General features: G+C 42.3%; 2 protein-coding genes across 3 annotated transcripts in view; both read right to left on the bottom strand.

The window, feature by feature from the left end:
* The window catches only part of LOC108716100, a 9,282-nt gene extending 9,135 nt beyond the window's left edge, over positions 1 to 147 (bottom strand). Inside the window, exon 1 of the mRNA XM_041562350.1 lies at positions 9 to 147. Coding sequence (XP_041418284.1) covers positions 9 to 146 — 138 coding nt within the window. The 5' untranslated portion in view covers position 147. The remainder of the gene's footprint in view (positions 1 to 8) is intronic.
* Positions 148 to 30,601: 30,454 nt separating this feature from the next.
* On the bottom strand, positions 30,602 to 131,352 carry zfand3.L (zinc finger AN1-type containing 3 L homeolog). 2 transcript variants are annotated; one of them, XM_018262707.2, is made up of 6 exons: positions 130,805 to 131,325; positions 96,721 to 96,761; positions 66,413 to 66,592; positions 47,208 to 47,273; positions 40,182 to 40,349; positions 30,602 to 31,048 (listed from the first exon to the last, which is right to left on the bottom strand). In XM_018262707.2, exons 1-6 carry the CDS (start codon positions 130,873 to 130,875, stop codon positions 30,894 to 30,896), a joined length of 681 nt encoding a protein of 226 aa, XP_018118196.1. In that variant the 5' UTR covers positions 130,876 to 131,325; the 3' UTR covers positions 30,602 to 30,893. The 2 variants fall into 2 exon arrangements, with proteins under 2 accessions (XP_018118196.1, XP_018118198.1); XM_018262709.2 differs by lacking the exon at positions 47,208 to 47,273 and having other exon boundaries at positions 130,805 to 131,352.
* Between the last annotated feature and the right edge of the window lie 11,469 nt (positions 131,353 to 142,821).

Genomic DNA, 142,821 nt, shown 5'->3' with positions numbered 1-142,821 from the left:
AGCTTGATGTAGTTGAATCCTTCAGTCACATAATTCAATGTCTCAATATGTTCTTTGATATCTCTTTCCTGTAAGAGAAAAGTACATGGATCAGATGTTTGGGACATGGTGCTGTACATTGTATAGAAACCTCTCAGCAAACCCATAAGTCACTGGTACATAATAAATAACGCTAATAACAGGAACATAATGGCTCAGATACAATTCCCATTAATATGAACAGAACTTACTCGTAAAAATCCAGTGAAAATGAACAGGGTGATGATTAGTGACCTCATGGTGGCATTCAGTCACTAATCTGACAATCCCAACTGTAAACAGCCCTTATACCAGCTTGTGTCAGGGGCACCATTATGAGGTCATCACTAACAATCATGGCGACCATTGTGATGTCGCCACTAACAATCATGTGACATCAACTGCTACAGGCCAAGTCAGCTTTCTGTTAGGGCAAATATAGAATGACTGTTAAGGAGACAATATAAGAGCACCTTACAGTAATAAAACTTTATACATAAATTCTACTTCATAAATTCATATTGTTTTATTGAAAATCACGATTTATTTAGATTACATTCAACAGCTAATCTTAAATTGACTCAACCTTAGTTTTACTTATAGCCTGTTAATAATAATTAATAACAGGTTTTGGGTTGGACATAGTTACATATATTACTTTAAATTCCAAAAGGACAAAAGTCTGTCAAGTTCAACCCCTCCAATTTATCCCGAGCATATGTGTGTACACAGGGCCGGGCCAAGGGGTAGGCAGGGTAGGCAACTGCCTAGGGCGTAGTTACTGGGTGGCGCACTTCACTTACTTTTTAGTTCACTTGGCTTGTTGCCCTTTATTAAAACACATCATAATTTATGGAATTCGCATGCCCCAACCCCCTCTGGGCTTTGTTTTAGCCTGGTAAATGCCTGGAGCTGACTTGGTGCCTTCCAATGCTTCTAATGCCTTGGTTTTAAAACAGTTAGCACCTCCCTTTGTCCAATAGGTGTTTAGAAAATCGTTCCCTGGCGCTGTCCACCAATCACCTCCAAGCATTGCCATGTGGGCGTGAGACAGGAAAATGTTGCATATTGGCAGCCTGTGCTGGAGCCACGGAGCAGGAAAGCAGATGATTTTGTGCAGACTGCAGTTGGAGGCTGAGAATGAGTAAAGTCATGTCACATGTTGAATAAAACACACTTTCAGTTGAATAGAGAGCACCTGCTTTTTTGGTTACAACTTGCTTGCCAAAGTAAGAAGAGCTTGTGACCACTGCAAAGCGTGACCCCCCGCCTATCCTTAGCTTCCCAGAGAATATATATTCACCTTTTGCTTTAAAGGGCTCCTGCTCCCAAAAAATAACATTTTGCCTAATGCTTTAGCTTCTGCTAAATTGGTACAATAGTCAGAAACACCGATGTAGCATTTTCGGCTTAAATGATATTTACAGAAAACTTTAAAACAAATGGATGTATATCTGACCCATGCATATAATTACATATTCTCTCTTTAGGAAAACCTGTATTTTTGGGTGTAATTTACTTTAAACATGCAAAAGAGTGTGAGCCAAATTGCAAAGGCAAGACCTGCTCGATGTCTGGCAGTGGCAATTTCTGCTCCTTCAAACACTGATGCTAAAGGTTCCCAGTTTTTAATTATTTGCTTTCTCCTTCTGACTCTTTCCAGTTTTCAAATGGGGTAAATGACCCCATCTAACAACAAATGCTCTGTAAGGCTACACATTTATTATTGCTATTGCTTTTTATTACTCCCTTTCTTTTCAGGCCTCTCCTATTCATATTCCAGTCTCTTATTTAAATCAATGCATGGTTGCTAGGGTAATTTGGACCGTTAGCAACCAGATTGCTGAAATTGTAAACTGGAGAGCTGTTGACTAAAAAGCTAAATGACTCAAAAACCACAAGTAAAAACGATTAAAACTGGTTGAAAATTGTCTCAGAATATCACTCTCTACAGCATAACAAAAGTTAATTTAAAAGTGAACAACCCCTTTAATCGTTATGCATCACTTCTATATTATTGGATCACTTTTGTGTACCTCATTTTTTAAACGGGTTTAACCCATAGTAGCCATTCAGCAGTTATTTGCTTTAATCAATTTAGAACAGGCAGAATAAAGATATTATTGACTGGCTAGCAACCAGGCAAAGGACAGACGGATGGATAAATAGAATAAGCCTGAATAGAAAGATGAATAATAAAGAAATAACAAGAACAGTAAAACTGTTGCTTTAGAAACGAATAGATTTTGATTGCTGCGGTTTGTGACCAACAATAAACAGCAATTTATTCTGCAAGTTGTAAAGTTGATGAAAATATTTAAAAAAATATTTAAAAAACTATAGTTGAAAAACTGAAGAACAGTCTATACTTAAAGGAGTGCTTCAGCATTAAGTTAACTTTTCATATGTTACAGAATGGCTAATTCTAAGCAACTGTTCAATTGGCCTACATTTTTCTTTTTTTTAATGTTTTTGAATTGTTTGCTTTTTTTCTTCTGAGTACAGATTTGGGGGCAATATTTATGGCTGGCACAGGTACAGATTTGGGGCAATATTTATATAAATTAAAAGTTTCATTAATGTGTTGTAAGGTTTTTTATTAAAAAAACTGTAATGGTAAGGTGGGAAATGGGAATACAGGATGGGAGGTAGCGCTAATTGAAGCCTTGTCTAGGGTGCCAAACTGCCTTGGCCCGGCCCTGTGTGTACAGATATATATATATATATATACAACTTTATAAATACTGATGCACACTGGATGTCCACAGAAATGTTGCTACCTATGTCGGATCACAGATAAGGAGATTATTTAATGCAATTTAATAAAGTGCAACAGATGGGGGAGGGACAGCAGCTGGGCCTGGGGGGCAAGAAAGATAAATTCGGTCCTTGCGCTGGCCAGAACGTTCTCTAGGAATCGTGGAGAAGACCTTGGCCAAAAGAGGAAGGTCTCACCAATGTGTCTTGATAAATAGAACAGTTAAAATGTTTCAGCTGTGGCCCTCCAGCTGTTATAGAACTATAATTACCAGAATCCACCTCAGTTGGAGGCTGAAGATGCCTAAATTCCAAATTTTATTTATTCTTATGCCTTCTTTTCTTATTTAGTTTCAGTTTTTTTTCTGGACTTTGCTTCTATTAATTTTTCCCCTTCCCCAATCACCCCCCATTTTTCCTCACATTTCTCAGTCCCTTATGACCCCCCTTCACCTCTTTTTCTGCTCCTTGTTCCTACTTATCTTTGTCACGGTCGGCACCCAACACCAGAACAAATGCCAAGCACCCTGGTCTCTGCTCGTGCTTCACCGGTAGTGTGACCACCTTTGGCCTCAGGAGGAGCCCTCAGCTACTTGGATGCCACCAGAACTTAAGCAAGAGGTGCAAGGCTAGAAGTTCTGGATAAACAGAGGGGCATGACTGTTTAGCGAGAGTCTTTAGGTCCAAGGTCGCGGTACAAAACGTTAGGCAATAGAGTAGTCAGATCAGGCCGGGTCGGGGCAGGCAAATAGTAAACGTAGTCAGGCAGGCAAGGGTCAAACCAGGAATCAATCAGAAGGGTTAAGCAGAAGGGGTAGTCGGTATTCAAGCAGGGGTCAGGATCCAGAGGTCACAATAGTGAAAAGCCAGGCAGGGGGTCACAACAGGAATCAAACAGGTTCAAAACATAATAGCAAAAGCTCAGATAGCACTAGGAACAAACTCCTATAACGGGCAATGTGGGTAGTGTACTGTGGCTTTAAATACATTTGAATTTCGCGCCAATGCACGCTGACGTAATGACACCAGCGTGAATGTGCCTGTAAATTACACAGAGGCGCACCGTGCGCGCCCCTAGGCAGACAGTGTGGAAGAGGACGTGGCAGAGGAGGGAGCTCGTGGCTGTCGTCCCCGCCGAGGGGACGGCAGGCGTCCCTGTCGCCCCCCACTAGACCATCAGGGCAAGTACGTTTTATTACAATCTTCTTCTCTGTTCTGCATATTTTGCTCTCTCTCTATGTGTCATGGTGGCTTCAGCTTTTTTCTGAATAGAGCTCAGCTGAGTAGGGATATTGATTGTGATTGGGAGGTGAACTTCAACCTTAAATCTCCTATTTAGTGCCATGTGAGTGCAGCAATACAACTGTTGGGAAGGGACTTTGATGGGAGGAATTTGGATGGAAGGGTCTAAAAGAGAGACAGGCCAAGGAAAGGAATCATCTGATTGGCTTGTTTTGATTACTGGCGTAAGACAGTTAGAATGCTGAAAGCAACTACTACTGGTCTGTGCTGCTTAAAGGAGAAGGAAACCCCCTAGGCACAAAAATCCCTCCCCTCTCCCCTGTGTTGTCCCCACATCCTTCCCCTGGCCTACCTGTCCCCTCAGGCAAATGCCCCTAACCTCTGCGCAGGTCCTGTCCATGGAGTTCACTGTCGCCATCTTCTCCCGAGCGGTCTTCTTCCTGGATTAATCGGCATCTTCTGGTGCATGCGCAATAGGAGCATTTACCGGTACGGATTTACTGCGCATGTGCCGAAAGTCCCAAAATCGGAAAACTTTGTGACTTTCGGTGCATGCGCAGTAGATTTGTACCAGTAAATACTCCTACTGGGGGGGGGCCAGGCACGTACCTGCTCTGTCTCCTACCCCATGTCCGGTCCCGTGTCTCCCCGACTGCTGCTGCTAGTTTGTGCGTAAATGCGCTACTGTGCATGTGTGAACTCCGTTTTGCGCATGCACGCTCGAGCACGCACTCAGCCGGTGATGTGGCTGGCCAGATTGCCTAGGGCATTTGGCCGGATTGGCCCGGCTCCGTGTGCACCAATCCCTAGTTCTCTGAACCCGTTGCTGAAAATTTTCGCATGTGCACAAAGGAAGGGAGTAGACTGGGGTGATGAACGGCAGCGTGCCTAGGGGCGCCTGATTTGTAAATCCGGCCCTGAATAAACCCCCTTTCTAATAAAAAAACCCTACCCTCCATCGTCCCCCCTCCCTTCCCCCCTGCACTGGATTTAACACAAGGAAATACCCCTAAGCCTGTAATTACCCCTTGTTTCAGAGTCATCGCAGTGGCGCTTATGGTGGCCATCATAAGCTGCTTCGGTAATCTTTGGGTCATCTTTGGCGCATGTACCATTGTATCGAACCGGGAAAATGCTCCAAATGTGCATTCACCGATACGGAGCTTCCTTACTGAAATTACCAAATCGGCTAAAGATGGTCCCCGTGAGCTGACTCTGCAACTAGGGGTAATTACAGGATATGGGGAATTTACTTGTGTTAACTCCTGCACGCGGGGAGCAGGGGGAAAGCACAATGGAGGGTAGGGTGTAGGGATATTTATTAGAAAGGGGGGTTAGTTCTTCTTTAATGACCACAGTTTAGACTGGACAGTCCCAAATCACAGAACTCAAGGTCTTGGCTTCTCAAAGAGTGGACAGGGTTTCAGACAGATGTAGGTGTGTCTGGGCATAAATTGGTGTAGGAAGGATCATGGATAGAGGCTTAAATGGCTCTCCTTGGTCTAGGTTTAGGATTGTGACAGTAGGACAAGATGGTGACAAAAGGCAAGATGCAGATAGTGAGATAAGATGGAAACAGTTGGGCAAGAGCGAGATTGTAGGGTAAGATGTAGACAGTAGGACAAGACGTTGGCAATAGGTCAAGATAGTGACGGTTCTGTAGGTCAAGATGGTGACAATAGGGCAAAATGGTGTCAACAGGACAAGAAGTAGATAGTGAAATAAGATGGAAGCAGTAGGGCAAGAGTCAGATTATCGGGCTAGATGGAGACAGCTGGTCAAGATAGAGACAGTAGGACAAAATAAAGCCAGTAGGAGGGTGGACACAGTAGGGCAAGATAGAGACAGTGGGGCAAGAGGGAGATGATAGAGCAAGATGGAGACAGTAGGAAGGTGGAAGGAAGACTGTAGGCCACATCTAATCTGAAGGAAAGGTATCAGTAATTTCCCAGCCGTTTTCAAGAATACGGGGCTATTTCATTGTCCATATGCTAAGAGACGGCACCTGTAATCTCAGATAAATTTAATCCAATTTAATCCAATGTGCATATTTTATAGTGTTTCCACTCTGCGTATGTCCCCGGCGCTGTGTCTATTTCAGTTACGGTTTTGCTTTAAGGATTTTTAATTAACTCTGGTTAATCATCTCAAGAAATTATTCAGAGTTGCTGTTATTGCCTTCAAGCCCCAGCGCTGCCTTATGAATATATATTAAAACAAAGGGCAATAATGATAGTTTCCTCCCTAAAGGCCGGTCCAATTATTGACTCCAATCAAACAGCGATACAACAGATAACTTCCTTTTTATTCAAACATGGGAAAGGGCTGATTCCATCACCGGCTCTTAATAGGCTTCTCTTATAAACCTTATCTCATGGGGCCATAAACACATGATGTCTACCTGGATTCCATGTTATAATAAACAGACTATTGGATGGAGTAGGATGTTGACTTAAAGTTGTTGTTCACCTCTGAGTAAACTTTTAGTATGATGTAGAGAGTGCAATTGGTTTTAATTTTTTTTATGATTTGTGTTTTTTGAGTTATTTAGCTTTTTATTCTGCAGCTCTCCAGTTTGCAAGTTCAGCAATCTGGTTGCTAGGGTCCAAATTGCCCTAGCAACCATACATTGACTTGAATTAGAGACTGGAATATGAATAGGAGGGGGACTGAATAGAAAGATGAGCAATAAAATTAGCAATAACAATACATTTGTAGCATTACAGAGCATTTGTTTTTAGATGGGGGTCAGTGACCCCCATTTGAAAGCTGGAAAGAGGCAGTAGAATATATAAAATAATTGAAAAACTATAAAAAAAAAATAATGAAGAGCAATTGAAGAGTTGCTTAGAATTAGCCATGCTATATCATATTACACGTTAATGTAAAGAGGAACAACCCCTCTAAAGGGATTCTGTCATGATTTTTATGAGGTTTTTATTTCTAAATTACACTGTTTATACTGCAAATAACTCACTCTATAATATAAAATGTCATTCCTGAACCAGCAAGTGTATTTTTTTTTATGTATAATATTGGTGTGTAGGTGCATCGCAGGTCATTTTGCCTGGTCATGTGCTTTCAGAAAGAGCCAGCACTTTAGGATGGAACTGCTTTCTGACAGGCTGTTTCTCTACTCAATGTAACTAAATGTGTCACAGTGGGACCTGGATTTTACTCTTGAGTGTTGTTCTTAGATCTACCAGGCAGCTGTTATCTTGTGTTAGGGAGCTGTTATCTGGTTATCTTCCCATTGTTCTGTTGTTAGGCTGCTTGGGGGGGTTGATATCACTCCAACTTGCAGTACAGCAGTAACGGGTCACTGAAGTTTATCAGAGCACACATCACATGCCTGGGGGCAGCTGGGAAACTGACAATATATCTAGCCCCATTTCAGATTTCAAAATGAAATATAAAAAAAAAAATTTCTCTTTTGAGAAATGGATTTCAGTGCAGAATTCTGCTGGAGCAGCACAATTAACTTTTGAAAAAAGCATGTTTTCCCATGACAGTATCCCTTTAAAGAATAAGTGAGCCTGCCCAGCTTGCAAGATAGGTCAAGGCAAATGCAGTTATTCCAAGTTCCTTTGCCATAAATGAATCACTGAATGAATATACTTTCTTTAAACTCGTAGAACTGTAAGATCAGGTTAAAAAGTAGGGTAATAAGTAAAGATGGCATTTTCTTTCTAAGTCCCCTGGTGACCAAATTAAAAAACGGTGGAAGAAGTGAGCACAAAACGGCGGCAAGGTTTGGGATTAGGCGCAATTATAAGGCCCTGCTCGGTGCTACTCAATCATGATTAGAGCACGGGGGAGCGGGGGGAACATGATGCCAAACTAACACAATTACAGGCTTATTAAAAGCAAAGATTTGTCAGCAAGCGAGTGACGAGTCTAAATTCAGAAACCCGATATGACAAAGATAAAGAATTACTGCCGGCCTCCATTTCCCCAGATACCCACCCGCGCTGCTGCCGCATTTTCCTTTCTGCTGTAGATATTTAAAGGGTCCCTGCGTGTGCAGCATATACAGATGTTAAAATAAAGGCAAATAAACATTTGTGAGTAAACACAGGGATCCCCGGGGCCTCTCAGGAGGAGCAGCAATGAGTAATGTAAATAAGAGGACAGTTTTGCTGAAATTTAGGGGGATGAGGATGGCGGGAGGGGGGCCCTTGAGTCCATGAAAGACAAACAGAGCAGGGAAAGATCTCCCACAGGAAACATACAACTGCTTATATGAGACACAATCTCCAGGTGTTAGAATAGATGTAGTTCTTACTACATCTCCCACAATCCATTGTTAACAGAACCACTAATAAATGGAGTGAATTGTAGAATTTGTCCACCTCCTCTATGCAAACAGCAAATCACAGCTCAGTATATCCCTCCCTGTGATTGGGTAAAAGTCCAACTGATCTGGAGTAAAAGGAACAGTAACAACAAAAAATGAAAGTTTTAAAATAATGAAAATAGAATGTACTGGTGCCCTGCACTGGTAAAACTGATGTGTTTGCTTCAGAAACACTACTATAGTTTATATAAACAAGCTGCTGTGTAGCCATGGGGGCAGCCATTCAAGCACAGGATACACAGTAGATAACAGATAAACACTACTATAGTTTATATAAACAAGCTGCTGTGTTGCCATGAGAGCAGCCATTCAAAGCTGAAAAAGGAGAAAAGGCACAGGATACACAGCAGATAACAGATAAGCCCTGTAGTATACAATAGGATTCTTCAGAACATATCTGTTATCTACTGTGTATCCTGTGCTTGAATGGCTGCCCCCATGGTTACACAACATCTTATTTATATAAACTATAGTAGGGTTTCTGAAGCAATCACACCTGTTTTACCAGAGCTGGGCAATATAGTACATTATATTATTATTCCATTAAAACACTTTCATTACATCACAACCCTGCCCCCAGAACTAGAGGTAGGCAGAAGAGGAAGCAACGATTGGGGCCTACCCCTAGACTGGACTCACCTGCCACTCAACTTGGACACACTTAGACCCACGTGAGTGATGCAACCGCATGTGTGTGTAGGGTTGCCTAGCCGGTAAAACAGCTGTCAAGGCCGGGGCCGGTATTATAAATTTATTGGCAATGTAGCTGCTGGTAAATTTGTAATACCCTTAAAAAGGACCCTCGGCCCGTCCGGGATTACCTCTGCCCAGGATTACTAATCCTACTACTTTCCTTTTTTCTAACTCGTAACTTAGAGTGAGTTATTACACAACTAACCTCACACTATCTACACCTACTGGTCCCACCTCTGCCCAGGCTAGGGTTGCCATCTGTCCTGTTTTGACCCAGACAGCCCGGTATTTTGAAGGGCTGCCCAGGTCAAATCTTCCTGCCCTGTTTTCCAAATAAGGAAAACCGGGCAGGATTCCCTTGATTGACACGGCGATCAGCTATCATAGCCCTGCCCCCTGATGCCACTGACACAGGCATCTACGTCACGGGCTCATTCCCTGATGTCACGGCCCGTCCCCCTGCCTGGTCTCCACCATTTTGAAAGGTGGCCACCCTAGCCCAGGCTCTGACTACCATCCACCTCCTCCAACAGGTGGGATCCAAAGAGGTCGAGCACATTGACTTCCCTTTTTCAAAAACTAAAACTATGACACCTCCTGGCCAGTCACAGAACTGCAAAGAGACTATAACTCGTGATAAGGAAATAGCAGTGTCAGCCCAGGGCCCAACGGGGCCTGCAGCCTCAGGAGTCTCCAAACTATCTCCTGGGCCCCCCAGCCGCAAAGCCCCCTCTGCCCCCCCAGCTACAACCCCCGTTTGCATGTATTATTTCCTGTGTGTCTGCAGTGAGGGCCAGGGAAGGAGGTCAGGGCATCGACCAGGGTCAGGGAGGGAGGTAAGGAGAGCAGGTCTTGGCCGACGAGGCCCAAAAGTGCCTAGGCCCACCGAGTTTTTTTCCCGCTTTCCCACCGGCCCATTCCAACCCTGGGAAACAGATTCACCCCCAACTGTAAATTATGACACAAACTTTAGGGGGCTGCCTAAATAAAGGGCAACTCAACCTTCATTCATAGACATAGAAGATGTATGTGCAACAGTATCTATGCAGAAGCCTTCTTGTCTGCTAGTATTTGTTCCTTCCAGGTTGCTCTCTTCTAGCTCCTCCCCTACAGTGACATCATGCTCATACATGGATCAACCCCCTGGGAACCTATGATTTCTTTGTGGGTTCCTACTTTACATATCCTGTTAGTAATGGGATCTCTTCTTATATCCATCTGAGCAAGTAGACAAAAAATAAATATTGATATTCTGTTGATGCCTACCAGCAGGAAGAACCCCATAAATTCGCTCATAGCCTGTACAGAGAGATACAATAAAACTATGGCAGCATAGGTATTCCCCTGTACTAAGCACAATTCAGCAGGAACGATCCCCTAACGTTGCTCATAAGCTGTATAGAGAGAGATAGATGCCACTGTGGATTGTTACTTAAATGGAATTCTCTGTTTAGCTGGTTAATATAATGATGTTCCATGCAGGCAGAGCCATATGTCAAGGTAGGGATAAAATCCAAAGCAAATTAAGAGAGAAGGCAGAACACGGAGCCCACAGTGGGATGAGACAGTGCCGGAGCCCAGGCTGCTAATAATCACAAAGGTCAGTTGAAGAGCTTGGGAGGCGCACGTCCCTGAGGAACTTGTAAGTAGGGTCAGGAGTCGTGTGGAGGCTGTAGCCGAGATCAGGTGAACTGTGAAATTAACTGAAGCCAATTTTTACTCAGCGAATCAAGACAAAACGTTTATTAAAATGATTCCGACGCTGCCGAGTGTGAAGCAGCAAAGACAGAGAAAGAGAGAGACCAAGAAATAATGTGTCTTCCATGGCCACAGACTCTTCCTTCCGTTTCTATAGATTTGCCCACATTTGCAGCTCTCCAAATAAATATTTTAGTCTGCGTGGGTGTCCTGATGCCAAATACACTGCCCGGCACAGAGGGGGGCACGGAAATGGGGCCACAACCAAATGTTCCAGGAAAGAATCAGGTGACCCATTTAGTCTGTGCCCCATTCCCTCACTTCTGACACCCCGGAATACAATTTGGAACAGGGGAAGGGCGGATGCAGTGGCCCCAAGTGCAACTATAAGAAAACACAAGTGCAAAGACCTTCCATGAATGGCAATGACTGTTTCTATTTGCACAAGTGCTGCACCCAGTACTCATGTCCCAAGCACCCTCCTGTAGCCACATCACATGGGACCCTCAAAAGTGACCCATTAAAGGGGTTGTTCCCCTTTGAGTTAACTGTTAGTATGATGTAGAGAGTGATACTAATTTATTATTATTTTCGTTCTTAAGTTATTTAGCTTTTTATTCAGCAGCCCTCCAGTTTGCAGTTTCTGCAGTCTGGTTGCTAGGGCCCAAATTACCCTGGCAACCATGCACTGATTTGAATAAGAGACAGGAATATGAATAGGAAAAGGACTGAATAGAAATATGAGCAATAAAAGTAACAATAACAATAAATCTGCAGCCTTAGGGGCAAACGGGAAGTTATGTACATCTGCAGGCTACTAATCTCCCGAAAATGCCTCTCCATTGGCAATCATTGATTTAGCGAAAAGTTGGACATACCGCCAGCAATTTCAATGATTGCCAACGGAGAAGCATTTCCGGGAGACTTGTTGGATGAAAAAACTTCCATTGTGCCACTACCCCTAAAGACCATTTCTTTTTAGATGGGGTCAGTGACCCCCGTTTGAAAGCTGTAAAGTTATAAGACAGCAAGTAGTTGTACAAAATAAACAATGAAGACCAATTGAAAAGTTGCTTAGAAATAGGCATTCTATAAGATATTAAAAGTTAACTTAAAGGTGACCCCCCCCCTCTAAAACTGCCAAATATTTTTATGCCCGCCCGAAAAGATGAGATGACACTAATGCACGACTGTGTGGAATTTCAGATAATTAAAGGGCAGAGATGAGAAAACTGCAATTTTCGGCAGCGATACAAGATGACAGAAGCCTGTGCCAATAGACAAGCCCTTTATTTGATGTATTTGTGCAAATGACTGGCCTGTCGCCCACGCTGTGCCCATAACCCTTTATTTATTTACTTTATTCATGGGATGATTTATTCTCCTCAATTACCCCTCGAGCTTCCCTCCTACTCTCATATGTCCCTCACTTGCTGTACAATGGGATCTGCCATTGCTGGGGGATCCATTAAATGTTTTTGGGACTGGGGACCCTGGAAGGGCTGGAGGGGGTGAATATATTTTATTGGATATTTTATAGATAAGATTCTGTGCCAGACACTAATCCTCCTCCCTGGCTCCTCATCAGTCGTTCAATCACTAATGGATCATCTTGTTGGGTCTGGGAGCCGCCTGCGCACGACTTGGGCCAATTAATAAATACTTGTTTTCTGCAAACAGATCGGATTGAAGGGATTAATATTTAATGCACAAATCAACGATTCAGGAGTCGTACTGACACTCGCAGCTCACGCACCATCTGTTTCCTGACGTTTCTGCACTCACACAATTACCAATGGGTTTGCTGGAAAGCTCCGGCCATGGATTTGTGTTTAAACTGTACAGAAATAACAAATGTGGCTGCTGCTGCAGAATGCAGAGTGAATGTGGGAGAGAGAAGGAGCTCTGAGCACCAAAATATTTTAACTTTATTCTTCGTATTACAACTCCCAGTGCTTTATATTGCAGAGGTCTGCAGGGCCAGGGACCGCAGGTTAAATAGTATGCAGAAGAATTGTCCAATCAGAAGCTTCTGTGCATTATATGTACTTGTTCCCTTGATGAGTTGTCATGCAATGTCTATATAAACCCCCCAGCACTTGCGTTGGGTTATGTCATTAAAGCTGGCCATAGATGTTGAGATTTTTAAAAGATCAGATCCTGATCATGAGACCACGATCTTCTCGGAACGATCGTACGAATTTACCATCAACTAAAAAGACTAATTTGCCAGGAAAACAAAGGGGAGCTGCCTGCTTGGCCCTGCAAACATAGAGAGATTGCACTGGGACCGACAAAGATTTTATAACCTGGCCGATCAATTTCCTGACAGATTTCGGCCGAAAAATCGCAAGATGTACGATCGTTCGAATCCCACTAACCGCACGATAATTTCGAAGGATTGGTTGAGCTTCCCTAAAATCGGTCGTTCGGCAAGAAGAATCGTCGTGTCTATGGGGAGCTTAACATTGACTCGATACTCACACTGAGTAACAGTATGTGTGTCGCTTAGGTACCGAGCAGAATTGAGGAGAAAGTAGGGGGGAGAGTTATACTATGGAGCAGGTCTGGACTGGCAATTTGTGGCTTCTGGCAAATGCCAGAGGGGCTGCTGTAAGATGCCATAGAAAGTGACTATTAAGTGGGCTAGTGGGGGGCTGCTTGTGTACTTGGAATACCAGGGCCTATTGTGAATCCCAGTCCAGACCTGCTATTGAGATTAGGGTTGCCACCTGCCCGGTATTTTACTGGCCTGGCCAGTAAAAATGATGGTTGCTCTTATGTTATTAATAGGGGAAAAAGATAAATATATAGGAAGGCCGGTATTTTTTTTCAAGAAAAAGTGGCAACCCTAATTGAGATGTGTCAATTGAGGAATGTTACTACATGAATAAACTGTCTTTGGCTATGATGATGATGATGATGAAGTTGATACCTTGGTCTTCTGGTGAAAGGGCCAGCAGCTTGGAATGTGCAATGTGCTCCAGGAGTGGTCACCCATCGGTGCTGGTGATGTGCTGCTACACAGGCCCTTTGCATTGCACTTTTTAGCTGCACCAACTCCTTTGCTGTGGCCTTTTGGATGAGCAGAACAGCATGTATCATTCCAGACGAAGAACGGGTCGGGCCGTTTATCACAGAAATGTCTTAATTTGCTTTTCACTCTTTAGTTGTAACCTGCACGTTTTATTTTGGTATTTTCTTCACTCAGATTGGGAGGGTGTAATAGGCCCATAAGGACTCAAAACACACAATGATCTAGAGGGAGTTGTTTGGTCTTCTCCTCTGCTCCTGTTATATCCTCCTTCTGAGAGAACCTTCTCTAGCCCCTTGGTGAAAGAGAGTCTGAAGACTTTGCCCCTGCAGAGCCTTTTAAACCATGGAGTCTGGGATCAAGAGGCATTTGATCTTTAGAGGGGGGGGGGGGCTGCAGAACCTACACCCTCCTGCACCTGTTTTTGTTGTTTATTGTACTTGCACACCCCTCAGGTTTTCAGTAGAAGAGCAAGACGTCATGAAGGAAACCATGGGCTTCCGGTACATCCAGGTTTAGAGAGTTGTGCAAAGAGACACCAGTGATACTTCAATATTCATGTTTGTTCAGTCAACAGCGTTGCCTACTATTCGGTTCCATAAACTGTGTCTCTGCTCAGGGTAATGAGCCCCGAAACGTTGCACTTCCTCAGTAAAAACTTTTGCAAGGGCTTGTCCTGTAACTACAAGTCTCGCGTGCCAGTGCGTTTCTTTATTACTGAGTATCTGGAGGTTGTTGTATCCTCTAAACACTGGGCACGAGCTTATCTTTATTATCTACATAAAGGATGTGTGAGTGTTTTTCTATTATAATCTCTGCTCAGGGAAAACATTGGAAAGGTCATTTATGCTACGGTTATACGTAGGTTTCCACCTTTTCCTCTATTCATAACATTGGGATCAACCCTCATTTTTAGTAAAATACCAGCAAGATGGCAACCCTAGTTACAGTATATGCTATGGATTCTCTGCAGGCAAAGAATCAGCTGCCTGAATGCTCCCCCATCTCTTTGTGTAGACGGGGCGGATTTCAGGGCGAAATGCAAAATGTTGTATTTCGGTGCCAAAATCCAATGCGTCTGCCTGCACCCAAACAGAGACAATGCTTCCAGGTGCAGACACGCAGGAGCAGAGCATAAGCAGGGGAGCAGATTCTTAAGGGCAAATTCCCTAACTGCTGAAAATTCGTCAACAACGGCTTTGCAGCCATCGTAAGACTTCGCCAGGCGTAAATTCACTAGGACGACGCCAATTCCCTAAAGTGCAAAGTTGCATCCAGGGCGACGAATGCTGGCGAATTTTCAACCAAAGCGAAGATGCACTAGTGTTGCCTAATTTGCATACGGCGGGAAGTTAAAGTTGAATGGACGTATATGTTGCAGCAAATACATTACATTTCACAAGTCCAGGGAACCTTAATACAGACAATAGAGTTGTTATATTGCCCAGTGTATAGTTTGTGTTCCATATGTTAGAAAATGTATGGGGGAACAGGGTTACCCAAAAAATTTTTTTACGGACCTTTGCTGGCTATCAATCAGAAAAAAGGAAAAGACGCCAGCGTTTTTTGGGACTTAGAAAAATTTTTCACTAAAAATTAAGGAAGTCCTATGCTCTCCATTGCACTTTGCCTGGTCTGAGCTGGTGAAGGCAAGTTTGGCGAATGAGCTAACGTTCAGTAAAATCCGCATCTTAGTGAATTTGCGGAGTTACGTCCATTGCCCAGAGCAAAAATTCACCTGGCGTTAGAGTGAGAAGCAACACTAGCGTCTATCTCCTTCGCTAGCGAAGCGCCGCCTGTGCCCGTTAGGGAATCGGTGAAGATCCGAAATGACGTCACGCTGGCGAATTTTCGCTAGCGTTAGTCACTTCGCCCCTTTTGGGAATCTGCCCCTAGACCTGCATTTCTCTGACCATACAGTTACCAGAACTGACCAGCAGATGGCAGTGTTGTAACAGAAGTCAAGAATTCGACGCTAATGAACAGGTTAATAGCTCTGAAACAGAAGACAATTATTTTAAACAGCAAAAGTTCTTGGAAAAGTGACCTGGGCAATTTTTTTTAAGGTTTCCATATACTTAAAGGGGTGGTTCACCTTTAACTGTTATTATGTTATAGAATGGCTAACTCTCAGCAAATTTTTAATTGGTCTTCATTTTTTTCTCTTTTACAGTTTTTGAATTATTTGCCGCCTTCTTCTGACAGCTTTCAAATGGGGGGTCACTGACCCCATCTAAAACAACCAATGCTCTGTAAGGCTACAAATGTATTGTTATTGCTGCTTTTTATTACTCAGCCTTCTCCTATTCATATTCTCTTATTCAAATCAGTGCATGGTTGTTAGGGTAATTTGGACCCTAGCAACTAAATTGCCAAAACTGCAAACTGGAGAGCTGCTTAATAAAAAAACAAAATAACTCAAAAACCAAAAATAGTTTCACTACTGAGTTGGCACCAAACAATCATTATTCCGAGCGATTCCCTGGATGTGATGCGGAACAGGTCGCTGATGATGGGCCGGAGAACGAAGTATCCGCTGATGTTCTAGACACATCACTATCTCTTTTAGATGTAAAGTTCAGTTCATTAAAATGCCTGATGTTCTTGTCAGAGAGCTGAAAGGAATTAGATGCCCTATACAAGCACGAGATTCTTGGGTGATTTCAGAAAAGGAAGCAGAATAAAATGATATCTCAGCCAGAATAAGTTTTGAGTTAAATTATTCCATCTCTGAGCTAAGGGACAATGATACATCTGCCTGTGATTACAAAAGGTATCAAATCACATTGTGTATTAACCTTTGATGCTGTAGCTGTTGTTGAACCACAAAATATTACAAAATATTAGCACTTCAATGAAGGAGCGAAGGTTTGGCAACAATAAAATAATGTGCTATACCTGCTATCCCACAGTCACACTCCCTTCCCAGAGACTATTATCCCACTGTTACTATAGGCACCATCTCTCCCTACTATACCTGCTATCCCACAGTCACACTCCCTTCCCAGAGACTATTATCCCACTGTTACTATAGGCACCATCTCTCCCTACTATACCTGCTATCCCACAGTTACACTCCCTTCCCAGAGACTATTATCCCACTGTTACTATAGGCACCATCTCTCCCTACTATACCTGCTATCCCACAGTCACACTCCCTTCCCAGAGACTATTATCCACTGTTACTATAGGCACCATCTCTCCCTACTATACCTGCTATCCCACAGTCACACTCCCTTCCCAGAGACTATTATCCCACTGTTACTATAGGCACCATCTCTCCCTACTATACCTGCTATCCCACAGTCACACTCCTTCCCAGAGACTATTATCCCACTGTTACTATAGGCACCATCTCTCCCTACTATACCTGCTATCCCACAGTTACACTCCCTTCCCAGAGACTATTATCCCACTGTTACTATAGGCACCATCCTCCTACTATCCTGCTTCCCCGTACCTACCCGGACTATATCCACCTGTTACTATAAGGCACCATATCTCCCATACTATACCTGCTATCCCACAGTCACAACTCCCTTTCCCAGCAGACTATTATCCACTTGTTTACTATAGGCACCATCATCTCTCCCTACTATACCTGCTATCCCACAGTCACACTCCCTTTCCCAGAGACTATTATCCACTGTTACTATAGGCACCATCTCTCCCTACTATACCTGCTATCCCACAGTCACACTCCCTTCCCAGAGACTTATTATCCACTGTTACTATAGGCACCATCTCTCCCTACTATACCTGCTATCCACAGTCACACTCCCTTCCAGAGACTATTATCCACTGTTACTATAGGCACCATCTCTCCCTACTATACCTGCTATCCCACAGTCACACTCCTTCCCAGAGACTATTATCCCACTGTTACTAAGGCACCAATCTCTCCCTACTATACCTGCTATCCCACAGTCCACACTCCCTTTCCCAGAGACTATTATCCACTGTTACTATAGGCCACCATCTCTCCCTACTATACCTGCTATCCCACAGTCACACTCCCTTCCCAGAGACTATTATCCACTGTTACTATAGGCACCATCTCTCCCTACTATACCTGCTATCCCATAGTCACACTCCTTCCCAGAGACTATTATCCCACTGTTACTATAGGCACCATCTCTCCCTACTATACCTGCTATCCCACAGTCACACTCCTTCCCAGAGACTATTATCCCACTGTTACTATAGGCACCATCTCTCCCCTACTATACCTGCTATCCCACAGTTACACTCCCTTCCCAGAGACTATTATCCCACTGTTACTATAGGCACCATCTCTCCCTACTATACCTGCTATCCCACAGTCACACTCCCTTCCCAGAGACTATTATCCACTGTTACTATAGGCACCATCTCTCCCTACTATACCTGCTATCCCACAGTCACACTCCCTTCCCAGAGACTATATCCACTGTTACTATAGGCACCATCTCTCCCTACTATACCTGCTATCCCACAGTCACACTCCCTTCCCAGAGACTATTATCCACTGTTACTATAGGCACCATCTCTCCCTACTATACCTGCTTATCCCACAGTCACACTCCCTTCCCAGAGACTATTATCCACTGTTACTATAGGCACCATCTCTCCCTATTATACCTGCTATCCCATAGTCACACTCCTTCCCAGAGACTATTATCCCACTGTTACTATAGGCACCATCTCTCCCTACTATACCTGCTATCCCACAGTCACACTCCCTTCCCAGAGACTATTATCCACTGTTACTATAGGCACCATCTCTCCCTACTATACCTGCTATCCCACAGTCACACTCCCTTCCCAGAGACTATTATCCACTGTTACTATAGGCACCATCTCTCCCTACTATACCTGCTATCCCATAGTCACACTCCTTCCCAGAGACTATTATCCCACTGTTACTATAGGCACCATCTCTCCCTACTATACCTGCTATCCCACAGTCACACTCCTTCCCAGAGACTATTATCCACTGTTACTATAGGCACCATCTCTCCCTACTATACCTGCTATCCCACAGTCACACTCCCTTCCCAGAGACTATTATCCCACTGTTACTATAGGCACCATCTCTCCCTACTATACCTGCTATCCCACAGTCACACTCCCTTCCCAGAGACTATTATCCACTGTTACTATAGGCACCATCTCTCCCTACTATACCTGCTATCCCACAGTCACACTCCCTTCCCAGAGACTATTATCCACTGTTACTATAGGCACCATCTCTCCCTACTATACCTGCTATCCCATAGTCACACTCCTTCCCAGAGACTATTATCCCACTGTTACTATAGGCACCATCTCTCCCTACTATACCTGCTATCCCACAGTCACACTCCTTCCCAGAGACTATTATCCACTGTTACTATAGGCACCATCTCTCCCTACTATACCTGCTATCCCACAGTCACACTCCCTTCCCAGAGACTATTATCCCACTGTTACTATAGGCACCATCTCTCCCTACTATACCTGCTATCCCACAGTCACACTCCTTCCCAGAGACTATTATCCCACTGTTACTATAGGCACCATCTCTCCCTACTATACCTGCTATCCCACAGTCACACTCCCTTCCCAGAGACTATTATCCCACTGTTACTATAGGCACCATCTCTCCCTACTATACCTGCTATCCCACAGTCACACTCCCTTCCCAGAGACTATTATCCACTGTTACTATAGGCACCATCTCTCCCTACTATACCTGCTATCCCACAGTCACACTCCCTTCCCAGAGACTATTATCCACTGTTACTATAGGCACCATCTCTCCCTACTATACCTGCTATCCCATAGTCACACTCCTTCCCAGAGACTATTATCCCACTGTTACTATAGGCACCATCTCTCCCTACTATACCTGCTATCCCACAGTCACACTCCTTCCCAGAGACTATTATCCACTGTTACTATAGGCACCATCTCTCCCTACTATACCTGCTATCCCACAGTCACACTCCCTTCCCAGAGACTATTATCCCACTGTTACTATAGGCACCATCTCTCCCTACTATACCTGCTATCCCACAGTCACACTCCCTTCCCAGAGACTATTATCCACTGTTACTATAGGCACCATCTCTCCCTACTATACCTGCTATCCCACAGTCACACTCCCTTCCCAGAGACTATTATCCACTGTTACTATAGGCACCATCTCTCCCTACTATACCTGCTATCCCATAGTCACACTCCTTCCCAGAGACTATTATCCCACTGTTACTATAGGCACCATCTCTCCCTACTATACCTGCTATCCCACAGTCACACTCCTTCCCAGAGACTATTATCCACTGTTACTATAGGCACCATCTCTCCCTACTAAACCTGCTATCCCACAGTCACACTCCCTTCCCAGAGACTATTATCCCACTGTTACTATAGGCACCATCTCTCCCTACTATACCTGCTATCCCACAGTCACACTCCCTTCCCAGAGACTATTATCCCACTGTTACTATAGGCACCATCTCTCCCTACTATACCTGCTATCCCACAGTCACAGTCCACTAGATTGTGATCTCACATTCAGTTATTGGCAGTTATTATGGAGGGCAAAGAGCTGGTGTATGTTCAGCAGGCTGATCTAATGGGCTTCTCGTGAGGCATTTGTGTTATTTCTTACAGGAGATTTTGCCTATTGCACAGAATTAAAACAGTGTAATTCCCTTTTACATTTATCAGTTAAACAGTTCAGCCAGGCTCCCCCCGTATATTATGTCTTTTTGGAAGTATTTCAAGTGCTGGTGCTTTGTGCGCTGGTGACACAGCTCTACTATGTGTGTGTGAGCGTCCGAGCACAACTATCGCCCCATAAACCTGTTTGCTCAACCTGCGGCACAAATACACTCCTGTTATGTGTGACCATTTAGGCCTTTGCTATTAATTAATGGGACTTGATCCAGGCTGCTGCCAGCGGGGAGATAAGAAATTCCATCAGCCATGTATAAGGAACAAGCAGCTTATAGAATATCCCAACTGTAGCCCAGGCCGTATCCACATTAATCCCGTCTCATCATAACACGGGGCTTTGTGTCCCACCTGCTAATGGGGGCTCAACCTGAAAGGTCCGTCAAGCAAATAGAAATGACTCTTAGTGATGAAAAAGTGACATATGCCAATAACTGAGAGCAGAGACACAATACTCATCTACAGGCGCTTAAATAATGGGCAAAAGAGTCGTTACCTGGGGCCCTCCGTTAATTCTTCTGTACGGGGAAGAGATGAAACCCTTATGTCATAAACCAGTTTTTTAAGTCTAATTTCCTCTTGCACTAAATGGTCTCAAACATGTCTGGAGTTGGGCATTATCCTCATTATATTGGGGTGGTTCAATGGGTCAATGGATGACAATATTACAATGCATTGGCGGAGGCAGCAGTATTTTAAATAGGGATCTCAATCAGCAAAACTGTAACCCCTGCTTCACTGTAGGAAATGACCACAAACGTACAGACATGAGAAATTAGACCAGAGATTATATAGTGAATAAATACCCCCTATTGTAAAATATAAGGATATTATAAGTCACTGAGGAGTTTCATGACATATAAAAACACGAGGCCGAAGTCATGTGACAAATGACATCACTACGAGCCGTTTATATGTTAATATACCCCCAATGTTTCTATATATCTGTAACCTTGTTATGAGCTAAGGGAATCCAGCCTGAAGGTCAGTTAGGGTGAGATTTGGGGTGAGTGCTTATTTGTACCCTGGGTACCCCTGGAACTATAGCAGGGTGGCTGTTACCCCAATGTTTCTATATATCTGTAACCTTGTTATGAGCTAAGGGGCCCAGCCTGAAGGCCAGTTAGGGGGAGATTTGGGGTGAGTGCTTATTTGTGCCCTGGGTACCCCTGGAACTATAGCAGGGTGACTGTTACCCCAATGTTTCTATATATCTGTAACCTTGTTATGAGCTAAGGGAATCCAGTCTGAAGGTCAGTTAGGGTGAGATTTGGGGTGAGTGCTTATTTGTACCCTGGGTACCCCTGGAACTATAGCAGGGTGGCTGTTACCCCAATGTTTCTATATATCTGTAACATTGTTATGAGCTAAGGGGCCCAGCCTGAAGGCCAGTTAGGGGGAGATTTGGGGTGAGTGCTTATTTGTGCCCTGGGTACCCCTGGAACTATAGCAGGGTGGCTGTTACCCCAATGTTTCTATATATCTGTAACATTGTTATGAGCTAAGGGGCCCAGCCTGAAGGCCAGTTAGGGGGAGATTTGGGGTGAGTGCTTATTTGTGCCCTGGGTACCCCTGGAACTATAGCAGGGTGACTGTTACCCTAATGTTTCTATATATCTTTGGGGTGATAGTTGGGCTGAGTGAGTGGGGTGAGGTTGCCATCAGAATTAATTACATCACAGAGGTATCTGCATTTTTGAACCCCCCAGTTTGGTATTTAGTCAATTTATCACTCCATACAATAATAATAATAACACCACAAAGGAATCCTTCTAAATGTAGCCGGGTCTTTGTCCTGAGCCCATGACATGGCTGTGCCAGTATTATGTGTTTTATGGCCCCATTAGCAGAACCTCTCAACTCCATAATGAATCCACCTCTTTTATCCCCACGCTGTATCCAGATTTATAGCTTTTCAATAACCAAACAGATTAAATATCAGTATATAGAGGTGTATCCATGCCGAGACACAGGTGGGCTGAGCTTTTCCATTTTACTGCTCTAAACTCATTTATTTGGGCCTACGACTTGAACCTGTTTATGTTATTAACAACTAATCTCCGTTCCCAAATGGATACATTGTAACAAAGACTGATCAATAGGCTTCTAATCAAACCAAGGAACACAAGCCAAGGGCAATATATTTTTATGTAAATCCCGATACCTGATTTCAGGTTATTACCTGTGGAATTGGCCACGACTCTGCACTATCACTAGGACAGAAACCCTTAAACCAGGGGTGCCCAAACTTTTTGCAACGAGGGCCAGATTTCGAGTAATCGTGGCAGTAATATTTGGGCACATTAGTGAAATGATCTGCCACTTGGTCTATACTGCTGCCTGTGTGCTGAAGTGTTAGTAATAGACACGTACTGGCACGTAGTGACGCCAAACTTCTTTAGTTTACTGTACTGGCACGTCACTACGTCTGCTGACACCTTCAGCCCTAAAGAAGTATGTGAAGTGGAGCGTCACTACGTGCCAGTACGTGTCCATTACTAACACTTCAGCACACAGGCAGCAGTATAGACCAAGTGGCAGATCATTTCACTAATGTACCCAAATATTACTGCTACTGCTATACGATTCCTGATCGCACTGTGCTGGGGGGGCCTCATTATTATTAATTTCATGATGGAGGCTGAGGGCTGGTGTAAATTTGAAAAAGGGCCGCAATTATCCCCCGGGCCGCACTTTGGACATGCCTGCCTTAAACTGACAGCGTAGCAGCAACTTGGTATCTCTCTAGCTGGAGTACATCCAGTTGTAAGCGATGTGAATTAGCTTGGTCCAATCGGTGACTTTCCTTCCCATCACCTAATGGCTGTCTTTGTCTCGCTAGAAACAACAAATATACACCCAGACCCTCAACGCTGCAATTGTTTGGGTACGTAGATGACCTGTTGGTATTTCCTAAGCTACAACAATGTGTTTCATGGGGCTGATTAAGAAACAGAGATGCTAGCCAATAGCAATTACAAGTATGGGTTCCATTATCTGGAAAGCTCCGAATTACGGGAAGGCCATCTTCCATAGACTAAATTTTAGCCAAATAATCCAAATGCTTGAACATCTTTTTCTCTGTAATAATAAAACAGTAGCTTGTACTTGATCCAAACTAAGATATAATTAATCCTTATTGGAAGCAAAACCAGCCTATTGGGGTTATTTAAAATGTTCATGATTTTATAGTAAAATTTTTTAAGGTAGATCCATATTATAGAAAGATCCATTATCCAGAAAACCCCAGGTCCCAAGCATTCTGGATAACAGGTCCCATACCTATAGTTATGAACAGGCTACTACAAGGGCAGAGTAAACGGGTCATCAGCACAATTGTCCATTTGTATAAACCAAAATAAACATCACTAATCCAATTATAAACCTAAATCTAGGTGGTATCATTGGGTGCCAGGTCTACAATTTCCATATCTCATCTTGTCTGAATTTTCATATTACCAAACCAACATTGGCCCCTGCACAGAATATATTACCCATAAACTTTGCCTCCTTCATGGACTTATTTATCAAAGGGTGGACTCCATGATTCAATAAAATCATATAGAATGAATAGAGAATGGGGGAAGAATGAACCGTGGTGAACTTTATTTTCAACCTTTAATAACCATGGTGAACTCTATTTTCACCATTTGAAAAAAAGATGGCCCAATGAGTGTTTGCGGCCATATTTATTTAGCTTCTGGCATGCGTCATGTATTAGGGACAAAACTGAATTTTAGGGGCTTGTTAAAGGAGAACTAAATACTAAAAAGAATATGGCGAGAAATGCCCCCATAGTTTATATCCTGAATTTATTGAACCAGCCTAAGGTTTGGCATGTCTTTAGTAGTAATGATCCAGGCCTTCAAAATTGTCACAGGAGTTTCCCATCTTGGATTTTGTTAGGAATGTCTGTGACACTCACATGCTCAGTGGGCTTTGAGCTGATGTTCAGAAGCTAAGCTTAGGGGTCGTCACAAATGTTCAAAAAGAAAACGACATTTACCTGTCATAAAAGCTGATGCTAGAAGGCTGATTATTAGATTCTGAAATTAATCGTGCTGGTTTCCAAGCTGCCATGTACCAATAATCTGAATTATTAACTAATCAGCTTTATACTGTGACATTTCTGTTCTATGTGTACTGTATATTGTGAGTGGGTCTCTAAGCTCAGTAAGTGACAGCAGCACAGAGCATGTGCAGTAAATCAGCAGAAAAGAAGATGGGGAGCTACTGGGGCATCTTTGGAGACACAGATCTTTACTGCTAAATGGCTGTGATTGCCTTGGGCTGGTACAGAAACCCAAAATATAATGTACAACATTTCTAGCTACTTCTTTAGTTAGGCTTTATTTCTCCTTTAAGGTTTAGAATAATGGTGCAGATCTGTAGCTACAGAGGGCAAAGCAGTGTAATTTGCACTACAGCCTTTTGTCCCTAATAAGTTGCCTGGGGTTGGTGCACAGCAGAGCACGAAATGATCTATAAGGACAAATCTATCTATTTAGCCTGTGCAATGCAACTGACATCCGACTGGGGCAAAACGTACCAATAAAATAACAGTTATTACCTCCCATAGGTCCTGGAGCTCATCCCTCTGATGCTTGACTGCTGAAGTCTGTTAGGGGAAGAAAGTTTTAATTGTATAAAAACTAAGTATAGTGCCAAGTAGTCTCCTGTAGGTTTCCAGTCCACACAAGGGCTACTAAATGGCCAATCACAGCCCTTATTTGGCACCGCAAGGGACTTTTTCATGTTTCTGTTGCTTCCCAACTCTTTTTACATTTGAATGTGGCTCACGGGTGAAATAGGTTGAGGACCCTGCCATAAAAGAATTACAGCATAAGTATTCCATGTACTAAGCAAAATTCAGCAGGAACAGTCCCCTAAGTTTGCTCATAGTCTGTACAGAGAGATACCATAAAACTATGGCAGCATAGGTATTCCTCTGTACTAAGCACAATTCAGCAGGAACAGTCCCCTTTAATTAAGTGAAAGATACTATACAACTAAGGCAGTGTAAGTATTCTTTGATGTTGCCCTACAACAGGATTCCTACGTAAAACTAAAGGACAGTAATGCCAAGTTTGCTTTATACCCACCAAGTACTGGCAGTACCATCCAATGTGACAGTTTGAGAGCATCAGTAGAAACAGGCAGAGAATGAAACCTACAGGTGATGGTACATTGGCAGTAATTATTAGGAACATCTGGAAAGGCTGAAGGCTGGCATTGCATGAAAATATAAAACGATGGAGTATGATGGATTTCCAGTAATTAGGGGCCTGTAAGCAGAAGTAATGAAGCCTGTCCATTAATTAGAGGGGAGCAGTGTACTCATCTGACAAAGTGTAAAGACAAACTAAACCAATACTTCCATATATTGGCGGTTAAAGGGGAAGGTTTGCTTGTTAATTGACACAACTGATTTCATAACAAAGTCTTAGATCACGTTGAGATAAGATACAGTTTATGCACAGGAGAAACAACGGCAGTTTCATTTCTCAACCCATTCCCATAGGATTTAAAATTCTGGATTTCTTATTATAACCAATATCTGCTCTTCTTCCTGGCACACAGCCTTTGTTATTAGCAACATTTAGCAGTCTGCCTGTCAGGCACAGGAATCATTAAAACTGCCGGTTCTAAAGAACATGAATGGTTTGACATGCCCTTATTCATCTGCTTCTCCTTCTGTGCTCAACTCTGAAATTATTTTCATGTTATCATCAGAAAAGGTCATTCTTCCACTTAGTGGCACTGTCTTAACTCCTTAGCTCATTATATGAACGTCAATAGAGGATAAACATATTCTAGCGATCCAGAGCATTCTGTCAGACTCTGATCCCCATTGTAAGCAGCAGTCCTGCCCTGCTTTATGGCTGAAATTCTAGCTATCTGTATAACAGAGCATTCTGTCCCAGTGGCTGCACAGATTCTATCTGATCCCCATTGTAAGCAGCAGTCCTGCCCTGCTTTATGGCTGAGATTCTAGCTATCTGTATAACAGAACATTCTGTCCCAGTGAGAGTGGGATATCTGGGGCTATTGAGCCTTTTCCAGCAATTTTGTTTCTATGGCAGAGCTTCTCAGATAATTGGGTCCCATTCTGCTGCTCAAAATAAACCAGTTGAATGAAAACAGACTCGTTCCAGGCATATTAAAGTCAGTAAATAAATATTCCTTTTGAAACTGGTAATTTGCCTTCAGAGGGCCCCTTTCAATGTTTTGAGCACCATTGTAGGGCCGACCCCAAAGTTTGTGACACACTGGTCATAGGGTTGTTCCAGTCAATGGAAGAGGAGTACGATCTGTGATAAAGCAAAGATTTCTGCTAGGGGCCAAAGCAGGGAACTAGACAAACAGTAACAAATAAGGAATCTACGTGGCTGGTAAGAAAGGAGCAGACTGACAGTTTTATAAAGTGCTGCTTCCCACAAAGTGTTTCATTGAACTAGGCAGAGGTTATTTCTCCTTTAATGCTCCAAAAAACAAAGATCCAAACAGAATGCATTTTGCAGTGGGTAAACCTGGGTAATGAAATCCAGTGTGTATGGAGAAACAAAAGGTAATGTGCAGGTGGTACTGAGCAATAGAGTAGAAAGTGGAGACAAATTGGGGAAAGAGGTACCAGAGGTTCAGCTGAGATTGTCACTTATCTGTTTTGGACCCAGACAGTCCGGTTTTTGGAAGGGGTGTACAAATAAGGAAAACCGGACAGGATTCCCCTACATTGATGTGGTGATTTGACCAGTCCTCTGATGTCACGCGCCATGGCCAGACATCACATGCTCTACCTTGTGACATTACAGTCCCGCCCCGTGATGTCATCACCTTCCCGTCCAACTTTGCATTAGAGGTTACCACTTACAGTATATTAACACTAGGGATGCACCGGATCCTTCTGCCCGGCCAAAACTAATTTGCATATGCAAATTAGGGGCAGGGAGGGAAATCACATGACTTTTTGTCACAAAACAAGGAAGTAAAAAAGGTTTTCCCCTTCCCACCCCAATTTGCATATACAAATTAGGATTCGTCAAATCTTTTGTGAAGGATTCAGGGGTTCGGCCAAATCCAAAATAGTGGATCCCCAATCAACACTAAACGCCCAGGATTTCTAAAGTGAGGCTATAGAGCAAATTGCTGTATCCTAGTCTGGCTAATCAAGCTCACATATTCTGCAGACTGAAGTTAAAGGCACAGTACCGAGTATCTGGATTCTTGCCTGGGGACAGGCTCGGTCTGGCAATCTGTGGGCTGCTGTAAATTGCCACAGACAATTACTATTTATTGGGCTGGTGAGGAGCTGTTTGGGCCTCTGTGTACCTAGAATGCCAGGGCCTATTTTGATTCTCAGTCCAGTCCTGCCTGGGGACCATGTCTACTTCAGTTCACTGCCTGCCTTACTATACAGAACCATGTGCTCGGGCCAGTGTGGGCCCACCAATAGAATTTTGCCCTGGGCCTTCAGATACCTAAAAGTGGCCTTGAATAAGGCCAACATCCTTCTAAGGGCGGTCTTGTAGCAAAGACAAAATAAAAATGCATGTTGTAATATATAATACCCAAAGTTTAAATCCAACAATACTCTTTTTCACTTTGCCTTTTAAAGGAGAAACAAACCCCTTATTAAAAAAACCCTACCCCCCAATAGACCCCCTTCCCCCCAGCCTAGCTGCTACCCCAGGCAAATGTCCCTAACTTTTTACTTACCCCTCGGTGCAGATTTTGTCCATCAGAGTTCAAGGCAGCCATCTTCCAGGTCTCTGGTAATCTGACAACGAGACCGGCATGGCGGTACATGTGCAGTTGGAGCAATTTCCCTGTTCGCGACAACTGCGCATGCGATGAAATTGAAGAAGCGCCGGAAGAAGACACAAAGTACCCGGAAGATGGCTGCCGTGAACTCCGATCCCTGAATCTGCACTGAGGGGTAAGTAAAAGGTTAGTGGCATTTGCCAGGGGGAGCAGCGAGGCTGGGGAGGGGGGTCTATGTGGGGTAGGGTTTTTTTTTAATAAGGGGTTTGTTTCTCCTTTAATAACAAGGTATTTAGACCTTGAGAAAGCCAGAAGCTTAGTGAAATGTAACATCAAGAAATCAGTCATTTTTAATCTGATTGGTTTAATGTTTCTGGTCAGCAGGAAGGAGAAAGGGAAAAAAAAAACGTACAGGATTTTTTTTGTAATATTTTTTTTACATTGTTAAACTAAAACAGCGCTAGGCTACGTGTGTTAAGTAAATCTAGAACACAAAATGGTTAAATAAGATTTTCCTTTCTTAAAGATACAAGAACTTAAAACTTTGCCTTAACTTTTAACAAACTTCACAGAACAGGTACTGCAAAGGAACAACCCAGTGAATTCTCATCAATGTATTGTAAGCTGTCCATAATTCACACACAAAAAAACAAACCCCCGGAACGATCATCGTTCTCTTTACTCCAAAGTTCAACGTGCGCCCCAACATATTGGGCCATCGGTACAAGGTCTTTGTCTTCATAATCAGTGAAAAAACCAAAAAAACAAGTCTTTAGGGTTAGTTGCAACAAAGTCAAGAAGTGAACAGCAATGGCTATGGAATACATTGGGTGGATTGTATGATAAATAGTGGTCTCTGTGGCCTTTGCAAGATGGACAATCAGAGAAGATGCACTGATCTTCTTTGCCTGTTGAGGGAAGATCGATTCCTGAAAGAAACAAGAGTCTGGAGATGGTGCATGACAAACCTAGAACTGAAGATTTACATTGTTTACGGATATGAGTAGGTGGTCACAGGTTGGTTACTCCTAATAATGGCATACACTGGACTTTCTCTGATCATCAAACTCTACTTATGTTATATTGGAGACTCTTGTATTGTTTTCTAAACGTTTCGGTTTCTACATATGGTGGTGTCTATCGATGACTAGGCACAGAATGTGTATGAGGAATACGTGTTGCCGCTGAAAGCAGAACGCCAAACTATTTGCCTATAGACTGGCAATTCCACTGCGTCCCTTTTGATAAAGAGGTAAGTTTATTTATTACTATTGTGAAGCATTTGAGTAAGGTGGACACTACATTTCTGCTTGTTCAAAGTGCTGGAAGTTAAGAAAAACGTGAGGTGAAGATTAACCTAGAGATAGGACTACATTGGAGAAAGCTCCTGTGGAGAAGACTTCATGAAAGAAAGCACCTTGGGAAGAAAACACTAACAGACTAAAATGGAAAGGCAACAGGAATACACTGTAGTGTTTGTAGAGTTTGAAGACCTTGTGGTATAAATATATAAACATCCCCTGTAATTAATGCTAAAGCGTACGCCTATGCTCTCCTCCTCGTCCTTGGAAATTCTGCATAATAATATAAAAAGGACTTGCCTCTGTTTCCATCCCTTTATGCTACTCATGGGCTGATGAAGAAATGTTTCTGAGCCCCGTTCAAATCGTCCCCACCTCTGGCTGCATAGAGATAAGGCTCGTTAGCCCTTTTAATTAGCTTTTTTTTTTTTTAAACAAACTTGCTAACACTTTGGAGGTGAGGATTAGAATAACGAACTGACGAAGGGGCGGAGTTTTCCTGGTTGTTCCTCAATACTGTTACTGAGTTCAGTTTGCTACAAAAACAAAAAAATGTCCTTTATTATCCCCCAATAAATGTAGAGCTACAGAGTTGGCTTGCAGAGTCCAACCACGGCTACTGCCAATTAGCCTTATTTGACCAGAGACCGTCACCTGGCAAATTCGCAAACAAAAGCCAATCAGGTTAAGGCTGGTAAGAAGAAGGTGGCTCGATGTGCTTAAAAATTGATTGTATTTAAAGTGTGTGGGGTAATAAGAAGCCTTACGTTCTACCTAAAATTCTCTCACTATATCTACACAGCAGTGGTTGAGCAGTAAAAACACTGCTACAATCCGTGGTTCAATTCAATATACTTTTACTAAGTTACCAAGGTAGGAATCGGCAACGGTCCAATCAAATCTCCAGTGGAGCTGAGCCAATCTGGTCAGCAGTGAAGAACTACAAGGAATGGGTGTGGGGGGAACAGTGCATAAGAGGCCATTCACTCTCCAGGTTCATTGGAACACCACACAAAAAGTAAAGGTGAAAATCTATCTAGCTCGGATAACAGCCATTTATTTTTTTTCAGTGGAATGGAAATACAGATAAAATAAAATAACCCCAAACTACTGATGCTTTCTTGCTTGCCAGTGGGTAACCAGCACAGCCAACAGTCATCTTACAACAACTTAATTTATTGAAGTACCTGCATGTTCAAAAACAGAAGAAAGATAACCTGATTGGCTTGTGGTCTGTCACTTGCCCATTGGTGAGAGCCTAGTTGACTTTATCCTAAATAAGGCTAACTGTTGTGAACTAAGAGAAACAGCATTTGGTTGGAGAGTGTGGCACTCAGGAGCAGCCCTCGCCAATGCGTTGGCAAGACCTGCCCACTTTCCGGTCTAGTTTCACCATTTTCATAATGGCCTCCTCGCGTCCGCGCCCCATGTGGTCAAACGTGCAGTCGTGCTGTTCTGGAAGTCGATGCAACATACAAAAGACGTAACCTGCACAGAAAAGAGAGGAGGATCAACACTTTATAGTCGCTTTCTGCGCCCCTGTGAAGCTGGTCACTAGTGTTCCAAAGTCCCACAAGAAGAAATAAGTCAAATCAACTGGACTTGCTGTGTTTTTCTTGAAGACGTTTCACCGGTCATCCAACTGGTCAGAACTCAGCGGTGTACCTACATCTAAAAGAAAAAGGACACACGTTTGAAGACTGCCAAGTCCAGATTCTAGACCGACCGAGAGCGTCTGGTTCAAAAGAGGTGTTAAAGATATATATGTATATGTAGAAACTGAAAAACCAATCTTCAAAAAAAAAAAAACCACAGCAAGTCCAGTTGATTTGACTTATTTCTATAGATATACCAGGACCTGGATGAATGAGAACTTTCATAGTGAAGCAGAAGGTGGTGTAAAATGAAAAACAAAGTGATATTGAATGACAATGAGAGTGTAGAAGAAGGGGGTTAAACATACGTTGATATAATCAAATAAAATATCAGTGCAATCTGACCAATGAAATCACTCAAAATCCCATCATTGACTGGAATGAGTGGAGCACAATGGAACTGGCTGGTGCGGGGTCTTTCTTATTAATAATCTTTCACCGGCTGCTACAAAGACAAGTGTTGGAGAGGTTATGTCCTGCCATTGATTTGTGGGTGTCGGAGCACACGGAATGCTCACTCATCACACAAGTAAAGAGCTTGATATTTGCATTTGCTAATATTCTAGACTCAGTTGGGATTCACTGTTGATTATATGCAGAGGCAGTGCGCACATGTCTAGGCTCCGGTCACCTTCCTCGATATCACAGAAGTACAGACATTCATTGTATCTCTTACACTCTGTGTCTTTAGGAAAAAATTGGTATTAATATTAACTTGGCAGGTAAACAAACTCCTGAGAAACTTCCCAAGATCCCAAAACTCTGGCATGTTTTATTACATTAGGCCCTTAGGGTTTGCTCAAAGAATGAATAGATATTGCCTCCGCCTCAGTACAGTGTATTAACTGGAAGTATTTCTATAAGAGCATTGGTGAAGTGCAATTCATGCAACAAAAATAGTATTAAGCTTTACTCACTTGTAATTAGTGATGGGCGAATAAATTCGGCAGGCGCAAATTTGCGGGAAATTTCAGAGTTTCGCTGGCGGCAAATAAATTCACGAAACTCCAGAGACAATTAGCCGGCGGTTGAAAAAGTCGACTGCGCTAAAACCGTCGCATGTCAACACTATTCGGACACTCATTGACTTTAACATCGGCATCAAAATTCGAGTTAAGCTAATTTTTCACTGTTTCGCAGGAAATTCAGAAATTATTTGTCTAAGCGAAAAGTGAGAAATTTGCCCATGACTACTATATACTATATATATTTGCCAAACTACCAATTATTACACATATTGACGGTATTTATTGTCGATGCTGATATTTAATTTCTGTCCGTGGCACCTAATCTCTTCTTCTGTCACTGAAGAAAGCTCTGGTATAGTTAGAGAAGTTGGTTAATGTCACTAAACCGTGATCTCTGGTAGAGTTGTGCAGAGAAATTGTTATTACCTCTATTATCTATAATTAAAGTAGAGACGGAAGGACATCCCCAAAATAGAGGATGATATGTGGAAAGACGCTCTAAAACAAGTACCTGAACTGACCATGGACTCGTACATGAGATTATGCAATCTCCAATTTTTGTATTATGCTAAAAAAATCAATACTATACCATTGGAAATCACAGCCCCCTCGCTCAATTTTTTGAAAAAGCTAATCAATGATTCTCTTTCTAAACAGTAACTAACTAACTAATATATAGCCAGAGGCTGCCCTAAAAAGTTTGATACAGTGTGGGGCACCTGGGTAGCAGCTGAAAGATAATGTGGTATACAGGTACTCAAACATATGGATGAGTAAGCCACTCAACCCCACCTCCTTTCTAAGTTTGTATAAACTGTTATTGTTGTTCTGTGTTTATTATAAAAACTCAAAAATAAAATCTTAAAAAAAAAAAAAGTAGAGACAGAAGTTTGCTATTGTCAGTAGTACTTGGGTTCTGATAGGATTAGGTGGAGAAGCTTCCCATTATAACTAATCCATGATCGTAGAGTTGGACAGAGGAACATGGTCATTTATAGAGTTAAATATAGAAGTTACTACCGTTTCTACTTTATGATATATGGTATAGAAGCTTGCTGTTGGCACTAGTACATGATGTTTTGTAGAGTTGGATATAGAAGCTTGATCACTAGAACAAAATCTTTGAAAAGAGTTGAGTAGAGACACTTGGTCATTAGTACACAATCCCAAGTAGAGTTGGGTAGAGGCACATGGACACTTGTACATGATCTTTGTTAGAGCTAAGTAGAGAAGTTACTATTGTTTCTATTTTATGCTATAAGGTGGAGGTCCCCAACCTTTATTTGTTTACCTGTGAGTCACATTCGTATGTAAAAAGAGTTAGGGAGGAATGCAAGTGTAGAAAATGTTCATGAGTGGTGTAAAATAAGGGCTGTGATTGGCTATTGGTAGCACATGTGTGGACTGGCGGCCTACAGGGGGCTCTGCTTGGCAGTACACATTGTTTTATGCAACCAAAACTTGCCTTCAAGCCTGGAATTCGAAAATAAGCACTTGCTTTGATGACACTGGGAGCAACATCAAAGGGGTTTGTGAGAAATAAGTTGCTCACAAGCCACTGGTTGGGGATCACTGCTATAAGGTAAAGAAGTTTGCTGTTGTCACTAATTCATGATCTCTTGTAGAGTACAGACACTTGGCCACTAGCACACAATCTCTAAACAGAGTTGAGTAGAGATGCTTAAGGTGGCCATACACAGGCATATTTAAGATGTTAATTCGGGTCCTTTAGACCGATTCGACAACTTATTTGCATATGGGGTCCCCCGACAGGCTTCCTCGGTTGATATCTGGCCAAAAATCAGCCAGATCTTGATTGGGGAGGCTTCATTTTTCTGTTGCATTGGTTCATTGATGCCATCCTCACTCTGACTTTTTATATCCTCTTCATTGTACTGCTAAAGCCAAACGATCACATCACCACTATATCGTTCAACCAAGGCCCGTCATAGGGAGGATTTGCTTGTTTGGCGACCTAGCCAAACAAGCGAATCTTACAGTGTATGGCCACCATTAGTACATAATCTCTAACATAATTGGTTAGATGCTTGGTCACAACTCCATAATGAGAATTGGGTAGAGAAGTTTGCTATGACCTTTTATACAGTTGGGTTGAATATGTGATCTATTGTGGTGAATAGAAGATCAGGCACTACAAAACAATTTCTGGTAGAGATCCCTAGGCGAGTTCTTTACTATCTATTGTATAGCATGCTGCTCATCAGTAGCTGTGCATGATGCTTAAAAAGTTGATTTAGGCAAGGAGACAATAACCAATCCAAACTCAGAACAACCTCATATCTCCCAAATACATATGTACTAGTCATTGCTAATTACTGCTTCAAACCCACTTCAGAAAAATTAGTTCATTCTTCTCTATGGAGATCAGGAAAACTCTACCTTTACAATCCATGTAAATAAAATAGTTATTTATTGCAATTGTATGGAGAAGTATATCCCTTGGGGGTGTCTGCTTCCTCTCAGGCCAAAACACAACAGCCCTACCTTGCTTTACGGCAGGAATTCTAGATTAACACATAGGATGAGAGCTTTAGTCCCATCATTCTGTACTAAAGCAACATGGAAGCAGGCCCGGACTGGCAATCTGTGGGTTCTGGCAAATGCCAGAGGGGCTGCTATAAGGTCCATAGAAAGTCAGTATTTAGTGGGCTGGTGGGGGCTGTTTGGGCCGCTCTGTGGGCTGATTGGGCCTCTGTGTACCTGAAATGCCAGGGCCTATTTTAATTCTCAGTCCGGACCTGCATGGAAGAACTGTGTCCAACCGAAAACACTGGTGTTGCTTAATCTAATTGAAATTACGGATACTCAATCGAATTTGAATGAAGCCTCACTGCTCTCACGGTTTCAGCACAGGGAAAGAAAATAAATTCCACAACTGGAGGAGCTCACGAGAGCCGTATAAATCACTGCTGTTTTGTATGGATTTGTTCACACAACTCGGTCTGTAGCCGCTGACAGCACCGCGGATAAATAAAACAGATTGTGGGTCGGAAGAGATTATAAAGCTTCGCACATTCCCAAGGTTTCAATTGTCCATTCTCCGACTTGTTTTTGTGCAGGAATCAAAATGAGTTTCCCACACCTGGTAATGAAATGCAGGAGAATAAATGATGTCTTTGCATCGGCTTGTGCAGGACTACAGGCGGCAACCTGGCACAATGTTCTGCATACCAACATCAGCCACGGAAGAAACTGATTGTGTTAGCATGAATGTAATGTTCAGCCCCGCCGGAATCCATCTGGCACCCATGTTAATGCTTTGTTACAGACATTTTATATATATATATATATATATATATATATATATATATATATATTCATTCTATACTGAAATATATCTAATAATAATAGCCGACTGTGTGCCCAGACCATTTATTGTCTCTGTTCTACTACTCTGGTTACCTAGGGCCCCATACAGAATGTTTCCGAGAGCAAAGCACCTGCTTTCTGATAGGGTAACGAAAATGATTTGTGTGCCAGCCTATGGGAATGATGTTTTGGCTGAATCCATAATTATCCCACCAGGATGCAGTACAATGGCATCTCATTCTAAATGTTCCCCCTTTTCCCCGACAGCCTGTGGATTCATAAGTTTAAAGGGCAAACTAATCATAGCAGGTAGAACAGAAGATGACGGCAGGAGGAGCGCCGAACGCGCTTTTCCTAGTTCAGTCACGTAGGATCGTGGTGGTGAAGGAGATTACAGGAGCAGGCTGATCTGTGCTGTACTGGGAGAGCAAACAACCTGCCTTTTAACTCTGCTGGTATCAATTTCTGCCACACTTTCAATTTAGCTTATTTCTAAAGTGTAGGAAAGTGGGCAGTGCCCTCCGTCAGGAGTCACCTTGGCACAGGAACAAACACAGCTCTGCTGATCGAGAGGGAGAAATGCTGTTGTACGGATGTGAGGCAATACAATAGAATATGATTAATAAGTGAAACCCGGGGGTGTATGAAGGGAAGATGTCACACTTTTTATCCTTGTTTCAAGGAGATACAATCGAGATTATAAACTAAACGTTGCTTGGTTTACCTCATTGTTCATATTCACACATGATGGATCAACTCCTGTGCCCACCCTATACTTCCTCTGATAAGAGTCCTGCAGTGGGTCGGGTACCCGCGAAAAAATGTGGTACCCTTCGGGTTGCGGGTAGAAGTTCCGGGTGCGGGTACAGACGCGGGTCGGCGGTTTGGGCCGCGGATATTCTCAATAACGATTTTTACTCCTTTTTTTTAAATCACGTCTACTTCCGATGATACCACTTCCGGTTTACGGCAGCACTTCCTGGTTTACTCCTTTTTTTCTGATCACGTATACTTCCGATGATGTCACTAGGGATGCACCGAATCCAGGATTCAGTTCGAGATTCGGCCTTTTTCAGCAGGATTCAGATTCGTCTGAATCCTTCTGCCTGGCCGAACCGAATCCTAATTTGCATATGCATATTAGGGGCGGGGAGGGAAATCACGTGACTGTCGCAAAACAAGGAAGTAAAAAATGTTTTCCCCTTCCCACTCATAATTTGCATATGCAAATTAGGATTCAGTACGGTATTCGGCCGAATCTTTCACGAAGGATTCGTGGGTTCGGCGGAATCCAAAATAGTTGATTCGGTGCATCCCTAGATGTCACTTCCGGTTTACAATGACAGAAATTCCCGGTTTACTCCTTTTTTTCTGATCATGCCTACTTCCGATGATGTCACTTCCGGTTTACAATGACAGCACTCCCTGATTCTTGATGGTCAGTGGGTCCGGGTTGCGGATAAGGTACATGCGGGTCAGGTCAGGTAGCGGGTTCAAGCGGGTAAGAATGTGGGTTGCAGGTACGGGTTCCAAAAAATGGACCCGCGCAGGACTCTACCCTCTGCCTCCTAAGGGTCTGGCCACACAAGCAGATTCAGGAGATAAGTCGCCCCAGCGACAAATCTCCTCTTCTTCGGGGCGGCAATCTCCCCGAAATGCCTCACGAGGAAACTTCGGGAAACTTTGGAAAACGAAGCGCCGCGTGTGCCTTACCCCAAGGCGATTTTCATTTCAGCCGGCGAAGGGCAGGGGGAAGGCAGTTCAGGGAGATTGTCGCCCCGAAGAAGAGGAGATTTGTCGATGTGGGCGACTAATCTCCCCGAATCTGCTCGTGTGGCCAGACCCTAAGAGGAGGATAAACTCTTGACATCACTTTTCTTGCCTCCTGTCACACATGGGGTGATTTTGGCACAAGTGTGCAAGGCTAAGGGTACACATGGTGTGATGTCTACACTGATATTCCGGACAAGTTACATTTCCTCTTCTTTTGAATTACAGGTAGGGGATCTCTAATCCAGAACGCTGTAGTTCGGAGCTTTCTGCATAAGGGGTTTGCAAGAAGCTTTGGGTAGAAAACTAGATCCGAGTAGCAGAGTCAACAGTATGGTGGGAATAAAAGAGTTAACCTCTCCCTGCACCCTCGGAACCTGAATCCATTTACTGAGCTTTTAGTATCCGAAACAATTAGCTATTCCTCTCACCTCTCCCAGTTGGCTGGATAAGGACGCTCAGAACTCATCTAACAAATTGCTCTTTTGAAGATCAAAGCGGAGCGGAATTTGTCTGTATGCGCTACAGATGAAACTCTAATTTAATGAATTTTATTTTTTCCACCCACCAAGGGCCAGGCAGTGGTCCCCGTAGCAGCTGCGGGGCAGAAATTCGCGGACGTTGGGAGTGCGAAAACTAGAGAATTGTTGAGATTGGGGGTGGGGGAGACAGAGGCTTGGTGACTTCTCCCCTCTTCAGTCCCTGCTCCGGCTTTAATTGGCACCTCATTAAAATGTAATGAAAAACGACAACCTCTGTTCTCTCTGCTCCAGGCTCTGAATGCTACAAAGGGGCCGAGCGCAATTCACAACACGTTCAATTTATACAGCAACGGCTCTTAAGCATTATTTATGGAATGAGATTTCCTGTCAGAACTTAATAACCTGTTAGGGAGCGAGAGGAAAAAGTCACTCCAGAGCGGGAGCTCCAGTGGCTGCGACTGGGAAAAACCAACATAAAGAATCTTTTTACTTCTCTTCCGTTGCCAGGAATCCACTGGGATATTCCTAATCTCTTGTAGAACATTCCAATTCTCCTCCTTTCAACTTATTCTGCTCCCGTTCATCTTTTAAACTGAACTGTTGGGTCCAGGTTAGGGTTGGCATCTTTTTATGAAAAATTGGGGGAGGGGTGGGAACAAAAGGGGCAGTCCGTGATGTAAAAGGGGACAGGGCCACGTACCGTGAGGAGAAGAGGGGTGGAGCAACATTGTGCGATGGCCAGAAGGCTGAAGAAAAGGTAAGTTCTGAGCAAATTGGGCGCGGGCCATGGGCTTTTTTTAAAGGGTATTACAAATTACCGGCAACAATATTTCCTGTAAATTTGTAACACCGGCCCCGGCGGGTGTTTTACTTGCCGGGTGGCAACCCTAATCCAGGTTCATGTAAGGTTTAATTCAGGGTACGGCAGAAAGGGCCTGGGCCACCAATATCACAGGCGGATGAAACGTAGCAACCAGATCTAGTCACTAAAGGCTCAGAAGTTAAATAATCAGATTCATGTGCAAAAGAGCTTCACTTCCATCACACCGGCAGGTATGTGGGTAAAGAGCACCGTCTCGTTCATAAGGTAATTGTGTCAATTTGGCAACTCACTACTTTGGAACGTTGTTGTTGAATTTAGTTTAGTAAAAGCCGACTCCTGAATGTATATGAGATATAGAAAGAACGGGCCCAGGGAAAGTGGGAGCCAGTGTGGGTATCCGGATTACAAACCAGGGATGCACCGAATCCAGGATTCGGCCTTTTTCAACAGGATTGGGATTCAGCCGAATCCTTCTGCCCAGTCGAACCGAATCCTAATTTGCATATGTAAATTAGAGGCGGGGAGGGAAATGACATGACTTTTTGTCACAAAACAAGGAAGTAAAAAATGTTTTCCCCTTACCACCCCTAATTTGCATATGCAAATACCGAATATTTGCAAATGCAAATCAGGGTTTGGATTCAGTTCGGTATTCGGCCGAATCTTTCTCAAAGGATTCGGGGGTTCGGCCAAATCCAAAAAAGTGGATTCGGTGTATCCCTAGTACAAACTGCATGTGTCACTCAAAATGCCAACAGTATAAGTGAGAACATAAACGAAACCACAAAAATATGGGGGGGGGGAAACTGTAAAGCCCCCTAACTACACATCTGTCTGCATATGATATTTATTTTGAGAGTTCTGTAGGGGCATATTATACACAAGAGCAATGAATATCCTGTAAATGATATAGTGAATAAAGTACCCCCTCTTGTAAATTATAAGGAAATTAAAAGTTACCCAGGAGTTTCATAACCATATAAAAAGACGAGGCCGAAGGATGGAACTCCGAGCTAACTTCTAATATACTCAGGGGGTACTTTATTTATTATAATATACAAGTTTCAGCGAGTCATGTGACAGAAATGACATCAAAACTCACAGTTTATAACAGATGACATCAGAACTCACCGTTTATAAGGATATAATTTGCAAGATAGTCATGGCTTTTGTGTATTATATCCTTATAAATGGTGCTTAGTGATGTCATCTGTTATAATCGGAGCTTAGTGATGTCATTTCTGTCACATGACTCTTATGTATTATAATAAAGTACCCCCTGTGGCAAAATATGAGTATATTAGAACTTATAATATCCTTATATTTTACAATAGGGGGTACTTTATTCGCTACATATAAGTGACAGGGATTCTTTGGAGGGGTAGTCACTATCTAACCTACAGGCAGTGGATCACATAAGGACCTATAACCCAAATTATGGATTTATTGTGCTGTTTTGCAGCCCTCTTATTTCTATTCTAATGTAATATAGGTTATTTGCAACTACATGCCGGGTACAGGCTACTCCCCCCATACCCCTACTGCTAATCACACCCCACGATAGCTGCACAAAAGGCAACTAAGCAGACTTACCACAGCGACAGGATCCCAGCTCTTGCTGTACCAACTCCAGTTTTATTTGGCAACGGAAACAGCGACGGCGACTCTTCTGTTTGGACCGACTACTGCTGTCTGGCCTGTCCCCGCTGTCAAGTAGCCGAGGTCGTTTCATGGGGGAAGCGTCGTCCTCTGACTGTGAATCTGAAGAAGGAGATCTGGTTAGTCTGTTACCAATCACTGTTGCTGGGATGATGGAGGGCCACAAGTTCAAAGTCACATTATTTAGCCACAACTTCCTTTAACATCCAACAGTCAACCCATAGTGTTACAATCTCTTCATAAGAAGTGGACAGGGGCAAAACCTGGTTTCCAAGGATATATTATAAGCACAAAACAGCAGAAACAACCCATATATTTGCTCATTGCCTATACAGAAAAATGCCATTACACTATGGCAGCATAGATATTCCTTTATACTAAGCATAATTCAGCAGGAACAGCCTCCTAAGGTGGACATACATGGGCGGATAAAAGCTGCAGACAGGCCGAGTCAGCAGCTTATTGACCCGTGTAAGGGGGCCCCCGACGGGCTTCCCCGATCGAGATCTGGCCGAAAGTCGGCAAGATCTCGATCGGATGGGACTAAAAATCTCGTTGGATCACGGCCACATCTGTTCGTTGATGCAGTCCCGCGATCCGACCGCCCATTCCTGTTCGTTAGGATCCGATCGTTGGGCCCTAGGGATCAGCCCGTACAGAGAGATCCCATAAAACTATGGCATCATAGGTATTCCCTGTACTAAGCACAATTCAGCAGGAACAACCCCCTAAGTTTGCTCATAGTCTGTACAGAGAGATACCATAAAAATATGGCAGCATAGGTATTCCTCTGTACTAAGCACTATTCAGCAGGAACAGTCCCTAAGTTTGCTCATAGTCTGTACAGAGAGATACCAGAAAACTAGAATAGGTATTTCTATTTCAAAAAAATCAAATGACAGATAACAGGTAAGAACCATTGGGATGAATTCACATTAAAGGGTAAACTATACCCCTTTCTGACATGGGTGTATTCAACTGGGTCCTGGAAAGCGAATCCAACAAGAGAGGAACTGCTGTGGTATCACCGGAACATATATATAATATACAATTGATCCCACAGCCTACATCACATTAATGTACAAAAAACAGGGTTTAGCTAAACTTTCCCTTTTAGGAGCAGAAATGCTGATGATAATCACAAAATACAACGCTTTATTTGCTCTGTTTCATTGATTATAGTTGAATGTTTCTCTACGGCATGACTTACACGGTGCTTTCTCTGTACTTACTGCACGCAAATACCCAAGCAAGTTTGGTTGGCTACACACAGACTGAATATGAGGGACGGGCAGGTCTGACATTTGCGCATGATAATTTAAAGGAGAAAGTAAATAGCAGGTATAGGGCATACAAATCAGGGCTTAACGAGGAATCACTGGCCAAAAATGAGCCGCCATTATATAAACACATCGTTAATTAGTTTTTTCCAGAGGATAAATGCTGGAGCTGATGTGGATTTTTTCACATAGAACAACAGCTGGAGATAACATAACCGTTGGTATGATGATGACCCCAAGTCTTCCAGCACCTCGAGTACCTTCAGCCATTGAATGTTGGGGAGGGTCAGTCTCTCAATGTACTTTAAAACAGCATTCCCAAAAAACATGGAAGAATGTACTTGGGGGTTACAATTCAGCCAGCCTGTAAGGTGTTAGGTAAGTCCTACTGATGAATTTAATTTGAATGAACCTGTCCCTAACTGACATTGTAATATCTGGGACTTGCTTTAAGGCATTTATTTCATCTTCAAGGTCAGGTATTTCACTCTGCCAATTGCCTTTCTTCCTGGCCAACAGATCAGGGTTGGGTTGCCCCAGCAGCCTATGTAGGTGAGCTTCCAGGGTGGTTTCGGATACCTGCAGGGGTCTAGAGGGGAACTAAAGGTGCCTAAAGGTGGCCATTCACTGAGAGATCGGCTCGTTTGGCGATGATCTTGGGGTGGGTTGATATCGGGCTGAACTGATTGTGGGCCCTAGGGCCCAGCAATCGGATTATAACAAAGGGTAAATTGGAGGTGAGATTGCGGAACCGCATCAACGCAGAGATGCCGCCGCGATTCGACAAGATTTTTGACCCTGCCCGATCTTTCGGCCAGATATCGATCGGGGAAGCCCGTCGGAAGGACCCCATACACGGGCCAATAAATAGGCTGCCGACTCGGTCTGTCGGCAGCTTTGATCATCCCGTGTATAGCCAGCTTAAGTTGTAAATAGGGATGCACCGAATCCTCAGAATCCTTTGCGAAAGATTCGGCTGAATACCAAACCGAATCCTAATTTGCATATGCAAATTAGCGGTGGGAAGGGGAAACCATTTTTTACTTCCTTGTTCTGTGACAAAAAGTCACGCAATTTCCCTCCCTGCTCAAATTTGCATATGCAAATTAGGATTCGGATTCAGTTCAGCCAGGCAGAAGGATTCGGTCGAATCCTGCTGAAAAAGGCCGAATCCTGAACAGAATCCTGGATTAGGTGCATCCCTAGTTATAAATAACAAAAGTACATGGTGGGGGACAGCCCAAACTCATCTCTAAGATGCACCGCCATTATCAAGTTGCAATGCCTCTCATTGGCCACAGACAGTTCTGGTTGCCCGAGCAGCAAATGGTCCCGTTCTAACAGCCAGCAGCACATTGCTCTGAAGCTCATCAGATTTTCAGACATGTTCTATTGCGATTTCCGAGCATGACTGGATTCACGTTGGAATACCAGGGCAATCAGGACCTAGATGCAGAATACAGTTGTGCAAAGGGGCGCACTACTGGACAGACTAAAGGGGTTTTTCACCTTTAAATTAACTTTTACTATGATGTAGAGAGTGATATTCTGAGACAATTTGTGTTTTCAACTATTTAGATTATTATACAGCAACTCTCTAGTTTGCAATTTCAGCAATCTGGTTGCTAGGGTCCAAATTACCCTAGCAACCATGGATCGATTTGAATAAGAGGCTGGAATTTGAATAAGAGAGGCTTGAATAGTAATAAAAAGTAGGGATGCACCGAATCCAGTTTGGGATTCGGCCTTTTTCAGCAGGATTAGGATTTGGCCGAATCCTCCGCGGGTAGGGAAGTCACGTGATTTTTCATCACAAAAGAAGATTTTTTTCCCCACGTTTTCCTTCCCTGACCCTAATTTGCATATGCAAATTAGGCTTCAGATTTGGTTCGGTATTTGGCCAAATATTTCACCAAGGATTCAGCCGAATCCCAAATAGTGGATTCGGTGCATCCCTAATAAAAAGTAGCAATGACAATACATTTGTAGCCTTACAGAGCATTTGCTAATAGATGGGGTCAGTGACCCCCATTTGAAAGCTGGATAGAGTCAGAAGTGGAGGACAAATAATTAAAAAAAACAATAAATAATGAAGGCCAACTGAAAAGTTGCTTAGAATAAGCCATTCTATAACATACTTACATATAAGTTAACTTAAAGGTGAACCTTTGTAGTAGTGTTAAGGTGGACAAAAAAAAAAAGCAGACCCAATTCAAGCTTCCTTGTAAGGGGCCCTAAGGAGAGTTTAAGCCATATTAAAGGGGCATCAAAACTTACAGCGGGAGAAACAGCTGCAGGGGAACCCAGAAAGAGGTGGGGTCCAGGTTGTATTATTTCCCCTCCTGACTGCACCCCACATAGACAATTACCGAGATATAAATCTATACAGATACAGAGATCCCTACTGAGAGTCAGAGATAGGAAGATGCAGAAGAACAGACAAATGCAGGAGGGAGTATTGATGGAAACAGACAGATACAGAGATATATATCCAAGTGCTTCACAAAGAACACAAGCCAAACAGCCCTGAGCGCAGGGAACGAGCCATATCAGAGCCGAGCTCTCGCTGCGCCGAGGATAAAAGCGGCACCACTCGGCACCACGCTGGTTTCTCCTCATGGGGAGACCAATCTAAATGTAAATACGCCAAACAAAAGAACAAACATACGGGCAACCGGCACCTCCAAGGCATTCAGCAACCCTCAAAGGCCACTACATTAGCAGCATTAAAGGGAATTCTTAACTCCATCCAGCAATCCCCGAGGCGTAATGTAAATATCTTCCTATTTGTGCTCACACACACTCCCAAGCCTAAGGTGGGCCCTAAAATTAGATGCAGCAAAAGGGAAACCAGCAACTGGCAGTTTGCTGCAAAGTGCAAATATAAAGGATCAGGTATTAATGCAAATACCTTTGTAAGTAGCATTTGGGTGGAGGAAACTTTGCACCTTGCATTGGCAAATGAGCCCTTTTCTGTATAAATAGAAGGGGCCATATTCTGTGCTTGTTGGGCCCACCCCCCATGAGTGATGCAGGTAGGACTGTATTTATGGAGGCACACAGATCTCTACAATCTGATGCGCAACTGGCGTAGGACGGTTTCCCTTTAAACACGCGGTACAATTTGCCTCGCTAGACACATTACGGCTGTTTATCTGCCTGTTACTTAGAATAAGTGAATAAAGTGCCATTTGCACAAACACAGAGTTACTCGCACAATGGGAATGTTGAGACGCGGCTGGAATTATTTAATAATAGAAAATCAGGATCTATTCACAGGCTGCGTCTCGTAATGATCCCTTTTCAGCGAGTAATTTCTCAGTATCAAGCACATAATGGAGCCGCTCGTTATTGTGCCGGGGAGAGACGAGCAGCGCTGGGGCCAACACCTACCACTGCCACGGGGAGAGGAATGGGATTCTTACCACTCAGGGGCCCAATATGGTATTTTTACTGCGCAAACCCGCTGCTCTGGCTTCATCACAATTATCATCATTATTATTTACGAAGATGTACTTATGGGGGCCCCTAGCCCTTCATTTGATTCTGTTTGTTCAGTGGGAATATTAAAATAAAACAGGCACCCCCACGTTTAAGCTGGCCATAGACACACAGATCCTATCGTACGAATCGAGGATTCGTCCGATTTTCGGATTGTGTGTGGATTGTGCCGACAGCTTTCGTCTGGTGGAGATTGGTCGGTTGGTCGATCAATCAGGTTTGATTTTGACCCGACCGATCCCGCTGGAGCCCATTGCACATCGGAGCGTTCGATCATACGGCCGAACAATCAGATTAACCCCGATATAGCCATGCTCGTTAATGGCATATCGGGGAAAGATCCGCTTGTTTGGCGAGCGGATCTTTGCGTCTATGGCCACCTTTATACAGGTGTTACTAACACATCCTGCAGCTTTAGTCTCACATAAAGCTCCATTGTTCTACCCGTCTGGACACAACCTTTCTTATCTCCTCTCACAGCTATTCTGTACTAAGCACAATTCAGCAGGAACAGCCCCCAAGTTTGCTCATAGCCTGTACAGAGAGATACCATAAAACAATGGCAGCATAGGTATTAGGGATAAACCGAATCCAGGATTCTGTTCGGGATTCGGCCTTTTTCAGTAGGATTCGGATTCGACAGAATCCTTCTGCGTGGCTGAACCGATTCCGAATTTGCATATGCAAATTAGGGGCAGGGATTCCGAATCTGCATATGCAAATTAGGGTCAGGGAGGAAAATCTTATGACTTTTTGTAACAAAATATAGAGTCAGTTTTATGCTGGTTGTAGTGTAATGTGGTTCTAGTTGCTTTGATGCAGTGATTAAAGCTGGCCATAGATGTTGAGATTTTTAAAAGATCAGATCCTGATCATGAGACCACGATCTTCTCAGAACGATCGTACGAATTTACCATCAACTAAAAAGACCAATTTGCCAGGAAAACAAAGGGGAGCTGCCTGCTTGGCCCTGCAAACATAGATAGATTGCACTGGGACCGAAAAAGATTATTTGACCTGGCCGATCAATTTCCTGACGGATGTTCGATCGTTCGATTCCCACTAATCGCACAATAATTTCGAAGGATCCTAAAAATTTAGGGCTTCCCTGAAATCGGTCGTTCGGCAAGAAGAATCGTCGAGTCTATGGGGAGCTTAAGTCGCTGATTGCTAGCTCTACTAGCCAGGGACTCCCTGCTCAAACGCACAAATCTACCAGTGGAAAGAAAAATAAACGGTCAACAAGTCATCAGTGTGGTGGCTCAGTGAGGCTGTAACTACTTTCTTGGTGCTGAGAAACATATGGAAAGAACGTGGCAACCTCTCTGCTGGGACCAAGACTCGTGAGCCACAAACCTCACACCCCCACATCTGAAAGTCACTGTGCTGGAAAGCGGATTCCCATGCAATGAGATGATGTGTGTCACATAAACCACAATTTAGAGTTACTTTAGTCTCACATATTGCTGGAAGACACTTCATTATAGTCAAGGGCATTACCATGAAGCACCTAGACTGCAGGGCCCCCCACTGTGAGGTCCCAATGAGTACAAACCCCAGAGACACAAGTTCAGATTCGGGGAGATTAGTCGCCTGGCGACAAAGCTCCTCTTCTTCAGAGTGACTAATCTCCCCAAACTGCCACCCCCCCACCTAGAATGTAAATCGCCGGCATGATGGCACTCGAGCACTTTGTCTGAAGTTGCCTGAAGTTTCTTCGTGAGGCAACTTCAGAAAACAAAGCGATCCGAGAGGCAGTTCGGGTAGATTAGTCGCCCGGAAGAAGAGATTTGTCACCGGCGACTAATCTCCCCGAACCTGAGCGTGTCTCTGCCCTAAGAGGTGAAATTCCATGATGTAACACAACAATGGGGAAATGATAGCAAGGAGCAACACTCTCTGATATTAACAGATCCAGGAGAGGGGCAGAAGTCATTACAGCCCCTGTTATTGGCAGTTATTTGATTTGGGAAGGCAGGGTGTGATGCACAACCAGTACCCTGAGGTCACATATAGTGCACACATTGAATATATATTGCAAAGTTGATTACAATTACATTTTCTTGCAATGGGCCCAGTTACCAGACAAGCTCCCAATTTTGTTACCATACCCACTTTACCCGACCCATTGAATGCTTCCGACCTATGAGCAAATAGGAGGTCCTGTTAATTGCGTTACCTGAGTCGCAGGATCTTTTGGTTGGTGTGGTTAGCGAGACATGAGTGGTGTCTGTACAGGGCCCACCTGGGGAGAGAAAGAGACACATTAGCGCCCCGCTGTGGCCGGGAGGTATAACTGCATTATGGGAGTTTCAGATATAAAATGTTCAACTGCACACTGAGCCCCTCCCTAATCTGTACCATGTGGCCATATTCCCCTTTTCGTTTTCCAAAGCCATCTCGCCGGCGATTTACATTCTAGCCGGCGGGGAAGGCAGTTTGGGGAGATTAGTCGCCCTGAAGAAGAGGCAGTTTATCGCCGGGCAACTAAATCTCCCCCCGAATCTGAGCGTGTGTCTCTGCCCTTATGGAGAGAAACGTTTTAGACTCTTATCTGAGGTCTACTTTATACAGGAGAAAGGGGACAAGATAAGTGGAACTCTTCCTGCAAGGTCTATACTGACTAAATCCACTGGAAAAGACTGTGGGGGAGCTGGGGGAGTAATGCTATAGAGTATGATAAGATCATAAGTGCCCTTAATGAACTGAAATGTTTAGAGATTAAACAATCTACATTAAAAAAAGGCATTGATTTATTGATTTTAAGTTGCTAAAAGGATCTAAAAGGACTGAAGCTATAAGGGAGCGGACATACTTGAATAAGGGCTTGGAGGATATAGACACTCAAATTAAAGCTATCCTGGATGTGACCGAGCCCTGGAAAGAACAGAATTCTAACAAAAAGCACTTTGATGAGACCAAGTAAGGGGTTTGGCCACAAAAAGACTAACATTTCTGAGAATATTTTATTGTTTATCCCCCCCCTTCTGATGTAAATGTTATGGCATCAAAGGAACAAGTTTCTGGTTGTTCTATTGAACTGCTGAAAGGGATCCTGTCATCGGAAAACATGTTTTTTTTTTCAAAACGCATCAGTTAATAGTGCTACTCCAGCAGAATTCTGCACTGAAATCCATTTCTCAAAAGAGCAAACAGATTTTTTATATTCAATTTTGAAATCAGACATGGGGCTAGACATTTTGTAAATTTCCCAGCTGCCCCTGGTCATGTGACTTGTGCCTGCACTTTAGGAGACAAATGCTTTCTGGCAGGCTGCTGTTCAGTGTCTGACTGGCCCGGCGGGACACCGGGAAAAAACCCGGTGGGCCCCGACCCTCGTGGGCCCCCGCCGGGCCAGACCACCTCTAATATTATAAAAACTTTGAAAAAGTTTCCGGCGATGCGCATCGCGTCGCCGCTTGCGCATTGCCGCTTGCTCAACGAGAAGCGCTGCTCGCGCATGCGCATAGCGGCGGTCGAGCGGCGCAGTAGGGGGGCGGGGGGCCCTGGACCAGCAGTCCCGGTGGGCCCTGGGCCCCCCAGTCCGACCCTGCTGCTGTTTTTCCTTCTCAATGTAACTGAAGGAGTCTCAGTGGGACATGGGTTTTTACTATTAAGTGTTGTTCTTAGATCTACCAGGCAGCTGTTATCTTGTGTTAGGGAGCTGCTATCTGGTTACCTTCCCATTGTTCTTTTGTTTGGCTGCTGGGGGGGAAAAGGGAGGGGGTGATATCACTCCAACTTGCAGTACAGCAGTAAAGAGTGATTGAAGTTTATCAGAGCACAAGTCACATGACTTGGGGAAGCTGGGAAATTCTGTTCTATAGCAGCTGGGAAATTGACAATATGTCTAGTCCCATGTCAGATTTCAAAATTGAATATAAAAAAATCTGTTTGCTCTTTTGAGAAATGGATTTCAGTGCAGAATTCTGCTGGAGCAGCACTATTAACTGATTCATTTTGAAAAAAAATGTTTTTTCCCATGACAGTATCCGTTTAACCCTTTCCCTGCCAGCCGTTTTGTCCTAGATGCGAACATCTACTGCCAAGCAGTTTTTAGATATTTTGCACTCTTTCACTTTAAGGGCCTTTCCTGGGGTGGTCTTTTAGTTAACCCAGGAAAACAATATATTGTTTTTTTCAGGACAACCTGAACTTTCACAATATGCAAGAATTTTGGTGTAATTCTACTTCTCTAAAAAAATATTGGATTCTAAGTGTCAAATAAAATGAAAAAAATCATGTTGCACGAAGAACAATCACATATATCAGAAACATCATTCATTTTACGTACGAGAACACAGCTGATTTAGAAAGGTCTATGTCTCCTGAACGCGACAATACCAAATATATATAGTTTTATGGAGATTTCTCACTTGTATAGCTCAAAATCTACAAGCAGTACACAACCAAATTTCCAAAGCAACACTCCCCAAACGGCATACTTTTGATTTCAAGGCCAAACATTCCACTAACAGTAGGTTTACCCAAGAAAACTACCCATTACTAGAAAGAACAGATTCTGGTGAATCAAAAATGGGTAGAAATATCTTTGTACTCCAAACCACCAAGTTGCAATTGTTTCCTAAAGTTATAGTGTTTTATAGAAATTGGTGAATTTTTTGAAAAATGACCTCAAAGCTTCCACTCTACAGCAACATATCTCCCACACATCATTAGGTATCAATGTAAAACACCCCAAATATAAAATCCTGGGTCCACTGAACAGTTTGATGCCCAATATGAATAGATGTACCCAAGCACGTGGCATAGGAGGCCCCAAAAGGAAGACCCCCCGTTTGTTCTGTAATTTCAGATACTGCAAAATCAACACATTTACATCGTTTTGGGGGGCGGCAAAGGTAGAAAACAGTACGTTCACCCCAGAAAACCATATATTTTCGGAAAGTACACATTCCCCTGAATCTAAATTGGGTATGCATGTCTTTCTACGCCAAAGTACCAAGCCGCAAATCATTCCTAAATTTGGTGATTTTGGGGACATTTCCAAAAATGACTTCAAAATTTCGACCCTGCAGCATCGTATTACCCACATACTTTTAGGTATCAAGACAAATCACCCCAAATATGAAAGCCTGGGGTCCTCTGAACAGTTTGATGCCCAATATGTATAGGTGTACCCAAGCACGTGGCGTTATAGGGGCCCCAAAACGAAGACCCCCATATGGTCTGTCATTTCAGGTACTGCAAAATCAACACATTTACATTGTTTTGAGGGGGGCAAATGTAGAAAAAAGTAAGTTCACCCCAGAAAACCATATATTTTCGGAAAGTACACATTCCCACGGATCTAAATTGGGTATGCATGTCTTTGTACTCCAAAGTACCAAGCCGCAAACCATTCCTAAATTTGGTGATTTTGGGGACATTTCCAAAAATGACTTCAAAATTTCGACCCTGCAGCATCGTATTACCCACATACTTTTAGGTATCAAGACAAATCACCCCAAAATATGAAAGCCTGGGGTCCTCTGAACAGTTTGATGCCCAATATGTATAGGTGTACCCAAGCATGTGGCATATAGGGGCCCTAAAAGGAAGACCCCCATATAGTCTGACATTTCAGGTACTGCAAAATCAACACATTTACATTGTTTTGGGGGGGGCAAAAGTAGAAAACAGTAAGTTCACCCCAGAAAACCATATATTTCGGAAAGTACACATTCCCACGAATTCAAATTGGGTATGCATGTCTTTCTACGCCAAAGTACCAAGCCGCAAATCATTCCTAAATTTGGTGATTTTGGTGACATTTCCAAAAATCACCTCAAAATATCTACCCTGCAGCATCGTATTACCCACATACTTTTAGGTATCAAGAGAAATCACCCCAAATATGAAAGCCTAGGGTCCTCTGAACAGTTTGATGCCCGATATGTATAGGTGTACCCAAGCACGTGGCATACAGGGGCCCCAAAAGGAAGACCCCCATATAGTCTGTCATTTCAGGTACTGCAAAATCAACACATTTACATCGTTAGGGGGGGGGCAAAAGTAGAAAACAGTAAGTTCACCCCAGAAAACCATATATTTTCGGAAAGTACACATTCCAACGAATCCAAATTGGGTATGCATGTCTTTCTACGCCAAAGTACCAAGCCGCCAAACCATTCCTAAATTTGGTGCTTTAGGTGACATTTCCAAAAATCACCTCAAAATATCTACCCTGCAGCATCGTATTACCCACATACTTTTAGGTATCAAGACAAATCACCCCAAATATGAAAGCCTAGGGTCCTCTGAACAGTTTGATGCCCGATATGTATAGGTGTACCCAAGCACGTGGCATACAGGGGCCCCAAAAGGAAGACCCCCATATAGTCTGTCATTTCAGGTACTGCAAAATCAACACATTTACATCGATTGGGGGGGGCAAAAGTAGAAAACAGTAAGTTCACCCCAGAAAACCATATATTTTCGGAAAGTACACATTCCAACGAATCCAAATTGGGTATGCATGTCTTTCTACGCCAAAGTACCAAGCCGCAAATCATTCCTAAATTTGGTGATTTAGGTGACATTTCCAAAAATCACCTCAAAATATCTACCCTGCAGCATCTTATTACACACATACTTTTAGGTATCAAGACAAATCACCCCCAAATATGAAAGCCTAGGGTCCTCTGAACAGTTTGATGCCCAATATGTATAGGTGCACCCAAGCATGTGGCATATAGGGGCCCTAAAATGAAGACCCCCATATAGTCTGTCATTTCAGGTACTGCAAAATCAACACATTTACATCGATTTGGGGGGGGCAAAAGTAGAAAACAGTAAGTTCACCCCAGAAAACCATATATTTTCGGAAAGTACACATTCCAACGAATCCAAATTGGGTATGCATGTCTTTCTACGCCAAAGTACCAAGCCGCAAATCATTCCTAAATTTGGTGATTTAGGTGACATTTCCAAAATCACCTCAAAATATCTACCCTGCAGCATCGTATTACACACATACTTTTAGGTATCAAGACAAATCACCCCAAATATGAAAGCCTAGGGTCCTCTGAACAGTTTGATGCCCAATATGTATAGGTGTACCCAAGCATGTGGCATATAGGGGCCCTAAAATGAAGACCCCCATATAGTCTGTCATTTCAGGTACTGCAAAATCAACACATTTACATCGATTTGGGGGGGCAAAAGTAGAAAACAGTAAGTTCACCCCAGAAAACCATATATTTCGGAAAGTACACATTCCAACGAATCCAAATTGGGTATGCATGTCTTTCTACGCCAAAGTACCAAGCCGCAAATCATTCCTAAATTTGGTGATTTAGGTGACATTTCCAAAAATCACCTCAAAATATCTACTCTGCAGCATCGTATTACCCACATACTTTTAGGTATCAAGAGAAATCATCCCAAATATGAAAGCCTAGGGTCCTCTGAACAGTTTGATGCCCCAATATGTATAGGTGTACCCAAGCACGTGGCATATAGGGGCCCTAAAAGGAAGACCCCCCCTTGTATGTTCTGTCATTTCAGGTACTGCAAAATCAACACATTTACATCGTTTTGGGGGGGGCAAAGGTAGCAAAAAGTAAGTTCACCCCAGAAAACCATATATTTTCGGAAAGTACACATTCCCACGAATCTAAATTGGGTATGCATGTCTTTCTACTACAAAGTACCAAGCCGCAAACCATTCCTAAATTTGGTGATTTTGGGGACATTTCCAAAAATGACTTCAAAATTTCGACCCTGCAGCATCGTATTACCCACATACTTTTAGGTATCAAGACAAATCACCCCAAATATGAAAGCCTGGGGTCCTCTGAACAGTTTGATGCCCAATATGTATAGGTGTACCCAAGCACGTGGCGTATAGGGGCCCCAAAACGAAGACCCCCATATGGTCTGTCATTTCAGGTACTGCAAAATCAACACATTTACATTGTTTTGAGGGGGGCAAATGTAGAAAAAAGTAAGTTCACCCCAGAAAACCATATATTTTCGGAAAGTACACATTCCCACGGATCTAAATTGGGTATGCATGTCTTTGTACTCCAAAGTACCAAGCCGCAAACCATTCCTAAATTTGGTGATTTTGGGGACATTTCCAAAAATGACTTCAAAATTTCGACCCTGCAGCATCGTATTACCCACATACTTTTAGGTATCAAGACAAATCACCCCAAATATGAAAGCCTGGGGTCCTCTGAACAGTTTGATGCCCAATATGTATAGGTGTACCCAAGCACGTGGCGTATAGGGGCCCCAAAACGAAGACCCCCATATGGTCTGTCATTTCAGGTACTGCAAAATCAACACATTTACATTGTTTTGAGGGGGGAAAATGTAGAAAAAAGTAAGTTCACCCCAGAAAACCATATATTTTCGGAAAGTACACATTCCCACGGATCTAAATTGGGTATGCATGTCTTTGTACTCCAAAGTACCAAGCCGCAAACCATTCCTAAATTTGGTGATTTGGGGGACATTTCCAAAAATGACTTCAAAATTTCGACCCTGCAGCATTGTATTACCCACATACTTTTAGGTATCAAGACAAATCACCCCAAATATGAAAGCCTGGGGTCCTCTGAACAGTTTGATGCCCAATATGTATAGGTGTACCCAAGCACGTGGCGTATAGGGGCCCCAAAACAAAGACCCCCATATGGTCTGTCATTTCAGGTACTGCAAAATCAACACATTTACATTGTTTTGGGGGGGGCAAAGGTAGAAAAAAGTGCGTTCACCCCATAAAACCATATATTTTTGGAAAGTACACATTCCTGCGAATCCAAATTGGGTATGCATGTCTTTGTACTCCAAAGTACCAAGTCGCAAGCCTTTCCTAAATTTGGCGATAAAAGCAACTGTTTTTACATTTCTGAAAATCGCCTAAAAATATTGCAATTGGCCGCATTTATCTCACCCAATTTCTTACATACAATTGTAAAACACCATAAATATTGATGCCAAGGGTCTACTGAACAGTTTGATGCCCAATATGCATAGATATACCAAGGCAGCTGGCATGTGCGGACCCCAAATAAAAATAGTGAATATGAGTTTTCTCCGCTGCCCATTCGCCTTCTGTGAACATAGACCCTTGACTTCATATTATTTGCCTCAAGACCCTCCTAACAGCAATGACCCCCCAAAACCATACATTTTTGGAAAGTACACATTCTGCCGATTCCAACAAAGATAACGACGTCTTTCTACACGAAACTACCAAACTGCAAAGCTTTTCTAAACATATAGGTTTTTACAACATTTCTGAAAATCGCCTAAAAATGTTGCAGTTTGCCGCATTTATCGGACACAATGTTTTACGTACAAAGAAAAATCTCTCTAAATATGGACGTCAGAGGTCTAATAAATAGTTTGATGCCCAATATGTATAGATTTACCAAAGTATGTGTTGTGTATGGACCCCAAATGAAAAACGTAACTATGAATTTTCACGCTAGCCAACTAAGCTGCAGAAAAGAGAACCCTAACTGTACGTTATGTGCCGTAAGACCCCCAAACTGTAAAAAGACCCCCAGAAACCCATATATTTTTGGAAAGCACATATTTTGGCGGATCAAACTAAGTAAAATCTATCTTTCTATACCAAAGCACCAAACAGCAAAACGATACTAAAGATACATAGGGAACAATAATGCAGGGATAAAATTGCAATAAAACCACAAAAATAGCGTAAATCAATGAAATAACAAAATAATTGTTCTGACAGCGTAATTAGTGGCCGAAATCGATTATCCAATAGTCACGCTGCCAAAATAACACGTTTTTAGGCAAAAAAAACAAAAGATAACAGTATAATGAATTCGTAAAAAAAAAAAAAACACCTGTTTGTGTATACATATTTGTGCACTAATAAAAGTTATCTGAGTGTGCAAATACATGTAAATAAGTGTAAATAAGTGTAAATAACTGTACAAAAGGGACCAAGTGTGCTAAAATTAAAAAAAAAAAATTTAAAAAAATTCCAATCTTTACTAAAATGCATAAATGTACTGTAAGTATGTGTAGGTGCAGGTAAGTGTGTAAAAAAACGTGCACTTACCGTTTTTGGAGCAGGAGAATCGCTGTCTTCTTTGGAGGAGTCCTGGCAGCGTGTCTGCAGAGTTGCTGCGCAGCAGGAAGTGCGTGGGCGGCTCTGCAGGCAGGAAGAAGGTGAGTGTAGTAGCAGCAGACGCTCCATGCGATGCGTCTGCTACTTTGAAGTCGGATCTGCGACAATCGAGTCGCAGATCCGACTTGACAGCCCCCCAGCCTCGTTGCCTAGGGGGCTGTCTTCTCTCCCCACTCTCTGCGGAGGCGGCAAAAGCCGCCGAAGCAGAGAGAGCGCTCAGCTGCTAAAGAACGTACAATGTACGTTCTTGGCAGCCTGAGCATTTGCCTGCCAGCACGTACGCCGTACGTGCTTGGCAGGCAAAGGGTTAATGATGTTTCTCTGCCTAAAATGAATGTGCCATTCAGCCTGTTAGTCTTTTACACACAGTCTAATGTTGGAGGAGGAGTCAGATGCTTTGTGGCTAGGGTTGCCACCTTTTCATAAAAGGGTGGGCTGGGAACAAAAGGGGTGGGCTGTGATGTAAAAGGGGGTGGAGCCACAGTGCGCGATGGCCAGAAGGCACAGAAAAGTTAAGTTTTGAATGAATTGGGGGTGGGCCAAGGGCTTTTGTTAAGGGTATTACAAATTTACTGGCAACTACATTGCTGGTAAACTTGTAATATTGTAATACTGGCTAGGCTGGTAAAATACCGGCCTGGTGGCAACCCTATTTGTGGCAGGTGGGAAGCAGAGGTGTAGACTATTTGTGTGTGTGTGGGGGGGGGGCCGCAAAAGCAGTTGTTTGAGAACTCACAGGTTGGCAGACAAGAAGAGGAAAGCGATAATCGCAGGAACTGGGTAAAGATTAAGTGGATCAGTGATAGGGAAGATTTTCCCGGCAGAAGGTTTGTGTCTATGAACTTGTTTACAAGGCAGATGACATTTTTGCTTTGCTCAGTATCACCGACACAGAATTTGACCTATTTTAAAAATCTTCAAGGGTCAGAGGAGTTCTGGAGGTGGTACAATTTACAAACTATCGGCAGGCAGTTAAAATCTAAAGAAAATGGTCAGCTCAGATGACTTCAAATCCTTATACAGGAAGGTGCTGTATTGGAGGATTCCAGATCTCCATTTGGTCTGCCCAATATGCGTGCTCACATACATAATCATAGTTTGAATTTGTGGCAGAACCTGCAAGAATCACCATTATTATTGGGTTACAGCGAGTCACATGGCAGTTCAGCAACCAAAGACTGCGTTACTGCAGTGACTGTTTAGAAGTAGGGATGCACCGAATCCACTATTTGAGATTCGGCCGAATCCCCAAATCCTTGATGAAAGATTTGGCTGAATAGCGAACCAAATCCGGAACCTAATTTGCATATGCAAATTAGGGAAGAAAAAAGTGGAAAAAATTTTTGTGATGAAGAGTCACATTATTTCCCTACCTGCCCCTAATTTACATATGCAAATTAGGATTTGGATTGAATCCGAATCCTGCTGAAAAAGGCTGAATCCCGAACCATATCCTGGATTCGGTGCATCCCTGCTTAGAAGTAACTATCACACTTAACTGGGAGAATGTGTACAATAAGGCAAGATGGTTTCAGGGGCAGGGGCTGTAAATACAAGAAAGAGTGTATAATAAGTCTGAGTCTACATAACATATTCTGATTGGTTACTGGAGTAAAGTGCCGAGTGTATCCCCGCTAAATGCTGGCAGGGAGCTGCTTGTACAGTCAGTTTATGGATATAGTGGGGCCCCTGGGGAGCAGGCCGGATTTTCTTTGCTGTGTATCAGTATTTGGGCTACAAATCACTGCTGCCCACAAGCCGCTGCCTCCTCCGTCCCTCCATCTCCCTCTCTGGAGAGCTTGTTAAGCCGACGTGCCAATTCCGTGTATTCGCCGCCTGCCCGAGAAACGGCGTGTTTCACTGTGGACGGGTTAAGATGAATGGATCCCCCAAGAAAGTGGCTCAGTGCTGCAGCTCTGATAATTGGACAGGGCAACAAAGGGAGAGACAAATTAAAGTTCCTGTTTCTCAGGGCCACCAGGATCACTTAACGAATACAGTCTTAGAGCCGAGATAAGGAGCAGAATCAATCACTGGTCCTGGGAGCCACCGAGGCTCGGAACTCTCTACATTATCTCTATGGGCATGGCATGTATAACCAGCTGTATTAAACAGGTGGCTGAACTCTATATTCTCTGTAAAAGAACATCAAAAATACACACGCACAGGAGAAATGCTCTGGGTACGTAGTAAGCTAAACTGTACAGTATGGCAACTCCCACCTATATGTATAAATACAAATATACAGAGAAGGAATGTTCTGGGCACACAATAAGCCATACCCTCATACTGTACTGTCTAAGGGAAAACAATATGGCACCTCCTATTTATATGTATAAATACAAATATACAGAGAAGGAATGTTCTGGGCACACAATAAGCCATATCCTCATAATGTACTGTCTAATGGAAACAATATGGCACCTCATATCCCATATGTATAAATATACAGAGAAGGAATGTTCTGGGCACACAATAAGCTTTATCCTCATACTGTACTGTCTAAGGGAAAACAATATGGCACCTCATATCCCATATGTATAAATATACAGAGAAGGAATGTTCTGGGCACACAATAAGCTTTATCCTCATACTGTACTGTCTAAGGGAAAACAATATGGCACCTCATATCCCATATGTATAAATATACAGAGAAGGAATGTTCTGGGCACACAACAAGCTATATTCTCATACTGTACTGTCTAAGGGAAACAATATCGCAATTTAAATCCCATATGTATAAATATAAATCTACAGAGAAGTTATGTTCTGGGCACACAATAAGCTATACTGTTTAAGGGATAGATACAAACTTCAATTTTTTTTTCTAAAAAGAATGTTACTGGACACTCTCTGAGATGGTTGTATCACAAATTGACTGGTGGATTTGTGGCACTAAAAAACCTTGAGTGTATTAAGGCTGCTTTACAACCGCCAGATTTGCATGTGCGTCTTCCTACACAGGATCAGTATTAGCAGCATTAAACAGGGGAGTTCACACCAAAGCGCCATCTTTCCACAGATTTATGGGGCTTTCAGCATTCTCTTAATTAACATGACATTTACATAACAGTAGCTCATTAATTCCAGGCTACAGGCATCGAGGACTAATTAGTGATGCATTACCCCTATTGAAACAGGTTGTCAAATTTGTTCTATCATCAACGGCAGCATCATCTCATTCATTATTTAACACACACACACTATATATTATATATATATATATATATATATATATATATATATATATATTATATATATATATATATATATATATATATATATATATATATATATATATATATATATATATATATATACGACAAAAAAGCTGAAGCACACCAGGATTTTCTTCAAGAAATATAAAAGTATTTATTCCATCAACGTTTCGGCCCTCGAGTGGAGCCTTTATCAAGATCTTGATCTTGATAAAGGCTCCACTCGAGGGCCGAAACGTTGATAGAATAAATACTTTTATATTTCTTGAAGAAAATCCTGGTGTGCTTCAGCTTTTTTGTCGTGGATATTCTATTTCTGGATTGCACCCAGGTCCCTAACTCCTGAAGTGTGTGCCAAAGCCTTCTACACTATAACTATATATATATATATATATATATATATATATATATATATATATATATATATATATATATATATATATATATATATATATATATATATATGTAGATAGAAGGACTCGCACACCATTTTTAGTGAATAAAACAGTGTTATTTTATTCTTAGATGCATTTCCAAATGGAAATGCATCTAAGAATAAAATAACACTGTTTTATTCACTAAAAATGGTGTGGCGAGTCCTTCTATCTACTTGTATGACGAAAATTGACCTACGCACCCGAAGTGATCCTAAATCTGGTAAGAGTGCATACACACAAAGACTATATATATATATATATGTGTGAAGCCAAACGGAACGCACTTGCATGAGAAAAAGTGTAGCCTGGGTGCTAGTCCATAAGGAATAGTTAGAGACTGCAGAGGTATGACAGCACTCCAAGGACGATTCCGACACAATAATACAGTCAAATCAGTGGAAGTTTATTTTGATCCAACGTTTCGGCTCCACACAGGAGGAGCCTTCGTCAGGGAAAACACACAGTGCACGAATCTGTGTATAAATAGGGCTAAGTGGCGCCAAATAGAAAAGCATGAGGCCCCTTTCCATTATCGTTAAAAAAGGGGGTAAAAAGCAAAAGGTCACACACTGCCAGTGTATGAAGGCCGAAACATTGGATCAAAATAAACTTCCACTGATTTGACTGTATTATTGTGTTGGAATCTTCCTTAGGAGTGCTGTCATATCTTTGCAGTCTCGCAGTGTCTCCCTCTCCCATATATATATATATATATATATATTTGTGGATGTTTGTGGATGTTTATATATATATATATATATATATATATATATATATATATAGAGAAAGTACAGTGAAGAGCGATTAAGCTGCTAAAGGGAATGTAAGGACTCCATTATACGGATAGACTGTTGGATAGACAAGTTGGGATTGGTTATACTAGAGAGGAGGCAGTTGAGGGGGAATATGATCACTATTTATAAAAATAGAAGGGGACCATACAATAAGGAGGTTCAATCGTATAATGCAGAAAAGGAGTTCCTTTGGCAGGAGGGAAGAAAGTGTATATTAGCAGGAAGCAGTAAATCTACAAATATCTTTTCTCTTCATTTGCCCAAAATATGTATAAAAGATCCCCTATGGACAACATGGTACCTTCCAGGCAAAGCTGTGCCTTCCTTAATCAGAACTCTTTAGTCCCTCAGGTCCTTCGAATTATCATTAATGTTTCTATTCCTTAGAATTCTGTTTTGTTGTTCCGCACTCCATTGTGCCAATATCTGGGACCATACAAAGGAATATGAATTTGCAGAAAGTTTGATTTTCTCTGAATGTCTTTTAGTGTAAAAAAGAAAAGGGATAAAAAATACCTTTGAAATTGAGTCAACCGAATATTCCTTGAACTATTGTCTTCTCAGATATATATTTAGCCTCACAATAATAGTTACTAGGAAGGCAACACCACAGCTGCTTTGTGCAACTGCAATACTATTGTTTCTTAAGTTTCACTAGTCATAAATTTCAGGCTATTCCTTTCCATGTAAGATCTGAGCTGACCAACCTTATCCCATCAGGAAACCAATTCTTGCTAAAGTTCTTACAAAAATACAAAACTGTGTCAAGCCTACATAAAGCATTGCACATTTTCAAATATAGCAAAGCCTAGAGAAAGCCTCTGATGCATTCTCCAACCTAACATAGCCTACAAGAAGCTCTGGTGCTTTCTTCGACCTAATCCAAGCCTACAAGAAGCTCTGATCATTCTCCAACCTAACCAAGCTTACAAGAGAATCTGGTGCTTTCTCTAACCTAACTCAAGAAGCCCTAACTAACCTAATGAACCTATCTACAAGAAGCTTTGATCATTCTCCAAGCTATCCCAAGCCTACAAGAAGCTCTTTTCATTCTCCAACCTAACCCAAGCCTACAAGAAGCTCTAATAATGCTTGAACCTAACGCAAGCCTACAAGAAGCAATGATGCTTTCTCCAACATAACACAAGCCTACAAGAAGCTCTGGTGCTTTCTCCAATCTAACCCTACAATAAGCTCTGTTCATTCTCCAACCTAATCCAAGCATACAAGAAGTTCTGGTGCTTTCTTCGACCTAACCCTAGCCTGCAAGAAGCTCTGATCACTCTCCAAGCTAACCCAAGCCTACAAGAAGCTCTTACCATTCTCCAACCTAACCCAAGCCTACAAGAATCTCTTTTAATTTTCCAAGCCTACAAGAAGCTTTGATCATTCTCCAACCTAACTCAAGCCTACATGAAGCAATGATGCTTTCTCCAAGCTATCTCAAGCCTACAAGAAGCTCTGACCATTCTCCAACTTAACCCAAGCCTAAAAGAAGCTCTGACCATTCTCCAACTTAACCTAAGCCTACAAGAAGCTCTGATGCATTTTTACAACACCCTAACAGATAGCTGATACATTCTCCAACATAACCCAAGCTGTGATGTGTTCTTAAAAGAATAAGTCCACAGAAAGCTTTAATGCATTCCCCAACCTGACCTTAGCTAAAGACATCAGATGCATTGCCAACCGTACCTAAACCTATAGTAATCTCTGATGCATTATCCAATGTAACCAATACCTAAAAACAGCACTGATGCATTCTGAAACCTAACCCAAGCTCTGAAAAAGTGCTGACATATACTCCACACCAAACCAAGAAAGAAAGCTCTGATGAATCCTTAAACCTGACCCAAGCCAAGAATTTAACTCAAACTTAGTCAAGAGAAAGCTCTGATATATTCTCCAAATAAACCTACGACGGAAACAAGTTTTATAACATCCAGAACAAGCACAATGAGGGGGAATAAGGAGATACATACATCTATATACAACTCGCTCTCGTTTCACAGAACATAACAGCAAACCATAGAATGTAAAAACTGTGTTACAATATAAAATTGGAAGCATCCCAAATGGGTAAAATATCCATTTGTGTATATACTGTACATATAATAGAATGCTAAAAAGAAACTTTTTTTTAAAGAAAGTTCCAGATGTATCACAATTTATAAAATAAATCTCCCATTAAAATAACAAAAAATAAACAATAATATGTTCTTTGAAACCAAACCATTAGTGCTGCAAAGATAAGTTCGAACTACTGGAAACGTATTATTGCTGTGTTGAGGCACACTTTTTATGAAACCGTGTCCCTGATTAATGACATGATTGGACCGAATCCCTCGGATACAACTGTATTCAGGCTCCTGCTCCTTTTGCACATGGCATGAGGCACGTAGGCATCGGAGCGGAGGTATTCCTGCCAATGTGATGCCACCTCCCCATGCACTAGAGATCACGGCTGTTATGATTAGTCATCCCCTTGTCTCCAAAACATTCAGGTCACCTTGAGATCTGCATCTTCCCGCTGGGTGATTGTCATCCTTTGAGTTTGATGTTTTTTAATCACCGGCTCAAAACAACATCACTTTTTTTTCTTTTTTCCCAGCGCCATGGAGGATGAGGGTTCAGGTAATTAATACATTGCTATCCGCCAGCTAACACACACTTGCCCAAAAATGTTGTTTTAATCATTAACCTGCAGAACCATATTAGTCCTGACAAAAGGATCATTCCAATTAAATCCTGTGAGCAGCACGATAGGGGTGAAAGTGCAATATGGCAGGAGGAGGCGGCTCAACTCTACGTGCTATTTATATCATCCGCATGAAGAGCCTTTGAATAACAGCATCTCATAAGAGTTCTGTTGGAAAAAGTTGGGCAGGTTAGCTGGTTTGTTAAGACAATCATTTCAGGCTGCGTTTATAGGTCAGCTGCCGAGAGTTTGTGATGAAAAACATTGACTAAGAGAGCCTGCCCTTTTTTTTACATAGGAATTATAACATGTTTATGGTTCTTATATCACTGTTAATGTGGGGGCAGGGATCAAATTTATTATACATTATATTATCCCTTAAAGTGGACCTGTCATCTAGACATAAAAAGCTGTATAATAAAAGTCCTTTTCAAATTAAACATGAAATCCATTTCTATTTTTTATTAAAGCATTCATAGCTGTTGTAAATTCATTTAAAAATCTCAGCTGTCGATCAAATATTGTCTGCCGCTCCTCTATGCCTTAGGCATAGGGGCGGGGCAAATAACTACTTTCACTTTCCATTCAGCACTTAATAGATGTCATTGCTCTCCCCACATTCCTCCAGTTCTCTTAACCATTTAATTGTGTAGCCAGAGCATGGGGATGGATATTGGGTCCCCCATTCTGGTGCACAACAAGATTCTGAGATGATACAAGACTTGTCTTAATAACAGTGTCCACAAAATGGCTCCTGCCTGCTTGTTATAATTATGAATTCCCAGACTGAAGGAAACAAGATTCAAAGAATTTATATAGTATAATTATAGTTCATTTTGCTCGACTAACGTAATAAAATAGGATTTTGAATAATTTTTTTGGGTGACAGGTCCCCTTTAAGAAGTGTAGATTTCATTGCAAATACTGATGTCAAAGAGCAAGAGAAAGGGAACCTGCCCAGCTTGATAGAAGTGCTGATTTTTAGAATATTCTTGTAGTTAAACAGGACTCGGGGGGGATGAAACCCCCGTATCCCTTGGTTATGGGATGCCAATGAATGATGCGCTAGATGGAAGACGCACTGAGTTTTCATGTTGATGTGCCAACAGAGACAGTGCAGCAACTGCCTAATTTTAGCATCAGAGTCTTATCATAGCACAAGAGCTCTCGGTGATAGGTATCAGCAATTAATTCCGAGGGCCGTGAAGGATCGGAAATGAGAATATATAAAAGAATGTGCTTTAACTGCTGCCAACATCTACTTATATAATTACTTGCACTGATAAAACTTTACTTATAATACCTTAACTGATAATACCTTTACCCTATAACCCCCCCTAGTTTCATTTATTAATTAAATTGACACCTGGAAACGAATGACTGCATCAGCTGACACACAGCTGCCCCCCTACTGCTTGTTAAAGGAGAAGGAAAGCTAACAAAGCAGTTTATTGCCAATAGATAAGCCACAATAGTGCAAGCTATAACACTATTTATTCTGCAGAATGAAGCTCTAGATTAGAAGCTCTCTCTGCTCACTCATAGCTCTGGGCTCAGATTACAGCAGGGAGGGGAGGATGGAAAAGGGGGGGGGGGAGAGGAACAAACTGAGCATGCTCAAACCCTAGCCCTGGAGGTTTAAGCTGAAAACAGGAAGTCTGATACAGAAGCCCATGAGTACACAATAGAAGGAAAGAAATGCAGTGTTTCTTTTGACAGAGGACTCAGACCAGCATTACTTTGAGGGTTTACTGGTGTATTTATATAGGACTTTCTGAAAAAGCTTACTTAATTTTAGCCTTTCCTTCACCTTAAAGTGCACCACCAGCCTGAGTCTTTGCCTGCAGCTGTCTTCTTTCTACTCTACAGAGTGTCAGACTGGGGCATATTACTGGGCAGTGCCAAGCTCTGACTGTAGGCAGCTGATACTGGTAGGTTGTCAGTGTATAAGGTTGAGCTCTCGGGAAACCAAGGGCAGCAAAGCATTGGGAAGAACTGGTGATACAATGGGAATAACGCTTTAATGTGGCAGGGACAAGAAGCATTCAGTTCTGTACCATGCTATGGGCAACTGGGGCCTGTACAAAAGGAAGAAATGGGCAACATCATAAGGGCTAACAATTTCTAAGATGAGGGAACGTCTGATTGGGTAATTCTGGCAGTGATGGAGGGAGGCACAGAGATGATTGGTAATAAGATGAAATCCAAGGCTTATTCATAGCAGCAAGTCTGAGATATTTAGCCACTGAATTAATGGCATTTCTGGTATCATAAAACATGATTTTAGGCAGAGCCCAGGAAAGCGGCTTCGGGATAATAAATGACAAGTTATATTTTTCCTTTCCCTGCACAGATTTACCAACTCCCTCCCTACTACATAAAGCTAGGCGTGGGGCTCTGAGACAAGGCAGAAGCACCTATATCTTCTCATTATAGACTCAGCGGCCTCTGATGACGCTATTGGATGGCGAAACGAGTCAGGTGATTGCGTCTATTCCGGGTCCAGCAAGGGCGGAGTCACAAGGAGAGGGAACCCCCTGCTACCTGATCTCTTGCCGACTGAACATCATAAACGACTTAGACGTTGAGACCAAGAAGCAATTGTTTTAAAGCAAAGTGTAAGTGCATTACTTTTATGATTTTATAAACAATAAAAGTATTTTACGCGATGCACCTCTGTTTTAACCCATTGACAGATTGCTGCGAAGGATATGTGTGGGAAGCAAGTTCATTTATTGATATGGGTCTGGACATTTGGCTGCAAAAACTGGTGCCGTCTGTTTTGGGCAAATAGGATACTGTATGATTGGAGCCCTCACAACTCCCTGGCCTCTAGAAGGTTAACTTAACCCAAACTTTTTCACGACACACAACTGGTGATTTAATGGTTTTATAACATACAACACTATATGCACTTTATATTTTGTTCTCGCTAGCCGTGTGGCACTGGCCATTTTGTTGGACAATGCGGCAGCCATGATGGACAGGTGCTGAAGCCAATTCATGGGATACATCATACTGGGACAATGATATACAGTGATTGGGGATTTCTTTCACTTGTCCTCTGCACCAAGAGATGAACTAGACACAAGGCTTTATGTGGCACACAAAGGATTAAAGTTCCCAGGGAGAAAATATTCTGTGCTACATGTGTTGTACAATTATTGAAGGCACCCAAACATCAGCCATTGTTAGTGCTGAATCGTCAGATACAGGTAGGATCCTATTGTTTGGTGGCCATATACGGGCAGATAAAGCTGCCGATATCGGTCGTTTAGACCAATTTGACATCTTATCTGCCCGTGTGTGGGGGCTTCCGACGGGTCTTCCCGATCGATATCTGGCCACGATATCGATCGGGAAGGTCGGAGCCCCTTGGCGTATCGTAATCCGATCGTTCAACCATACGGCCAAACATTCGAATTACCCCCGATATAGCCATGCTGTTAGTGGCATATCAGGGATGTCACCAAACGAGCGGATCTTTGAGTCTATGGCGCCAGCTTATCTGTGTATCTACTTGTATATCTGACAATTCAGCTCTACACGTGTGTATTGAAACGAACTATCTTTCTTGGAAAGATCTTTTCCAAGAAAGATCCTAATTGTTGCGTCTATGGCCACCTTTACTCCCCAAGTCATTAGATGCCCATTAACTAAGCACAGGCAATGTGATACACACAGGGTCTCATGAGACATGGTTAAATGTGTCCCAAATAATTATGTTTCTAACTAAGCAATCTACAGAAAAACAATTATCCCTCTTAATTTTCCCATGTATTTGAAGATCTGTCACAGATCATATCTGATTCCCATTGTAAGAAGTCTTTTCCCTGCTTTATGGCTGAGATTCTAGCTATCTGTATAACAGAGCATTCTGTCCCAGTGGCTGCACAGATCCTATCTGATCCCCATTGTAAGCAGCAGTTCTGTCCTGCTTTATGGCTGAGATTCTAGCTATCTGTATAACAGAGTATTCTGTCCCAGTGGCTGCACAGATCCTATCTGATCCCCATTGTAAGCAGCAGTTCTGTCCTGCTTTATGGCTGAGATTCTAGCTATCTGTATAACAGAGCATTCTGTCACAGTACCACTGGGAACAGGGGTCCCACACACTTACAGTCTTCTTTGCTGGGAGAATCTACATTCAGTTCTGTCGGGAGCTGCTGGGTGGGGATAACAGTCGGTGTGGGTATCGAGGTATTGCCGTTGTCACTATCTGTCTCGCTGGGGAACAAGTCTGATTGGCTGCTGCTTGTGCTGGGGGTGGTGTCCTCATCTGGCTGTTTCATCTGGAAATCTGAAACGCACAAAAAAGTGAAGGCTTGTAAGAAAGCAGAGAAATAGCTGCACATTATTCTACTGATTCAAAGGCAGGACCAGACCTAAACAACTACAGAAAAAAAATTAGCGCAAATATAAGTTCCCATTATTCCTTGCACTAGTGGACCTTACAATCTAAATATCCTATCAAATTCACACACTATTGGTAATTAAAGGGGTTGTTCGCTGTAGAGTGATATTCTGAGACAATTTGCAATTGGTTTTCATTTATTATTATTTGTGTTTTTTGAGTTATTTAGCTTTTTATTTAGCAGTTCTCCAGTTTACAATGTCAGCAATCTGGTTGCTAGCGTTCAAATTACCCTAGCAACCATGCACTGATTTAAATAAGAGACTGGAATATGAATAGGAGAGGCCCGAATAAAGAGGAGAAATAAAAAGTATCAATAACGATGCATTTGTAGTCTTACAGCGCATTTGTTTTTTGGATGGGGTCAGTGACCCCCATTTGAAAGTGGAAAGAGTCAAAAGAAGAAGGCAAATAACTCAAAAACTATAAAAAAAAATAGATAATGAAGACCAATTTAAAAGTTGCTTAGACTTGGCTATTCTATAACATACTAAAAGTTAACCACCCCTTTAACCTGCCACTATGTATTTGGGAGTGTGTAACTCACGATTCTTAGCTAAACTGAGACAGAGTGACATGACATGATTAGTTTGGTGCCTGCTTATTGGTAAATAATAAATATTGCCCATATGTGACTTATATATCACAATCATTATACTACAGCTATAGATGCCACACTCCCTGCAAGGTGCGATAGATTATTATCTGCACAGCACTGTATCTACGGTAATTAACCAATCAGCACCGAGGCTACAGATACCCCTGTCAATTACCCTAATCAGAAATGATTTGCCAATAGATTAGCCATAATAGTGCAACCTGGAACGCAATATTTATTCTACAGAATGCTTTACCATACCAGAGTAAACAGCTCTAGAAACTGTGGTTGTTTAGGATAGCAACTGCCATATTATCTTGGTGTGACATCACTTCTTGCCCGAGTCTCTCCCTGCTCACTCATAACTCTGGGCTCAGATTACAGCAGTGAGAGGGGGTGATGGGAACAAACTGAGCATGCTCAAGCCCAAGCCCGAGCGGTTTAAGATGAAAACAGGAAGTCTGATACAGAAGCCCATGTGTACACAATAGAAGGAAAGAAATTCTAGATTTCTTTTGACAGAAGACTTAGATCAGCATTACTTTGAGTGTTTACTAGTGTATTTATATAGACCTTTCTGATAAAGTTTACTTAATTTTAGTCTTTCCTTCTCCGTTGGTGTCCAATGCCAACTGGGTCAGTAAAAGACTGGCAGTCAATTGTAATAAACCTGCGCAATAAGCAGAGAAAGAAGAAGTGGCCCTTTATATAGTGGGAGGAGTTGAGGATGCTGAGCAGCTAGGGAGGCGGAGCCTTATACTGAAAGTGCCAGAGACTTCTACGTCTGTTTGCTTGGCGTTATTGCGGAGTTCCTCTTACAGACACAAAGGGGTTAAAATGCAAATTAAAAGGGATCTATTGTCTCTGATGACAATCCTTCCTTTAATTGGGGCACTGGGCAGGTACAACAGGAAGACAGGAGAACAGAGATGTTCTCTCTTTACTTGGGGAAAGTTGAAAGCAGGGAAGGAGCGGAGAGCCTGGTCCCAAACTGTCAAGGCACATCCTTCATACTCTGCCGGCTGCTGCTCACGAGGCACGGTGCCGAGATGCACAGAGAGAAATTTCCATACGCTCATGCATCAAAGTGTCAGAGCTCCGGCACGGCAAGGGAAACTGACCCATATTTTGCACCCAAAAGGTCAGCGCTGAGAAAATCTTTCTGCATGGGCACGGCGAGTGTAAAATAACCGCAGCTTCCGACGTGCTGAAGCCAAGACGCCGAGCGTAACCGAGCCTTGCTACAAGTTAGTGATTAAAGGACCAGTAACATCACATTTTTGTTTTTTTAAATTCATTTGTATATAACGAGAAAAAAAACCAAGACATATTTAACTTTAAAATCGCAAAATCTTTATTAATAAATAATTTACCGAAACTCCTCTTGCACTCCTCTTCAGAAAAGGCAACTATCCATCGTGCGGCGCTCAATTTCTCCTATAGAAGGCAGGGAGGAGAAATCGAGCACGATGGATCGTCGCCCTGTCGCCTTTTCTGAAGAGGAGCGCAAGCAGAGTTTCGGTAAGTTATTTATTAATAGATGCTTTACGATTTTAAAGTTAAATATGTCTTGGTGTTTTTTTTTCCATTATATACATACAAATTTATTAAAAAAAAAATTTGATGTTATTGGTCCTTTAAAGGGGACCCGTCACCCAAATTTTTTTTTCAAAATCCTATTTGATCATGTTAGTCAAGCAAAATTAACTTTAATTACACTGTATAAATTATATGAATCTTGTTTCCATCACTCTGGGAATTCATAATCATAACAAGCAGGAAGGAGCCATTTTGTGGACACCATTATTAAAACAAGCCTTGCGTCATCTCAGAATCTTGTTTGTGCCCAGAATGGAGGACCTGATGTCCATCCCCATGCCCTGGCTACACAATTAAATGGTAAAGAGAACGGGGAATGTGTGGAGAGCAGTGACATCTAGGAAGTGCTGAATGGAAAGTGAAAGTAATTGGCTGCTCTGCCTAAGGCACAGAGGAGGGGCAGACAATATTTGATTGACAGCTGAGATTTTTAAATGAGCTTACAACAGCTATGAATGCTTTAATAAAAAAAAAGAATTTGGATTTCATGTTTAATTTGAAAAGGACTTTTATTATACAGCTTTTTATGTCTGGGTGACAGGTCCACTTTAAAGGGGAAGGAATTCATCTCAGGCATATTAAAGCAATTATAAATGCTATGGGTTAATAGAATGAGTGAGAGTATTCCACCTGCTTTTCAACAGACATGTGACACAGAAATAAGTGGAGCTGCCCCGCAAGGAGCTTCTAATGACGCAATTCACTCAAACATTAATTAAAATCCTTATATAAGTTTCCGAATGCATCTGTTACATCACTGCTGAAGGGCAACATCATCAATTGCCAATAGCCATAATCCAGAACCGGGACTTCTAGCAAGGAAAGAGTTGATTGAATATGGGGGCCCATAATAAAACAGACTGACGGCCCCCCGAGATACTTAGATTTTCTTGCATGTGAAAAGGCCAAGTATTCACAGTAATTTACAGTTCAGACCCACTGTAAATTATTGGTTCCTCCTTCCAATTAGCGGAGAGGCAATAACGAGGCAACTGCAGAAAGTTTTATGGGGCAGGTAAATCCCACAGAGAAATCGTTAATAAAATAGAAGGAGGATATTGTATTATGTATATTTTTGTGTATAGCGCTCCTTGAGGGCAAAGCACTGTACAGCAGAACAATAAATTAGTAGAACAAACAGGGGTCATTGCAATAGTAAGTACAAATAAGTACAAAGATATAATACACATAAATTGTTCCAGGTAGAAGTTCCAGGTATAGACGCGGGTCGGCGGATTTGCAGGTTTGTGGGTAGCAGGTTGGGGCCGGGGGTTTTCTCAATAGCGATTTTTGCTCCTTTTTTCTGATCACGTCTACTTCTGATGATGTCACTTCCGGTTCACAATGACAGCACTTCCTGTTTTACTCCCTTTTTCCTGATCACGCCTACTTCCGATGATGTCACTTCCGGTTCACAATGACAGCACTTCTTGATGGTTAACAGGTTGCGGGTCCAGGTTGCGGATAAGGTACTTGCAGGTCGGGTAGCGGGTCCAAGCGGGTAAGAATGCGGGTTGCGGGTCGGTGTTCCAAAAAATGGACCCGCGCAGAAGTCTAGCTTGATCCGCCATCAACTGACAAGGCACATGGGTATATGCAGACTGTGCCACACAACAGACAGACAGACAGACAAGGGGTGCAAGAATGCCCCTGGCAGCTGCTTTAATAATGTGGAACAGGAAGAGAGAAGAGCAAAACAGAAGCAGCAGCCATGGCTACAGATTCCTTGTAGTGTTACAGAGTTCTCCTGTGCCAAAAGCCACTTGAACTAAAAAGCCCATTAAGGGAAGAACTCCACGGTGCTGCTGGAACAGACATGTCGCCATGCAACGTGTTGGATGTCCTGAAGATACAGGAAGTGAAGGAGAAATAGCAGGTAAGAACTACATTTATCCGACTGTCGGATGAAAACAGTTCTTCCCTGAACTGGCACCTTATTTATTAACAGCCATTTGCATCTGTCAGGGCCACTGGTATAATAACAACAGGGGGGATGTCCTAAATCAGCTAAATCTTAACTTGATTAGTGAAAGTTGAATGTATTGTGAACTTTCCCTTTAAACAGTGAGAGAGAATACAGTGCTTTAATTTAAACATAGTACCGTAGCCAGAAATGCGCAGGTAATGGCAAATCGCTGAGAGTCCACAAGAGGGAGACAAAGAGCAGCTGTTTCCATATCAAGCATTTAGCTCAGAAACAACTTTACTGCTACATCTTATTTCCATGCACCCCATTCATCAGAAGGACTCCAGTCAGCTTCTTATTAACTCTTTTACAGTGCTCAGATTTAGTCCCTCACCGACTTCCATTGCAGTGTTATGAGCCGTTATCTGACCATAACTGTCTGAAAAAGTGTAAATGTTGTGTCTCTGGGAAGGGAGTGTGACTGTGGAATAGCAGGGGGAGATGGTGTCTATAGTAACAGTGGATAATAGTCTCTGGGAAGGGAGTGTGACTGTGGGATAGCAGGTATAGTAGGGAGAGATGGTGCCTATAGTAACAGTGGATAATAGACTCTGGGAAGGGAGTGTGACTGTGGGATAGCAGGTATAGTAGGGAGAGATGGTGCCTATAGTAACAGTAGGATAATAGTCTCTGGGAAGGGAGTGTGACTGTGGGATAGCAGGTATAGTAGGGAGAGATGGTGTCTATAGTAACAGTAGGATAATAGTCTCTGGGAAGGGAGTGTGACTGTGGGATAGCAGGTATAGTAGGGAGAGATGGTGTCTATAGTAACAGTGGATAATAGTCTCTGGGAAGGGAGTGTGACTGTGGGATAGCAGGTATAGTAGGGAGAGATGGTGCCTATAGTATCAGTGGGTTAATAGTCTCTGGGAAGGGAGTGTGACTGTGGGATAGCAGGTACAGGGTTAAGTCTATAATGTAAGTGATATAACAGGGATGTGGTGTCTGTTCTGTGTAACGGTTTCATTGGCTGATAAAGAAATGACAGCACAAGAAGGGGTAACAACACCATTAATCTCACTTCCACTGAGAACATTCACCTTAAATCCCCAGGGCCCTTATTAACCCTCTGTATCCCCCAGAGCAGAGAGCAGTAGTAAAGCAATCTCAGGCTGTGCATCTGATCCCTGGAATTCCGCGCACGTCTCCGCTCCCGGGGCCTGTGTCTGTATCACATAAATAAAAATTGTGGCTGTGACAGCTTCTCACCGAATCCAAATATCTGTATCTAGAGGTGCAGTAAATCAATTCAAGTGTGGGCACATTGTTACCCGTCATGCTGCGAGGGATACAGGGAGTGTTCAGCTAAACGCCACAAAGCAGGGGGTTTCCAATTGCCCCAAGGCTGCTCAGGGCAGAACAGTTTTATTAGGGCACTAAGGAGATTTATAGGGTTTTACCACCTGTGCATGTTCTACAGGGGGGCAAACTGGGAGGGAAAACTGAGAGGTCACTTGAACTGTAATCTCCTCCTGGACCTGGGGGTTTATAGGCAGGGACTAAGCGATCATCATGATAAACAGGAGGAATGTGGAAATGATTAAAAGAGATTTCTATTTTCCAGAGTTTAAAGGGGACCCGTCACTCAGACACAAAAATCTGTATAATAAAAGTCCTTTTCAAATTAAACATGAAATCCAAATTACTATTTTTTATTAAAGCATTCATAGCTGTTGTAAGCTCATTTATAAATCTCAGCTGTCAATCAAATATTGACTGCCCCTCCTCTATTCCTTAGGCTTATAGATGGAGCAGACAATTACTTTCACTTTCCATTCAGCACTTACTACATGTCACTGCTCTCCCCATATTCCCCCTCTCTCTTCGCCGTTTAATTGTGTAGCCAGTGCATGGGGATGGACATCAGGTCCCCCATTCTGATGCACAAACAAGATTCTGAGATGATACAAGACGTGTCTTAATAACAGTGTCCACAAAATGGCTTCTGCCTGCTTGTTATAATTATGAATTCCCAGACTGAAGGAAACAAGATTCAAATAATTTATACAGTGTAATTAAAGTTCATTTTGCTTGACTAATGTGATAAAATAGGATTTTGAATAATTTTTTGGGTGACGGGTCCCCTTTAATTAACGGGCCCCATATAGTTCACAAGCATGCGACGTGGTGGAAACAAAAGAAAAACAAATTAAATGCTGCGGGGTGCAAATGTAAGCAACTTTTCAACTGGCCTTCATTTTTTTTCTTTTTTTTATAGTTTTTAATTTATTTGCTTTTTTCTTCTGACTGTTTCCAGCTTTCAAATAGGGGTCGCTGACCCCATTTAAAAAAAACGAATGCTCTGTAAGGCTACAAATGTAATGTTATTGCTACTTTTTATTACTCATCTTTATCTTCAGGGCCTCTCCTATTCCAGTCTCTTGTTCAAACCAATGCATGGTTGCTATGGGAATTTTGACTCTGGTAACCAGATTGCTGAAATCGCAAACTGGAGAGCTGCTGAATAAAAATCTAATTAACTCAAAAAGCACAAATGAAAAAAAATGCAGATTACTTCTAGTGGTCTAGTTTAAGCAACTTTTCAATTGGCCTTCATTATTTCTTTTTTATAGTTTTTGAATTATTTGCCTTCTTCTTCTGACTCTTTTCAGCTTTCAAATGGGGGTCACTGACCCCATTTAAAAGTAAATGCTCTGTAAGGCTACAAATGTTTTGTTATTGCTACTTTTTTATTACTCCTCTTTCTATACAGGTGCTCGCTTATTCGTTTTCCAATCTCTTATTCAAATCAATGCATGGTTGCTAGGGTCATTTGGAGCCTAGCAACCCGATTTCTGATATTGCAAAATGGAGAGCTGCTAAATAAAAAGTTAAATAACTCAAAAACCACAAATAATAAAAAATGAAAACCAATTGCAAATTGTCTCAGCATATCACTCTCTACATCATACTAAAAGTTAGCTCAAAGGGGGAACAATCCCTTTAAGGTAGGGCAATGGTTTCCTTTCTAAGGCAGCCTGGGAGTTGCCCGACTTTTTATTGCCCAGCAATTACACACTTACCACTGATATTAACTGGTACACTGAACCAGGCTTCCAAAGATACTGTCGTTTCTGCTTGGCTCATGGGCTACTGGCCATAAGTGGCTACTGGTCTGCACAAAGTCTGTGGCTAGACGTGTTTACAGGTAGAATGAGAAGCATGGGCAGCATTGAGAACACTGTGGTGATGATGATGATGATGATGGGATACAATCTGCATGCAGAGCTGCAACAGCCCATGCATATTCATAGCGCCGGCCAAATCTGGGCTCCAGTTAATGAATTTTATTCCACTCTCAGGCCCATCTGTAATTACCAACGCAAACATACACCGTGCCGCAGCGGCTCCCACCCGGGAGAACTGTCACATTGAGAGACGCCATTTACATATGTCAAGGATTATGTACAGCGAATAAATCAAATATTCGGCTTTATGTGCTGGAAATGCCAGAAAAACAGCACTTTTTTTGCTATTATCTACCTATTACATACAGTATAGCGCAGCACTGTACAGAGGCGATAACTGAGAACAGGGTAAAGTCCTGTATTGGGTTGGTGTCCCACACTGGGCTCTAGAACCGACTCTAAGGACTATCAGCAGCCATTGGCTTAAAGGGGTGGTTCACCTTGAAGTTAAAGGGGACCCATCACCCAAAAAAAATTATTCAAAATCCTATTTTATCACATTAGTCAAGCAAAATGTTTCCTTCAGTCTGGGAATTTATAATTATAGCAAGCAGGCAGGAGCCATTTTGTGGACACTGTTATTAAAGCGATACTGTCATGGGAAAACATGTTTTTTTCAAAACGCATCAGTTAATAGTGCTGCTCCAGCAGAATTCTGCACTGAAATCCATTTTTCAAAAGAACAAACAGATTTTCTTATATTCAATTTTGAAATCTGACATGGGGCTAGACATATTGCATGCCTCCAGTCATGTGACTTGTGCTCTGATAAACTTCAATCACTCTTTACTGCTGTACTGCAAGTAAGAGTGATATCTACCCCCCCCCCAGCTCCCTAACACAAGAGAACAGTTCCCTGGAAGATCTAAGAACAGCACTAATTAGTAAAAGCCAAAGCCAAGTCCCACTGAGACTCCTTCAGTTACATTAAGTAGGAGAAATAACAGCCTGCCAAAAAGTAATTCCATCCTAAAGTGCAGGCACAAGTCACATGACTAGGGCAGCTGGGAAACTGACAAAATGTCTAGCCCCATGTCATATTTCCAAATTTAATTCAAAAAAATCTGTTTGCTCTTTTGAGAAATGGATTCCAGTGCAAAATTCTGCTGGAGTAGCACTATTAACTGATGAGTTTTGGGAAAAAACATGTTTTTCCATGACAGTATCCCTTTAAGACAAGCCTTGCATCATCTCAGAATCTTGTTTGTGCACCAAAATGGGGGACCTGATGTCCATCCCCATGTACTGGCTACACAATTGAATGGTTAAGCGGAATGTGGGGGAATGTGGGGAGAGCAGTGACATCTAGGAAGTGCTGAATGGAAAGTGAAAGTAATTGTTTGCCCTGCCTCTATGCCGAAAGGCATAGTGGAAGGGAAGACAATATCTGACAATATTTGACAGACAGCTGAGATTTTTAAATGAGTTTACAACAGCTATGAATGCTTTAATAAAAAAAAAAACAGAAATGGTTTTCATGTTCAATTTGAAAATGACTTTTATTATACAGATTTTTGTGTCTGGGTGACAGGTCCCCTTTAACTTTTAGTATGTTATAGAATGTAACTTTTCAATTTGTCTTCAATTTTTATTTGTTAAAGTTTTTAATTATTTTCCTTCTGCTTCTGACCCTTTCCAAATTTCAAATGGGGGTCACTGACCCCATCTAAAAAAATGCTCTGTAAGGCATTTATTGTTATTGCCACTTTCTATCACTCCTCTTTCTATTCAGACCCTCCCCTATTTATATTCCTGTGTCTCACTTAAATCAATGCATCGTTGCTAGGGTAGTTGGGACCCTAGCAACTAGATTGCTGAAACTGAAACTGCAGAGCTGCTGAATAAAAAGCTAAATTCAAAAACCACAAATAATAGAAAATGAAAACCAATTGCAAATTGTCTCAGAATATCACTCTCTACTAGCGATGTGCGGGTCGGGATTTTCCCGACCCGCAGTCACCCGCCAACCGTGCCCGACTTTCAGGGTTCCTTTTATAGACCCGTGCAGACCCAGCGTGCCGATGACGTCACAAAAGGGGCGGGGCGAGCAGGCGTAACGTCTATAAAAGAAGAACCTAGAAGTTGGAATTTGAAGGTGGCTGGCAAGGACAGCAGGAGAAGAGCTCAACCCGCACCCGCTCGGAGAGCGGGAGAAGAGGAGTGTGAGGTCGGCCCGAACCCACCTGACCAAAGGGTATCGGGCCGGCCTGCATATCACTACTCTCTACATCATACTAAAAGAATTTAAAAGTGAACAACCCCTTTAATAGAGCTGTGAGTTTGTGGGATTCTCTGCCTGATGCTGTAGTGGCAGATACATTAGACAGGTACAAGGGAGAATATACAACTCTATCCATGTCGTTAGTGTTACGACAACAGAATCCCTTTTAAACCATTTCGGTTTTGCTTCCTAAACGGATAGTAGTTGAGGTTGATAAACGACTGTTCTATGCCGGACAATAAATCAAAGCAACATAAAAGAAACCTTTACCAAGAAGCAGCCAATCAGCACATAGATATTGACTAAATGTCCAAACTGTATGACTGGACTGAAAGGTATTAAAATGGTTCTGGAACAGCAAAATAAGTCAATTTCCCTCGTCTCTTTCATATCAGTCATCACTGACCCCTCCGGGCCCTTCCAGACAGACTTCTAGGCATGTTATTTCTGGTCACACTTGAGCGACACTGATTGTTAGTGATACAGATGCAAGGGGTGCAAAATATATATATATATATATATATATATATATATATATATATATATATATATATATATATATATATATACATATAAAATGTTTAAAATGTATAATTTTAATGTATAATTAAGCAATTGAATTCTTAATGAATCAGATGAAAATCAAGCGTAGGACTGGCCAGATATGGGATGACTTTGACGTAGTTGGCCAGCTTAAATATATTGCAATATATGGACAAACAATCCCTGTTTTGTTTAAAGGGTAAGGCATTTTTTAGTAGCAGTATGTACAAAATGTCGCTGTCTTAAATATATTGATAATGGGTTGAGTGCAGAGGACTCTTGTATTTGACTATATGTATTTTGTGGTCACAGCCTCATTGCACCCCCGCCTAGTGGTGAGCACAACTTTCCCTTGTTATTTATATATATATATATATATATATATATATATATATATATATATATATATATATATATATATATATATATATATATATATATATATATATATCAAAAAAGTCCAGACAACTTGCTTGTGCATCAAAAAAAGGTTTTTATCAAGCAAGTAATAAGTACAACGTTTCGAAGCTCCCGCTTCTTTATCAAGCAATGAAGATTTAAATGACATCACATCCTTTTAAAGCTATCAGTTCAAGCCACTCCCATACGTGGGATGTGGTTAACCATGCAGTACACATAGACCAATGACCATACAATGAAACAATATAGTATAACTATGTTAATTGGACCATAATAGCAAGAACGTGTAACAAAAAGAAACATATTGGTCAAGGATAACAATGTGTAAAATGTAACAAGAAGTTATAAAGGTTATAAGGATTATACGTGATGACATATTCAATTAGCCCCAACCTCCCAAGGTAAATATATTACAGAGGTTAATAACAATCACATGAAAGCATATAGATCATACTCTCTGTTAAGCCCCTTTGGGGACAATGTTTGCAGTGTGTGTATCCAAAATTTTTCTCTTTTTTGGAGTTGTAGGAGTCTATTGCCCCCCCGGCGAGGGGGGGCAATAGACTCCAAAACAAGAAATCTGAGGGTAGCCACGGAATGTCGTGCTGAGTGGAAATGGACTGGTACTGGTAGTTTTAATACCTCCTTTCTGATCGTGGATTTATGTTGACTGATACGGTCTCGTATGGGTTGAACTGTCTCCCCAACATATGCAAGCCCGCAGGGGCACTTAAGCATGTAGACCACATATTCAGTATCACAGGTAAAATGACCCCGCAATTCAAACTTCTTTCCTGTATGTGGGTGGGTAAATGCATTAGTGCGTATGACACTTGAACACTGATTACACCTGCCACATGGAAACATACCATTTGTCAGTGGTGCTAAGACCCTTTGTGTATTAACCCGGATATATATATATATATATATATCCACCATTAAGGTCCGCACTCGTCGTTAAAAATCCAGACTCGGGTGCTGTGTATAGATCGTGAAATCCAGAAGTCCAGTGGTTACACGCACACCGATGTTAATATAAACAAATTTATTAGAGAATCATTAAATATGCATTGCATCAACGTTTCGGTTCGGAGTTTAGAACCTAGAGGGAAAGGCATCTTGAGAAAGGTTCTAAACTCCGAACCGAAACGTTGATGCAATGCATATTTAATGATTCTCTAATAAATTTGTTTATATTAACATCGGTGTGCGTGTAACCACTGGACTTCTATATATATATATATCTATCTCTATATATATCTATCTCTATCTCTATATATATATATATATCTCTATATATATATATCTCTATCTCTATATATATATATATCTCTATCTCTATATATATATATATCTCTATCTCTATATATATATATATATCTCTATCTCTATATATATATATCTCTATCTCTATATATATATATCTCTATCTCTATCTATATATATCTCTATCTCTATATATATATATATCTCTATCGCTATATATATATATATATCTCTATCGCTATATATATATATCTCTATCGCTATATATATATATCTCTATCGCTATATATATATATCTCTATCGCTATATATATATATATATATCTCTATCTCTATCTCTATATATATATATATATATATATATATATATATATATATATAGGACCTGTTATCCAGAATGGTTGGGACCTGGGGTTTTCCAGATGTAGATGTAGTTTCACTACAAAAAAAAAATCCAATGTTTCAAGCACAAAGGTGCTCTTCCTCGGTACTCTGTTTCTATATATGTGTGTATATATTATTATTTATTATTATCATGAATTTATATAGTGCCAACATATTGCGTAGCGCTGTAAAGTATCACATGAATTATATACATAGAACATATGGAGTTACATACATCACAATCAATACCAGTACAAAAGGGGAGGAAGGCCCTATGTATATAAATATGAAATATATCAGTTATACTGCTTTGGGGTATGTTCTGTACACAGGGGTCAGTCATTACAAGGGATACAGTTTCATAGGGCCCATATCTTATCAGTCGAGATATGTGATCATGTGATGCGTGTAGCACCGCCGGCTCATTACTCGCCTCAGCTGAGAGAAAGCAGAGTTAATTTAAGTGATTTTCATTCTGAAAGCAATTGTACAAGTCAGCGTGAGATCTTATTGGATGTTAATGAGATGCCTGGTTCAGATGTGATGGAAAGTGGCTCCGGCAAATCTTTCTATTTAGCCCCTTATTCATGTGCCCCCCCTGCTGGCATTAATAGAAATCCCCATCGGGCCAGTGGCACAGACTAATGACCCCCCCCCTCATGGTATGGAACCTAATAAGTATTCCATGTGTCAATCTGACACTCATTAACACCTTCCCTGCCACCAGGCAAAAAAATTAGTCATTCCACTGGGCAGATATAGAAACCCCTTCACATGTCACTGAAAGCTTTGCTGTTTCCACCCCATTCGGAGAAACCTTCCACAATAAAGTCAACTTGTCTTGCGAGGAACCACTGAAATGACTGTCTTACCCACATATGGTAAAAATATTAAAAATCACTGGGGGGGGTTCTGTAACCATATAAAGACACAAGGCTGCAGGCTGAGTTATACAGGGAACTCTGAGTATTACTCATGTATTATAAGGGATAATGTACCCCCTACTGTAAATGATAAGGATATTAGAAGTCACTGAGGGGTTCTGTAACCATATAAAGACACAAGGCTGCAGGCTGAGTTATACAGGGAACTCTGAGTTTCACTCATGTATTATAAGGGATAATGTACCCCCTACTGTAAATGATAAGGATATTACAAGTCACTGAGGGGTTCTGTGACCATATAAAGGCACAAGGCTGCAGGGTGAGTTATACAGGGAACTCTGAGTATCACTCATGTATTATAAGGGATAATGTACCCCCCTACTGTAAAAGATAAGGATATTAGAAGTCACTGAGGGGTTCTGTGACCATATAAAGACACAAGGCTGCAGGCTGAGTTATACAGGGAACTCTGAGTATCACTCATGTATTATAAGGGATAATGTACCCCCTACTGTAAAAGATAAGGATATTACAAGTCACTGAGGGGTTCTGTGACCATATAAAGGCACAAGGCTGCAGGGTGAGTTATACAGGGAACTCGTAGTTTCACTCATGTATTATAAGGGATAATGTACCCCCTACTGTAAAAGATAAGGATATTACAAGTCACTGAGGGGTTCTGTGACCATATAAAGGCACAAGGCTGCAGGGTGAGTTATACAGGGAACTCGTAGTTTCACTCATGTATTATAAGGGATAATGTACCCCCTACCGTAAATGATAAGGATAGAAGACACCACTAGGAAGTTATTTGACCATATAATCATTCTTCTCTTTATATCTGAATTTAAACATATGGGTGGGTGTTGCCACATGCTTAAACTAAACCAGGAGACTGTTTATTTCTGACTTGAGGAAGGTGTGTGCCATCTGTATATTGAATGCATACAGTATGTATCAAAGTGTATATGTGATGTAAAAGTTTCATATATGTGTGTGGGTGTCTATATGTGTCTATCTCTCTGGGAGAGAGATCCATCTGTCCCCAAGAGCATATGTTCCAAGGCCTAATCCTTCCCAAATTAAGTATGTGTGATTGAGTAAGACAGGTGTAAATACATTATACAGGAATGGGAACTGTTATCCAGAATGCTCAGGACCTAGGATTTTCTGGATAACTGATATTTCTGTAATTTAGAACTTCATACATTAAGTCTACTAGAAAATCATATAAATATTAAATAAACTGAATAGGCTGGTTTTGCTTCTAATAAGGATTAATTATATATTAGTTGGGATCAAGTACAAGGTACTGTTTTATTATAACAAATAAAGAGGAAATCAATTTTAAAATTCTGATTATTTGGATAAAATGGCGTCTATGGGAGACGGCCTTTCAATAATTCGGAGCATTCTGGATAACGGGTTTCCGGATAACGGATCCCATACCTATACCATGGTCAGTACTACATTTATACTGTATCAACTAATTCTACAGGGCTGCAGCAGAGACACTAAGCGAGGATGCTGGGAATTTTCCAAAAGTCCCATTGTATACTGTCAGACATTTTGGGCAGTTGGAATGTGACCTTTCCAGCCGAGCAGGACTGCTCTCACATACAGATATTCGTAGAAATAGAGAGCCCCATGGAGGTCCAGATAGCACAGAGCTGCATTGGGAAAGAAATGTTAATAAATATTCCACACAAACAGGAAGAAAAGTTCAAGATTTGACAAGTTCCCTCAGTTTTAGGTTAAAACATTCCATTGGGCCTCCGGTTATTCCAGCTGCGTTTTAGTGCCCGGTGGCTGCAGGTGAGAAATCTGCCATGCCCAGGTAATCGCTCTTTTCCTGTTATTTATCCTTTGCACATAGAAATGTGGATAAACGGAGAGCACACCATACAATTAGATATTTGGCAAAAATATGCGCTAGAGGTGCAAAAAACCGAGGTCACCCCTACACAGAGCAACCATACAATCAATATACCAATCAATCTCTAAACAATTTGGCAATATACAATTGTGTTAACAAAAGTTATGTTTATACACAGCGGCGATTCCGGTGAAGAAGCCGTCTGAGGCAGCTCCTCAAAATGCCACACCCCTCACCGGCTTACCCATCTGCAGGGGAGGCATCCGAGGCAGGAACACTAGTGCAGAGAGCGCAACTGCCAAAACGTTGGGGCTATTCTCATTTGTGGCAAGTATATCCGCTCCTTGTTGCTTCTTTTTCTGCTTTGTAGAAACCTTTGGGTGGTATGTATACTATCACTATTAATATTGTATATCATTGCTGTATAAACTTAACTTTTGTTAACACAATTGTATATTGCCAAATTGTTTTTAACAGTAAAAGATTTTTTTGATACCACCTAAGTCTATATTTGAAAAATTCTTTTGAGAGTGCATAACTCTCTCTGTATGGTATATTTATCCTTTGCACCTTACAGCCATCCTCGTATTCTTCAGTTTAGAAAAACAGCGACCCTAAACCTATGTTGTACCCAATTCTTTCAAGCCAGGACCTGTGCCCGACATCTGCAGATATAAGCCACAGACACTAAATGTAGGTCTACATATACATGTCTATCCTTACATGACCAGCCAATCAGATCTTCCGGTTTACTAAAAACCAACATGGCCGACTCGGTAGCCTCACTCTTGCGCGTCCTTGACCAGGAGTCAATGTATAATTACCCAGCCAGGAAGCAAGTATAATAAACACATATTACTATTCCCAGGAAGCTTTGATTTATCTGCCCAGGTTCGTTCTACAGTGAATTTTCATATTCCGGGGAGTGGGACCTTCCTACGTGCGGATTGGAGAGGAGAGACCCAGTAATAGCACGTCAGGTTTAATTCGACGGGAGATGAAATATGCCTTAATATAACTGCATCGGAATTAATTCTGCGCCATCCATCAGAAAGCCATAAAGCTCTTGACAAATTCATTTGGGTCGGTATGTATGTTCCGGCTAACAGGGCAGGGCAAGGGGGAGGAAATGATAATAGCAATAATGCCGGCAAATGATACATGCCACCGGCCATAAAACTAAAGTGCAAAAAAACGGCCCGGCGTGTTACCGACTGTAATAGAGAACCACTTCATACAGACGGGTCCAAGTTATGAGCAGCAATATGGCCCAAACACTTCCTGCCCAACTCTTACCCAATATAAAATAATACAATGCTCTCTTCCCATAACCAACCCTAGGGCAAACAGTCACCGGCCCTTGTTATTAACTCTGATTTCCTATGATTGACGTGGTGATCAGTATCAAAGCTCCGCCCCTGACATTGTGACCTGCCCTCCTTTATATTAAGGCTCCACCCTCCTTGCCCAGAGTTCCACAAGACAGAAGGTGGCAACCCTAGGTGGATGAGCAGTACTACAGGCCACTAAGCACCTAATCCCCATTGTCAGACCAAATTGCCATCTTATCTGGGCAAAAATTAGCCAAACATCTATTGGGTAGGTTTCAAATTGCCATTGTGTCAGTATCACATCGGCATGTGGATCTGGTCCTCTCTTGACAGGCATTCCCCAATGTATGATGTAATTATTGTCCTAGGATCAGCCTCATTTGGGCCACCTTGTAAAGAGAGATATTCTGATAGAATCTGCAATTGTTTTTCATTTTTTCCCACAAGGCTTAAAAACACACAGTCCACTTATTATGCAAAGTTGCGCATCAAAATTCTTCACTATGATTAACGGCGTTTCCTGGCGAGAGTCTGGATTCGGCTAATGGGCAAGATTACACATTTTATTGCTGCGATTGGTCTTCAGAAAGAAATATACGGCTCTTGTCTCACCAGGCAAAACTTTGTGTAGAAATAAAAATGGCTCCTGCGCGGAAACTGTTTGGGGTTTTTCACATTTGCTGCAATTCCTGAGTTACACAGAGCCAGAACCGCTTCAAGCTCTGCGCATCCCCCTGAATTGGGCAATATTGTGGTTTCTGCTTGAATGGATTTAATTCAATTGCGCATCGCCTCCATTCTCCTGCTTAATAAGGTGAGAGGTAGTGTAGCATTTCTGTAGCCACATGGGATGTGCATGAATACATACAGGGAATGTGACTGGCTCTGCCCCGGGGGCATGTAGTATTAGAAATGGAACAGGGAGCCCAGGCTGCAACTAACCTCCTGTGTTCTTGTGTCTGTTCCAAATCCATCTCTAAACATCTGACTAGGCCTAAACCTGTAGACCCGCATCTGACCCAGTACCACATTTTAACCAACGTGACCTGCCACCTGTCCTGTAACAGCTTAATCTACAACCCAACCTGCTACTGAACAATGGCCGTGAAATACAGAAGTGACATCATCAGATTAGAAGTGATGTCATTCAAAGCCACATTGGAGGAGGGAACGGAGGTGTAAAAGTTGAGAAAAATGTTCTACAAGACCAATAAACCCACACTCTTACCTTCTATGGCCTATACTTACCCCCTCCCAATAACCACATTTTGTTACAAGTACCTGACCCGCTACAGGGTTCTACTGTGTGGCTCTCACATAAATAGACAAGTACTTTAGGCTGCAAGGCAGACAATCAAACCCAAGCAGTAGCTACAGTTTTCTACCTTCAAGCTATGGTTTCCAAAACTGTTCTATACCTTCTCCTAAACCTTATGTCTTGAGGCAATTGTTTGGGGTTATAACTTTCAGCACGTAAGAGCCATGAATACACCAAATCCACCATTTTAAGATTCCGCCGAATACTTTGTGAAAGATTCGGGCAAATACTGAACCAAACCCTAATTTGCATATGTAAATTAGGGAAACAAGGTTTTTTTTTGGATTTGGATTCGATTCAGCCAGGCACCTGGATTCGGCCGAATTCAAATCCTGCTGAAAAAGTCAGAATCTTGGCAGAATCCAGAACAGAATCCTGGATTCGGTGCATCCCTACCACAGAGGAACAATGGAGCCACTGGCAGACCGGAGGGGGTAAAAGTTTAATAAAGATGGCTCCGTTAGAAAGCAAGAGATAGAAATCAGTACAATAAATGTAAAAGAGAGAGTTGCGCGTCGAGAGAAAGGACAGGCCGGCCTTGAGGAGCACCGCGAGACTGCTACTGTTGCAAGGTCAACAGAACGACTGGTAATAAGATATTCCCGCAGCTTGTTTATGAGGTGCATCACCGCCATTAAAAGGCATTAAAAATGGAAATCTGTGTAAGTCACCTGCAAGTGGCACCTGCCAGTAATGGACGTTCCAGCGACATGATCCAAAAAATTAATTCCATCTTTATGAACAATGAATATGATATACAGACATATTCCATCGAAGGTACAGCCCACAGAGAAATGGGGTGCTTATTGTTCAAGGGCCCCATATTGCAGAACAGCAGTTGACATCATTACAGCCCAAAGGTATGTTTGTTCATAAATCCTTTGGTTAACTGGGAGGCAAAGACCCCACCCTTTTCTGGGTTCTGTCCTGATGGCCCAGTGTCTACCAATTGCCCCTCTGTACCCTTTTTCTAAGAAGGAGGTCAGTCCTACTGCACTTCACAGGGCAAGATGAGTTAATAAACATGCCCCGCCAACTAAAGACTGTTTTGTGCAAAATAAATAATGGAAGGGAAGATGTATTGAGGGCACAGAACAGCGGTGAAAATTAGTTATCTGCCTTCCTTCCTACACTTACTCTACAGAGTGCAGAAGACATAGAACAAAACAAGTTGCTCGTCAACCCTATTGGATGTTGTTTCCAGTGGCCTCAAAGCAGGTGCTAATTTTTGAATTTCAGGCTTGGAGGCAAACCAAACAGAGTCCTTTATGCTGCCAATCCACATAAGGGCACACTTATTTTGCACTACTCAGGAACATTTTTCATGCTTGTGTTGCTCCCCAACTATTTTTACATCTGAACATGACTTGGGTAAAAAAAAAAAAAAAAAGAAAAGGTTGGGGACCCCTGACATAGGGTAAGATCCTCTTAATTAACCCCTTCCCCAAACCAAATGAACAAACAACACAGTGGTGAACACAAACACAAACTCGGAGCCCTTTTTACGATCATCAGTCAAAGTGACAGGAATGGAGATACTAATCTCTTCCATAGTCCTGATATCAATCTTGTCTGCTGGAAACAATGTGTTTGCGCATCCGGGGCCCAGTCCCAGCCAAATATAATATACAAACCCAGTCAGTCCACAGAGGCTTAGAGAAAATCTAATGGAGAAATTTAGCTTCTGTTTGCACACTGAGTGCAATAGTACACAGGGCAACTGCAGGCAGCAAAATCCTCAAAACCGCTCCTCCACTGCTTTGAATGGTAATTGGGGACCATGCTATTACACTCATGGGTTAGGAGATTATAAAATGAATACAGGTTTTGGACCGGTTATCCATAATGCTCGGGACCTGGGGGTTTTCTAGATAACAGATCTTTCTGTAATTTGGATCTTCATACCTTAAATCTACTAGAAAATCATGTAAACATTTAATAAACCCAATAAATTGGTTTTGCTTCCAATAAGGAATAATTATATCTTAGTTGGGATCAAGTACAAGGTACTGTTTTATTATTATAGATGGAAAAGGGAAATATATTTTTAAAAAAATCTGGATTATGGAGTCTATGGGAGAAAACCTTTCCCTAATTTGGTGCATTCTGGATAATGGGATTCTGGATAGTGGATCCCACCTGTATACGCATATTTTAGAGCAGGGATCCCCAACCTTTTCAACCAGTGAGCAACATTCAAAAGTAAAAGGAGTTGGGGAGCAACACAAGCAAGAAAAATATTCTTGGGGTGCCATATAAGTGCTGTGATTGGCCATTTGGCAGCCCCTATGTAGATTGTCAACCTACATTGAGGCTCTGTTTGGCAGTGCACCTGGTTTTTATACAACTAAAACTTGCCTCCAGGCCAGGAATTAAAAAATAAACACTGCTTTGAGACCACCGGGAGCAACATCCAAGGGGTTGGAGAGCAACATGTTGCTCACGAGCTACTGGTTGGGGATCACTGTTTTAGAGCAATAGCTGCCTGAGTGAGTTCACCAACAGCCCCAGGTGGTTACCATTCAAGGCGGACTGCCCAGTGAGCTGGTATCGGCAAAATCCTTGCAGTTGCCCTGAGGGCACTTTAAGGAGCACTTTAGCGCAAACCACTCAAATAGTTCTGGATTCCAAATGAGGATGAAAGAGGAAGCAGCCAGAATCAGTTTGGCTGAATCAGAATCCTGCCAAGATGGCCCGGACGTGAGCTTAAACACCCTTCACTTAACATGCAGGAAAACAAACTGCCAATCACAGGGGCACCTCAGCAGACTGGCAAATGAAGCGGCGAGTATAAATTGGGTTGGAGCGGCGCCACTGAGCAAGACCTGTTCCCCGGAGACCAAACATCTAAGTGCCGCGCCAGACGGGCTGTTTAGTTATTCATGTGATATTCAGATTTCAATCCGTATTATCCCCGGGAACAATAGAGGTTTCTAATGAGGCTTCTGCTACTGCAATATCCTCCAGTGAGTGGTCTCGGAGGAGCAGGAGTTTCCGTACATCCCTGCACTGAATTCTGAGAGTGTATACCCCCTTATGTATTTTATCTGCTGCTTCCTCGACGCAGGTGAATAATGTCATTTGGCCCAAACACCCTAAAGCAACCGAGCCCTCCAGTAGCCAGCTGATCATGCCAACTGGCAGGACGCTTGCTGCTCTGGAATAAAGCAATAACTTGAATTAAATGTCTTTCAAACCTGGAAATCCCCTTGCTTTTATTGGCAAGGACCATGGTATAAATATTCAGCAGTCATAATTGGTCAGAATAAGGTCTCTTTAAACATTTTTTCTAAAAATAACACCCCCCCTCTAACCAGCCCAAACATGCAGAATCTGTGCCCCACTGAGACAATCCTGCCGCTAATCAGAAAACTCATTTTCAGGCAATATTAGCCGCTTGCTGGGAACCTCATCAGGCTGGCAGCGCCCACCGCATATTAATATATCTGTATTAGACTGGGGTTTTTAATGCCTCACAGCAAACAGAGGAAACCCTTTTAACATGGCACCATCTCAAACACTTTGTGCCACCAGACTGGGCTGGAATCCTTGCTGGGAACAGGGCAGTGCCACTTACTGTAAACTCTCCGCAAACAACCTACCGGCAGCAGGGTGGCTCAGTAGTTGGCACTAATTTGGCTCTGAGCTTGATAGCACAAGGAGTGTGTATGTTCTCCCCATGGGCTTTCTTCAGGGTACCCCTGTTCTCCCACACCCCAAATTATAGAGGCAGGTTTATTGGGTCCAGAGTGTGCCCTCCTGGGCAATTGATTGTAAGATCACTTGTGGCAGGGACTGCAGGATAGGTTGGCACTATATAAAGAAACATTAAACGGGTGATTGCCCTTTAAAGTTAACTTTTACTATATTGTAGAATGGCCCAACCTTTCAATTGGTCTTCATTATTTATTTGTAAACGTTTTTAAATATTTGCCTTCATCTTCGGAATCTTCCCGGCTTTCAAATGGGGGTCACTAACCCCATCTCAATTGCAAATGCTCTGTAAGGCTACACATTTATTATTATTGCTACTTTTTATTACTCGGCTTTCTATTCAGGCCCTCTCCTATTCATATTCCATTCTCATTTTCAAGTCAATGCATGGTTGCTAGGGTAATTTGAACACCAGCAACCGGATTGCTTAAAGGGCAAACTAAAAAGCTGCTGAATAAAAAAACTAAACTCAAATTACAAATAATAAAAAACCAAATGCAGGTTGTCTCAGAATATCACTCTCTTCATCATACTTAAAGTTAATTTAAAGTTGAACAAACCCTTTAATACGGGATAACAAATGCCCTGTCACATGTCATAATATAGTGAATAAAGTACCCCCCTCTTGTAAAAGGATAAGGATATAAGTTACCGTGGAGTTTCATGACCATGAACAAGTCATGGAACTCCAAGGTAACTTCTAATATCCTCATATTTTGCAACTGGGGGTACTTTATTTTTTATAATACATACATTTCAGTGAGTCATGTGACAGAAATGACATCAGAACAAATCATTTATAACTGACGACATCAGAACTCACCGTTTATAAGGATATAATTTACAAGATATTCAAAGCTTTTGTGTATTATATATATATATATATATATATATATATATATATATATATATATATATATATATATATATATTTTTTTTTTTTTTTTTTATTACTGTATCCTCAAAATGTCCTATTGAGGATGAGTCAAGAGAGGGTGAGGTTATTGCTCTATAATGCGGGGAGTGTGCAGTGCCTGTAGGTGCTGATATGGAGGCACAGGGTTAAAGAGAAAGCGCCTGTGGGGTCTCTTGGGCCAACAGCCCCTTTCACTGATGCCATGTTTTATTTAAAACCCACTCTCTCTCAGTAACCACTTGTTCTAATTGGCGAGGCACCGGCAGGTCCCTGAAGCGCACAGCTCATTACGCTCGCCGCGGATTACAGGAACACAATGAGACAAACTGCGCTGAAATGTACAAATGAAGGGCTCAGGCGCTCACAACACGAACGTGCAATTACATTGCAATATAGAGAAGAATCCGCAGGGACCAGGGGGCGAGTCTGTGTACAACTGCCAGATGCACCGGGCATGGGGCACCGTCACACCACACGGGCACAAATAAACGGGTTAATGCAGCCGGGGATGCGACACATACAGGCAGGGGACTGATAACCCTGTCTGTAGCAACACTGCAGGGCTGGAGTCCTGGGTTTGATTCTGCCCAGAGTATTCCCTGCATGGAGTTGGGGGCTTGTCCATTGTCTCCTTGGCAGCCAGTGCAATCCTTGTGCCAACTGCTTGCTTTTGACTAGAATGAACCCTTGTGAGGCTGCATGTAAGAGAATGCCCTACGTCCCTATGGCACAGAATATTACGGGTGAGAGACTCATTCACAATCGTTTAATCACAAACTCAGTGCTGGTGTCTTCGCATCAGTGAGCAATTAACATGCATTGTTTTCCGGGGAATTAAGTGGGATTTGAGCTATTTAGCACTAATTTGACAGTGAATTAATCTTTCCGCAATTAGCACAGAGAGGACGCTAACACCAGACTGATGATTAACCCTTGTGCTGCTGAAGCCCGACGTAACCCCCGACCAGTACCCAGCCCCCGTCTCTCCCCAACAATTGAAGTGTGAGTCTATAGGAGCACATCCATGTAGAAACACACTGATCCTACCCTATTATATGGACCATGAGCTTGAATGTGGGTAAAGAAGACCAATCTTAAAGGGAAAGTTCACCATTAATAAAAAAAATGGAAAAAGCTTATTATTAAGCTGTGTGAGAACCCTGCGAAGAGCAAAACCTGTGCCGTACCAAACCCACACAGTGTCTCTTAATCCCAGAAGAAATAAGCAAAGGTTTTCTCTAGCCAGTAGGGGGAGCTCACCCTTCATCCTGGTGCCACCCTACCAATACACACAAATACACAAGCAGCTAAGCAGCTTCAACAACCAAAAGCAGATTTTAAGCAATTTACATGGCAATAATGGCCGCTCAAAATAAGACTTTTACTCTAACCTTAACTGGGTGCCTCGGATAAATACACCCCAAACTCCTGACCAGCCAGCAGTGCATTACTCGAGCCCTTCACATAAATGGCAGATGGATTAAAGTGTATAATAATAATAATAATTACACCTGCCAAAAAGCAAGGCAGGCTGCAAATATACCCTTTAAAGGGGAACTCACCCAAGACTTAATGAAAGGAAATATAATACTGTGCAATTACCCATTAATGATTAATTCCTCATTCTCACTGGATTTATAGTTTTGTGTAATGGTCATTGTGTCTGTCAATGAGAGTCTGTCAAACAATGTTGCAAAAGTTAGTTCTCCTTCAGATCTGTTTATCAGTAGGTTTCTGCTACATTGTTTCAGGACCAGCAGTGTAGTGATTATAAACTTAGGTGCAGGGCCTAATGCAATATCATGCAAAAAAAAAAAAAAAAAAAAAAGGGCCTCACAATGGATGCCAATAACGATCACCAATGTCAGCGACCCTAGCAACCAGCTAAATGCTCAAATTCCACACTTCGGGCAGCAGAAGAACATATTCCGGGCTGGTCTCCCATGGCAACCAAGCAGCAGTTTGTTTATAATAGGGCTGGTGCATTTAGAATAATGACGGCAGGAAAATAAAATCATCAGATCGCTTCTCAAATGACAAAATAAATAATGCCAGGATCTGATTCCCAAAGCTGCAGCCTATGCCCCTGAGGGACACAGCGTCAGGCTGAATATTAATCCAATGGGGGGGACTGGGGGTTCTATCGGCCAATAGCAGCACTTTCTGTGTTTGCAATAATCTGCATTCTGCCCAAAGGAACAATTCGTGAAGGGAAACTGTATTCAAAGCTAAAAAAATTGTTAAAGTGTTACACTCATCCTTTCCATTAACAGCACTGCTGTCTGGAGGAGCCTGTGATTGATTCAGCCACAGGAGAGAGGAAAGCTGTGAATGCAGTTATCTGTCTGCACTGACTCATGAAACATTGTAGCACAAGCCAGCTGATTGGCAGACCAGCAGGAGAACTTGCTTTTGCTACATTGTTTCAAGTGTCAGAACCAGAGACCAAAAGAAACTGGCGGCTATGAGAGGTGAGCGGGTCGACCCACACCCAACCCTAAACTGCCACTCTGCATCCGACCCTAACCTGCAGCTCATGTCACAGAGGGGGCGGGGGAGGCGGTGTCTATAAATAGGTGCCATACTTAGGTCGTGGGCGGGATGGGAGTCGGAGCTCAGCCTGAACCCGCTCGGGTCTGAATTCCTTGTGCAAGTGATGGCCCGAACCTGATCTACCCGGGAAAAACATGCGGGTCCCACGGGTATTGGCCGGCCTGAACATCAATAGCGGCTATGCTAATTATAGGGCCTTTGCGGATCCTTCCTTGTGCATGGACAGTAAGCGACACTTTTCCAGCTCGTTACCTGCTAATTACTGTTTAATAACTGTGCTTCCCATAGTGATTGTGAATAACAACACCCACTATCCTCTTACACTACTCTATACATAATAAGGCACCTGGTGCACAGCATTTTAAAAAATCTGAATTTGGGATTCAGCCGCATCCTTGGTGAAAGATTCAGCCGAATACCGAACCAAATCCGAATTTGCATATGCAAATTAGGGTCAGGAAAGTAAAAAGTGGGAAAAACTCTTCCTTTGTGACAAAAAGTCACGTGATTTCCTTACCCTAATTTACATATGCAAATTAGGATTTGATTCAGCCGAATCCGAATCTTGCTGAAAAAGGCCGAATCCCGAACCGAATCCTGGATTCGGAGCATCCCTAAAAAAAAAGCAGAGACTCTGAATATGTCCCACTCAATATCCAGGGAATAATGCAAGAGTGCAGCGGGAATGTATATCCCAGGTAGTTTCTATAACATGAGGGTCATCCAAAGCAATACAGGACCCAATTTTTTTGTGATGTCTTTCTGTATGAGCAACCATCAGTTCTTTCCCATTACAATTATATGCAAGGTCACAAAGGCAGCAAGATTAAGGGGCAAATTTACTAAAGGGCGAACACTATCGAAAATTCGTCAGCGTGACGTCATTTTGCCACTTCGCGATTTACTAACGGGAGCTGGCGTAAATTCGCTAGCGAAGTAGACCTACTCTAGCGCTACTGCGCACTCTTGTGCCAGATGAAGTTCCGCTCTGTTGAAGGGTCGCAACTACGCTAATTCACTAAGTTGCGGATTTTCGTGAACGCTACCTCTTGCGCCAGACTTTACTTTGCCACCTCAGACCAGGCAAAGTGCAATAGAATAGATAGGGATTGGTCCAAAAAAAGACCAAAAAAACGATGGCATCTTTTACTTTTTATAGGGTGATAGGCTGAAAGTACAATTCTGTAGAATGCTTTACCATACAGTAAACAGCTCTAGAAACTCTATTTAGGATAGCAGCTGCCATATTAGCTTGGTGTGACATTACTTCCTGCCTGAATCTCTCCCTGCTCACTCATAGCTCTGGGCTCAGATTAGTGAAGGAGGAGCAAACTGAGCATGCTCAAGCCCTAGCCCTGGAGGTTTAAGTTGAAAACAGGTCTGATGCAGAAGCCCGTGTGTACACAAAAGAAGGAAAGAAATTAGGTGTTTCTTTTAACAGAGGACTTAGAGCAGCATTGCTTTGAGGGTTAACAGGGATATTTATATAGACCTTTCTGATAAAGCTTACTTTTAGCCTTTCCTTCTCCTTTAAAGGGGACAAAAAGATCAGCGTTCAACATAAACCCAACAAATAGAGGTTGTGCTGAAAATGTGTTATTTTATGCTAAATAAACAATCAATAATGTATTTGCTTTATTATCTTGTGCAGGAAGTACAATGGAAACAATTACATTCTACACTTAAAGGGGATAGAAACCCAAACTACATTTTGCATAAGGAAAGAAAATTATATTCTAGGTGACGGGCGGAGGAAAACGGGCTTTATAGAAACCAAGAGAAGCCCTTGAGGGCAAGACAACACGCAGAACATTTTCCATGATGTACAAACAGAAGTCCAACACACACATCCGGAGCTTTACTTGCGTTTAATTGAACATTTATAGGGAGTCCGTGAGGGGCAAGTCGATTGGAAGGCATGTGCCGGGGGACGAGGCAGGTTTTTAGCGAGTAGAAGGTGACCTTTCTTCGGTGCATTCTTGTAAATAAAAGAAAAATGTCATGATAATGTCACGGTGCAGAGTAATATTGTGCAGCGCGGGGCCAGCTGGGCAGATGCACCATTAAGCTGTTCTACGGGCCCTACGTCTCTATGATTTACCGCCAATAAAGGGGAAGCTATAGACACACACTATATAATTTGGCTTTCTCTCGCCGGAGAGAGAGTGATAATAGCGCAGGGAAACAGGCGGCTCGGTGAGAGTTCTACCAGCTGGGGAAAAGCAAACTTAATCCCTGTACTTTGTGCCCATCAGAGGAATAAACAATGGCTCCCTCGGGGGGGGGGGCTAACCCTTTCATCCCCAGTTTTAGAACTTATAAGGGAAAACAGTACAGCAGCCTCAAGCACTGCAAGTTCCAGGTTAGTGATACCAGTAAACAGGTTATGATTAGTACAGATAAACTCTTAGGGGCAAATTCACTAAAGGGTGAATTTTTGCCAGCCACTGAATCGCCACACTTCGCCAGGCGTAAAGAGATCCTCTAATGCCCTAGACATGAGCCCACCCTAAAACAAATGTGGCATGCCCCTCAAATGGTTGGGAAAAAAAACGTTAACAAAAAATCTGCAATAGTTAAAACGTGAAGGCAATTCCGCTTTAAAAAAATTAAAAGACGCCAGCTTTTTTGGAACTTTTATGACTTATGATACACTATATGATGTTACTGACATAAGATTGAGGAGGATAAAGCTTCATCTTATCAGTTCGCCAGGTCTAAGGTGGTGAAGGAAACTCTGGCGAAAGAGGGAAGGTTCCGTAAAATTCGCCCTTTAGTAATGACCGTTCGCCTCTTTCTTTAGCAAATTGTCCTTTACAGCTGTTAGTAAATTGGTGTTGTCCCTGCTGATGAGATTTCTGCCGTATTGTCATTAGCGACTGCCACTTCGCCCTTACATCTGCCCCTTAGACTCGGCGGGTTACAGAATAGATCAAACCACTGTGTGTTTGATGGGAGGCAAGAAACCAGTTCACTGGGTTATTTATCTCTATGAGTGGCAGCCTTTTCCACTTGCAGAATGACAGCACTGTGTATTCCACCTGCATAACAGTGATCCAGCAAAACAGAGTTTGAACTGAAAACCAACCAAACTAAAACTAAATGAATAAAATATGCAAAAATATAATATGTATATACAGGGCCACCATTAGAAATCATGGCGCCCCATACAATAAAATATTCGGGGTCCCTTCCACCCAGCCTCGAAGCCCCACCCCAGACCCCGCCCACTCCACAAACAGTTAAAAGACCACACAGACATCAGTGCTAACACCCCCCACCACACACACAAGTTATAAAAAGCTATTGATAGTCAGGGCCCCCTTATAAGTTAAAAAAAAAAAAACTGTGGTGCCAGGGACGCCATTAAAGTTTTTTTAAAAATTGGTGGTCAGGGCCCCCTACAACATAAAAAAAAAAAAAGATTGGCGCCAGGGCCCCCCATAGAAGTTAAAAAAGATTGGGGCCCCAAAGAATATTTTTTTTAAAAAACCATTGGTGGCAGGGGCCTATAGAATATTAAAATAATACATTGGTGGCCAGGAAATTAAAAAAAAAACCAAAACACACAAATTAGTGTTCAGTAGAATTGAACTCATGGCTTCAGGACTTTGGGTCTTTTCGCAGCTTCAGGACTTCAATTTCAGCTGTTTTCATGACTATTCGCCACTTCCGCATTTCGCTGTTTGGGACTTCAAAAATGGTCTCAGGCTTTGGCACTGTCAAGGGGGGCCCGGTTATTTCAAAAGTGCAGCACTGCCGGGCCCCCCTTCAGGGCCGGGCCCCTCATACCGCCTGTCCCCCCGATGACGGCCCTGTGTATATAGATACACACTATACACATAGATTTACCCAAATAAAGTTTACACATGACTTATAGCTATGCCATAAAATTCAAAGTATTTACATTGTCCTTATAATTTTATAGTAGACGGTACATTATCCTATATAATACAAGAGTCATACTTGTGCCTTTATATGGTGACAGAACCCATCAGTGACTTCGAATATCCTTATCATTTACAGTAGGGGGTACGTTATCCCTTATAATACATGAGTGATACGCATAGTTCACTGTATAACTCAGCCTGCAGTCTTGTGCTTTTATATGGTCACAGGGGTGACTTCTAATATCCTTATAATTTATAGTAGGGGGTATGTTATCCCTTATAATACATGAGTGATACTCAGAGTTCCCTGTATAACTCAGCCTGCAGACTCGTGCCAACCCCTTAGAGACTTCTTATATCCTTTTCATTTACAGCAGGGTGTACATAATTCTCTATATAATTGAGATTAAAGAATAAGGACACATTCTGGTGTCTTGACATGTTTTACCTACAGCCCCTAAGGTTTCGACCAGTCTCTAAAGTGAATAATATCCGGAGGGGAATCTGCGCTGCATTTTTGTGCTCGCAGCCGACATGTTAGAAGCGAGAGCGGCTTATTATCCCTTTTTGTAAGTGACATTAAGAGGGGAATTGCACTGAGATTTGAATTTAATTGGCGTTGCTATGGTTACATAAAGAAACTTAATTGGGCAAAACAAAAATTAATTGGCAAGCTTGGTTTTTCAGATAGGATATGGTGGCTGATCCCTGTGTGTTTGTGCAATAAATCAGCAGCTCCCACCTCTCACAAATAACATTAGAATTAGGTTCCCCCCGCTCAGAATGTGCATCTATTTGGCTTTAATCTGGATATTAAATGGAATATCAGACTACTTGTTGCACAATTTAGCCCAAGCAGCTCCCCAGGTTTGTTCACGTCAGTCAGAGTGATCTTGTCCATATTGGCGCCTGACAGCTTTCATTCTGCCGTCGAACCCCCTCTCCATGTCAATCACCTTTTCGACGCCGGAGGGGGTCTATGTGCAATCTCGCTCTCTGCAATAGAAGAGCCAAATTTCCAGTGCAAAAACTAGAAATTCAGCTCTTAAAGTTACCAACAGCTGTTTGCCTCCTCTCGTAACTTGTGGGGAGCTAATGATTTCTGGGAATGACCAACTATCTCCAAAAATCCTAAATTTGCAATGAATTCTGCCAAGGTTTCTGCGTGTTTTAGTGCTGCAATAAGAAGGCTTGTGTTCTACAGCTCTGCCATAAAGCGTGACCATACTGTAGTTTTGTACAAGAAGCAGGCACAAGTCACGCGATAGTCGAGAACTACAGAATTTCATATTGTGTATAGTTTATTCAGGGCCGGGAGCGGGAGACGGGCACAGGAATTGCACTTACCTGCAAAACATTTGGAACACAAATTCATAGTCTTACTGGACCTGAAACAGAAATGAGAAGAGAGGAAGAATTAAAGGGACACCCATCATGAACAGGTTCTCAAGCAACACATTACACATGCCCTGTGAGAAGACCCCCCCCTTCCATACTTAAAAAATTAAAACCTGCCCTAAATACAAGTGATTTCAGTCATATTTCTATCACATTATAATAAAATAGGCACAGACTGGGCTACTGAGGGAGAAATTTGAAGCAGGATTCAAAAGAACTATGCAAAACTATGGCTACTACATGTTCATTGATAGCAGAGATTTACAACGAGAATCGCGAAACGATTAAAGGAAAACTATGCCCCCCGAACAATGTAGGTCTCTATAAAAAGATATCGCATAAAACAGCTCATATGTAAAACCCTGCTTCATGTAAAAAAAACATTTTCATAATAATATACTTTTTTAGTAGTATGTGCCATTGGGTAATCATAAATAGAAAGTTGCCATTTTAAAAAATAAGGGCCGCCCCCTGGGATCGTATGATTCACGGTGCACACAAACAAACCATACATGTTAGGTCACATGAGCCAATTAACAGACAGAGTTCTGTCTTTTGCTTCCACACGCCTTCCTGTTGCAGTTAAGAGTTGTAGTATTTCTGGTCAGGTGATCTCTGAAGCAACACACAGACCATCACAAAATGGTGGCTCAAAGCAAGAGATCTAAAAGGGCAATATTTACTTAAATATATATTCCAGTTTGGTAAGATTCTTTAATATGCCACTTAATTTGATATAAACTATCTGTTGCTTAAGTATTCATTTTGGAGGTATAGTTTTCCTTTAAGAAGTTAAGGGGTGTCAAAATTATTTTTATTTTTTTTACATGCATGACTATTTTGTCCAAATGCGGTAAAGTCAATGGGCATCCGAATAATTTTGATATGCGACAATTTTTCTGCAGTTTTGTGAATACATTTGCGGGCGCGAAAGTTTGCCACTAACCCATGCATGCCAAAAATAATTTGTCTATCACTAGTAGTCAGCAAATAGAATAAGTGCGCAGCTAGTAGGTAATGCTACATGTACTGTACTACTATACGTAAATTTGGAAGGAGAAGCATGTTACACTGCAGAGAATGCATGTCTATGGTGCCTCATTGTCCCACGTAATTTCTACTTTTACTCTTGTCTAAGGCCAAAGCATCCACTGACCCCTTACTGGAGCTAGCAAGTACTATATAGGCTTAAAGGGGAAGTTCAGTTTTTGAGAAGGTCTTTTCCCACAACTACTGCACACAGAAAAATGCATTTTATCTTTCTATTTTTCATCTTTTCAGTTGGCCACACACGGTACAATAAATCCTACAACTTTTTGATGGGTAGATGATCATAACCAATTAGGTTGTACCAAGGATATCAACTGGTTCATCAGTTAGACACGTCCAAAAACGTCATCTGACTATGTACTAGGGATGCACCGAATCCAGGATTCGGCCTTTTTCAGCAGGATTCAGATTCGGCTGAATCCTTGTGCCTGGCCAAACCCAAATTTGCATGTGTAAATTAGGGTCGGAAATCAGAAGACTTTTCATCGCAAAACAAGGATGTAAAAAATTTATTTTCCACCCCTATTTGCATATGCAAATTAAGAGTCGTTATTCGGCCACAAAGGACTCGTCCGAATCCAAAATAGTGGATTATGTGCATCTCTACTACATACCCTGTTGGCCAGTGTATGGTTTGTTGGTAGATAAGCCCCAAACAGTGTATGGTCATTCGTACAGTGTCTGTCCATTCAGTGCACTGGTCAATCAGTCAGATATTTAATGGTACTGTGTGGTATCTCTGCCCCACCCTTATTCCTGTTCTGCCCCCACTGCTTGCCCCCTCAATTAATATGAAATTGCTTGAATGAGGGGGGATTCACAAACCTCTGGATACGAGTTGCTGTTCCTGCCAATAAGAATGGAGCCATGCAATTAGGAGGAACTGCTGCTTCTAAAAAACCTTTCTGAGTGTTTTGTGCACTGTAATTACCTTCCAACATCAGGGTAAAAGCTAGGATTTAAGTCCCCAAATAAACCAGTTAAATACAGCTAAGCCTGGGCTCATTTGCCGTCTGCTGCCCACCGGTGGGGAACAAGCTCCGGCTCTCAGCATAAGATGTTTTTAATCACGGCACTTAAATAAACAGGCAAAAAACCCAACTTCATTTGTCACATCCCTGAGAAGAAGCGTCACACTGAGCCCAATAATCCCTTTATGCACAGCCCATTGCTGGGGAACAGAATGCATTGGGACGAGTGTATTCGCCCCGGCAGACACAGAGTAAGCAAATTCATCGTTATTCCAGCCAGCGATGCACAGGACCGAGGCCGCCAGCCGCACATTATTATGGAGCCGATTTTACACACGAGTTAGGTTACAGAAATAATGAAATTGACCAGTTTGTGCATTATTGTCACTATTTTCTATATTATACTGATGCACAGAGGGCAATGGAGAAAATGTGGCTCTGGTTAATTCGGACGGGTCAGGAAGAAGGGTTGGCATTTGAGTTATACAATAGAAGGAATGTGACTTTGAAAATTGCTTTGTCTACTTGTTTAAATGGGATGTAAAGGTAAAAAATAAAATCCCGTTTTTACTTTCTTTAATGAAAAAGAAACCTATCGCCAATATACTTTAATTATAAAATGTGTAACGTTTTTATAAGAAACCTGACTGTATGCAGTGAAATTCCCCATTCGTTTTACTTGCTCTGACAACTGCAGTTAGGAAACTTCAGACGGCCCCTAACTGCTGTGCACCTTACTTCCCAAAACTCGAGCAGCTTTGTTTGTTACCCTGTAACAACTGTGTAGATTTGTATCCACAGACCCAGTGCAGTCTGTATATTCTGATTATTAATCAGTCTTGCTGTATTGGCTTCTGGCAGATATTATTTGACCTGTGCTGTTTTGATCATTTATGTCGATCCCTAAGCTTAACCTCCCAACTGAAGCCCAGACCGCACTGAGCATGTGCGTAGTCTTGGTATTGCAAAGATGTTTAACAAAGTTACAAGATGACAGCCCCCTGCGCCAACTTTAAAAGCATTTGTTTATTTGGGCTTCCAGTGCAGTAAGTTCATGTTTATATTTAGTATACAAAATACAGCATTCCTAACATTATTCTATTTTAGACTTCAGTTGCCCTTTAATTAAAAGTTCCCCCCCAAATATCTCCTAGATCACCGAGTCAATCTCCCTTCCTGCCTTTCCAGCCTTTAGCACCCTAGGGTGCCATCCAACCCAAAACCAGCTGTGAGGACAGAGAAGTGATTGGCTGCCCACATTACTGTGTTTCTGGGAGAGGACAGTTAGGACACACACACAAACATAACTCTTTGGGGATCCCAAGGGGTGCATCTTGTCCCATTTACAGCTCCACCCCTGTTACTCCCTAGCCCAACCCCAGTTTAGCCCCTAGCCCCACCCCCTGATCTCAGTGATATCAGAGAAGTGTGGGTGACGTTTTTATGCATTGCATGTTGCAAATTACTGACTGTGGGTGACCAAATAAGGGGGCTTAAAAAAGGGTTACTCCCTAAAAATTATGTCTTATGAGTAAGTGGGTTACTCACCGAGTAAACATGTCTAATAATGGATCGATAGGAAGTTGCACTCTTTAGAGGCCAGGATCCTTTTTAGTTCAAATGAGACACAATATATTGTTCATCATTTCCTACATGCAGAGGGGGAGTTTTAAAAAAAAAAATGCTCAATGTCCCCTTTAATTTTGCAAAAACAGAGCGAGAGGCACGGCCCTGATTATGATCTTATTGTGAGTTTTGTAGCCTGTGAGTTTTAACCCGCACAGACCCCTTACCAGACTTACATCCTGACCCGCTGTGTAACCGGAAGTGTTGTCACTAAAGGGGTCAAGTAAAAGCCAAGTATATTTGTGCATTTTTTTCAAAAAATATTTAAATGTGACCTAAATGGAAGGCACACAATGCAGGAAGGATTCTTAATATGCAGCAATTCCTTTCGTGTTAGTCATGGGACTCATTTTCTCTTAAATCCATCTGAAAAGTTGCATGGCCTCAAATAACTTCTCATCCCTCCCATGTTTCTGGTGTAAAGAAAAATTAGGATGGAATTTCCAACTACTAACTCAATTGCACGTCTCCACCTGTAATTCACAGTTAAAGCCTCTTGTATATTTTGGCATGAGAATCCTTTCTTTCTCTCTTTTCGGCACAGTTGTTTCCCCTCACAATCCAGTCAGGGGTGGGGGCTACTTGTAGCTGTGTAACAATTACATTGTGTCTGGCCCCTCACTGAACTAAGCAGCTTCCCAATGAGTCACTAAATGTGGCAGTTGCAAGTACGGAGTGCGAGGGCCAGCTTGCCTATTTGTCCATCACTCACAGAGCTCCAGGGCCACTTCCACAAAGTCCCGGTTTGCACTCGCACTAATCAGGTCAGACAAACGACAAGCAAAAAGAGCAGCGCTAATTAGAGCGGAGAAATGAAGTCTTTGGCTAATTAGAAGTGCAGCAATATTAACAATGACAGTGAAGTGCGGGAGATTTTCCGCTAATTGTGAGGAGTGGGCTCGGGAGCAGAACAATCGTGGTGTATTTGCCGGAGTCTATAAAAAGCTTTAACACCAAGGCCACAGTGAGCAGCAAATTAATTTTCCTCGCCTGCGGATACAAATACAGGGGGACACGTAACAAGATGATCCTGTGTTTGGGACCGTCTTGAATGCAAAATTTCACAACTGCTAATTAGCGCTGAGTAAATGGGGGTCTTGACCCTTAATGAACATGCATAATGAGCACGGCCTCGTCTGAGATTCATAAATACATCACATATACTTGTATGCCAAATCCTTGTATGGGTCAGAACATACATCTACTAGCTGCCCCTTTAATATATTAATATATGTTCTCTTCCTTACTAGCCTTTGATAAAAGTTTAGCACAGCTTCTCTCCCAAGTTCCACCTTGAAATTGGTCAGCAAACCATATGTGCCCGATCACCCTACATGTATTGGATCAGCACTTCTACACGCTTGCGTCACCAAAATCAAAAAAGATTTAGCGCAGCATCTCTCCAGTACGACCGGGCAATTTGTCCCGTAGAATAGAGAGTCCTGCAGGGGGGGGCAGGTACCAAAAAAAAAAAAAACGGGTACCATGCAGGATTAGGGTAGGATTTAGGGTAGGATTTTTGTGTGCAGGTCTCATCTAAATTTATCTTGTTATATTGTCTATGTTTTGCTCCTTTAAAATTTTACAAAACTTTTTTCTGTCCCTGCCCACTTTTGATGATGTCGCTTCCGGTTTGCAGCAAAAGCCCTTCCTGTTTAATGGTGGTCGGCGAGTTGCGGATAAGGCAGTTGCAGGTCGGGTAGTGGATCAAAGTGGGTAAATATGCAGGTTGCGGTTCGGGTCAGGTCAAGGGCTGCGGGTTCAGGTCTCAAGTGTTTTGGATTGGCACTAGGCCCCTTTGCATCAACAGCTTCTTACTTTTGTTTCATTTTTCATTTCATTTTTATTGGAATTTACAACAGTAATCCAACGAAATGACATACAGCTTCTTACCTTTGAACCCACCTATATGGATCAACACAATTCACCTTGCATCAGATAAAAACTCAATAGTCTTTCACCCCTGCACCTACCTGCTGTATATACTCGAGTATAAGCCGACCCGAATATAAGCCGAGGTACCTAATTTTACCTACCAAAACTGGGAAGCTTAGGGTGAGAAATGCAGCAGTTTTTTGCTGAAAGAGCAAGTGAATGCTCAAAAATATGGTTAAAAATCTGCATTGTTTTGTGCCAAAAAGCTAAGGTAAGCACTGTGGGATATAGCTGATATAGCAGGGAAAGATGTCAGCAGTACAATTAAAGATACTATATCAATGTTTCACAAGTAGAATCATAGAACCCAGCAACAGGATGTTGGGAGTTTTGTTTCAGCAACTGTTGACATGCAGTAGGTTGGCTGTTATATAAGCCTGTTGTGTGAGAGTGGGGCGCTGAGCTTACCTGGGAGTGAGTGCGGGGCTAATCGAGTGGAAAACAAGCGTGCGCTGGTCGGTGATGTCACACTTAATGCGCAGCCGGTGACATCACTAGCAACGCGCCATGGAGAACCCGGCGATCAGGGGCACGGGACTCCGGTCAGAAACGCAGCCATTCACGTCGATCAGCTAGGTACCAAAAAAGCATGACTCGAGTATAAGCTGAGGTAGACTTTTTCAGCACATTTTGGGGGCTGAAAAACTCAACTAATACTCGAGTATATACGGTATATGGATCACACAATACCCATGAGGTCTTAGAAAAGGAAATTGTCCATCTGCCATCATTATTACTAGAATTGCAGTCAAATTTATGGTTTCCGTAAAGTAAAACGAGCTATAGATCAGCCTCAGGATAAGGTGAACCTTCCATACCAACTGATCAGTAGTGCAGGCATAGGTGTAGCCCAATTACACGCTTTCCAACCATGTTCAAGTTGCCATAATAAAGAGAAAGGATAGAGGTTAAGCCAACCACCCTATCCTGGTGGTTTCAGTGGCCTCTTTGCCGATTGCAGCCCACACTGGCTGTGGCACAAATATGTGCTGAAGGATTCTGCATTTCCTTCCAGAAAAACAGAGAGATGATGGCCGGATATAAAAGTAAGGACAAATCAGGGAAAGACGTAATGTTGCCGTATTGTGTGACTTTGTACAAGCAGTTGGGTTACTGATCCTATTAACTAGGGGCCAGTGATGCATAGGAAGAGACGCAAGAGAAGACAGGATCATGAATAAATTACAAGTTATATCACAGCGAGTCAGTCATTGGAATAAGCAACAATAAGCTGGGTCTGTTCTTGTGCATATTTCATCTGCTGCTTTGGAACCAGCTGGAAGGGAAAGAAATAGCCCCGTGACACAAACAAGAAGCTCCTTTCTGTTAAACAAGTGCAGATGCCGATTTCTATCTAGAACAGACACTCACAGGAGGCTCTGGCGAGGAACAGAGGGAAAACAGATTGTCTGCAATAAATGAGAAGCTTTTGATACAAAAGGAGCCGGAGTCTCGTGCTAAGAACATTGCGAAAGAGCAAAGTGCCTTCAAATACATCCCACCAGCTTGGGTCAGTACATGGGTCAGACTGGGATATCATTTTGGTGGCCTACACGTGATAGAAATCTATCCAAATTGCCTGGTGTCCTCCTGAACAGAGAAAGGTTATTGTACGGGCTGCTGGCAACATACGGTACCCAGGTAATGTACCAGGCACCCACAAGACTTACTATGCCATTGGCATGACTGGCATCATTAGCCCATGTCTACAGAAGACCAATATCCGAGAGGTTTTCAACTAAACAAGATCACTTGAACCAATAAAAACAGACAACCCCTAATCATCAAAGAGGAAGTCACTGTTCCATTAGCATATGCTCCTGCATTTGACAGTATCAATGTGTGTGTGTTGACCTGTGCCAAGCCTAACCAACCCATCACCCAACCCACAACAACCCATTGTGCTGCCATCTCTTCTATATTAAATCACAGGTCTCATACACCAACACCAACCCAGCCCATCTCTAATATCACTGGTGCGGAGTATGTAAGCTGAGGGGTGCTAGGTGGAGGTACAGATGTTTTGAATGGGAAGGGACCTGGACCCACAACCAGCTCAAGGAGTAAATTGTTGGTCTGAATCAGGAGATTTCATGCTGGCCTACACACCGCTATTGGGCAGTGCCTCGTTTAGGAGGAGTATGCAGAACATGGCTCCCCTAGCCAAGAGCACCAGCACATGCAAGAAGTTAAGTTGGCCATACACTGGCAGATTTAAGCTGTTGATTCGGGTACTTTAGACCGTTTCGGCAGGTTATCTGCATGTTTATGAGGCCCTCCGGCAGGCCTCCCCAAAAATCGTGCAGATTTTTGAGGACCGCATCAGCTCATTGATGCAGTCCTCGCTCCGACTTTTCATATCCACTTCATTGTAATGCGATCGTTTGGACCTAGGATTACCACAATATCGCCCACCCAAGGTAGGCCTGTTGGAGGGGAGATTCACTCGTTTGGCGATCTAGCAAAGCAAGCGAATATTACAGTGTATGACCACCTTTACTTAAGTACAATGCTCCCCATACCAGTTAGAGCTGCTGTTTGGGATGGGGCACGGCACATATTGCAGCACTAGAAGGGCTAGACACAAGTCATGTGGGCCTCTAAGAGCTCTAAGTATAGACATAACTTCTAAGCAGTCTGAAAGTGAGACTCCATACTCCACAGACAGCATCATACAGGACATTCCTGACTGCTGTGACTACATGAATTAATGTAGCAGTGTCACACAGACTCCAAAGTGACAGAAGAGTAGCAGGAATGTAGTCACTAGAGCTACGAGTGCAACACTCCACATCCCTACACTCACACCCCCGCACTGTTGCTGTCTCTGCACTTAAACCACCTGATCTACAAATTTCACATGGCCAAGAGACGGCGTGGTACTTACCAATAAACCTCCAAACTGCTAACCATAACCTTATTCCGACACAGAGCAACCAGTCAATCTCCAATGAGCTCTTTTGTTATCGCTGTGTAATGAACATTCACAAAGGTAAAGAGCCGTTAGGCATGCGAGTGTGCGGCAATAAAGCATTCATTTTCCATAAGCAAGTCGTTTCTCTTATTAGAAGCACTGATTTATACGACTCTATAAACAGGCGTAATTATAATCCGGAGCAGGTTGCGCGGGGCCCCTGCAGGCTAATAGATTACAGGCCCCAATCCACAAAATAGGTAAACAATGAGAAGGAAAAACACATTACCTGGACCGCTCCATAGACAATATTTAGGGCTTTTGTTTTGCAAGTCGGCAAATCAGGTATTCAAGTTGTGTGGAGCCAGTGATTGAGTATCTGCCTACGAGCCAGCTGAACGCTCAAATAGCCCAACAATGCAGAAAAAAGCCACCCAGGGAAGCACGGGGAGCATGAAATATGCAGTTTGCTCTCTTGCAGCTGACACATGGCAACGGCGCTACTGTGGATGCAAACAAAGAAATGCAGTGCAGATATGCAAGACCAACTGACTAGGAGACAGGGGACCCAAAAACCCAGACATCTGAAAAGACCTCAAGGATCCCCATGACTGACGGAAATGCATCCGCCAGTGGGAAAGTTTTGCTCTGCAATGATTGGCTTATGGGGCCATACATGTCCAGATATTGGCGTACTGTTTGGAACCATAGTCTGTGCAAAGAAATGGTCACGCTCAGTACACTGATATTAACCTATTTATTCAGCACCCACTAGGGTGGGGGCTGTAACATTACCACAAAGCACTATGAGCCAATATACAAATTTTCAACAAAATAAGTGCAATTTACATTTTGTAAAAAAAGAAAAAAAAAAAAAAATAGTGCCATTGATCCGGATACCCATTGTAAGCAGCAGTCCTGCCCTGCTTTGTGGCTGAGATTCTAGCTATCGGTATAACAGAACATTCTGTCCCAGTGGCTGCACAGAACCTATCTGATCCTCATTGTAAGCAGCAGTCCTGCCCTGCTTTATGGCTGAGATTCTAGCTATCTGTATAACAGAACATTCTGTCCATTGGCTGCACAGATCCTATCTGATCCCTATTGTAAGCAGCAGTCCTGCCCTGCTTTATGGCTGAGATTCTAGCTATCTGTATAACAGAGCATTCTGTCCCATTGGCTGCACAGATCCTATCTGATCCCTATTGTAAGCAGCAGTCCTGCCCTGCTTTATGGCTGAGATTCTATCTGTATAACAGAGCATTCTGTCCCAGTGGCTGCACAGATCCTATCTGATCCCCATTGTAAGCAGCAGTCCTGTCCTGCTTTATGGCTGAGATTCTCTCTGTATAACAGAGCATTCTGTCCCAGTGGCTGCACAGATCCTATCTGATCCCCATTGTAGGCAGCAGTCCTGCCCTGCTTTATGGCTGAGATTCTAGCTATCTGTATAACAGAGCATTCTGTCCCAGTGGCTGCACAGATCCTATCTGATCCCCATTATAAGCAGCAGTCCTGTCCTGCTTTATGGCTGAGGTTCTATCTGTATAACAGAGCATTATGCAACAGGAGTCAAGAATCCTACTGCAAAACCAGAATTTGCTTCAATATTATAACAACAAAACGTCAATGTTGCACAGCGCTTTGGAATATATTGGTGCTTTTTCAATAAATAATAACAACAACAATCAAATAACACACAGTTTCTATCACCTAGAATATGTTGCCCCAATGGTTTTGCAGAATATTAGTTAGATAATGTGGAATGTGGTGCTTAAGAATACATTTAAACAATACAAAGTAATATACAGTATTTCCAGTTCAGTAATTCAGCAGAAAGTTTCTGGGCGCAGATTATTTATTATAGAGTTCACAGATGCTGAACAGCAAAGAGCAGCCTAAGAAATTTGTGCAGAGGAGACAATGGGAAAGACTAGTACCTCTCTCCACAGTGGCAGAGGGTCCCCCCTTTATAAAGACTTGCTTTGTTACAAAGGACGGCACAGGAAAATGTGAGTTGAAACCAGCCGAAGAGTTAACCTTTAAGAAACAAAAGGAAGGAGATCAGGGGATGGACAGATCCCCAGCAATGCTCTGAGCAAGGGAGTCAGAGGACGCAGGGATTCCGGCTTTTATATTCAGCATTTCACAAAAGACACTGCTGATAGGTCGGTGTGAATAGCCTGCTGCTCCCCACAGTGTACTGTGCCCTATTCTGCCACTCTCTACAGAGAAAGGTTCTTTTGGAAGATAAAACTTCTCCCTCTGAGAGTGCAGGCATTAGTCGGAGACGGTTACATGGGTGCCTACTTTAAAGCGACTGCAAATCGTAGTTTGTAGTGAGTTACACTGTATCCAGAGGCTGTTCCTGCTGAATTGTGCTTAGTACAGGGGAATACCTATGCTGCCGTAGTTTTATGGTATCTCTCTGTACAGACTATGAGCAAACTTAGGGGCTGTTCCTGCTGAATTGTTCTTAGTACAGGGGAATTCCTATGCTGCCATAGTTGTATGGTATCTCTCTGTACAGACTATGAGCAAACTTAGGGGCTGTTCCTGCTGAATTGTTCTTAGTACAGGGGAATTCCTATGCTGCCATAGTTGTATGGTATCTCTCTATACAGGCTATGAGCAAAATTAGGGGCAGTTCCTCCTGAATTGTGCTTAGTACAGGGAAATACCTATGCTGCCGTAGTTTTATGGTATCTCTCTGTAAAGACTATGAGCAAACTTAGGGGTTGTTCCTGCTGAATTGTGCTTAGTACAGAGGAATACCTGTGCTGCCATATTTAGATGTTATCTCCCTGTACAGGCTATGAGCTATATTAGAGTACTAGTCCTGTTGAATTGTGCTAGTACAGGAGAATATCTAACCAGTATAAGTTTATGAAAATATTTTTTACTTACAGTTTGCAGGTGTTTATTTGACATCAGCTAACAGAGGCTGAACAGAAAAGAACCTAAGGGCCAACTACCGAGCAGTGTAAAACTGCAAATATGAAAAGTAAAAGAATAAAATCCTGTCGGTGGGAAGAGTGCTCAACAGAGCAAGTGGTTTGCGTGGGTATATTTACCCTTTAATCAGGACATTAATAACCTGCTGCAGAACCACCAGGTAAAAAGGCCGGAGCTCCATGGCCACAGTGGGGGGGGGGGTACTATACCAGAGTTGGAATTGTGGGTAGTAAGTTTACTTGCTCGCATAGTAATTTATGCCCGTATCATGTGACTGTCACCATTATAAAAAGCAAATTTTAAACAATTCTGGGCCAGTGCTCCTGAAAGTAGCAGCTTCTTTGTTCTCCAGTGAAGTGGCTGGTACTGAGAGCAGAGCTGTCATTAACGTGACATTATCCGAGCGTCGTTAGCGAGCAAAACACTCAGCGATAAAGAACCCAATCTCAAAAACCAAAAAGCCCTAATTCAGCCGCTCCACAGAGACCATTGAACGGGCCCCGAGGTTCCCCCGGAATAAATCTTTAACAAAACTCTGTATAATGAGAGCGGCAGAAATGGAAGCTTTTATAGACTGGCCAATCAGCATATTAAGTGCTTCCCCGCAGAGCCAGTGGGACTGTAATGGCAAACGGGCCGACGTAAGTGGCAAGCCACTATAAGCGAAACAATATCAGGAACTGCGTGCGGATTCTCAGAGCTGAGCAGCACCGCTACGGAATATGCTGGTAAGTTCGATAAATACATGCTACTGTTTCACCCTATCCTCATACTGTATGGAGTCTAAAGAAAACAATATGGCACCTCCCTCCCTTATGTGTGAATATAAATATATAGAGAAGGAATGTTCTGGGCACACAATAAGCTATACCCTCATACTGTACTGCAGAGATCCCCAACCTTTTGAAACCGTGAGCAACATTCCGAAGTAAAAGGAGTTGGGGAGCAACGATAGAATGAAAAATGTTCTTGGGGTGCCAAATAAGGGCTGTGAATGGCCATTTGGTAGCCCTATGTTGATTGTCAACCTACATTGAGGCTCTGTTTGGCAGAACCAAAACCTCCAAGTCTAGAATTCAAAAATAAGCGCCTGTCTCGAGGCCACTGGGAGCAACATCCAAGGGGTTGGAGAGCAACATGTTGCTCACGAGCTTCTGGTTGGGGATCACTGCTGTACTGTATAAAGAAAACAATACGGCAGCTCCCACCCATAGGTATAAATACAAATATACAGAGAAGGAATGTTCTGGGCACACAATAAGCTATATCCTAATACTAGTGATGAGCGGGGCCGGCCCGATACCCACGTGTTTGGGCCGACCCCGCACCCCCTTTTTCAGGTCGGTTACAAATGCCGGCTTCCGACTTGCGGGTTGAACTTTTATAGACGCGCGCCTGCTCGCCCTGCCCCTTTTGTGTTGTCATTGGTGGGGCGGCTCTATAAAAGGAACCCGGAAGTCAGGCTCGGGAGGGCGGGTGGTTGGTGGGTCGGGAAAAATCCGAACTGCACATCACTATCTCATACTGTACTGTCTAAGGCAGTGGTCCCCAACCAGTGGCTCATGAGCAACATGTTGCTAACCAACCCCTTGGATGTTGCTCCCAGTGGCCTCAAAGCAGGTGCCTGTTTTTCAATTTCAGACTTGGAGGAAAGTTTTGGTTACATAAAAAACAGGTGTAATGCCAAAAAGAGCCTCCTGTAGGCTGCCAGTCCAGATATGAGCTACCAAATAGCCAATCACAGCCTTTATTTTGCATCCCCGGCGACTTTCTATTGCTCCCCAACTTTTTTTTGCATTTGAATGTGGCTCACGGGTAAAAAAGGTTGCGGACTCCTGGTCTAAGGCAAACAATATGACACCACCTATTTATATGTATAAATACAAAAAACAGAGAAGGAATGTTCTGGGCACACAAAATGTTATACCCTCATCCTGTACTGTCTAATGGAAACAATATGGCACCTCCTATTTATATGTATAAATACAAATATACAGAGAAGGAATGTTCCGGGCACACAATAAGTTATATCATCATACTGTACGGTCTAAGGGAAACAATATGGCACCTCCTATTTATATGTATAAATTCAAATACATAGAGAATGTTCTGGGCACACCCTTCGTGCAATGCAGGATGCACAATTACCCCCCCCATAATGGAATATATAATATCCCCCCGAGTGATATTAAGCACAAGGAACTTCTCAGCACAAAAAGCTGCCAAAGAGATTGCAACTTCTGACAGAGAAAGTGAGAAAAGCTTTACTGTAGCTGCTGAATACTAATGCGGGGGTGAGGATAATAACATGAGCGTGACCAGGAAGCTAAGGGGAAAGTATAGAGAGAGCTCCTGAGGTTTGGGATGGGGGAACAGTTGGACTCCAGTTGTTCCCTACTAGCAGGGATGTCACCCGCATACGATGGCGCTGATTTGTACTTATTGGCTGGACCGAGACTTCCAGAGAAACAAATCTGTCGGGCGAGTGCCGAGCTCTGCGTCTCTTTATGAAACCATCTTTTCATTTGCAGAGAAAGCGTCTTATTCAGATTCTAGGTGTGCGAGAAAATGACTTTTCAGAGATGCTTCCCACGGGGTTCCGCTAAAGCCTTCCTGCCATTTCTATTTCTAATTGGCACTGCCACAAGCTGGAGCCAACCTACAGCGGATGGAGATTCGGCTATTAAGTATTTACAGTTATTTAAATTAAAAGCTGTACTTTACTTGCTTGAGTGCGGTTAAAAGTGGATTCCTTTGCCATAGGCCTCCTCGGGTCAGATTCTGACCTTTATCCGTCTATAGAGACTTACGGTTTGACACACACTTGCTCAGAGGGCCTGGAGACTTTGCAGCAATGTCCTGGTTCAAAGGAGATTTTTTCTACAGTTTGTTGTCATGGCATGCACCATCTAGTGGCAGAATGCAGAAGTCTCGCAAAATATATTAAAGGGGTGGTTCACCTTGTAAAGAGAAGGAAAGCTACTGAAGCAGTATATTGCCAATAGATTAGCTACAATAGTGCAAGCTAGAACACTATATTTATTTTGCAGAATGCTTTACCACACTTGAGTAAACAGCTTTAGAAGCTTTTGCTGTTTGTTAGGATAGCAGCTGCCATATTAGCTTGGTCTGACATCACTTCCTGCCCGAGTCTCTCCCTGCTCACTCATAGCGCTGGGCTCATATTACAGCAGGGAGGGGAGGAGTGAGTGGGGGAAAAAGGAGGGGGAGAGGAGAAAACTGAGCATGCTCAAGCCCTAGAGGTTTAAGCTGAAAACAGGAAGTCTGATACAGAAGCCCATGTGTACACAATAGAAGGAATGAAATGCAGTGTTTCTTTTGACAGAGAGCAGCATTACTTTGAATGTTTACATAGACCTTTCTGATAAAGCTTACTTAATTTTAGCCTTTGCTTCTCCTTTAAAGTTAACATTTAGTATGTTGCAGAACAGCTAAGGAACTTTTCAATTGACTTTCATTTTCTATTGCTTATAGTTGAATCTGACTATTTCCAGCTTTCAAATGGAGGTCACTGACCCCATCTAAAAAACAAAACTCTGTAAGGCTTCAAAATGTAACGTTATTGCTACTTTTTTTTTTTTATTACTAATCTTTCTATTCAGGCCTCTCTAATCCATGTTCCATCTGTTATTCAAATCAATGCATGGTTGCGGAGGTAATTTGGACTCTGGCAATCAGATTGCAAACTGGAGAGCTGCTGAATAAAAAGCTAAATAACTCAAAAACCACAAATAATAAAAAAATTCAAACCAATTGCAGATTTATACGGAATACCACTTTCTACATCACAGTAAAAGTTAATTTAAAGGTGATCAAACCCTTTCAAAAAAATAAATAATACATTGAAATTACCCCTTTTTTATTGAAATTGATATTGACCCCTTATTACCCAAGAATTCTATCAACTCTCCCCCAACTGTTAAACCCCATACCCAGAGGCAATCAGCCGAGGCCTTGCCAAAGCTCAAAGTCACATATGATGAAAATAGCAGTGGTGCAGACATCTGCAGGCAACAACACCAATGCATGTGGGGATTTAGTCTGTTGCAGCCCACAGACATAGAGTGGCATCAGGTTGCATCGGCGTTCCCACCCAGGCGGCTGTCCTGAAGGACATCGTTATCTTGGGACGATGATCACCAACGAGAATAAACAAGAGTCGTATACACACGTCCTATATCTGAAGAGGAGCCGTAGGATTTTTACAGCCCATTTAAATGAGTGCCAATAAAACGTGTGCGCCGAGAATAAAGGCACCAATAAAATGCTTTAGTATCCTGCGACTGAGGGATAAAGCTAATGCACGGGAGGGGCGGCCGTTCCTGCGCTACTGCTACACGGCAAAGCACATTACTGCTAATGAGCCCATCTTTGCATATGGCAAGAGGGCTGAAAACAAAGCAGAGATTTTGGAAAGTCATAGGACATCTAACAAGTTATGAGGCACACGTACACCTGCCATTCCCAATATACCTTCAGAATACTATAAGGTACTATGATATACACAAATATAAATGTGATATGCATCACAAATAGGGGAAGCACATGCCTTCAAAAGGCTCTTTATTAGAGTTTATATTGGACCCAACTGCACAGATAGTGACTAGCGTCCATAAACCCAAAAAGTTGAGATGTCCCCAATGTCCAAAAAAATCCAAAAAGTGAAGATGACTAGCGAATCTGTCCTGTTTCACCTATAAATTATCGAAACAGTAAAAGTTTTTTTTTTACGCACAACAATTTTTCTCCCTGCAAATGCATTATAGTCAATGGGTGTTTTTTCCACATGAGCATGTTTTGTTATGGCGACATACTGTCTCTGCAAAAAGCAGAATTTCGCTCGAATCCATGGCTGTCATTTGCTCATTACTAAAGATGACTTTAATGAAGGAGTCAAGTGAAGGCCAGTGTTGCTGGCCCCTATGGCTGTAAAATGAACTTAAAGGGGACCCGTCACCCAAAAATATTATTCAAAATCCTATTTTATCACATTAGTCAAGCAAAATGATCTTTAATTACACTATATAAATTATTTGAATCTTGTTTCCTTCACTCTGGGATTTCAAAATTATAGCAAGTAGGCAGCAGCCATTTTGTGCACACTGTTATTAAGGCAAGCCTTGCATCATCTCAAAATCTTGTTTGTGCACCAGAATGGGTGACCCAATGTCCATCCCCATGCCCTGGCTACACATTTAAATGGTAAAGAGAACGGGGGAATATGTGGAGAGCAGTGACATCTAGGAAGTGCTGAATAGAAAGTGAAAGTAATTGTATGCCCCGCCTCTATGTCCATGGCATAGAGGAGGGGCAGACAAAATTTGATTGACAGCTGAGATTTTTAAATGTGCTTACAACAGCTATGAATGCTTTAATAAAAAATAGAAGTTGGATTTCATGTTTAAATTGAAAAGGACTTTTATTATACAGATTTTTGTGTCTGGGTGACAGGTCCACTTTAAAAGGCTGTGAAACATAAACCACTAATTAGCATTCATGAGCCCAAAAGATTGAGATGACCCCAGTATATCCCAGTTGAGATGCCTCAAAAATGTATCATCGCTGACTAGTGTTCTTTAAACCAATAAGATCTCAGTACATAGAACAGAAACATATCATTAGTACTCCGTGTTTGAGACAATTCCAGTTGATCCTGGATGACTAAAGGTCAAAAACCCAAAAAGTTGACGTGACCCCAATGCATCCCAGCGACTACTGTTCATAAACCCTAGAGGTTAAAAATACCTGATTAGACTGATCATAAACCTAATACGCCTCTGTCACCAGAACAATTATCCAGGATGCACAGCACCATAAATCTCACCAGCAATCTTTTCCTCCTGAAAAGGTACAGCACACGACTTTCCAAAATACTTTTTAAAATATAGACTGTCACCTCTGCCACTCGATGCCGCCTGGGAAGGACAGAGAGTACAGTTTCCCAGGCACGGAATGAGCGACGCACAGAATATGCATTACTAAATAATGCAAGGGAATGTCTATGCAATGGGAAGCAGCACCATAACTTTAGTTATTTAGTGGCAGCACCCGTGAAGGGCATTAGAAGAGGGTGCACAATAAATACACTCATTGTTTTGCATCTGCAATATCCCCACAACCTGCGGCCTCTGTTTGGTTTATAGGGATTGCTAGACATTAATTTGAGCTTTACCAGGAGCAGGGCCCCACTCTCTGACTTTAATCTTTATGAAGAAACAATGGCACAAATCAGATTGGCGGCACCGGGAGCAGTTACCTGGCCTAGTTCTGTCCGGGTGCAGAGATAGAAAATTAATGCCACTTTATCCCCTTCATCTGAACATAAACCATTAGCCAAAACAGGGTCACAGGGAACACTCGCCGCTATATATTAAACCCGACGAATGGTCAGAACAATTCCCAGGTAAAGGAACGGGCTGCGTATCTGAGAAGACATTAGGGTTACAGACAAAAGAACGTTGGTGAGAATGACACAAACGAGGAATGGTGTCACTAGATTTAGGGAATGCTGGGCAACGTGTCTATCTCTCTGTACAAACAAGTGTAACCATGGGGCACAATGTTCACCAGAACTGCATGCGGTAGCCCCCTGGGAAGAGAATATGGTGCAATTATTGGACCACAATCGAAAATACGATGTGGCTAATGGCGGAGCGCTTCCCTTGTACGCCAACTCCTGCTAAGCCGCTGCTCTCGCGATAAATCGGCTCCTTCTAGCCGGCTTCAACTACACACCACTGATACCGATGCGGAGCGCCGTTCAAAGCAATGTCGGAGTCTGGCGAGTTAATATCAAATTACTGGCTTTATTATGCGCATTAAAATTGTTAGGGAGGGGGGTTTACATCTAACGCGTTTCGTGTCAGTAAACCTGACACTTCATCATTATTGTACCACCTTGCTGGTATTCTGAGCCCTACATATTGGTATGTACTAAATTCACATCTCCCCACACTAAGGAGCAGATCAAAGGTCGAAGTTATGCGAATTTTTTTTTTAACTCGAATGTCTAATATGCGATCGAATACGAACAACCAGAAAATTTGAATCAAATTCAAATCGGACTGAGTTTTCCTCCAAAAAAAAAAAAAAAAAAACCCCCTCACATATCAGGAAGGCAATGGACATATTCAAATGGTTCAACGGACCTCTGCCATTGACTTGTAAATGAACTCAGCAGGTGGAGAATATTAGAATTAGAAATGTTTCCAGGGTCGAGGTGAGATAAATCTCACATTCGTATTCAAATTTGAGTTGAGGAATTAAAATTCGTTGTGAGTTTTGACCAAAAAAAATTTGAACCTTAATAAATCTGCCCCTAAGTTTCATCTATATATTCTAACCTTCAGCATGATTTCAGAGGGCACCCACAGACCAATCATCACCTTATTTGTCGCTCTATATGCGGCTGCCCTCACAAACTTGCTCGCCATTTGGCTCGGACCTGTGACTTTAGATCCAATAGAAAGCCGGTATCTATGTAAAATGACTATAAATTCAATACCCAATATATTATTTGTAACCCCCCCCCCCCCCCCCCCATTTTATCCCAGTCCATTTTACGGCATAATGTTCATTTCTATACACACAACTCAGAACTTGCACAAGAACTAGCACAAAACTTCCGGCCCATGACACCAAGTGCAGACCATAAAGCAAGCCCATATGCGTGAAACCATGACAACTTCAGAAATCCTGAGATTGTACAGATTTTACTTATATCTAATGTTGTGGTTAAGAACCTTAAAGCAGCGTTGCTCCTCTACACCAAGGGGCAGATTGATCAAGGGTTGAAAAGAATATTAGAATTCTCGAGTGTCAAAATTCACACATTCGATTTTAATCCCCCTTTTCAAATGTGAGGTTTATCACAGCTCGACCATGGAAACAGTCCCAATTTGAATATTCACCACCTAAAACCTGCCAAGTTCATGTACAAGTTAATGGCAGAGGTCCGTTGAGCCATTTGGAAATGTTAATAGCCTTCCTGACATTCAAGTTTTTTTTTTTCAGGAGAAAAACTTGATTCGTACTAGGGATGCACCGAATCCATTATTTTGGATTCGGCCGAACCCCCGAATCCTTTGTGAAAGATTCAGCTGAATACCGAACCGAATCAGAATACTAATTTGCATCCTAATATGCATATGCAAATTAGGGATGTGAAGGGGAAAAGCATTTTTTTACTTCCTTGTTTTGTGACAAAAAGTCACGTGATTTCCCTCCCCGTCCCTCATTTGCGTATGCAAATTAGGATACTGATTCTGTTGAGCCAGACAGAAGGATTCGGCCGAATCCCAAACCGAATCCTGGATTCGGTGCATCCCTAAGTCGTACGAATCAAATATAAATCGAAAACAATTCGAATTTCTGGGTCGGAAACCATTTGATCGAATATTAACCAAATTATTTCTTAAATAAACTCCCAGTCGACCTGTGAGAATATTCAAATTAAAAAAAAAAAACCAAAAAAAAAAACCACACACCTGAATTCGAAATTTCGACCGTTGATAAATGGGTCTCCAAATGTCTACCCACCGGCTGACCTTGACAGACACATGCCTTTCCCTTATCAGGTCCCTTCCTAATGTATTAATTTATGGGCAGCATATAATTAGCCCAAGACACTACAAAAGAACAGTCGCTCGTTAAAATCCATCTTCCCCGACAACAATTAATCCGAGCGCTGTTTGATTTACATAGCAATTTCCCGCCAGTGTGGAAGTGGTAAAGCGAAGCAGCTAATTTGCAGGAAAGTTTTATGGTGGTCAACTCTGCGCACAGCTACAATCCCGTGGAGACGTATTTATCTAGCGCGCCCGGACGCTAATTACAGCAGGTGGAACAAGGACGTTTCTGCACAGCTCGCCATATGCTGTGAGAAGGAATGCTATTAGGGCGAGGTGGAGAGGGCAAAATAAAATGGGGCCCCCAGAGCCACAAAGGGGCCCCTGGAGCCAGAAAATATTCTTGCAAAAGCCCCATTTACATAACGGATATTATATATATTTCGATTACCAAATTCCATCCTCCCAGTCAACTTCCTCTCAGCTAACCTTGAAATATAAATATATATATATATATATATATATATATATATATATATATATATATATATATATATATATATATATATATATATATATATATATATATATATCATAAGAGATCTCGGTGTTGCTGGTCTTCTTTTTGCTTATATTATACATTACCGTGCACCCGAGGGATGTTGCAAAGGCGGAGTGCTGTCCTTGCCAAGTAATTATATATATATATATATATATATATATATATATATATATATATATATATATATATATATATATATATATATATATATATATATATATATATGTTTCGGCCCTCGCATGGAGCCTTTATCAAGATCTTGCTAAAGGCTCCATGCGAGGGCCAAAACGTTGATGTAATAAAAGCTTTATCTTTTTGAAGATATGAAAATTTGATTGGCATTACCAGAAGCCCCACTCAAATTTACATTAGCTCATTGATGGAAATGAAGTTGAGCTTACACTTTAAGATCCCCTCATTTGGTGAGACCACCAAACAAGCAGATCTTTACCTGGGGTACCTATGCACTGGGCCAAATTGAGATGATCCAACCCAGCCAATGATTGGGGGATAACAATGGGAGCCTAGAGAGATCTGTTGGGTGAGTAGAGATGGGCCCGGTTGGCATCTGATATTGTCACATTAGTGGCAACCTTATCAGATCATTATTTGGTCCAGTTGGCCCACTTTGGAAATATAGAGAAGCGAGTACAGACACACGTGCCTTGTATAAAGAGCCAAAATTGGGTAAAGGTATCAGCCGTCATTTAAATATAGATCATTGATTGTGATCATATATATAATACAAAAGAGCCATGAATATCCTGTAAATTATATCCATATAAACGGTGAGTTCTAATGTCATCAGTTATAAACTGTGAGTTCTGATGTCATTTCTGTCACATGACTCACTGAAATTTGTGTATTATAATAAATAAAATACCCCCAGTTGCAAAATATGAGGATATTAGAAGGTACCTCGGAGTTCCATGACCTATATAAAAACACTCGGCCTTCGGCCTTGTGTTTTTATATGGTCATGAAACTCCTCGGTAACTTATAATATCCTTATATTTTACAAGAGGGGGTACTTTATTCACTATATATACACACACGGTATATTACATAGAAACCCAGAATGATTTGAAATGCGGCATTATAATTTCCCACTAAGTGCTGATTGATCAAACACTTCTGTTTATTTGTTTACCTGTACAGAACCTTGTACAGGTATGGGACCTGGGGTTTCCGTAATTTGAATCTCCATACCGTAATTCGGTCTTTTTTTTTAAAAAAAAAAAAAAGCGTAAAAACAATTTAAAAAAAAAAAAAAAAAGCATGCATGTCCATATGCCAAGTCTACAAAAAAAGAAACCAGTACAGTCTGCATCTGAATTGATACAATCAGAACTGTAGCATCAGCTTGATAACAAATGAACATCACTTTCTGCTTGAGGATTTTCTCCTGACCCCTACCCTTAGCTTCTCCCCAGTAGCCCAGAGCTCACTGAGCATGTGCAGTGTCACTGACACACAAAAGATGCCTAACAAGATCCAAGATGGGGGCATTACTGTTATATGACTGATGAAGCTCTGGGCTGGTACAGCAAGTACAGTATAAAAAATACAGCATTTCTAGTAATATTCATGCTTGGAATTATGTTCCCCCTTAAAGCATAGCTCTCTATATTATGGTAGAACCTCGTATCCTGATCAAGACAGAATCAAAGCAGCGTTGGAGTCATTCTGATAATAAAGGTGCCAATTAGTAATCGGGACATTGCCCAAACAGATGATTAGATTAAGTACCTTGCCAGATTCTGACTTCTGAATACTAATTCCTCAGATAAATATTTAGAGTTTAAATTCTCTGCCCGAAACCCTCCAATCACTCAACTTAGTAAATTTGGGTAGGACGTTTCATCTGATTTGTGCATAAGCGGCGCTACAGAAACTCTCCGCGCTCCTCCTTGTTTGTTACACTATAAATAAATGGAGGTGATATTCTGCAGTCTTTTATTCTGTTTTAATTGGCTGCCCTGCACGTTGTTAGGATTGCGACTCTGTGTTTATGCTGCACAGTCAGACTCCTGGAATCATTACCGTGTTTATACTGAGTGGCAGATTGCAGAGAAGCACAGATCTGCCCACGCATTGCCAACTTCGCTATTTATATTTTGCCCTCTGTGCCTTAAAGGGGATGTTAACCCTGAAAATAAAGCTTTGCCTAATTATAGAAAACGAAGGCAAAATATTTTGGCTACAGGGTGGGCGTATATATTCACTGTACAACGGAGGTGCCAAGTCAAATGGATAAACATTTTCCTTTCGTGCCAATCGCATATGTGCCACATGCCCACGTTTATCCTCATGCTTTGAATTTCACATCTAAAAATTGAGAGAAATGTGGCACTTTGCTGCACGTAGAGTAGGACCGATAGCGTTTCTGCTTATGCAGCTGGTACAAATGGTACTAGGGCTCTATGTGGTGCAATAGTGCTGCCAACATTAAGGGCTACTGCACAAAATTACTTGGCACTACACTGCCACACCATTTCCCACTGTTTATAATGGGAAACAATGAAAGAGAAAGGCAAACGCCTTCTGCCTTATTTAGGTGCCCCTGTTCATTAAAGGCATATTGTCATGGGAAAAAATGTTTTTTTTCAAAACGCATCAGTTAATAGTGCTGCTCCAGCAGAGTTCTGCACTGAAATCCGTTTCTCAAAAGAGCCAACAGATTTTTTTATATTTAATTTTGAAATCTGACATAGAGCTAGACATGTTGTCAGTTTCCCAGCTGCCCCCAGTCATGTGACTTGTGCTCTGATAAACTTCAGTCACTCTTTACTGCTGTACTGCAAGTTGGAGTGATATCACCCACTCCCCCCCTCTCCAGCAGCCTTACAACAGAACAATTGGAAGGTAACCAGATAACAGCTCCCTAACACAAGATAACAGCTGCCTGGTAGATCTAAGAACAACACTCAATAGTAAAATCCAGGTCCCACTGCAACACATTTAGTTACATTGAGTAGAAGAAACAACAGCCTGCCAGAAATCAGTTCCATCCAAAAGTGCTGGCTCTTTCTGAAATCACATGACCAGGCAAAATGACCTGAGATGGCTGCCTACACATCAATATTACAAGTAAAAAAAAATATTTGCTCAAAAGATTGAAAGGCAGCACCAGTTAATAGAAAAATAGCCTATGATTAAGGGAGTTACTCCCGAAACGCGTCAGGTGACCTGTTGGAATAAACCACCTTTTCTTTTAACCGGAGTGCCGCCTTTCAATCTTTTGAGCAAATATTATTTCAGTGGGAATGCTGATGGCAGAGCAACCGGAATACAAAAATGGAGCTACACTAAGAACACGCAGGGGGTGAGTTTGGAGCGGCCTAAATCCCTTTTTTTAAAAAAACACACACTTGCTGGTTCAGGAATGACATTTTATATTGTAGAGGGAATTATTTGCAGTGTAAACTGTGTAATTTGGAAATAAAAACTACATTATAAAAATCACAACAGAATCCCTTTAACCTATGCTGTTATGAGAGAGAGAGATAGATGAGATAGAGATAGAGATAGAGAGAGAGAGAGATAGATAGATACTCTCTGCACTGCTGGTTCTGACTTAAAACAATGTATCAGAAGCCAGCTAATGAACAGGTATGCAGCATAGTTTTTACACAGGTACAGGGTTCTGTCTTATTATTACAGAGAAGAAACAATGGGGGTTCTGGCAAATCAATCCTATACGTTTAACACACCAGCAGTGATCCCTATAGATTTTTATGTGCACTGGCTGACTGGAGCAAGAGGTTCCCTGGGAGGAAGACCCGTTGGATTTAAAGGTTCAGCTACATGGAGGTGTTTCTCATTCAGCTAGTCCTCTTGCTCACATTTTGGCTAATTCAGAGAAATGGGATTGGGTCAGGGAAGGAGCTCCCATGAGATCTGAACACAAGCGGAGTCTCATCAGCTTCCACTGAGCTCCATGCCTGGAAACTGCTAGAGAATCTGACTCCCCAGAGGGGCGAATGTGAGCCGACGCGGCAGAGAAGTCATTACACTGAACACAAACACATAAATACGCTGCACAGCAACAGCTACAAGTCATTCACATGACAGGAACAAAATGCGGAACAGATGGAACAGCCCAGAACCATAAATCCCGGTTTTATTCCGCACGGATATTGGCAAAATGTTAGCACTGTCTGCAGAAAACCAGGGGCAAAAATGATCCCAAAAGCCCAGGAGAGGACAATGGTTGGTGAGGCTGCTGAGCAGTGCACAACATGAAAACCAGCTGCTACAAACAGTGTTACCTAGTGTGGGGTGTGCAATTATAATCAGGCCCTATCAGGCCCAGAGAACTAAAACTGATATGTACTGCCTCTACTACCTCCTATGACGGTGCTCTGCTCATTTCAGTCATGCCTTAGCTTCCATTGTTTCCTAGTGTCTAGACACATCCTTCTATCACCCTCCCGTTGTGTTATGATCACCTTATATTAAGGCAGCAGGTGGTGTTACCTAACAAAAAAAAAAAAAAAAATATTGTGGGCATGGCTAAGAGAACATACTATAGATCTGCTAACCTGTCTCTCTGTGCCTGTGTAAAAAAAAAAAATGCAAGTATTCTTTCCTTTAGCTGTAACCAGTGTTTCATGGACTTCGGATTGGCGCATTACAGATACAAATAGGTTGTACATGTACATTAATCTATATTTTAACGGAGACATATAGCAGAACTAAAAACATGTCCAAAATATATCATCTTTAAAAATGTTCCCGTTATTGGAGCTCCCTATAGATCTGCTACAGTCCCGGTCAATGTTTCAAATGAGGGGTGGACGTGTCCTAATGGTCTCTGCCGATAAGGGTGAATAGCCAATCACAGCCCTGCAGCACACAAGCAAAGGCAAGCTTCAGTTCCAGATCAGGTCATCCTAGCTGCTGATTGGTTCCTAGGAGAGTGGGGTCAAGAATATATAATTTACTCTTCGTCACAGAAAACAGCACAAGGTTAGGATACTTTGTATACCAACCACTATATAGCTATCTAGCAATAATGATGATAATAACAATGTGAGATTGCACCGATCAAACCTGCTGGTATAGATACAGCTCTGTCATAACTGTGCATGCAGATTAAGCCTTGAATAAAACTCCATTATTCTCCGATCATCTGGCTAAAATGTCATATCCACGCCCAACGGTTTCCATAAAGTCAGCCAAATATTCACTATTCTACACCTTTGGGGGGGGGGGGGGAATGACACCAAACATCTGTCATTCAAAGAGTTCAATTGAATTTTGAAAGGGATTTGGTTGTGATTTTTATGCTGTGGTTTTTATTACACCGTGTGCATTGCAAATAATTCATAAGAACACTTAAAATGTATTCATGAACCCAAAAAACATATTCATTTTGGGTGTCATTGTGCCCGATCCCTGTGTTCAGAAAGAGCCAGCACTTTTCAATGCAACTGCTTTAAAATAAACTATTGTGTCTACTACTGAGTAACTGGATGAGTTGGAATTGACTGATGTTTATCATAAGGCCGAGGGCACCTGGGAAACTAAGAACATGTATGGCCCATATCAAATACAAAAATATCTGGTCTCTCTTTTAGAAAATAGATTTCAATGCAGAATTCAGCTGGAGGGGGACTATTAACTAATGCAGTTTGTATAAAATCATGTTTTCCAGTAACACAATCCCTTTAAAAAATCTGTGGGCCCTAAAAAATCAATTGGAAAGCCACAGCCAGCTGCCAGACGATGAGGCTTCTACTTAATGGGACAAGTCATGTCATATTCTAGGAAAATCATAATTATAAGCACAATTCAGCAGGAACCAGAGAGAGACCCAGATAGCGATGCCACTGTACACTAATTTGTGGGAAAGTAAGGCAAGTTCACAGTTTGCCCTTTCTCCCAGTCAAAGCTATGGATGGGTCATTTTATTACAGAGAGATAACAGAATGTACCTAGGGGTTTCACATTACAAGTTAAAATAAATATTTTACTTAATTGACACTAAGTAACAAGGAATTGTCGTTGGGCCACAAAAAAACCTTGAATGGAGCAGAGCACTGAAAAACAAGGACAGATTCATAAAAGTGCCACGAAATGCAAATAAGTAACAAGCAGAAAGCCCTATATCAGCAATATTGTCTGGGAGAGAAGCAGATTTGGTAGATTTTTTGAGAATACAGGCCACACAGCTCTATAATTGCCTATTTGCCCTAACAGACTTAGTTCTACAGTAGTGATGTGTGGGATGAGTTTTCCCCAACCCGCATCCGTGCCCTAGGCACAAGTCTATAAATTGACAGGTAGTGTGAGGTCGCGACCCAAACCTGCTGACCCGCACATCCCTATTCCACAGCATTCGCTACTTGGCTGTGGGGCGCTTGGACCATAAGGTAAGTTGCAGCATTTCTAGTTTAGTTCTCCTTTAACCTGCACATTGTGTATTGAAATATCCAGTAACAAACATAGGGCCTATTTATCACGCTGTGTGTCAAAAGTGGAGTGAAGCATTACCAGTGATCTTGTCCACAGCAACCAATCAGCAATTAGATTTCAACAGCTAGAAAACAAAAGCAAAGATCGGATTGGTTGCTATGAGCAACATCACAGGTAAGGTTTCACACCGCTTTACACAGCATAGACTCCATAGTCCAAAGCTTGCCTGTGAGATCAAACATGTGCCAGCCAATCAGGACTGACGTCTGAAGGTGGCCATAGAACTAGAGATTCACTCGTTTGGCGATGTCGTCAAACGAGCAGATCTCTCCCCGATATGCCCACATTGAAGTGGGCGATATCGTGCTGATCCGATCGTGGGTCGTAGGGCCCAACCATTGGATCATAACGGAAACAATACGGGCGGTCGGATCGCAGGTCCGCATACATGCATAGATGCAGCAGCGATCCGACTGGATTTTTTAACCTGCTCGATCGAGAGCTGGCCAGATATCTATCGTCGGATGCCCCCACTAATGGGCCAATAAGCTGCCGACTCAGTCTGTCGGCAGCTTTTATCGACTCGTGTATGGGGGCCTTTACTGCTCTAATGGTGGCCATACACGGGCAGATAAAGCTGCCGATATCGGTCGTTTGGACTGATTTGACAGCTTATCTGCCCATGTATTGGGGCTTCCGACGGGTCTTCCCGATCGATATCTGGCCACGATATCGATCGGGAAGGTTGGATTTTTACCCGACCGACCCGTCGGGAGCCCCTTGGCGCATTGTAATTCGATCGTTCAGCCATACGGCCGAACGTTCGAATTACCCCCCGATATAGCCATGCAGTTAGTGGCATATCGGGGAAAGATCCGCTCGTTTGGCGATGTCGCCAAACGAGCGGATCTTTGAGTCTATGGCCAGCTAAAGTGCAGAAGCAGGACAGATGTGGAAAAATGCTCTGAAAATCCCAAGTTGCACACATTACCCAATAAGAGTATGGGACCAGTTATCCAAAACACTCGGGACCTGGGATTTTAGGGGTTAATTCTGTAATTTGTATCTCCATAATATGTCTACTAAAAATTCATTTAAATATTAAATAAATCCAATAGGATTGTTTTGCCTCTAATAAGGATTAATTATATCTTAGTTGGGATCAAGTACAAGCTCCTGTTTTATTATTACAGAGAAAAAAGGAAATCATTTTGTAGGATGTGAAGTAATTTGTTTAAAATGGAGTCTATGGGAGATGGGCCTTTCCATAATTCTGAGCTATGCGGATAACAAGTCCCATACCTGTATCCTGCTATTGGGTTAAAACGCTTTATCAATGTAACTGTTTGGACACTGCATGGACATGGAATGTCCAACCAAGTCATACCAAATCTGGATTGAGAATCAAGATCAGATTAAAGGCATGGTTCCCGTCAACTTTTTGTATGTTATAAAATGGCTAATTCTAAGCAATTTTTCAATGGGTGTTTAACTTTTTTATTTTTTACAGTTTATATAGTTATTTGCCTTCTACTGACTCTATCCAGCTTTCAAATGGGGGTCTCTGGCCCCTCTTAAAAAACAAATTCTCTCTAAGACTACAAATGTATTGTTATTGCTACTTTTTATTACTCATCTTTTTAATCAGACCCTCACCTATGTATATTCCAGTCTCTTATTCAAATCAATGCATGGTTGCTAACCTAATTCAGATCCTAGCAACCAGAATGCTGAAATTGCTAACTGGAGAGCTGCTGAATAAAAAGCTAAATAACTCAAAAACCACAGATAATAAAAAATGAAAACCAATTCCAAATTGTCGCAGAATATCACTCTCTACATCATTCTAAAAGGTAACTCAAAGGTGAACAACCCCTTTAAAGAGATACTGACACCTGAAATTAAACCTTTTTTACATCTATTATAATATTGGCTTTGCAAGCTACTTCTAACTTTGCCATAAAGTATTTGCATGATGCTTTTACATTACCTGTCTGATCCCCCATGTTCCTGTATGAGGGGGCTGCCATATTTGTGCAGCAGGAGTCCGTTAGCATTAGAAACTGTAACTAACAGGCTGAGATGGGACAGTCAGGTTGGCAAAGTCAGAGTGTCAGAGAGTCAGGTTTAGGAACTTCAACTAACAATTATATACAAAAACAAACCTCTCCGCAAAAAATGATCAACATGACCTATAGGTAACATTTAATGTACATTCATATGCTAAAATTCATTTTTTAGTGTCAGTATCACTTTAAGGCCTATGGTACATGGACAGTATTCTCCCCAGGCTTCTATCAGTCAACAACAAAACACCCAGGCAGCTTGTCATTTAATTTGATGGCACATACCTACAGGAAGATTCTATTTAGCTAAACAAAGAACCCCAGCAGATAATATGCCCCATGTGCCACAGGCCATAGAAGCTCACACAGTAACATTGACTGTGCAATTGTGGGCCTGACCCCTCTAAGGGCAACAAATACAAAACACAAGAGGGGCTAGCATGAAGGCCATTAGATTTGGGGCAGGTGGAGTGCTTATTTGTGCCCTGGGGTAACCCAATGTTTCTATATATCTGTAACCTTGTTATGAGCTAAAGGGGCCCAGCCTGAAGGCCAGTTAGAGTGAGATTTGGGGTGAGTGCTTATTTGTGCCCTGGGTACCCCTGGAACTATAGCAGGATGACTTACCCCAATGTTCCTATATATCTGTAACCTTGTTATAAGCCAAGGGGGCCAAACCTAAAGGCCAGTTAGGACAAATTTGGGGTGAGTGCTTATTTGTGCCACGATACCCCTGAAACTATAGCAGGGGGAAGATGATGATTACATAGTAGATTAGTTGAAAAAGAGAAACACGTTGAATACGTCCAACCTTTTGCCCAAGTGAAACCTCTCTAACTTATAGATGATCCATAAATGATGGCCTGGACCCAGAAAGCCTGTTTATAGAAGGCAATTATCCAATATCACATGTAGGTTGAATCAAAACAACGAGTTCTATAAAGTGCTTGTTTATGTCGGGGGTCAAAAAAAAAAAACAAAAAAACTTCTTGAATGGCCACTCCTAGCACCAGCCGAGCACGCCTGCCGTACATGATACAGGATATGGAATTTGAATTAATGTACAGAAAATAAGGGTTCCCCATTACTTTGCGACAAATGGAGATTCCGAGAATAAAGCAGACGGTGCAGATATTCTGGTTTTGGCAATTGGTGTCATTTACAAATGGAAGCTACTGGGTCAGAAAGGCCAGAAATGCCCAACCTCCTGCCCTCAACCTAGTCATGAGCTAAAAGTCCTAGTATCCCCAACAGCTGAGGGGCTGCAAGGGGTGCATGCCATGTTTATGTGGCGACTGATCACCAGCCAGGGCTGGCAGGCACTCTATAAAAGGACCGGGGCTTAGGGGGCTACTATGCGCCGGTACGGGCATGGCTTGGGGGCTACTGATAGTAGATAAGAGGTCTCTGGGCTTTTGGAATCCAATCCCTCAGCTCATAACAAGATCAGACACCCCCAGCTCATAATATGATCACAGAGAGAATAAAGAATTGTCACTAAGCACCCAGCTGGCCAGTGAATAGATGTAAATGTTTGGCAAACTGCACTCCATTGAGAACAACACCCACAGTGGTCACAGACTGAGGACTCCTGGCATTACAGGGATGAGACTGGCACAGAGAAGAACTACAGATTTCTGGTACTTCTGGGCACTGACAGCATTACTGGGAAACGGACTAAAGACCTCTGATCTATTGCACACAGACCAAGGTCTCCAGGCAATACTGCCAAATAAAGGCACCACCCATGGCCTTCTGGCATTACTGGGACTGGACTTGGGACTTATGGCACCACTGGGCACATGCTGGGGCCTCTGGCATTACTGGGATGGGACTAGGGAGCTCTGATATCACCTGGCATATTGTGGGCCTTCTGGCATTACTGGGGATTTCTGGTACCACTGGAAACAGACTTAAGCCTTCTGGCATTACTGGGAAGTGACGAGGGATCTCCGGTATCACTGGGTACAGTTTGGGGCCTTTTGGCATTACTGGGATGGGACTAGGGACCTAAGATACCACCGGGCACATTATAGGACCTTCTGGCATTACTGGGATAGAACTAGGGATCTCAAGTATAACAGTTTGGGGCCCTTTTGCATTACTGGGAAGGGATTAGGTACCTTTGATACCACTGGACACAGTTTGGGGCCATCTGGCATTACTGGGAAGGGACTAGGGACCTCTAGTACCGCCGGGCACATTATGGGGCCTCTGGCATTACTGGGATGGGACTAGGGATCTCTGATATCACCTGACACATTATGGGGCCTTCTGGCATTACTTGGATGGAACTAGGGATCTCGGGTATCACCAGGAACAGTTTGGGGCCCTTTGGCATTACTGGGAAGAGACTAGGGATCTTTGATACCACTGGGCACAGTTTGGGGTCTTCTAGCATTACTGGGATGGGACTAGGGACCTCTAGTACCGCCAGGCACATTATGGGGCCTCTGGCATTACTGGGATGGGACTAGGGATCTCTGATTTCACCTGGCACATTATGGGGCCTTCTGGCATTACTGGTACCACTGGAAATAAACTTTAGCCTTCTGGCATTACTGGGAAGTGACTAGGGATCTCCAGTATCACCAGGAACTGTTTGGGGCCTTTTGGCATTACTGGGATGGGATTAGGGATCTCTGATATCAACTGGCACATTATGGGGCCTTCTGGCATTACGGGTACCACTGGAAATAAACTTTAGCCTTCTGGCATTACTGGTAAGTGACTAGGGATCTCCAGTATCACCAGGTACTGTTTGGGGCCTTTTGGCATTACTGGGATGGGATTATGGATCTCTGATATCACCTGGCACATTATTGGGCATTTCTGGTTCTACTGGAAACAAACTTAAGCCTTCTGTGACTAGGGATCTCTGGTATCACCTAGGGTCGCCACCTTTTCTGGAAAAAAATACCGGCCTTCCTATATATTAATCTTTTTTACCCTATCAATAACATTGGGGTCAACCATCATTTTTACCGGCCAGGTGGCAACTCTAGTATCACCGGGTACAGTTTGGGGCCTTTTGGCATACTGGATGGGACTAGGGACCTAAGATACCACCGGGCACATTATAGGACCTTCTGGCATTACTGGGATAGAACTAGGGATCTCAAGTATAACAGTTTGGGGCCCTTTTGCATTACTGGGAAGGGATTAGGTACCTTTGATACCACTGGACACAGTTTGGGGCCATCTGGCATTACTGGGAAGGGACTAGGGACCTCTAGTACCGCCGGGCACATTATGGGGCCTCTGGCATTACTGGGATGGGACTAGGGATCTCTGATATCACCTGACACATTATGGGGCCTTCTGGCATTACTTGGATGGAACTAGGGATCTCGGGTATCACCAGGAACAGTTTGGGGCCCTTTGGCATTACTGGGAAGAGACTAGGGATCTTTGATACCACTGGGCACAGTTTGGGGTCTTCTAGCATTACTGGGATGGGACTAGGGACCTCTAGTACCGCCAGGCACATTATGGGGCCTCTGGCATTACTGGGATGGGACTAGGGATCTCTGATTTCACCTGGCACATTATGGGGCCTTCTGGCATTACTGGTACCACTGGAAATAAACTTTAGCCTTCTGGCATTACTGGGAAGTGACTAGGGATCTCCAGTATCACCAGGAACTGTTTGGGGCCTTTTGGCATTACTGGGATGGGATTAGGGATCTCTGATATCAACTGGCACATTATGGGGCCTTCTGGCATTACGGGTACCACTGGAAATAAACTTTAGCCTTCTGGCATTACTGGTAAGTGACTAGGGATCTCCAGTATCACCAGGTACTGTTTGGGGCCTTTTGGCATTACTGGGATGGGATTATGGATCTCTGATATCACCTGGCACATTATTGGGCATTTCTGGTTCTACTGGAAACAAACTTAAGCCTTCTGTGACTAGGGATCTCTGGTATCACCTAGGGTCGCCACCTTTTCTGGAAAAAAATACCGGCCTTCCTATATATTAATCTTTTTTACCCTATCAATAACATTGGGGTCAACCATCATTTTTACCGGCCAGGTGGCAACTCTAGTATCACCGGGTACAGTTTGGGGCCTTTTGGCATACTGGATGGGACTAGGGACCTCTGATATCACCTGGCACATTATGGGGCCTTCTGCCTCTACTGGGAAGTGACTAGGGGCCTTTGGTACCACTGGGCACGGTTTGGGGCCTTCTGACATTACTGTGATTGAAATGGGGATTTCTGGTACCGTTGGACACAGACTGGGGTTTACTCGAGACATAACTGGATTTCATCGCATTACCGAGATACTTCAGATGACAGGAGCAGGATACACGGGTGAAGGGGCCCAGTAATGACCAACACTAAAGGCACCACATTTAAAGGCCCTTCCAGCTGAAATATCACATGACAGATTTGGGGAGGTTTGTGGGCCCTATAATAAAGGCAGCTAATTTTGGGCCCACCTAAAACATTTAGTGATCCCCTGAAGCTGGATTCCTTGAGCTAAATGAAATGGGTTGTACCACAGCAACATGGGGGCACTGGAAAGTGCAGAATTTAGGAGGCCTGATAGAAAAGCACAGGCATAACAACCACCCAGTGGAAAAGGGATGTCATTCTCTCTGATATAATGACTAAGGCTCCAGCTTTTGGGATCCCCAGTGAGGAGGTACAAGGCCCCTGTATGGAGAATAAGGTTCTAGCGCCACCCCCAGATGAGACTATTAGGATGTAGGGGGGCCCATTTGGATACGATGAAGCTTCAGGTCCCCAGTGAAGGGATTCTGGTTGTGCCCCCCTCCCCCATTGGGGAGATGTAGGCTCTTGGGCCCCCAGTAAGGAATTTCAGGTCTTATGGCCCTTAGTGCGGAGGTTCAGACTCCAGGCTTTCTAATACTGAGGTGGACTTATAAGGGTCCCCCACAGTAGTACGGAGGCCCCCCTGTCCCATGTTCTTACCCCCAGAATCCGCAGGGGCAGCGCGGGGGGAGGCTGGGTGCGTTGCTGCGCTCGCTGCCGGTGTCACCCATTTCCGAGGCTCTGGCGCTGAGGGGAGTCGCTCACTGACACGGGGGTTGCCTCTCTCACACTGTCCCGGGGGCTCCAGGGCGCCCAGTCCTAGGATCCAAACCGTGATTCCAGGCCGGTCAGCTGGAGGCGGGATGTACCAACAGGGAAATAGGAGGGCAGCCACGCCAAAGGGCCCTCACTGGCCCAAGGATTTGTACTAGGACTGCCTCTGCCCTCACAAAATAACCGGATAACCAGTTATATTATCCCGGGGACTGTGACTTGTTCTTTGTGTACCCCAACTCTGTGAGAATAATGAATCGTCTTGTACCGTGGCTCCCCCCCCTTCGAGGAATGGTTCGTCCCTCGCTCGAGTCTTGGTTCAGGCGTAGAGGCACGGATCTGAAATCAGCTGGAAGAGGGAGAAACCACTGATAGTCGGTGTGGGTGCTCGAGAAATGGGGCTCTCGTTTTTCGTGCATTTTTCCCAGGAATCTTACAAAGACGTCGGCACTATATTCCATTCTGAATCACACAGCGGCAACAGTGATGGCGTGGGTCATTCTGTAACGAAGTAACATGTGTTTTTATTGGTTATATGCAGCAAACCCCCCTGCGCTTGGAATGGTGCGTGCGGGAGAGGTTGATGTTTGGCTCAGGTTGGAGATGAGCCCAGAGGAGAAGGGGGATTGACTGGCTCACAAGGGGAGTGGGGACGGGAATGTATAGGGGAATGGGGATCAGTCTATAGTGAGGTCTAATTTTAGTAATGTTGTCTACATCCATAAAAACATTGTTAGATAGTCTGTTCCAAGGAGAATATTACTTAAATATTGATTTAACAAAACAACTATTTCTTATGTAACCATAACATAATAAATATCTGAATGAAAAGAACGAAACAGGAGGGTGATTGAGACAAGCTGTTTGTTGACAGTGTCTTGAGATCTACTGATCACCAGCTAAGGGTAAGGTCACACCTGGAGATTTGGGGAGATTTAGTCGCCCGGCGACTAATTGCCTTTGCTTTGGGGCAACTAATCTCCCTCGCACCAAAGAAGAGGCAATTTTTCGCCGGGTGACTAAATCTCCCTGAATCTTCAGGTGTGACCTTACCCTAAAGGTCTACTGGTAGATCCCGATCTTTGGGCACCCGTGCTGTAGGGGAATGGGGATCAGTGTATAGGGGGATAGGATCGTGGTTGGCAGTCGAAAAGCATGGGACTTGGGGTGTATTAAATATGATGGAAAGTAATGGGGAGAGTGTAGATGTTAGTGGGGAATAGGTGTGATGCCTGATGTGTTTGTGCTGGGGATGGGATACTACTGTCGGGAATACAAAGGAAAACAGGAACTGGGGTACTGGAACCCTGGATAACGGGTGATGATTGGATTGTAGGAAGATGGGGATTATTTTAATTTGATTTGGGCAGTAAAGCTGGTAGTGACAATTTATAATGATATCGTTATAGGACTGGACTTGGAAAGTGCATGTATATTCGGGTGCTCTGTGTATAGGGCACATATGCTGGGGATGCTGCATGTATATTGGAGGATGATGCATGTATGTTGGGGGTGCTCTGTGTATAGTGCATGTGTGCTGGGGATGCTGCATGTATATTGGAAGATGATACATGTATGGTGGGGATGGTGGATGTATGTTGAGGATAGAGGTGCACCGAATCCAGGATTCAGCCTTTTTCAGCAGAATTCTGATTCGGCCGAATCCTTGTGCCTGGCTGAACCGAATCCTAATATGCATATGTAAATTAGGGGAATGGAGGGAAATCATGTGACTTTTTGTCACAAAACAATAGGGATGTACCAAATCTAGGATTCGGTTCGGGAATCGGCCTAATCCTTCTGTGCAATCCGAACCAAATCCTAATTTGCATATTCAAATTAGGGGTGGGAGGGAAATCACGTGACTTTTTGTCACAAAACAAGGAAGTAAAAAATGTTTTCCCCTTCCCACCTCTAATTTTGCATATGCAAATTAGGATTAGATTTGGTATTCACCCGATTCTTTCGCCCGAATGCCAAATGGTGGATTTGGCGCATCCCTAGTACATGAATGGTGTGCACTGTTCAGTGTAATGAAGAATCTTTCAGAATGGGTACCAGTGATTGATTATTCTTGGGGAAACTAAGGAAGTCCTACTCTTTGGAAGAACTATACTGAACCTTTCATCAACTCTGGCTCCTTTGGCCTCAGGGGCTCATTCTTCACTGGGACTTCCCACCCAAGGATATTGACTAGATCCTTACTTTGTCCAAATTATTAAATTTGACAGGGGTCACGTTCACACATATTTCTAAGAAATTTTAATTCACCAAATTCAGGGATTAGTAAAAAGGTGCATGTGCCTATAGAGGCAAGTGCTTCTAAGGCCTTATTAATATAGCGCTATTATAACTGTTCATGCTGGACCACAAATATAAAGTATACACTCAAGCCAAGTCAACTATTTAATATATTGACTGAATGATAGTTTTTTTCTTTTTGTTGAATGGATGACATTGTCCAAATAACATAGGAAGTGACGCCAATAAGTGCAGTATACTGGGGGAGATAGACAAGAACTTCTCGCACCTCTAAAGTAGAAATGCATGTCTCTTAGAAAATAACATTATATAATGCTGTGCTTACCTATTAACAATATTGTGCCTTTCTTAAGCCAGACTATTCCAGGTAGGCGAACAGCCTCCCTGAGGATTCCATATCAAACACAGTTGGCAGCCCAGTTTGCCAATCCCAGTGGGGCGCAAGTCGAATTTTATCAGGAAACCAGGCCAAGGAGACATTTTTCTATTCCGGAGCATCACGTATCTGAGCACTCATTAAGCACAAGAATAAATCAGGAATCTGGGAAAGAATTTATAGTGGGTCTAGATACAGTATATGATAAAATACTTTTCTGTAAATAACCACCTTCATTCAAATCCAAGTGGCCCACTGGTTTGCTGTCATCTTGTGTGGAGTCTTATACTACTGCTTATTTAGTTATAATATTTAATGAAACTGTTGGGGGCATAGGCACCTTTAAGGGAAGCAAATAGGAGCTTATTCTGTGATCCCCACATTTACTGGGGCCTCACAAAGCAGCAGTTGTAGGTATGAGGAGTATGTGTTGGAGGGGATAACAGGTATATTAGGACATGATGGGCACAGCAGAGAATGTCAGAAGGCAGCCTTGAGACTGCAAGGCATGATGTAAAAGTGTTGGTGGCAAAAAGACAAGATAGAGACAGTTATGCGACATTAGAACAAATGGAAGAAAGCAGAATAAGATGGTGACAGTAGGAGAAGATGGAGACAATAGCTCAAAAGAAGTAGTACAATATGGAAGCAGTAGAGCAATATGAAGACAGCACATATAGACAGTAGTAAAAGATGAAGACAGTAGTGACTGTGTAGACAGTATGACAAGATGGATATAGCAGGTCAAGATGACGGCAATAAGGTGTTGACGGTAGATAAAATAGATTATGTAGGACAAGATTGACAAAACATTGGACATTGGTGACAGTAGGACATTATGGCAAGGTGGAGAAGTAGGGCAACATGAATACAATAGAGTAAAAAAGAAATGGAAGAGCAATATGGAGACATCAGGACAAGACCGTTTTCACAGTTTTATTAGAGCAAGATGGAGACAGTAGGACGACAAGATGGAAACAGTAGAACAAGGCGAAAACAGGACAAGATGGAGACAGTAGAGCAATATGGAGACATTAGAGCATTATGATGATAGTAGTAAAAGATAGAGACAGTAGCGGAAAATGGAAAAAGTAGGATACAGTAGAGGAAAAATGGAGAGATGGACAAGTTGTGACTGTAAGACATTAGCTCAAGGTGTAGAGTTTGAACAATATGCATAAAGTAAAATTGTGACAGAAGAGCTATATGGAGACATTAGGACAAGATGGGGCTAGTAGGGCAAGATGGGAGACTGCAGGACAAATAGTGACAGTAGGACAAAAGTAATAAAATGTGACAAGATGGAGACAGCAAGGTGTGATTTAAATAGTAGTACAAGATAGAGGCAGTAGGTTAATATAGATACTGCAGGATAAGATGGAGACAGTATGACAAGGCAGGTAAAGTAGGACAAGATGGAGACATAGCAAAATGTATAAAGATGTAGACAGCAGGAAATGATGGAAAGTAAATCGAGAAAGTAGGACAAGATAGAAAGAGCAGGAAATTATGGTGAAAGTAGTATAGGATGGTGACAGTAAGACAAGATGGAGACAGTTGAACAATATGGAGATAGTAGGACAAGATGAAGACTGTAGGACAAGAAGGAGACAGTAGAACAATCTGGAAACAGCAGGACAAGATAGAGAAAGTAGTTCAAGTTGGAGACAGCAGGACATGAAGACGGTAACGCAAAATGGATGAAGTAAGATAAGATGAATACATCCAAGCAGTGTGGAGACATTAGGACAAGATTGAGACCATAGTACAAAATGAAAACCGTAAAGCAAATGGATGAAGTAGGACAAGATGGAGACAGATTGCAATATGGAGACAACAGGACATGACGGAGAATGTAGAGCAAGTTGCACACATCAGAACAAGATAAAATAGCAGTACTAGACGAAGGATAAGATGGAGTCAGTAGGACATAATTGAGACAGTAGGACAAGCTGCAGTTAATAGAGCAAAATGGATAAAGTAGAACAAGATAGAGACACAGGACATCATGGATGAATTACTACACCTGGAGACAGTAGGACAAGATGGATACAGTACAGCAATATGAAGACAGCCGTATGAGATGGAGACAGTAGGACAAAATAGAGGAAGTAGTGCAAGATTATGAAAGTAGGGAAATATGGAGACAGCAGGGCAAGATAGATGGTAGAGCATAATAGATAAAGTAGGACAAGATGGGGACAGCAGGACATACCACAAACACCAAATAGATGTACAGTCCACTACCTGATGCCTCTTAGGACGCATTTGCCCTTTCTTATGTCACACTTTGTGGCACCACTGTGCAGGCTTGTCTATAAATCATTTGGGGATAATTCTGATATAGTTAGAAAGTAAATGTCTTCAAGTACCTAAATCTACTGACAACCACAAAATAGATTTTTTTGAGCAATACATTTCCCCTTACATTCTCTGCCATGAATCTAAAATGTTTCCTTTATTCTGTTTTCAAAAACGTATTGACATGTTGGCCGCGTTGCTTTTGAAAAATGACTTTTCCATTTATTCTATTATATTGAAAAATGAAATGATTGATTCGAGGTAAGTGTTGCAGATTGACGGCTCACTTTGGGGGGGTTACAAAGAAGTCTATTATTTTTGTATTTCAGTTTGTCTCTAAATCCGAAATATGTAATTCTCTGTTGACTTGATAAATACATTTGAAGGTGAAGCAATGTGTCACCAAGGTCAGGCTGGAGTATGGAGAGCTTAATCAAAATAACTCATTAAATTGCATGCTAACATATTTCCTTCTCTAAATCTAAACAAAATTACAATAGTTCAGATGGCCACTAAGAAGCATTATGCTATTATATATAAGTATTGGATGGGAGTTGTCCTACCCAAGGATCTGTTCAGCCCAAGCCATGCTAAACATCACCAGAACCTTTGAGGAACCTTCTGTATTTACTGATTAGGTTTGGCAACCTTTATGCCCATGCATGTAGCCTTTGTGCCATGGTCTGTGCAACTCTTTCAGACACATTCATGCCTTGTATTTAACATGGTAAGAACAGGACTCTCTTGCAACTTGGGACTGCCCCAGTTCTTCCTTAACCCTGAGGAGATGCCCTCATATCTCCCACCTTCTGCTCTCCATACAGATCATGGTGCCACTTTAGGAGTGGAAAGAGCTGCACTTCAAGATGCAGGGTGTTTTTGTCTCAATAAATGAGCCTTAATGATTTGAAAGTGGTCAGCAAGGCAAAGAAAACCCAATGATAACTTTAAAAAATGTTTAAAATATCAGATATGGAAAACTCCACCTATTAAAGGGTATATATCATATCCATATTGTTTCAGGTGGGGGAAACAGTTTTAGTGTGATAGTTGCCCTTTGATGTTATGAAATAAGAAGATAGAGCAGTGTGGAGATGATGGAATGTCTGTGACATCCATTGTATGTCTATTGGCAAATAATTGGTACTGACAGTCATCCTGGTTCCTAATGCATTGAAGTGAGCAGTGGAATGTGTCAGGATGCATGATTTCCCTTGTAAAAGTACCTTTTCTCTGCCAACCAGCGCATAACCAAATCAAGTCAAATAACATTGCACAAAATATCTATTTCTTCCCCCGTAACAATTCATTTTGATGCAACCTTCAGATCCTTGTAAAAGCAAATATTACAGGGAAGCGCGGCAGCGGCTGCGTTTGGAGAAACTATTGCCTTTTTACTTTCTTTGATTTATTATTTACGAGCAGACAGTGCAGCCATCGTTTAGCGCAAATCACTTGAAAGAGAGAGACATGAGAGCAGTTTACCTGGTTATACATCATTTTAAAGGCAGTTTTATCACAACAGAGACTTAGGGTGCTGTGTGTATAAACACGGGATCTCTTTGTACTTGGCTTTCACTTCATTCTGTGAGCTTTATTTGAATACAATTTCCATTTATTCTCTGTATATATCCATTTATATGTATTAGTAGGAGCTGCCATGTTGTTTCTCTGTAACTATTCTGTAGTAGGTAACTAGTGGCAATCTGAACTCTTTCATAGAGAAGGACAAGCCTTGCCAACACTGGTGTTCACCAACACCCTTTTGAAACCTCAGAACTTTCTGATGTGGAGCCAACAGGGTACCCACTAAGCTTCAAAAAACACTCTGCTGGATAAGAACACTAGGGTTTGGCAAAGAAGTAGTCAAGATTTGAACATTTAGGCAAGTACATTATAAAAACCATCAAGATGACAACCCATGTTTGGTCTGGAAAAGGCAAAGGCTGGAGAAGGCCAAAAGGCAAGAGTTGTTTCCAGTTAAGAACAAAGCCAACAGAAGGATACAAACTGAGAACCGAAAACGACGGACACCATCAATATCTAGAAACAAATTAAAATGTATACCAGAATGGCCAACAATCTAAGACAAATGAGCCCACATCCAAGTTTGTGAAACAAGGGAGTGAGGAACAAAAATCATCCCAATTTTCTAGGGTTCAGAAAAATATGCAACCAATGGAGCACAAATTCATGGGGAAAATGGGGCTTAGAGGGGCTGCCCTGGTTTCTTCAGGAGCAATACGTTGTCTCCTTTTTGAAGATCATAAAGATCCTGGATTCTTTTTTATGGTAATTTTGTTCAAACCACAGTAATCAACACATAGGGGGTGATTTAGTAAGCAGCGAAAATGCGCCAGCGACGCCTTCGCAGCACTTCGCCAGGCGTATTTTCGCCAGCGCTATGCAAATTCACTAAAAATACGAAGTTGCGCTCAGGGGTAGCGTAAGGTTGCGAAGTTGCGCTAGCGTTAATTCGCGAAGTTACGCTAGCAATGGTTAATTTGCATACGGCGCCAAATTCAAATTACAATGGAGGTATATGTAGAATCACTACACAAGCCTGAAAAACCTTCAAAACAGCAAATAAAATTTTTATTTTGCCCTACACATGTGCCCACTGTATAGTTAAGTTGCCACGAGTTAGGAAATGTAGGGGGGAAGGAGGGGAGCCCCAAAACATTTTCGATCTTTTTCAGCCTATCACCCATAAAAAATTAAAAAACGCCAGCGTTTTTTGGACTTAGAAAAAAATTCCTGTGTAAAATAACAATGTAAGTAAGTGAAGATTGAGGTTGTTCTTTGCACTCCAAAGCACTTCGCCAGGTCACAGCTGGCGAAGGCAAGTCTGGCGAAGGAAGTAAAATTTGCATCTTAATGAATTTGCAGAGTTACGTTTATTCGCCAGTGCGCAAATTCGTCAGCGTTAGAGTGCGAAACAACGCTAGCGTCCCACTGAATTAGCGAAGTTACGTCCGTTCGCTAGGGCAATCATGCGCCTGGCGATAGCATGCGAATCATCGCTAGCGTTCTCTCTTTCGCTAGCGTTCTCTCTTTCGCTAGCGTTAGTACTGCTGCGCACATTAGTGAATGTGTGACTCTCCGAAATGATGTCACTCTGGCGAAATTACGCCAGCGTTAGTCACTTCGAACTTTAGTGAATTTGGGCCAAATAGTCTATCACCTTACATTTGGACAAATAAAAACCCAGCCCCAGCAGGGGAGTTGGACTTTATGATAAGCCCCTTTGACCAGATTTTCTTAAATATTCCTTTATAGCTAGAAATTCAGGAACATAAAGAGGAAGTTTTTGCTCTGAGCAGAACAGTACCAGCAACTGTTCTGAAAAGGTAGCTGAAAAGCAATTAGTGATTCAATTAGTGAATTGTACCCCAATATGCACACCTTTAGGTTTTTCAGCCAGCAAAGAAGCACCTGAATCTGCCTGTGCTGTCTGTCATTGGCAATAATGGACACCACCTCTCAGTGTTGTTAGATGTGCATTTTTATGCTGAAAATCTGATGTTTATACTTGTTTAGTTGTTTAAAAAGTGGTTTGCTTCTCTTGCACTAAGGCCATAGTCTGCCAATCATCATTGCAATGCAGTGATGGAGCTAGGGGTGGGGGTTATAAACTCATATTTTAGCTTATTAGAGCACAATATGAGAGTAAAATTGTGTAAGCCCCACCCCTGTCTAATCAAGGGAAAGAGAGAAGCCCAGTAGCAGAAAGTGAGAATTAGTAATTTGTGCCTGTGAATGTACTTGAGAATAACATACCCTAATATTAAGGAAACTTTGCCTTTAAAAAAAAAATTAAAATATACCTGCTGCAAACCGTTCTATAGCCTGAGAACCAATCCTGTAGTGAGAAGCTTGGCTGTTCTTCATCTGTACATTTGGAGCAATTAGCCTTAATCTCACATCAAGAATTTTTTTCCATTGGTAATCTCAGTAATGAGAATTTCTTTATAATTAAGATAAAAAAAATCAATTGCGCTGAAAGTGTCGACACGGCAGAGTCAGAATCTCCATTTGCTCAATATTTAATGATGCGCAAGGCCGGCTCCCTAATCATTATCTACTCGCGGATACCCAGATCTATGTGGGAACTTTGCAATTAGAATTCTATTTTTACCCCAGCAGAGGGCTAATGACAATTATCATAATTATTCCACTTCATAAATATTGGCATCAAACTAAAATATATATGTGAAATTCTTAGAAGAGATCTTATGCAATTATGTATTTATAATATCATTTATTGAGACATAGAGAGTGCGGCACCAAATCCCTCACCTTGGCAGTTGGGAAAAGAAAGATACCAATTAACTGCAAGGGGTGGGCTTTGTACTCTGCCTTTACCAATAGCAGAGATACTCCTTGTCCCCAGGAAATAACTATGGGGCGATTGTAGCCTTTTTTCTGCACTTTGCATGGTGCATTGTACATGACCCCTATAGTTTTGATGTTATTAGAGCCCCAAGTGGCTATTGATTGAATCAGAGGTGTAACTACAGAGGAAGCAGACCCTGGTTGCAAGGGGGCCTAGGAGTGTAGGGGGCCCAGTGAGGCCCTAATTAATAAGCAATTTTAATATATCTTGGTAGAATAGGCCAATTTATCAATATTTTGGGGCCCTAAATTGAATTTGCTATAGGGCCCAATAACATCTACTTACTCCATTGGATCAAATGGAGGTAATTGTCTCTCTCTGTGCCAGTGTTACTGCCGAGAGGTTGCCAGGCCTGCCCAATGACCCAATTGCAGAGGGGGTAACCAATGCTTCCTCTATAGTTACACCACTGGAGACAACTTGCTGAGCTCTATTTCAGTTGGACAAAGCTGTGCCTGTTATTTGCATGTTGCCCCTCACTTCCTCCATGATTAATGCGCCCCTTAGTATTATTTTACCACCTGCTTTATTTCTATTTACTGCAGCTTTTTAATTATGCCCCTTTCTATCCGATCTTAGCCCACAGTACAGCTTTATCATGTGGCTATATGGTTGCCATGCCATGATTGTAGCAACGACAAAATATACTGGCATTGAGGCTAAATTTGTAATGACTTTATATAGTGCTACCAGGGGTGGCAGAGCAGAGAGAGCATTTGCTGATGTGCCCAATATATGCCCATGTTTAATGTATTTAGGCAACACAGTGCATTTTACCAGTGATGGTGAGAAATTTAAACGAGGCTCTTCTAATGTTTATAAACTGCAACTCCCAGTGTCCCTTCCACAGCCAAAGGCTAGTTATGGCCCTGCACTGGATGCAAATGAACCATTTCTACCAGAGCCAATGCTCTGTTAGGCCTCGCACATCAGGATGGCACCAAGTGTCCCCCAGCGAGCGCCACCGTAGACTTAAGGTCACTCTGGCAATAAAATAAAAGAAAGGATGGCAGAATATTAACAGCGAGGCACGATGTAATTCTCTCATCCTTCAAATGAAATGCACGCTTGAGCTGCCACCGATCAGATGCCCTTGTGAAACATTGCTTCAAGGCTGCGCCAAGAGTGGGACTTTGCTCGTCTCATAATTAAGTGTAAATACGAGAAAGAAAGATGAATATGGCAATGTATTTCCTTAATTATCCTAATGCTTTCTTAATACTCAGCTTGGGTGACGTTAATGGGTGCAGTGATGGACTAGAAAAGAGCCTTGAGACTGGGGGCACCTTCACGTATACCCTACTGATATGGGCCTAGATTAATCACTGGACTTCCAGAGAGAAGAGGTGGCCAGTCCGAGAGGGATTCAGGCCTGTGGCTCACGTGCCTTTATTAACATACACAGGGCTCTATATGAAAACCTCAGTGCTAAAGGGAAACTATCGCAAAAATGAAAAATTGATATAAGCTTCCTCATACTGAAGTAAGAAACTTTCTAAATACAATCAATTAAAATTCTGCATTGTTTCTGAAATAATCAAGTTTATATTCACTATTCCTCTCTCAGCATCTGTTTTTCTTCATTCTGTCTTCATGTCAGATAAAAGATCCAATATATCTGTTGGGGGGCTCCCTTTCCTAGCAGATGTATTAGAGCTCACTCAAATAACTGATTCCAGTACAAAAATCTAACAAAATAACTGCCTTTTGCACAAATTTTGCATGTAGAGAGGCATGATGTCTGGTGATTTTAATAGAGTGAGCTCTAATATATTTTCTAGGCAAAAGGAGCCCCCCCCCGTATAAGATATATTGGATCATTTACCTGACACCCAACTCCTGAATGAAGAGAGAATGAGGAGAAACATATGCTTAAAAAAAGTACAAAGATAAACTTAAGTATTTCAGAAACAGTACAGAATTTTTCAATGATTGTATGTAGAAAGTTTCTTATTTCAGTATGCTGGTGCTAATATAAAATTTTCATTTTTGCAATAGTCCCACTTTAAATAGCCTGTCTCTGATCTTATTGCAAATTAAATGCTCATTATGACAGACATACAGTATTTTTGCCATTTTGACCATCAGCATCAGCACTATGGCAGGAGAAAAGTACCCTGTGCCTCCTCAATACTGCCACACCATCAAACGCGGAAACAAACTCTGTCATGTATTGTGTCAAAACATAAATGCACAGCATTTTGTGAGTGTTGAGCCTTTGTCAAGTGCCAGTTCTGCATTTGAGGTGCCAATTCCTCCCAGATTATCAGAAAATCAGGTCTGCACACTCACAAAAAATCATTTGATATTTGGTTGCTCTGTAGGGGCTTTTTTGCACCTCCTATTATATATTTGCTTTTTTATAGCTTTAAATGAGAGTGCCCTCCACTTATTTGTATTTTCCTCCCAGATTATCGCCAGGAGCCAGGATGAGCAGAAGGGGGCCCTAGAGATCAAGATCAGGTTCTTCGTGGGGCCCAGGCACCCAAGTTTGACATTGCTATGTGTGGTAAGGTGGGTTAGTCAGTGGACTATAGCGATACCTCAAATTCCTAAAGGCGACATAAA

Source organism: Xenopus laevis, chromosome 5L (genome assembly GCF_017654675.1).
Source record: "Xenopus laevis strain J_2021 chromosome 5L, Xenopus_laevis_v10.1, whole genome shotgun sequence".
Lineage (NCBI taxonomy): Eukaryota > Metazoa > Chordata > Amphibia > Anura > Pipidae > Xenopus > Xenopus laevis.
Note: the sequence above shows the minus strand (reverse complement) of the source record. Positions and strands in the feature narration are given on the sequence as shown.

What these genes read in the sequence shown, in the direction of transcription:
- zfand3.L (XM_018262707.2), bottom strand. Translation starts at nt 130,875, where the DNA reads ATGGGTGACACCGGCAGCGAGCGCAGCAACGCACCCAGCCTCCCCCCG. An exon ending in TGCCCCTGCGGATTCTGGGG is followed by an intron (nt 96,762 to 130,804) that starts GTAAGAACATGG and finishes TTTCTGTTTCAG; the next exon opens with GTCCAGTAAGACTATGAATT. An exon ending in GCTGGGATCCTGTCGCTGTG is followed by an intron (nt 31,049 to 40,181) that starts GTAAGTCTGCTT and finishes TTTTCTGTGCAG; the next exon opens with GTTACGTCTTTTGTATGTTG.